At 35.5% G+C, this 144,179-nt stretch overlaps 11 protein-coding genes across 17 annotated transcripts; 3 read left to right on the top strand and 8 right to left on the bottom strand.

Moving 5' to 3' along the window:
- Window positions 1-4,123: 4,123 nt before the first annotated feature.
- Window positions 4,124-8,441, bottom strand: LOC140813082 (growth-regulating factor 4-like). 3 transcript variants are annotated; one of them, XM_073171509.1, is made up of 5 exons: window positions 8,003-8,441; window positions 7,445-7,776; window positions 6,223-6,595; window positions 5,123-5,595; window positions 4,124-4,419 (listed from the first exon to the last, which is right to left on the bottom strand). In XM_073171509.1, exons 2-5 carry the CDS (start codon window positions 7,674-7,676, stop codon window positions 4,412-4,414), a joined length of 1,086 nt encoding a protein of 361 aa, XP_073027610.1. In that variant the 5' UTR covers window positions 7,677-7,776; window positions 8,003-8,441; the 3' UTR covers window positions 4,124-4,411. The 3 variants fall into 3 exon arrangements, with proteins under 3 accessions (XP_073027610.1, XP_073027612.1, XP_073027609.1); XM_073171511.1 differs by having other exon boundaries at window positions 8,072-8,441; XM_073171508.1 differs by having other exon boundaries at window positions 8,128-8,440.
- Window positions 8,442-9,742: 1,301 nt separating this feature from the next.
- On the bottom strand, window positions 9,743-12,351 carry LOC140812834 (uncharacterized). Of its 2 annotated transcripts, none has more exons than XM_073171196.1 (3): window positions 12,157-12,351; window positions 10,924-11,619; window positions 9,743-10,352 (listed from the first exon to the last, which is right to left on the bottom strand). In XM_073171196.1, exons 2-3 carry the CDS (start codon window positions 11,268-11,270, stop codon window positions 9,887-9,889), a joined length of 813 nt encoding a protein of 270 aa, XP_073027297.1. In that variant the 5' UTR covers window positions 11,271-11,619; window positions 12,157-12,351; the 3' UTR covers window positions 9,743-9,886. The 2 variants fall into 2 exon arrangements, with proteins under 2 accessions (XP_073027297.1, XP_073027298.1); XM_073171197.1 differs by lacking the exon at window positions 12,157-12,351 and adding an exon at window positions 11,708-12,139.
- A 3,055-nt stretch (window positions 12,352-15,406) lies between these two features.
- LOC140813356 (protein TOPLESS-RELATED PROTEIN 2-like) lies at window positions 15,407-24,809 on the bottom strand. Its single transcript, XM_073171871.1, is given in 27 exon segments — window positions 15,407-15,817; window positions 16,371-16,543; window positions 16,813-16,998; window positions 17,125-17,220; window positions 17,596-17,724; window positions 17,818-18,000; window positions 18,080-18,190; window positions 18,431-18,577; window positions 18,698-18,805; window positions 18,888-19,055; window positions 19,158-19,392; window positions 20,648-20,775; window positions 20,907-21,002; window positions 21,075-21,170; window positions 21,251-21,287; window positions 21,289-21,322; window positions 21,422-21,491; window positions 21,600-21,709; window positions 21,915-22,053; window positions 22,182-22,291; window positions 22,370-22,496; window positions 22,578-22,755; window positions 22,853-23,011; window positions 23,093-23,206; window positions 23,298-23,477; window positions 23,880-24,308; window positions 24,449-24,809. Coding segments are annotated over 26 exon segments (3,405 nt in total). The 5' UTR covers window positions 23,960-24,308; window positions 24,449-24,809; the 3' UTR covers window positions 15,407-15,606.
- A 29,146-nt stretch (window positions 24,810-53,955) lies between these two features.
- Window positions 53,956-56,941, bottom strand: LOC140811975 (phosphoribulokinase, chloroplastic-like). Its single transcript, XM_073170115.1, has 5 exons — window positions 56,155-56,941; window positions 55,214-55,298; window positions 54,991-55,075; window positions 54,543-54,787; window positions 53,956-54,422 (listed from the first exon to the last, which is right to left on the bottom strand). The coding sequence occupies exons 1-5, from the start codon at window positions 56,694-56,696 to the stop codon at window positions 54,171-54,173; spliced, it is 1,209 nt and encodes a 402-aa protein (XP_073026216.1). The 5' UTR covers window positions 56,697-56,941; the 3' UTR covers window positions 53,956-54,170.
- Window positions 56,942-59,278: 2,337 nt separating this feature from the next.
- Window positions 59,279-66,180, bottom strand: LOC140811554 (protein SENSITIVE TO UV 2). Its single transcript, XM_073169502.1, has 12 exons — window positions 65,826-66,180; window positions 65,670-65,708; window positions 65,069-65,178; window positions 64,591-64,652; window positions 64,203-64,483; window positions 63,740-63,808; window positions 63,488-63,570; window positions 62,118-62,465; window positions 61,933-62,039; window positions 61,518-61,681; window positions 60,399-60,595; window positions 59,279-59,986 (listed from the first exon to the last, which is right to left on the bottom strand). Exons 1-12 carry the CDS (start codon window positions 66,099-66,101, stop codon window positions 59,719-59,721), a joined length of 2,004 nt encoding a protein of 667 aa, XP_073025603.1. The 5' UTR covers window positions 66,102-66,180; the 3' UTR covers window positions 59,279-59,718.
- A 4,711-nt stretch (window positions 66,181-70,891) lies between these two features.
- LOC140811283 (uncharacterized) lies at window positions 70,892-74,144 on the top strand. Its single transcript, XM_073169148.1, has 5 exons — window positions 70,892-70,920; window positions 71,066-71,120; window positions 73,290-73,406; window positions 73,537-73,722; window positions 73,920-74,144. Exons 1-5 carry the CDS (start codon window positions 70,892-70,894, stop codon window positions 74,103-74,105), a joined length of 573 nt encoding a protein of 190 aa, XP_073025249.1. The 3' UTR covers window positions 74,106-74,144.
- Window positions 74,145-78,867: 4,723 nt separating this feature from the next.
- LOC140811925 (pentatricopeptide repeat-containing protein At1g31920) lies at window positions 78,868-80,988 on the top strand. Its single transcript, XM_073170052.1, has one exon. The coding sequence runs from the start codon at window positions 79,082-79,084 to the stop codon at window positions 80,900-80,902; it is 1,821 nt and encodes a 606-aa protein (XP_073026153.1). The 5' UTR covers window positions 78,868-79,081; the 3' UTR covers window positions 80,903-80,988.
- A 31-nt stretch (window positions 80,989-81,019) lies between these two features.
- On the bottom strand, window positions 81,020-85,298 carry LOC140811926 (phosphomevalonate kinase, peroxisomal). Of its 2 annotated transcripts, XM_073170054.1 has the most exons (12): window positions 85,186-85,298; window positions 85,057-85,101; window positions 84,826-84,976; window positions 84,622-84,719; window positions 84,383-84,492; window positions 84,255-84,307; window positions 83,424-83,810; window positions 82,847-82,951; window positions 82,140-82,367; window positions 81,746-81,868; window positions 81,385-81,625; window positions 81,020-81,160 (listed from the first exon to the last, which is right to left on the bottom strand). In XM_073170054.1, exons 2-12 carry the CDS (start codon window positions 85,062-85,064, stop codon window positions 81,156-81,158), a joined length of 1,509 nt encoding a protein of 502 aa, XP_073026155.1. In that variant the 5' UTR covers window positions 85,065-85,101; window positions 85,186-85,298; the 3' UTR covers window positions 81,020-81,155. The 2 variants fall into 2 exon arrangements, with proteins under 2 accessions (XP_073026155.1, XP_073026154.1); XM_073170053.1 differs by lacking the exon at window positions 81,020-81,160 and having other exon boundaries at window positions 81,165-81,625.
- A 452-nt stretch (window positions 85,299-85,750) lies between these two features.
- Window positions 85,751-88,659, bottom strand: LOC140811924 (uncharacterized). Of its 3 annotated transcripts, XM_073170050.1 has the most exons (4): window positions 88,375-88,658; window positions 88,214-88,266; window positions 88,009-88,114; window positions 85,751-87,931 (listed from the first exon to the last, which is right to left on the bottom strand). In XM_073170050.1, exons 3-4 carry the CDS (start codon window positions 88,072-88,074, stop codon window positions 85,877-85,879), a joined length of 2,121 nt encoding a protein of 706 aa, XP_073026151.1. In that variant the 5' UTR covers window positions 88,075-88,114; window positions 88,214-88,266; window positions 88,375-88,658; the 3' UTR covers window positions 85,751-85,876. The 3 variants fall into 3 exon arrangements, with proteins under 3 accessions (XP_073026151.1, XP_073026152.1, XP_073026150.1); XM_073170051.1 differs by lacking the exon at window positions 88,214-88,266 and having other exon boundaries at window positions 85,751-87,925; window positions 88,375-88,659; XM_073170049.1 differs by lacking the exon at window positions 88,214-88,266.
- Window positions 88,660-89,026: 367 nt separating this feature from the next.
- Window positions 89,027-93,620, bottom strand: LOC140812107 (auxin response factor 9-like). The gene is made up of 14 exons (XM_073170303.1): window positions 93,267-93,620; window positions 93,020-93,141; window positions 92,767-92,862; window positions 92,472-92,528; window positions 92,234-92,386; window positions 92,061-92,145; window positions 91,454-91,544; window positions 91,121-91,285; window positions 90,918-91,031; window positions 90,764-90,836; window positions 90,529-90,682; window positions 89,994-90,430; window positions 89,621-89,811; window positions 89,027-89,433 (listed from the first exon to the last, which is right to left on the bottom strand). The coding sequence occupies exons 1-14, from the start codon at window positions 93,316-93,318 to the stop codon at window positions 89,337-89,339; spliced, it is 1,887 nt and encodes a 628-aa protein (XP_073026404.1). The 5' UTR covers window positions 93,319-93,620; the 3' UTR covers window positions 89,027-89,336.
- Window positions 93,621-117,163: 23,543 nt separating this feature from the next.
- Window positions 117,164-119,464, top strand: LOC140811762 (DCD domain-containing protein NRP-B-like). Its single transcript, XM_073169830.1, has 5 exons — window positions 117,164-118,196; window positions 118,524-118,624; window positions 118,745-118,828; window positions 118,913-119,023; window positions 119,115-119,464. Exons 1-5 carry the CDS (start codon window positions 117,374-117,376, stop codon window positions 119,154-119,156), a joined length of 1,161 nt encoding a protein of 386 aa, XP_073025931.1. The 5' UTR covers window positions 117,164-117,373; the 3' UTR covers window positions 119,157-119,464.
- Window positions 119,465-144,179: the final 24,715 nt, after the last annotated feature.

The raw sequence follows: 144,179 nt of genomic DNA, 5'->3' as shown, positions 1-144,179 counted from the left end.
TTGTCTAATTTAGAATACAAAATCAAATCATACACCGCATTCTCCATTTTACCTTTTTTTGGAAAGACATTCAGAGAAAGTTTGAAACTAATCAATTAAGGAGTAGATTTCTTGTGAGATGGTTTCACGGATTTTTATCTGTGAGATGAGTCAATCCTACCGATATTCACAATAAAAAGTAATACTCTTAGATTAAAAATCATAATTTTTTCATTCATGACCCAAATAAGATATTTGTCTCACAAAATACGACCCGTGAGACCGTCTCACACAAGTTTTTGTCCCCATTAAGATAACATATTCGCATTTAGCTTCTCGGTGCACAATGCACATGTTGTATATTTACATAGTATTTTCATTATTAGACTTTTATCTTTCATTTTGTTCAAATTTGTATATAATAAATGCATACAGTATATATTAAAAGTTTCAAAGGTAAATGAAAATTGAGTGGTCTCACGGGAGACCGTCTCATGGACCATAATATATGAGACGGGTGAACCCTACCCATATTCACAATAGAAAGTAATACTCTAAGCATAAAAAATAATGATTTTTCATGGGTGACCCAAATAAAAGATCTGTCTCACAAATACGACCCGTGAGACCGTCTCACATAAGTTTTTGCCATGATAATATTGATAAATACAAAAATTTCATCACAGACGACTATCATGCTAGACTTTATATAGTCATAGATATTAAGAAAAAAATTGCAAATTTGGCTTTTTTATGTCTGCTTATTTATGATTTTAATCATCAATATTATCAAGTTTCATTTTTATTTTGTTATCTTTCTATTTTTTTTTCGCTCTCAATTATTTTTTACGTTACGCTAAAACGTAAGCGTTTCCATAAAAAAGAATAAATTGAAAACAAAGGACTAAAATTGTAAAAGAAAACAAAAAATATATGACTAAAACTCAATTTTAATAAAATTTCGGATTAAAATATTGAGAAAACAAAAATAATTTCCAAACAAGAATTTAATGATATGTACTTACGTCATGTCCTACGTTTAACTCCACTAAATTATGTCTATTTTTTTTTAGTGCTAGTAAAGAGGAGTTAATGCATTTACAGACCAAAGTTTGAATTTACAGCACATATTTCCTGATTATGAGGAAATTAAATTATAAGACTTTGTGTAATTTTCCCCTCAAACCGTGTGCACATTCAAGGCATTCCACTTCATTTTTTTTTACTTGAATTTTATGTGTCTACTTATTTTTAATATCTTGTGACAAGTAAAATTAATTTTCAGCTTTTTTTATTACGTTCACTACCTTTTAATTAGTTTAGGGGAAATAATTAAATTTTTACGATAAGTTGTCATGTTTATATTTTTGTCATTTAATTTATCAAAGTTTGGTTTTAATTGCGTAACTTTACTTTTTGTTGTTGGTTTTTAGTCAGATTTCGACGGAGTGAAAACGTGATGTGGAAAATGTCGGTAACATGATATATGAAAATTGTTCATATATCTGATATCGTGTCAGCATTCCAACGAAATAAGAGTAAATAAAATCAATAAAAAGCCAACTTACAGGACTTAGACTGTGTTCGGATGAAATGACTTGATTTTGAAGAAGATATTTGATTTGAAATAACACTTTTTCTCGGATGTATTATAAATATGTCACAATTACTATTACATCTACGTACAATAATAAATAGGTGAATTTTAAATTCATCTAATATAAATTAATCCAAGTGCACCCTTGATTTGGATAGGAAACACTCGTGCAATGTTTGGTATGATTGGATGGAATAAGAGAAATGAAATGAATTTTGGAATTGATAAGAATGGAATGGTATATCTATCCGATTTCTATGATCAAAATGAGAAAAAATGGAATAAAATGAAATACAATTATTTTTAATAATTAAATCATATCTATGATTTAATATTTATTTTTATTTTTATTATTGTTGAACTAATTATTAATCATATTTAATTTATTATTGTTTTACTACTATTATTATTGTTATTATTAAATTGTAATTATTATTTTTATTTATTTATATATTCACAAATATTTATTAACAAAATATTTCAAAAAATAAAAATGAGAAATATATATATAAAGTTGAGAGAATAGGAATGAGTACACATAACCAATATGGTTGGAATGTCTACTTGTGTCACGTTCCTGACGGGTTGAAAGCCCAACCCAGGGTGGGTTGTGGGTATACATATACATACATGTTATCTAAAGTAATTATCACAAAAAATTCACGATTTACAGTAGAAAAAATATATGGGAAATTGGTCTTCAGTCTCCAGCGGTCGATTTTTTTTGTGTTCAGTCCCTGGTACTTTTTTAGTACCACATTTTCATAGGAAGTGTACCACATTTCCACATGAAGTGTACCATATTTTGTATGACATAGTACCACAATTTTGTGGGTAGGGAGTGAACCCAAAGAAATGTTTTGATTGGAGATTTTTCACCAACTTCCCAAAAATCTATATACATTATTTTTAAACAATTTCCTAGTCCACGTGCCACCTCGGCCCGCCTAGGCCTGCTATTGGCACGGGGTAGCCCACCTTTAAATGTGTTGAATTTTCTCAACCCAACCCACTTAATTTGATTGATAACTCGTCAATCCGATAGATCTACCCCGTATTAACGGCTCTACTAATTAATCATTTCGTTTATTTGCTAGGATAACAATAGAAATATGACGCTTGAGTAGTTGTATGGTTAAAAATATTATAGTTATACCGTTATCATAACCAGATATAACTTTTTGATAAAACGACAAACACTCTATCCTATATTAGACATGCATAAAATGGCATGGTAATCAATGAAACTTGAATACTTACGCTAGCAACGCACAAACAAACGTCCGCTCTTCAATTTCCCATGTCAAATTTCGCTTATTTACCTTGCAAACTAGTTGACCTAGTTTAGAAAGAATACTCGCGTCTTTCATTGTAAATTTTTATATAATCGAATATAAGCCTATTATTTTCGCATAAATATATAAAATAATATCAATTGGGTAAGTGAGATATGTCAACATCCAGTCGTGAATATTGAACTCAAAATGCTAGAAAATATTTTAAATGATCACATAAATGCGATAACCTTTTTAACAAGAAGGGCCAGAGGAATAGCGGCGGCGGCGGACATGCAATCAAAACACTGAAGCTGAAGCCATAAACCGCAGACAATTTGTAGAGAAGAGCAGCCCCAGCCATTGCTATTTGTGCATTAGTATCGGTTTAGGCTTATGTACAAATTCATAAACTTTTCCCATTTCTGAAAATAAAATCACCAATTTCAAGATTCATTCAGATCCAGGGAACAGGTTTATATAGAGGGAATTGGGGAAAGGTTTATGCAGAAGCAATTTGGGTTTGCCATGAAAACTATTCCTAGCGTCTTAAAGTGGTTGAAGAAAGCTCATCGTGGAGTAAAATCGAGATGGTACGTTCAAGGTTCATTCAGATCCAAATGCACTTTCAATGTAAAATCATTCTGAGGGATATATTGTCTTGTGCACTAAACTCATTGTGAGTAAAATAGAGATGGTACATATATATATTGGAATATTTTTTATTCATTCATCGAGAGAGGAAGATGAGTTTCCGGGAGTGAACGGTCTGAACATCGAAGAGAGTTCGAGAATGCGGATTCAAAGTCAAATAAGTACTAAGCATGCATGTTATCAGTAAGTCGTCAAGGGTTGAGAAGGAGTATCAAGTTATAAAAATCATTGGTGATTATAATACTGGTTTACTTGAGGAGATTTTGCAACCTTTAAAAAATGTGAATTTTTCAATAATTAGTTTACTGAAAAAAGGCGAACAAAATTGATCACATGTCAAATAAAAATTTATAAGATAGTCTCATAAAAATCTAAATATATACAAAAATTAATATAAAAAAGATGAATACACAAATCACGAATACGTTATCCGTTTTCAAAAAGAAAAAATAATAATGATAATAATACATCATCAACTATCTTTTAATATTTATATATATATATATATATATATATATATATATATAAATATATATATATATATATATTTGGTTTTTCTCGATTCGTTTTCCACAATACTCGATAGAAGTCGGGTTCAAATACGCCTGTACAATCTTCTAGCAAAAAAAAAAAGAAAGATTTATTCAAAGTTGCTGAATCCGATTACATATCCAGTAATAGTTTACGACAAAAACAAGGAATACAACGACAATGGACTATTAAATTGTCTAGTCAACTGACTTACATGGTTGATGGTAAGCATCAGTTCTTGGAACAGACTACAATCAACAAGGAGAAATAACCGACAGTCGTTGATTATTCTCATCAACGCCTGTTTAAGCATCTACGCGCCATAAACGACGAAAATGTGGAGAGAACTGTCCGGGCGTTTATTGTTCAACCGACTTCAAGCATCTGTGCACCAAAAAAAGAGGAAACACGCAGTTTATGGTGTTTACGTTCAGTAATATGATGCTATGACCAGATATCGAGATCATTTTTAGCATCAATGATATGCTAATCTCCGTGTTCTTCATCACACAGGGTATCACCATGCAGCCTAGCCTGGCTTCTGGGACAAAATAAAGATCACAAAGCATCGCACTTGCTAGAGCTGAACTAGCTGGGAATTTGAAGCACTACAGTTCTTGCAAATGCTTACATTCAGTAAGACTGATTCTAGGACAAATTTTGAGATTTTTTTGTAGCTAAAAAAGGCTTCACTGCATGTGCAAACAAATCGAGCCAGCTCGATTATTATTCAATTCGTAAATTGTGCTCAAACATAATCGAATATATATTCTAGCCCAAATTATTTTATGACATGACCTAAGCTTCACTACTTTTATTTATATATAATTATATTTAAAATTTCCCTAAGCTAGCAAGCTCAAGCCATAATGCTAGCTTTTAAACCGATCGGTCTCAAATTCAAACACAAAGTCAAGGCGAACTCGACCCAGTTTATTATTGTGCTGCCCTGTGATCTTGCTCTGACAATACCAGTCAGTGGGATGATATACCATAATCAAGAATATGAAGCATAGCTTATTTTGAGAACAGCTGGTCTAGCCAAAAATTTCATGAAATTCTATGCATGACAATTCTTGTGACTAACCTTTAGGAGAGTAATCACTCCTTGGAGAAACATCACGAGATGCTCGGGGAATTGAGATGGACAGATGAGTCGATGAAAAGACATTTTTGCTGGATCCATCATCGTTGAAATTGGACCAAGATTCCTTAGTCGTAGGCCACTCATTGAAGAAAGGATGTACTGGAAGCTGCTCACGCTGTACTGGACCTGCTGAACTAATATCACTGCCAAAAAACAAGTCTTTCGGCTGCTGTTTTGGCATGGTCAAATCGATGGGTTCAAAAGCACGAAGCATGTTTTGTTGGGAAGAAGAATCATCAATAAATGGGGAATCAGACTTCTGTTTTAAGTAGGGGCTCAAAGAAGCTTGAGAATGTGTGAAATGCCAATTGCTGCCGCCTGAGCTAGGGCCCAAGCCTAAATTTCCAACACTTCCAGAAGCTTCTGCTGAGAAACTATTATCATTGGAATCAGAATTCAGCCCATGAATATACCTGCATGTTCAACTTAAGTTAAAAATAGAGACGAGACGAGAGAAATAAAGAGTTGAATTAGAAAGGAAAAACGGTAAATTTTAACAAGGCTAGATCAAACCAAAAGAATTGTCCTTAAGACAAACAAAAATTTGGGAGGGGGGGGGGGGGGGGGGGGTGTGGGGAAATCCTCCATACTAACACAAGAGGGAAACAATTTGGTCAATAATTAAAATTCAATCCATTCAATTTGTGGGTTCAAGAATTTATTCAAGGATAAGACAAACCAGGTGATGGAAAATTTTAATTCATCACACCATACATAAAACCATGAACATAGATAGGCTTTCTCATAACTAATCTGAAAAACCCCAATGAGTGTTACCAAACAAAATCCTTTTGATAAAAAAGAACCCATTAAATTCAAGCAAAGATTTACTTTTTCTTTTTTTTTTTCTTTTTCGGTCTTTATCCTTATCTGATTATAAAAAATGATTAGTGGTTTCAACAAAGATTACAACTTTTAAAACTTCAATACACGTGGAACCCACCAAAAACTCTTTCGCAGGTATTTTATCCCATTTTTATGAAGACTGGAAAATGAGAGAAACAAGTACTCGGAAATAATAGCTCATTCAGTGAAAGTACCTGAACTCCTTGATCCCATAGGGCATGGTTTCCATCTGCAGCTTTGTCAAATTGCTACCAAGAGACGATCCACTTGAATTAACAGTAGGGTAAAAAGGTCTGTTTTGAAAGCTTTCACTGCTGCTTCCTTGGAAGCTTCCACTGTTACTACTGCTCCCAGTCGAGATTTGAGACAATGCAGTTGACAAGGATTGGGAAGTAGATTGACATTCCACAGGCTTTCTTGAACGGTTGCGGCCTCGGTGCATGTGCCGCTCACAATATTTTGAGTCGGGATGTGCGTCTTTGGAGCACCTCCACTTCTTTCCATCTGTCCTTCGGCATCTCCCAGGCTCGGGATCAAATTTCTTCCCATAATAGGAACAATAGCCCACTGCATGAAGAATACCAACGCTGAGTCCCAAAGTCAGAATATAAATGAAAAACAAGATTTTTCATTTTGAAGTTCAAGAATGGGCAGGAAGTATAGAATCACATTAGAAACATCTGCACTAAAGCTGATCCGCAATCTTAATGTTGTTACGAAAGATTGAAATTCCAACAAAAGAAAATAAATTAAAATGCAGAAGTAAAGACGAACTGTACATGAGTCACATGTCTAATACCATCACCCTTCAATTAGAATGTCAACATGGATTCTTTTGAAGTTAGATCTTTCCTTTAAATACTCAATCTTATCTGGTTGCAGACAAACATGATCGACTTAACCCCAGAAAACTATTTAATAAAATAGATATTCTTCAGAAAAAGTTAATACTAGAGCAAGTGGTATCATTCCCTCGCGGGTTGCTTCATCTAGTTAAGCTGATCAATTCTATATGCCACTTCTCAGAGAAGGCATCAGAAAGGCAATTACATGCAAGTCAAAACTTCAATAACATTAAACCCTTCAATCATATGGTACAGATTGCAAAGTACAGATTGCAAAGAGCACATACACTTTCACAAACAAAAACGCCAGTTCAAACTCATAGGCACGAGTGCACTAACAGATAAGAATCCTTCGACAGACCTGTAAATTATACGCTAACATTTACAAGTAATCATAGGTAGCTTCGCTTCTTATACAGATAAGATACCAATCAACCACAACTTGATAATTTTTTTGAGTGATTGTTATATATTCCTACCAAGAACGCAAGACAATACCCTTTTCACAGTGCGCGTTATGAACATAATTGCACAAACAAGTGAGCAATATATAAAAGATATAGATTCTTACAAGAAGGGTGGTGGAATAAACTGGCAGAAATCGACTCGAAACTTCGCCGAATAGGCATTACAAGGTCCGATGGGATTGGAAGGCCAGCCACCAGATACTTGTATATCATGGCTTGGTGCTCCAGCTCCTGCAACTGCATTGTAGTGAATGGTGGCCTATATCCTCCACCATAACCTACCTCTCCACCTCCCCCCACCCTAACTGCCGTAGATGTTGACGCTGTTCCACTCATCTTTTTACCTCCTCTCTATTCTAGCTCGTTTTCGACCTCTTTTAGCCGTGACCCAAAAATTACTTCAGTTATATAATCCACCTTTCAGTTCTCACGGAATCTGATTCAGAATGAAGACACAACAGTTAAACAACACAATCACAACAAAGAAATTCATACATGCAGAAGCAAGTGTCTATCTTTCCGTTTTATTTCTTACTTTCTTCTCTCTCTCTCTCTCTCAAAAAAAAAAAAAAAAAAAAAAAAATTCTGATGGTAAAAAGGTTTCAAATTTTTTTCGCTCTCGCTTCCCATAAAAGCAGATATCAGATAAGAGAACAACCAACCAAAAAGAAGCGCATGCAAATTAAATGTTCGTGAAAAAGCCACACTGGTATTTCAAAAATAGGTCCAACCGGGAAAAATCTCCACAACCCAGAAAAACTCCACAAAAAACACAGAGACGCAAAACCTGCAGTGGGTTATGCACAGTGGGACAGAAAGGGTTTTCAGTTAAGTGGGTAGACAGATCTAGGGTTTCGCCAAACATGGAAGGTGGAATTCAGATCAGAGAAGGGAGAAAAGGTCGTCGAAGGAAGAAAAAGTAAGTGTCTTTAACTACAAATGATACAGTCTGAGAATCTGAGACTTGCAATAAAAGAGCAGAGTACAATTATTGCGGTATTTTCTTAGGCGAGTGAAGAGGGGCAAATGGGTTTTGGGATAAAGCTTTGAGCTTTATTGTGTGATGCTGATATTACAGGGAGCATGAAGTGGCGGTGGGGAACAAACCCGTGGAGTGGATGGTGGGTAGGGTGCCAATTGCTGGCGCTACAAATTTGTCTCCATTTATATTTTATATATATAAAACTATACAAAAAAATTTATTTTGTGAAACGCATATTTTATTTGATTATTCATTAATTTTTTTCTTTTAAATATATATCCCCTTCGTGAAACCGTCTTATAAAAGATATACTTATAAAACTAATATTTGTTTTTTCAAAATTTTCTAATTTTTTTTTAAAATTCAATATTTTGTTTTAATATACACATGCAAATTACATTTTACTCTCTTGTATAATATAAACTTAGAAATGCACAAAACTCATGTAAACAATTGATGCTATTTTAATGAAATCATGTATTTTTTAAAATCAGATATTAATGCTCTATTTGTCAAGGATTTGATATATATATATATTTAAAATACATATTTTTTATATAAGTTAATGGTTAAATATATGATCTTAGTCAATTTAAAATTTTATTAAATTTGTTTTAAAATTTTTTTAAGAGAAGGGTGTATAATACTAATCCAAGAAAAGAATTTAAAAATCGAAAATGCGGTATATAGAAAAATTGGTGTGTGTATATATATATATATATATATATATATATATATATATATATATATATATATATTTATTTATATATATATATATGAGCAATGATACCATGCACACCTCTTTCCTGCACACATGTGAGCGCCTGTCTACGTGGCACGCCCACAACCACACAAAATTTTTTGTTTTGTTTTTTTAAAAAAAAACTGACCAATCATGCACCGCCACGTAGGCGGTGCTCATGATACCTTGCACACCAGGTGTACAGGGCGACAAATTCGTATATATATATATATATATATGTGTGTGTGTGTGTGTGTGTGTGTGTGTGTGTGATGAAGTGCTTAGTCAGTGTGGATTGTGGTCCAGTGATGAGTATGGTGTGTAAACCTTTTGGGATTCCAAATTGGACAAAAAATGCCAAACCTATTTTAATTGTCAGCGGATAACTTGTGATTTTGTTTGTCTCAGAAATAAATATGGGATATATTTGATTGTTCAATAAGTAATATTATTATTTTATTATATATTATAAATATTTCAAAAATATATTATATTTGAGTATGTAACATATGTATTGGGTTAATATTATGACGAAGAATATGAAACTGATTTGTCTTAATATAATTTTTAGACTAATATACATTTATTTTTAAAATATAATCAATAAAATAATCTTGAAATAAAAATAAAATACGTATATAAATTAATTTATATCATACGTCAATTATATTATTTATAATAATAGTTCATGTGATAGAATTCGAATCATCCCTTATTTAAATGATGCAAACCTCTAAAATTACCTATGATCACCACCACTCTTATTGATCAGTTGGAGAAAACCAACACCACAAAAATGAAATCTCGTGCTACATACTACCATCATTCTTCTGCAATCGTGAGATTAGAATGACGAAATCGTTGCTCGTTATAGATACACGCCCCTGAAACGAAAACAAGAACTCCAAAGACCAACACGAATAGCTGGAAGTTAGCAAGTAGCTCGCCGCGAACTTCCTGTTCTGTCGAATGACATATTATTTCGCTTTCTCGAAGGCGACAACCCTCTGGCATCATCGAGCCGTAAAGGGTGAATGCCGTTTGATAGAACCAAAGGCCTTGAAGAGCTATGGCAATTCCACTGCATAAATCCACTGGAAAACTGGTTGGCAGGAGGGCGCCAGCGATTGTGGATAGGATACACAGACCAATAAGGACGACAAGGATGAAATGGTAATACCCTTCGAGTCCCTTGTGCGTAGTCGAGTGGAAGTAGAAGAGAAGGTATTCTGCAGTGAACGCTGCTGAGGCAATGAAGCATAATGCACCTTCTGGAAGTGGAAGATAGCTACAAAGAAGTAACCAGCCTGCCTTTCATCATACAGTTTTTAAAGATAAAAATTGTTAAACCAATTTCAAATCATTGCCTGTTGGTAGGGGCAGATCAATGAATCCATGAAATTGCGATAAGATGGGGACAACTGAAAAGTTATTGAGAAAGTACAACCAGCAAGTTCAGAAAACTATGTTCACTTTAACCGTCTTGTTAGTTAGCTAGGATGAATAAGCAGCTGCAATTGCAACAACCATACGAGGTAACAAAATCCTAAGTGAAAGTTGCCGTGAGATGTTCTTATCTAGCCTCCATCACCGCCTCAAGTTCGTTTCAAGACCTCCTAAACATAAACTCAAGTTTGCTAAAAGACCCTCTAAAAATCCAGCAACTTGTCAGTTGTTACATTTTTAAGGAAATGGTTTGAGGCTATTTAAGGTTTGTGAGAATGGAGAAAACAAAAACCCACCCCATATCTTGAATCCTTTAACAAGATAGATCACTATATTTTGATTAAGCTTTGCTGAAACAATTTAACCTTAATTGGAAGAAACGGATAGGAAGACTGCACAGAAGTAATAATCACCTTGTTTTCTCTGAGAGCAGTGTAATGACACCGAAGATGAAGAACATTAGTAGCATTCCAGAGTGCTCGAAGTTGTTCATATGAGAAGGATTCAAGACTCCATTAACGACGATCTTGAGATGGGTTGAATACAAAAATTCAATGCATAGATCAATGAAGCCTCCAACTGCAATAATGTAAAGCTCCAAATACTTGAACCTCCCCTCAAAACCAGGAACAGGGTTCCAAACTCTGACCTGAAACAATTTGGGATTCGACACATACCTAACTACTGAGCACCAAATATGCCAGATTCCAACAACAAGAAACAATGTCCCAGGAAGAACATGCCCTGGAAAAGAACCCATCTTTTTGGTGAACTAAATCAAGAGCAAGATTTTCTGGTTACTCTAGTTCTTCTGAAATCAAGAATTCACTTTTCAGGCTATATGAACCAAGTCAAGAAACAACCCTTTCCTCTAAAAACACACAACCATAAAAAATAGAGCGCCAACAAATCCAAGAAAGTGTTTGTTCTCCCTTTTTCGCTTTCGCAGCCAACTCTTCTATGCTCAGTGAGTCACCCCACTACTCTCCCCCTCACCTCTTTCCCGGTCCGCAACTCACTAGCACGAACCAAAAAACATGAAAATCTAAATCCCGATAACCAAATCCGTTAGGCCTAAATTTTTCTCCATGAATTCATCTAGCTTACACCTGTCCACAGAAATATATATCAAATTTTTAATAGCTGAACAGTTTCTTGAAAAACCGATCATATAAGTGTTTTCTTGCTCAAATATACCTCCTAATTCAAGAAGAAAATGATTGTAAAGAAGAGAAAAGGAAGCCAATGAGGTTTGGTAAACCAAATTATTCCTCTCGGACTCGGCGCAATTTTCAAAATTAAGAATCTTCTCAAACTTTGAAAATGAGAAAGAAGCAAAACTGAAGTCAACAATGGATCGCTGGTAAGAAACTAACCAAATAACAAATAAAAAGGCAGTACAAAAAATTCAAACACCAAGCCCAGATCTATGGCGGCGGTTCATTCAAAGCTAAAATATGTAAAACGTGGAACAGCGGACTCGATACGTCTGTGAAACAGTAAAAATAGAAAAATGCGCGGCAATTGAATCCCATTTTCTCATGATATCATTACGTAATTTTAGCTCATAGTTTTCACATATTTGTGTAAATTTCAGTTAATTCAGTCTGAAAACGACTGAAAAAGGGAAAAGAAAGAAGCATTACCAGCATATATTTCAGCAAGAATCGTTCATATTGTGATCAAATCCATATGGGAAAAAAAATCATTTTAAAAAGATTGATTTTTTTCCTCATGAAACTGAATCTTTTCTAACAAATTTGTATTGATGGGGATCGAAGAAAGTCAATGGGGGTGAAAGTGCAGAACACGGTGGAGGATATAAAGACGGCAAATTATTTAGGTATCATCGTATCTCTTTTCACGGTTGCACGTAAATTACCATGCGATGTTCATCATAATTTAAATCTTTTATTATTTATTAAGTTTAAGCATATTAGAATAATTGTTTTTGGTGTCTTTGGTCTGTTTTTTGGTTTCCCTATTTTGCCCCTATTTGATATCAAAATTACATTTTTATTTTTTTTTAATTTCAAAAAACATTTTTGTTTTTATTTTTTTTATTACAATTATTCAAATAGCACTTTAGTACCTCGATAATTTGTCAAATTTCATTTTAGTCCATAAATAATTATAAAAAAAATTGTACACACGCACCGCGTGTGCAGAGTAGCTAGTATTAAAAAAAATCAAAGGTCGCTTATTATTTTATCTCTTATTATAGTAGGTTTCTTGTGAGACAATATCACGAATCTTTATCTGTTAAACGGATCAACTTTACCGATATTCACAATAAAAAGTAATACTCTTAGCATAAAAAATTAATATTTTTAATGGATGACTCAAATAAGATATTCTCTCACAAAATACGACTCATGAGATCGTCTCACACAAGTTTTTGTCATCTTTATTATTATCTATTTTATTTTATATTATAATAATTGAGAGAGTTAGAAAAACTGTTTGAGGAGAACATCAATTTTTTTTTTCCTTTTTTACCCTCCTCTTCAATATCAAAAAAAAAAAAAAAAAAAAAATCTAGCATTATATTATTACATTGTTGTGTATGAACACACTAATTATAATATTCATATCAAATTACAAATGCCCAATATTCATTCTATAAATTGATTTAACAATATTTCAAATATCTAATATTATATTATAGACAACATGTGTACGTCAGTCGCTAGTATTATCGACATCTCCACTGTTGTCAATACTAACGCTTATGCACATATATTTTAGATAAAAATATAAATTTATAAATGATATTTTGCTATATTACAGCACGAGAAAGATGTATATTATTTAACACTAAAATAAAAAAAATTATGAATAATTTAAAAAATAACTACTATCTCCATTAAAAATAGCATTTGAAAGTTAAAAAAATGATTATTTTTCATGATAGAGAATTTTACCGCTTAAAATTTTTATTTTATATATAACTTGCATCATGAAAATAGAGAATTTTACGGCTTAAAGTTTTTTTATATATATAAATAGCTGACATGATGATGCGTGTGTATAATATAATATTATATTTTAATATAAATAGTACATTTTTATTTTTCAAATACGTTTATTTATGACTTTTATATATAAAAATATTTTTCTCATATTTATTTAATTATGATATTTTATATCTAAAATAATATATAAATAAATTTATTTGTATTATCTATAATAGTTGAGAAAAATATGAACAAATTTGATGAGAAATGCTGAGAATTACTAATATATACATATAATCAAATTTACATATATCTCTATAATATAAGAGTCATTTTGGGAAAAAAAAAATTAGTGTCCCACTTATTAGGTCAACTATTATGTACAACTAACGTGATACATACGAGAGTTAAGTCGATGCTTCCAATGTAGGTACTATTCACATTTATTAATATTTTGCCACGTATCAATGATTTTTTATTTTTAAATTTGACATACCTCTCAATCGTGGTTTTGTTGGCTATTTCCCCTATCTCAACCATCGTTTTTTTAAATTTTTTTTGTTAATTATATTAATTTTTTAGTGTAAAACTTTTTAATTTCTTTTATTTTTCTTGTATTATAGGAGAAAACATATATAATTTAGAAAAAGAGTAACATTGGACTTCGAGAGAAAAAACGTAAAAATTTTGAAAATATCTCAACCATGGTTGAGATAGAGGAAATAGCCAACAAAACCATGGTTGAGAGGTTTGTCAAATATAAAAATAAAAAATCATTGAGACGTGGCAAAATATTAATGGACGTGGGCAGTACCCACATTGACAGCATCAACGTAACCGCGTACAAGCATAATGAAATTTTTTTTTATGTTGAATAGTATTTTTGTGAATTTCTAGATATTATATTCAAATATAAAAGTCAAATAATATTTTTGTAGTAATTTTAGGTTTAACTAAAACCCTTTGAATCCATGGATTTGACAAATAAGATCAAAGGGTTTTTGTGTAGTTATCCGTCAAAATTAAGTAATTATCGGTCATATTTGTCAAATCCATGGATTCATATGTTAGAAAAAAAATCGACTCAAAAACAACATTGGTCGACCCAAAATCAACATGAGTCGACCCAGAGATCAACCTTGGTCGACCCAAACTACTACTTGGTAGATCCAAGCTTACCATAGTTTATTTTGAGACGTGATAATTGGAAAAGGACCCCAAATATCACCACCGCGAATCAAAGCGTACAGTGTAGATAGCATATATGATTTTGGAGCAAAAGAAGTATGACTATGCTTAGCCATTTGACACGATTCACAAGTAAATTGATATTTTTTTTTATTTATCAAATAAGGAGATTTAACCCACGATTAAATAAGGATCAGAACGTATCCCGCCATCTTATATATCCTTTGAGGTTTTGAACCAGATATAGCCACTCTCCATAGAATTCATGAGCCATGCAAGAACAATTTAATTTTCAACAAGCCAAGAAAGAATACTTTGGGTCGTTGACAGGTAGTAAGGAGACTTCACCAAAAAGATATCTCAGTTTACCACGGAAACAAACAAAAATTTTGCCAGATTGTGTCCGTTGCGAAAATACAAAGTTGCCATTGAGTTTATGGGCCGTAGGGTAGATAGATCATCGCCAAAAAGGAATCGACGAGTCTAGGAGCTTTTGTCCACAGAGGCGTCACCGTAAGTAGAGAATTTGTGGAATCAGTAGACATAGTTCTGTAAGTGGAGAAAAGTTCTCGAGCAGAGGAGGATATGGTTGTGTCCGGACAGAGGCACGCGCGGCGAAGATAGCGTTCATAGGAGCAGCGTTTATGGTTGCGCATGGGAGAGGTGAACTTTCGAAATTACCACATTGTGTACTTTCTGAATTCTATTTATATAGCAGCGGCATTTAAAATTTGCTTTGTACACACACATGGAGAGCATGAACCAGATAAAAGACATGGAAACATGAATAAATCAATTTGCTGATCTACCCTCTACTGATTTTCTTTTTCATTAGAAAGAGACGACGAAAGGCAAGAAAACAAGAAAAAGAGATGAAACTTTACAGTAGAATGCCCAAAAAAACCAAGTTCTAAGACTGGTTGTATCACTCGAGACCCCTTTTCAACATTGTCACCTAGACGGGTTTTCAGATGGCTGGCTATTTAAAGCAGAACTAGAAGGAATAGAAGGTAAGACCCCGTTATCTTGAGGGGTCGATCCACCCCACTTAGTCTCTGCATCCGAAGGCTCGATGACATGAACTGCACCATCGCTCATGCCCAGTGCAAACTGATTTGGATCTGATGGATGAGCTGCTATAACCACTGGGAAGGTAATGTTGCTGCATAAGAAAAGTTTTTCCCCAAACAATTGAGAAGAGGACCATGAAATTACGTTGAGAAGTGAGTAATATTCAACAGAAGAGGAATAAATAAACTAAAGGTTGCAGCATGCATTACTGAAGATGATGGTAAATTTTCAATAGGTAACTTTCTTCAGCATCAAATTCGACCCAAGGGAGCTCAAGCTTTTTTAGGGAAATGGTTTCCAACATAATATCAGAGCAAGTATGTCACATGTCCAAACCCTTGGTGTGCAATCCCCTGTATATTTTATTAAGTAGATTTATGAAATTATTCATGGACCTTTGTAACTTAAAGCATCTTAATTCCCAGATTTACAGCATACATGTAAGTGCAATAAAATATGAAGTATTGTTAGGCCACATCCCATGATTTTGGAAAAAGTTGCTTCTAATACAATATGTAAACCCATGTCGGTCGTTGTCGTAAGGCAGTGGTGAATGGGGTGGAGTGGGGCAACTATGATGATAAAAAGAAACATTTCAATTAGTCTATCTCGAGAATTCACAAGTTTCTAGGATACTTGCATACCTGGAAACTGATGAAGATAAGTAAGCAGTTGGTGCTATCCGGCATCGAAGGCTTAAACTGTCCGCATCAAAGAGTCCAACAGCACCATCACAAAATCCAGAAATAATCATCATGCCGTCGCACGAATATATGGCACAGGAAATAGCAGCAGAAAGTGTGTCCCTCGGGTACCACTAACATTAATGTATCACTATATCAATATATAATCTTTTTGGAAGGCAGAAACTACATTAACATGAAGGACAAATCATGGTCGTAAACTGTGACTATACCACGTGATGGAGTGAGTCTAGTGACAGAAAATACTACTTTCCACCCAAATATCTGAAATCTCACATAGGAGAAGAAGTTTGAAGACGTACAACAATAGATAAACAAGTGAATTACCTTCGATCTACTTCTAAATTGAAACAAATTCAAAGCGATATGATGATACACTCACCGATCTTGAACATTCCAGTTGAGCATCATAAATTGCAATTTGGCTTTCATGGACAACCAGAAGATGAGATTGATTATTATGGAACTGAACTCTCGTATCTCCTACAAGAGGAGAGGGATGCCCAGGAGGCGCCTGTACAGGCCGTGATTTCTTCTTCTCCCACCCATCCATGCTCCAGACACACAACTGCATTGATATTACTTAGAAAAAATTACCATGAGAAAAAAATCATCAAGCATCATAACTCCAAATTGTTTCAACGTGAAAAAGTGTGCATAAAGGTTAAAAATATCTCTATAACAGTAAACTTGCCTGCGCATCAGCTCCAGATGATACCAATATGTTAAAACTCTGTGAAAATGCAAGCCCTGAAATTCGTTTTTGGTGACCCTTCAGCTTGGTTTTGACCTATTGCGTAAAGTGAACATAATGAGCGCTCAACATATCAACTAACAGAGTGACCCAATTCATAAAGGTCATAAAAATTTATGACATGGGGTACCAACAGCTTGCAAACCTTTCGTTTAGAAACAAGAGCAAATAAATTATGTATTTAAAACGAACTAAAGGTAATTTATGTCAATATCGATTCATCATTTATGCTGCTATTAAAGAGAGAATTAACTCAAACATTGTTCTCTTTCTTTTGACAACGCAAGACCATGAATGTTTTTTGCTCCCGTAGTCCACCAATGACAAAACAATGCAGCAACCATGAAAACATAGCTTCATCAAACTGACATACGGCCAAGGTTCTGATCATAGGGAAACAAAAAAGCTTACCTCGTCAACCCGGACATTGTATATCTGTATGGTAGAGTCTTCCATCCCAATAGCAATTATGTTGTTGTCCTGAGGATGAAATGCAAGATAAGTTGCTGCAGGAGGCGGTGGCATGAATGTCGTCATGACCTGAGCAGAATTAACACTCATTAAATGAACACGCAAAGATGTCTAAAATGAAAATTAAACTTCAATAGGTTTTGAGCTGAAATGTTGACAAACCTTAAAGGTCATCATGTTGAACAAGGAGACTTTCCCCCCTGAAGCTGACATTACATAAGAATCATTTTTTGACAAGGCAATACAGGAAACCGGGTCTTCTGTAGTTTTGACATCATTCGTATCATTAGACATGAGGGCCCCATTAGTAGGCTGCCACAGTTGTGGCACACTGGAGGCAGAAGACTGAACATGAAACATCAAAGGGTTACAAGAACTGTATAATACAAATTAAATCATGTTGAATAGAATACTCAAGTTCAACCTTTCCAGATGGATTCCGTTCATTGCGCGGCCACTTCCACAACTTATGAACAGCATTGGTAGCCAACGCAAGCACAGCTAGACCAGAATTAGTGTACAGCAACCGCACAACCTGCAGCACATGGAGCTGGTTAAATATGAAGGGGAAGGAAACAAAAAATACAAAAGGAGGCGTAACGTATAAAGATGAGTCGAAATAGTTTCAAGAATGAAGAATATAGCATGTATTAAGCAACTCTACTCTTACAACAATTACAGGCAAAGTAATAATTCAACATAGATAATGATGGAGATTTTTCCTCAATTTATACTTTCTTCCATCAAAGTTCGAAAAATCTTCCACATAACATACCTTGCTAGCTGTCAGTGGATCAGGAAGCTTCAAAGTCTTGAGCTGAGATGAATCAGCTGTGTCTGGGAACTTCCAGCTCTTAACTTTGTCACCGGTATCAAGAATCCGAGGTTTTACATCAGCCACCCTACTACTTTCTACAGTGGCCTGTGATTTTTGCAAATGGAATGAGCAAATCAGTGAACAGTACAAAGATGTAATGAAATTTCAATTTGGATTCCACACTCATCAATAGACAGTACACTGAAATAAAGAAAAGAGCATCACCATATTGCCAAGGGACATCGATTGTTGAGTTCTATCAGTACGTTCGAGGATGGGCGATACTGAAGCAGAAACATTAGGAATGGGACCTAATGAACCAGCAATTGCTGGCTGCAATAGAAGTTGCATGTGAGGACTTAAAACTAAAAGTATGAAACATTTGAAGGATGGTACATGAGAAAATAGAAAATACTTTCACATTCACTGCTTCTGAAAAACCACGAGCCCCGTCAAACACTCTGGTTTCAAGCATTCTCAACATGCGTTGCCCATCACCATTTGCCAAAACCTTAATTCCATTGTCACTTGTTGTAACTGCCAGCAATGAGCCTTCTTTGTTAAATCTTAACCTAGGGCTTGCCTGCAAGGAAAATGGCATCCATAGCAACTTCAGGACTATCCCCTTTCGCAGAACATTTCATATGCTGCATGAAGATCAAGGTTAATTTATAAAAATACTAACAGGCAGTCCACCATCACCATCTGTATAAGTAAGCGTGTTGGTATTGTCCATGTCCCAAAATTTTATCTGAAATTCATCACCAGCAGCTAAAAAACGGTTCCTTGTTGTGTCAAACTGCACTACACCCAAAGAACGCTTCCGAAAACCAGAGTATGTCCTCTTGATAGCTCCTTCACTCTCATTCCACTCGACAAGGTGAGATTCACCATCTTTGCTTGTTCCACAAGAGAAGAGTCTGAAAGGAATAATTATAAATATTTTATTAAATCTGAGTAATCATATGCCCAATAACGTCCCTATAAAAATATCACCACACATTAAAACCTAACTGAGACACACATATTGCTGCTCTCCAACATTGATTTCGGTTTATAATTTATAATTCAACTACCACAGGAGAATCAAATTCTGTCATCATAACTCATCTCTTCTAATTTATGTGTGCATGCCATCGTCAGATTCTCAGTTTCACAAGTTACATTTTTGGTACATTTCACAACAAATACTACTCCAGTGCAGTTTTCCAATGAGTCATCAAGAGCACATAAGACACTCATTACATACACTCGAGTGTAAGCTGGTCAGCTGAGTCATGTGATAGAAAGACCAGTTAACAGTGAGTGGAGATCATGACTCATTTTCTTTCAGCAAGCAGTTGTCCTGTAGACAAATGCAAGTATCTGATGTTGAAACGCTAGGGTAGAATATCATTACTTCTACAGCAGTAGATGGTTCAGGCACCTTCCTTCCCCAACTTCTTCCTGTCAATATGGTACTCATTTGATCAATCCCTTTGGACACAACTGGACCATGCAATAACTTAATCAACTCGATATCCACTTCTTCTGTTTCTTCGAAACAATATCAAGCTTAACAGTTGGTTTATCTCACGTTTACCATCAACAGAACGGGAGAGTTGATTATTTGTCTTGTATTCCCCCATCGTCTTACAGTACTTGCTAAAAGATCAGATGAGCATTTGCTTTCTAGGTTACAAGTAACAACTCTTCTCATCTTCAAATCCAAGTGAAGACCAACTTTGGGTGCTGGTGCATTTCTATTGAGTATGTCCTGCTTACAGGGAGGGGTTTCTTTGACTCGCATATATGGCTGACAAGTGATCTATTTTTTTAGCAGAGTCACCCCCACTGGTAGACAATCAACTTCAAAAAATTTCAGTGATTTCCAAAGAATTCCCAACTTGCACAAGCCTAACTATGAAGTTGGATAATATCATGAAATGACTCCATATGTAATGGTTTCATGTCTTCACATGCTTATTTCAATACCTTGGTGCATGACGCTGAAACCCAGCCAATTCTAGTTCTAGATTTCATATCATTAAATTTTCTGGCATGTTAAAAAGTGAAAAAACAATGGTGATAAAGGAAGTCAAATATATTCTTTTTGTAGCAATGCACAAAGTAGGATAACTAAATTTGTCAGTCACGACGGTACGCGAAAAATATCATAACAGGATTTTAATGCACCTGGTTCCATCAGCGCTGTATGCCATTGTTGTGCACCAAAGTCCAGGGGCATCGTAATCTACTCTTGATCCCAAGGAATCATAAAGCCATGCCTTTATTTTCCCATCAATAGCAGTAGAAAATATAAACTGCAGATTGAATAGATTCAGATTGCCCTCCTTTCATGAATTCAAATCACATATTCCAAATAAAGATCATTAAGCAAATAGTAGAAGACCTTAGCCTGAAATAAGAGAGATGACAAAAACTACTAATCTACCTGAATATTCTCTTTATAGTGAGGACAGACAGAATATACGGGAGCTTCATGGCCTTCAAACGTATACTGCCTGCGACCACCAACAGCATCCCACACCTGTAACACAACAGTTCGTAAACTTTCAAGTAACAAAGAGTAAGACTCTATCAAGTTTCATATGGTTGATACCTTTATCGTCTTGTCATCCCCACAAGTAACTATGCACAGCTGCTTATTGGGGTGTGCGAAGGCAATATCATTAACGCCACCAATATGAGCATCAATCTACAGTTTGAAAAATGTCATCACTACTTGAAACTGTGTTTGTAAGAGAGAGAGAGAGAGAGGTTTTAGGTAATCCTCACTTCCAAGTGTTGTCTCAACTCTCCAGCTGGATTATAAGTATATCTGAACAATGTGTTTGGAGAAAGCAACACCTTAAAAAGTAAAATATTTAAAAAATCAGTAACTTCTGGACCAAGTCAAGAAGTCGAAATTTTAAGCAGAGTCTCGAAACACCATGGCTTTTTTTTTACCTAGTATAGATCCATCTGGGCCCCATACACATCTATTTACTGATATGGTAGCATCTTTAACCAAAGTTGTCTGAATAACAGCACATTAAATTTTAAATTAGATCGACAATGAGAACCTGAAAGAGTCCCAATTTTCAAAACAAAAGAGCTAAGCATTAAATGTTTTGTGGATACTCACTTGGAATGGCATTGAACAAGCTGATATGTCCCAAACCTTAAAAGTTTTAAGTGCTAGCCTTTCTCGGGACCCAACTTCCCATATGCTAATATCACCAACATTTGTTCCAACTACAATGCAGATAGCAGTTGGCACAAATTCAAAAATACTCCGAGTTGCATATTACTAACTCTATGTTTATATGCTTGCAGAGAGACGTAACAGTAAATGACATTCACACAGTGCTAAATTGCAGCCATCAAAGTGAATATGAGAAGAAAATAGATTCCATCAAAGACGCAAAAGCTATATCGAAAAGAGCAATGAAGGATCAACCTAGAAGAACAGTCTGCTGTTGTGGATGGAAGTCCATGCTCATGACATTAGATCCTTGGTTAAGGTTCCGTACAACAGTTTTGGGAAGGTCATCCGGTGAACATATGTTTGAAGGATGAGAAGATCCAGAAAAGGAAACCTACAGTACAATAAACAGAGAATGAAATTACAGAAGTGTCTTAAGAGTATCCAAACTAGAAGGCTACGATGATGGGGAGACAGAAAATGCAATATAACATTATTAATGGATTAAACTATTTTCCACACCTCATCAGGTTGCCCAGACCGAAAGCGTTTGATCAAATGCTCAGAGTCAGCGGTCAGATAATCCATTCCAGGACCACCTGGAGGAGCCCTCGGATGTTTCAAAAATGCGGCTGAAAATAACGAGGGATAGAACACATTTCATCAAATCATTAAATGTGAGACAATTCCTTTTATTGCAGCTAACTAACCAGAATTAGGTGCTTGAACGAGACCAGGAGGCGCTCCTGCAACAGCAGCGTGAGGAATGGACAGGTTAGCACTTGACATCCAGCCCGCAATAGCACTTGGGGAAGGAGAAACAACCGGCTGGAAAGGCTGGCAAAAGAAAGAAAGAAAGAAAATATGAGATGCCAAGGAGTATGATATCATTTTGCAAAAAAACCATACTCGACTTACACCATGGCCTCCAAGAGGTGGAAAAACACCAGGTTTAGGAACTGGTCCAGTGAGAGGGTTGTTAGCAGGAGGGGGGCCACGTGTGCCATTACTTGAAGCACAAGTATGATCTGTAAAGAGTGTTTTAATATCCGGATTTGGACGTGGATTCTTGCAAAGCTGATGCTGCCAGTTTAAACTGAAAATCCAAGAAAACAAAATATTTGACATTCTTACCACAAGTAGAACCGCTTAGCAGAAAAATCAGATATTCATACTTGAATATCAGTACATACCTTTGGTTTATTAGTGTTCTTAATCTTGAAGCCTTAAAGGCAGGAAATGCAAGTTTGTCCCGAAACAATGGGTTAGCCTCTATAAGCTTTTTCAGTTCAACCAGCATGATATTTCTCGCAGATTTTGTATCCCCATATTTGGAGAGCTGCTCATTCTGCCTAAAATATTATAAATGGAGCAATAGAAAAGTATTACTAGAGACATGGAAAAAAGCAGTAGAGTTAACAAGCCAGAGTTACCTAAAATTGTCGAGTGTCAATAACTGGGTGATCTCTTTAAAAAGATCTTCGTTGAATGATGCAAAGACCTTAAGATCCCTCACAAGAATCTCAACAGCTTTTGCTCGGTCTAGTCTGCAAATTATTGAACGTATTTAATTTAAATACAAAAATTATGAACAAGATATATACAAAAGATATCAAAATGGTTTGGAATGAAATGTACCTATCAAGAGCTTCTAGATACTTCTGCTTTCTAATTTCAAAGAAAATTTTCATTGAATAACGATTATCCTCGACTTTTGTGAATCCACTTAAATATTTCTCAACTTCTTCCCATTCACCTGCTTGAACTTGGTCCTCAAAATACTTCATATTGAAGAAAAAACCAGATTCTTGCTCCAACCTAAGATGAGTAAATGCAAAATGCCAAAAATTAATTTTCTTCTTAACCAAAACGGAATATAATTTTCAAGAAACAGTCGATTTCACATGTTTTTCCAGTCAATAATTAGTGGTTCATGTCATGGAAATAAAAAGTATGCGTATATGAATATAAGGGGTTTCTTCTGTAGAAAAAGAATATGAATATGAAACTATAAAAAGTCAGAAGACGCTGATGCATCACATTAAACACTCATATGAGCAGGCCTGTTCTCTATCTTAATTCCAGTGGTATTGTACTGAAAAATGAAAAAAAAAAAAAAATTGACATCCGATAAAGGTTCCCAGTAAATTCTTTCCATTACTGACAGCTTCTTCCGTACATTAAATGTATTCTAAGGAATAAACCAACAAAATAACTTACTTGTGCACTGTCTCCTTGAACTTCTCTTCATCCAAGAACTGCAGTATTAAGAAAACCAGTTCTCGACTCAAGGACGACATGGTGACGCCTCCCGGTACCCCCAACCACTCCAGCGCAAATATCCACCAGTGACCCTGAAGATTAAATAGAAAGGAAACTTGTACACCACCTATTCTATCAATATTCAGACAAGGTACACCATTTTTCTCTGACAAACCCAACAAATTCCCCAAAAGCCACGATATCCAAATCTCAGACCGCGCTAGATGCGAGAATCAATGTAATTTAAAGGCGGGAAAATCGAATTCCAACAATCAAAAGAAACATAATGTGCTCGTATATTTCAGTAAAAACTCAAAAGAACATAACAAATCTTCTTCTGCCTTCACTGCCAAAATGCCAGAGGCAAGAACTGCTCTTTCCAAATACCTACAAGAAAAAAAAAACACAAAACACAACAATAATCTAAACTTCAGAAATCACCCCCACCACAGAGTCGGAAGCTCCGAACTTCAAACAAAATAAACCTTCCCACAATGAAAAAAAATCAAAAATTCAAACAAGCCCACCTCAGTTTCTCCTCAAAATCCGTCTTCCACTCAAGACCCAAGAAAATTTTAACCAAATCGTCCGGTCCCTAGATCTGAGCACACATTCCGGTGAATCAAAAGACAGAATCACTCCCAATGGCTCAGAATTCAACCATGCACAAAGCAAGCTAGGGTTTTTCTTTAAAGAAAGACGCCTCCTTTTCTCACTCTTTCCTTCGCTACACATACACAGTACTTGCCTCCTCTGTACGTTTCCCCCCTTTCTCTCTCCAATTCTATATATGTAATCGTGCGTAAATCTAAACGTAGGTTCTGGAATAGAAAACGCTTGTTATGTTGACCGTGTCGTATATATATAGACAGTGTGTGTGTTTAGGTATTTATTTGCGTTACCACCTGTCGGCTGTCGCTCAGCCACACATGAATATGATTCCATTTGCCCGAAGGTAAGATTTGGGTTTTCCTTGGACATGAGCTTATATTTCAAAATATCTCAAATTATTTTTGATTTTATGATTCAATCATTTGTGGGTGTCATCAAATTCTAATCTTTTAAATTAAAATTCCATATAATGGAAATAAACTAAAGCTTTCATTTACCTCCTCAAAATTTAGGAATTTTTAAAGTCCGATGAATATAAAGATATGACATATTCAAGAGTGTGTAACAACTTAGAAAAAAAAACTTACTGATACCCCATGGATGAGCTCATTACCTCTGGCTCATCCCTAGCCCAAATGGAAGACAGACCCAACACGGACCAATGTATTTTCTTATAAATACTATGTTCGGATATATAACTGATTCATTCACTATATTATTTTTCAGCAGCACCCTTAACTGATCTCCCTTATATCCTCAGTCTCTGACTTGAGCGTCGGAGGGACTACGCCGGGACACCCTCCCGGCTCCCTTCTAACGGTTTCCTTCCTGATTTCAAGCTCAGGGCAAATTCGAAACCTGCGTCTGAACTAGTGTCACTTGCTGGAACCGGATCCTAAATTTTCAGTGATTATCACTTACCCTTGTTTTTCTATGCATTTTGTACCAAATATTTTAATGTTTGGTATCAAATAATGGAGATGAGTAGATTTTAAAAATTTTAAATATAGTGATACATCTAAGATATAATTTGATGTAGCCAAAAAAATTAATTGCTCGAATTATATAGATCAGGTAAAAAGATTTGAATTACTTGTAAACATATCCAATTAGTCGTAGACCGGCTCGTAAACTGGCTTGGGCTTTAGTGAGAGTGCTCTTCTATTTATGAGTTTTTTAAGAGTGCTTAATAAGCTTGGACTTTTATAGGTGAAGTAGGCTAAATAATCAAATTGACCCTTATAATTTGTCATCTCTTTTATAGTCCATGTTACTTCTAGCTATGACTTGCAGTATTTTTTTATTGTCGATGTGAATTCTTATCGTGATTTTTGCTCATAATTAGTTCATGAGCAATAACGTAATGCTTAATGTGTGGTACTTGGGAGTGGATTAGGTTTCCAAGATTTTGTCTCAAAGGGTAGTCCTAAACTCACCTCTTGGATGGTGAGGTATCCCAAGATGTAATTTTATCGTTATGACCTCTTACAGAGTCAGGGATTTAGCTTTCGTGCAAGGTTGGTCGTGCATCTTATGCTTGGATATTTTTTTACCAACTAAACGTGTCTATAACATTTTAGCTAAACATTCTTTGAATGGAGATGCATTATGCCATATGAGAAAATAAATTTGTTGATAATAAATTTATTAAACTTCAAAATAATTGAGATTACAACCTAAGTGTTTCCAATATGCAAAACAAGGATAATGATGTTAATAAAGTATTCAAAGAGTTGACACCCTTAAGCGTAGAATTTGTTCATGTTGATGTGGCTTTGAGTCGTTCGCTCTTATTTCTTTTTTACTTGAGGATTTCTCTTTCACCCATTTTGTAACGCCCCGAAAATTCGAAGGCCCACGCGAACTACTAGCACACAATTATTAAATTTCTTGTGTATTTTAATTAGATGTTTTAATTGCATGGATTAATTATGTAGTGCATATTTGCATGTTTAAAATATATTTTTATACATGGTTGCATTAAAATGTATTTTTAAAGGTTATTCGAGTTGCGATCGAAGAAGGGAGACCGATGACTGAAAAATATAAAATGTTTTTATTAAATAATTGCTTTTATTATTTTGTAAAATAAGGGTGATGATTTTTCTTATTTTTTGAAAATAAGGGGTTTTTAGGTGATTTTATACGTCGAGACGTAATTTTTATCGGTGTTGGATATTCAACAAAAATACGAACGTCTTGGCAACCCGGTTAATAAAATCACAAATTTTATTAAACAAAATTAATTTTCATATAGTTAAACACTAATGGGCTAATTGGACCTAATTAATATGGTTAATGGCCTAAGCTAGCAATTAAGAGTTTAGTTAGAATTTTATTATTATTTAAAGTACAAAAACCTACCCCTTAACCTTTTATTGTACATGCCCCACACCCCAACAAATCTTAAAAACTCCTCCCTTGCAAAATACACGACACACACACAAAGGTTTTGAGGGAAAAGCATCAAGGATTCTCGAGGAAATTCAAGCCAAGGCGTACATCGTTGTTCTTCGCATCGTCGATTCGTTTTCGTGCGTTTCAAACGCAAAGGCACGCCACACCATATTATTTCCTTCAACTATCTATCACACGATATTATTTTATTTAATTAAAATTTTGCATGAAAAACAAGTGACTTTTTATTTATTTTCGTTTTTACACGAACATGGATTTTTAAAGCTTGAGTATTGTTTCAAAATCATGTTTGTATGATGGAAAAGGGACTGTCATGAGTTAGGGATTGAACAAGCATGTTTTTACATGAGTTAAAGTCCTAGAAACACAACCCACAAACTATACCACATGATAGAATAGAAACTGGAACCATCGGGTGACATGTGTGGCTTGAGGGTCCGGTTTTGGTAGTTAAGGGCTTGGCTTTGGTTCAGTTGGGACCAGGGCTTGGCTAGGGTCGTGAGGGGTCAGGGGAGGAGTCCTAGCCACGCTAGGATTCAAGACCAGGGGCTGGGGAGGAGTCCTAGCAAGCTAGGACTCCACCCGAGAACAAGCTATGGGAGATGCACAGGTTCAGCAGCGTGCAGGGAGAAGGGTGCTCAGCCAGGGGGCTTTGGGCTGGGCTAGGGCGAGTCATTAGGGTCGTAAAAAGGCGCACAACGGTCTGGGCAGGGGCTGGTGTGGCTTGGGGGCTGCTGGCTCGAGAGGAAACATGAGAGCACGAGTTAGCTTGTTGGTGCGCAGGTGGTGTGGCTTTGGGCAAGGCTTCGTGTGTGGCTCAGGTGTTCTGGCTGGGGGTGTCTCGGGTCTGGGACTGGTCTAGGGATCAGTAAGGGTCAAGGGTGGTCAAGTAGTTAGGGGCTTGATGAGTCCTAAGGCAACTAGGAAACCTTACATAGCTAGGACATCTCACGCCCACACTCACATGCATTTGGTCTACTGTCCAGCAGAGTTTGAGTGAGTTAGGGGCTAGGTTCAGGGGCCAGGGCTGGTCAAGAGGGTTCCTAGGTGGGTTGGCTCGGGTTTGGCTCGAGGTGGCTCGGGCGTGGCTCGAGTATTTTGGGAGATGGCTCGGTGTGTTCGATTATGTGTCAAAAACAAGATTTTAATAACTAAAATTGAATCCATGGGTCCACGGGTGTGGCTCATGATTTGGAAGGGTATGATAAATAATAAAAAGGTTGTGTTAAAAATTTGGGATCAAAATAATGAGTTTTGGATTTATCCGGGATTTAATCGCCGCACGAAACGCTAATTAAAGAGTTAATGGAAACGCCTAGATTTAAGTTTAATAAAATTATGGAAAATTGTATTTAATCTCAAACAATTATTAAAAGTCTAAGTTTTTAATTTGGGAATTTCGTATTAAGGTTTGGTTTAATCCGAGATTAAAACGCAGTAATATGTTATATTTAAAGAATAAATTAAAATTCATCGATTTCAAGCCAAATAAAAATATGAAAAAATTCATGTAAGCTTAAATAAATATTTCGGACATATTAGAGTCAACAAAATGAAGAAAAATTCAAAACATGGAATTTTACGTCTAGGGGTAAAACGATCATTTTACACATAGACATTAGTAAACATCAGGGCAGTGTCCTGAATGTTGCTTCACATGCTAATATGATTATTTTAAATGTTTATGAATTTTTATGATGTTAAAGTGTTGATTTTAAACATTTATGATTTAATATGTCAAAAGGTTTATTTTAAATGTTTATGATTTAATATGTCAAAATGTTATTTTTAACGTTTATGATGTTGAAATGTTTTGTAGTGACCCGTTCCAGAATCACCTACTAATGAAGAACTAAGCATGCAATTAACTTAATTAATAATAATCAGAGATAACAGCGGAAAACTGTCACCAAAAGATAGTTATACAACCCAATCGAAAATCCAGGACAACTAAACTAAAATGAAATATACGGTACAACCATATCGAATCAAAAAGATACCGAAGAACTAAACCAACCAGCTACTCAACGTCCTCCTCCTCCTCCTCCTGAGCTGTCCAACCTGAGGCCTGCCCCGTGGGAATGGGGTGTTCAAGATAAACAAAACCGAGGACGTGAGCGATAAGAACGCCCAGTACAAAAGCATGAGTATACAAGCCTATATGAAATGCACATGCTATGATATGATACCAGGGTAGTCAAGAAACAGGAGTAACAAAGGATCTCAAAATGCTCAGTCTAGAGGCGCCAAGTGGATAGTGCCGCGCGGTACTCCTCTGGGTCACTGCATCCACTACAAGAACAGACGTGGACCTAAAATGTCCCGGATCACCGAAGCCCTCCGGACCCGTCGGCCACTGTGTACTCTCGGTGTCCATGCGTCCACAAGACAAGACAGGGCTGAGCGGCCCCACAAGATATAGCTTATCTCGAAAGAGATACAGCTCAACAGTAAAGGCTATCTCAAAGGAGATACGGCTCAACATGAAATGCAACATGCATCATAAAACATGACATAATAGCATGCATCATATGACATATATCAATGCACCACATAATCATGCAACACATATAAGGATGTATACTCGACCAGGATATCTCGGATAGTACTTTCGTACCTCAAACCAGCAAATCCTAACAATCAGTCCTAGACTCACGCCTGCGTCCGCAGTCAGCCTACTGGTGCCGCTAGCTCCAAACTAGAGCACAGCTCCGCTACAACACTAGTAGCTCCCCGCTAGTGCCCGAACCTCGGAAAAAGACTAGAAACCTGTCAGAAACGACTGAAATGCTCTGGAACTCTCTGAAATGGCGAGTCACAAATGAAGCCTCGCGCCTCTATTTATAGCCAATGTTCGGACGCTCCGATCCACTTCGGAAGCTCCGATCTGGTACACTTCGGACGATCCGAACCCACTTCGGACGATCCGAACCCTGCATGTCTTCCACGAGTACAGCCACCTGTCCCGGACGATCCGAGTCTTGATCGGACGATCCGAACCCTTCCACGTGTCCAGACACCTGGCTCGGACGATCCGAACCCTGATCGGACGATCCGAACCCTTCCACGTGTCCAGAACCCTTCCACGTGTTCAGCCACCTGTCTCGGACGGTCCGAACCCACTTCGGATGATCCGAACCCTCTTCGGACGATCCGAACCTGGTTCGGTCTTTCCGATCCCACCGAAATATAATTAATCCAATAATTAACTCAAATTAGGAATCGGGTTACTACATTCTCCCCCCCTTAAAAAGATTTCGTCCTCGAAATCAGGTTTATAGGATGAACAAAAACTGAAATAACAACATCGTTATTACATCTCAATTGTTGTTGAATACAACTGATATTTCGATTATAACTGAAAACACAAACATATACAAAGCATAACTCAAAAGAGCTCTGGATGCTCCGAACGCATACGACTTTCTAACTCCCAAGTGGCTTCTTCAGTGCCTCTGCGCTGCCACTGAACTAAGACAAGAGGAATGATCTTATTCCGCAATACCTTGTCTTTGCGATCGAGAATCCGCACTGGTCGTTCCACGTAAGACAAATCCGAATTTAGTTGAACTTCAGAGGGATGCAAGATGTGAGACTCATCTGCTATGTATCGTCTCAACAAAGATACGTGGAACACATCGTGAATACTTGATAGGTACGGCGGCAATGCAAGTCTGTAAGCCAAATCTCCCACGCTTTCCAATATTTCAAATGGACCAATAAATCTCGGAGACAGCTTACCCTTGAGACCAAATCTCAAAATCCTGCGAAAAGGCGAAACTCGGAGAAACACTTTCTCACCTGGCTGAAAATAAAGAGGTCGACGTTTGGTGTTCGCATAACTAGCCTGTCGATCCTGAGCGATCTTAATCCGCTTCTTGATTACTGCAACCTTATCAATAGCCTGCTGGACTAACTCCGGTCCCTCAACATGTCGTTCCCCAACTTCATCCCAAAATAATGGAGTACGACAACGTCGCCCATACAACGCCTCAAATGGTGCCATACCAATACTACGATGATAGCTGTTGTTGTACGCGAACTCAATCAAAGGCAAATGATCCTGCCAAGCGGTTCCGAAATCCATCACACAAGCTCGCATCATATCCTCAAGTGTACGGATAGTCCTCTCCGTCTGACCGTCGGTCTCTGGATGATAAGCTGTACTTAAACTTAGGGACGTACCCAATACCGCCTGGAAACTACCCCAAAATCGTGAGGTAAAACGAGGATCTCTGTCACTGACAATACTAACTGGCACCCCATGCAAACGTACAATCTCTTGAATGTACAAGCGAGCCATACGATCGAAAGTGAAATCACGGTTATATGGCAGAAAATGAGCAGACTTGGTGAGTCGATCCACCACTACCCAAATAGCATCACTATTCCTCGAAGACAATGGTAAGTGAGTAATGAAGTCCATCGCGATATGCTCCCACTTCCATTCGGGAATAGGTAAGTTCAACAATAATCCTCCCGGTCGACGGTGCTCTGCCTTAACCTGCTGACAAACCAGACACTTGGAAACAAACTGATAAACGCTGCGTTTCATCCCTTTCCACCAAAATCGTGTCCTTAAATCTTTATACATCTTGTTGCTTCCTGGATGGACACTCAACTTGCTTCGATGAGCCTGAGCCAAGATCTCTTCCCTCAAAGTATCATCCTCTGGTACCACAACCCGATTAGACAAACACAGAAGACCATTAGACTGATAATGGAAATTGCTATCTCCACCAGCCAACCGAGCTAATCTCTGAGTCTTGAGATCAGACATCTGAGCATCTCGAATCCGAGCGAACAAAGCTGGCTCAGATAAAATGGTAGCAACACGAATGCTCTCCATACCTTTCCGATGTTTGAAATTAAATCCCAATGAACAACAATCCTGGATAGTACTAATCATAGCACTGGTCTGAAGTGCAGAGGCTCTCACCTTGCGACTAAGAGCATCGGCTGTGAGATTCGCAGAACCTGGATGGTATTTGATCTCGCAGTCATAATCTTTAAGTAGATCCATCCAACGACGTTGTCTCATGTTCAACTCAGCCTGAGTGAACAGATACTTCAGACTCTTATGATCAGTAAAAATTTCAAACTTAACCCCGTACAAGTAATGACGCCAGATCTTTAGCGCAAACACAATAGCAGCTAATTCTAGATCATGAATAGGATACTTTTCCTCGTGAGGTTTCAACTGTCTGGAAGCATAAGCGATCACATGACCATTCTGCGTCAACACACACCCTAAGCCTTGAAAAGAAGCATCGGTGTAAACACTGAAACCATCAGATCCTGACGGTAACGCCAAAACAGGTGCCGAAGTCAGAAGTCGACGAAGCTCTCTGAAACTATCTTCGCACTCAGATGACCACTCAAATGGAACATCCTTCCGAGTAAGTTGCGTCAATGGTCTAGCTACCTGAGAGAAATTTACGATGAAGCGACGATAATACCCTGCCAGACCTAGAAAACTACGGATCTCAGCCACCGTCGTAGGACGTGACCAATTCAGCACTGCTTCGATCTTGCTGGGATCCACAGAAATTCCTTCTTTGGAAATCACATGACCAAGAAATACTACACGATCAATCCAGAACTCGCACTTACTCAGCTTAGCATACAATTGCTTCTCGCGAAGAATCTGCAACACAATCCTCAAGTGCTGGATATGCTCTTCCACACTGTGAGAATAAATCAAGATATCATCGATGAAAACCACAACAAACTGATCCAGAAAATCCCGAAAGACTCGGTTCATTAGATCCATGAACACCGCTGGCGCATTCGTCAATCCGAATGGCATAACTAGAAACTCGTAATGCCCATATCGAGTACGAAATGCAGTCTTGGAAATATCATCATCTCTAACTCTCATCTGATGATAACCCGATCGCAAGTCAATCTTGGAGTAAACAGAAGTACCTTGAAGTTGATCGAACAAGTCGTCAATACGAGGTAACGGATACTTGTTTTTGATCGTCACACGATTCAGCTGGCGATAATCAATGCAAAATCGCATAGATCCATCTTTCTTCTTGACAAACAATACTGGAGCTCCCCAGGGTGAAACACTCGGGCGAATATAACCTTTATCAAGAAGATCCTGCAATTGCTGCTTCAATTCTCTCATCTCTGACGGAGCAAGACGATAGGGGGCACGAGAAATCGGTGCAGTCCCTGGTATTAACTCAATGCCAAATTCCACCTCTCTAACCGGAGGAAAACCAGGAATCTCATCTGGAAAAACATCAGAAAATTCACAAACCACTGGAATATCCTCTATACCCACACTACATGTGGATGAATCAATCGCATAGATGAGGTAGCCTTCCCCGCCAGCCTCTAAAGCACGACAGGCTTTCAGAGCAGATACCACTGGCATCGGAGGTCGCGCTCCCTCACCATAGAAAAACCAACTAGAGCTCTCAGTCGTACGAAACTGAACAAGCTTCTGGTAACAATCCACGGTAGCTCGGTAGGTAGTCAATAGGTCTATACCTAGAATACAATCAAAATCTTCCATCTCTAGGATCATAAGATTCGCAATCAATTCGTTACCCTCAAAATCTAAGGGACAACCCATCACTAGACGCTTTGCTAACACCGAATGACCCATCGGGGTAGAAACGGAAAGAATGACGTCTAGAGAAACATACGGTAACTTATGACGCTTAACAAATCGTGCAGAAATGAATGAATGAGATGCTCCGGTATCAATAAGAACAAAAGCAGGAATACCGCATAAACGAAAAGTACCTGCTATGACTCTCTCCGTTTCATCTGCAGCCTGATCCTGGTTCAGCGCAAAAACCTGACCTTGGCACGAGGTCGAAGATTTGAACTACCCACTGCCTGACCCTGCCTCCTCTGCTGAACAGTCGTCTGATATCCGGAACCAGATCCTGCTCCACCTCGCAACTGAGGACAATTTTTCTTGAGATGACCCATCTCTCCGCACTGAAAACAAGCTCCCGCGGCTGATCGGCACTGCTCCGATGGATGGTTCTTCCCGCAATGCACACAAGAAACCTTCTTCTTACCAAAGCGGAACACACCGCTAGACCGTGATCCAGATCCAGAAGAAGAAGAACCAGATTTCTTGAAAGACTGAGATCGAGGGCTCAAAGTACTCGGAGGTCTAGAAGAAAGAATAGCCCTACCACGCTGGAGACTGATCTCTGCCTGGCGACACCGGTTCACTAACCCATCATAAGAAGTAGGATTATCACAGACAGTGACTCGATCAAAAATCTCCTGGTTAAGACCCTGAAGAAAATGGTCATACTTGGCCTCAGAACTGCCACTGATATGAGGAGCAAAAGGTAACAACTCAAAGAACTTCTGCTGATATTCATCAACAGACATACTCCCCTGCTTAAGATTCAGGAGCTCAATCGTCTTTGCTTGGCGAAGGGCTGGAGGAAAATACAGCTGCATGAAAGCTGCACGGAAATCGGCCCAAGTCACCCTACCCTGGGACTGGACTATCGGCGCAGAAGTCGATCGCCACCACTTGCGCGCACGGCCCTCGAGAAGAAAACTAAGGGTCTCCATCTGCTGCTCCTCGGTGCACTGGAATGCACGGAAACAACTCTCCATGCGCTCTAACCAATCCTCAGCATCATCGGGAGTCTCACCGCCGACTAAAGGCTTAGGCCCCATCTGAATGAAACGGTGCAAATCAAAACGCCTAGGACCATCCCGACGATGACGATGTTCACGATGACGCCTACGATCGTCCTGGTCACCCCAACGACCTACACTTCCCTGACTACTCTCATCACCAAAGTGGTCAGCCATCGCTACAAGATAGAATGGGGAAAATGGTAAAATGGTCAACGAAAATCCCAAAACAGAATCTATATCCCAAAATCGTAAGCATGCTCTGATACCATAAATGTAGTGACCCGTTCCAGAATCACCTACTAATGAAGAACTAAGCATGCAATTAACTTAATTAATAATAATCAGAGATAACAGCGGAAAACTGTCACCAAAAGATAGTTATACAACCCAATCGAAAATCCAGGACAACTAAACTAAAATGAAATATACGGTACAACCATATCGAATCAAAAAGATACCGAAGAACTAAACCAACCAGCTACTCAACGTCCTCCTCCTCCTCCTCCTGAGCTGTCCAACCTGAGGCCTGCCCCGTGGGAATGGGGTGTCCAAGATAAACAAAACCGAGGACGTGAGCGATAAGAACGCCCAGTACAAAAGCATGAGTATACAAGCCTATATGAAATGCACATGCTATGATATGATACCAGGGTAGTCAAGAAACAGGAGTAACAAAGGATCTCAAAATGCTCAGTCTAGAGGCGCCAAGTGGATAGTGCCGCGCGGTACTCCTCTGGGTCACTGCATCCACTACAAGAACAGACGTGGACCTAAAATGTCCCGGATCACCGAAGCCCTCCGGACCCGTCGGCCACTGTGTACTCTCGGTGTCCATGCGTCCACAAGACAAGACAGGGCTGAGCGGCCCCACAAGATATAGCTTATCTCGAAAGAGATACAGCTCAACAGTAAAGGCTATCTCAAAGGAGATACGGCTCAACATGAAATGCAACATGCATCATAAAACATGACATAATAGCATGCATCATATGACATATATCAATGCACCACATAATCATGCAACACATATAAGGATGTATACTCGACCAGGATATCTCGGATAGTACTTTCGTACCTCAAACCAGCAGATCCTAACAATCAGTCCTAGACTCACGCCTGCGTCCGCAGTCAGCCTACTGGTGCCGCTAGCTCCAAACTAGAGCACAGCTCCGCTACAACACTAGTAGCTCCCCGCTAGTGCCCGAACCTCGGAAAAAGACTAGAAACCTGTCAGAAACGACTGAAATGCTCTGGAACTCTCTGAAATGGCGAGTCACAAATGAAGCCTCGCGCCTCTATTTATAGCCAATGTTCGGACGCTCCGATCCACTTCGGAAGCTCCGATCTGGTACACTTCGGACGATCCGAACCCTGCATGTCTTCCACGAGTACAGCCACCTGTCCCGGACGATCCGAGTCTTGATCGGACGATCCGAACCCTTCCACGTGTCCAGACACCTGGCTCGGACGATCCGAACCCTGATCGGACGATCCGAACCCTTCCACGTGTCCAGAACCCTTCCACGTGTCCAGCCACCTGTCTCGGACGGTCCGAACCCACTTCGGATGATCCGAACCCTCTTCGGACGATCCGAACCTGGTTCGGTCTTTCCGATCCCACCGAAATATAATTAATCCAATAATTAACTCAAATTAGGAATCGGGTTACTACATGTTTATTTAAAATATTTATGGATATTTATATGTTAAAAGGTTCTTTTAAAATGTTTATGGATTTCTACGAGGAAACGATAACATTAAAAGATATGTTGCATGCTTGTTTTTAAAAGAAAAATGATATTAAATGCATGATTTTTATAAAGTGATGAAAATGTAAAACGTTGAAGGAAATGAAGTAATTGTAATTATTGAGGATATGAGGATAAGAACGGGGATATCGTGATGGAAAAGGCCCCAGAGAGAGCCCATTTATGGAAGAAGGTCCAGAGGGAGCACGACGATCGTATTTCCATTCGATGAGGATAGGTCAAGGCTCAGTTGACGAGAGATCGTCGCTGATGTCCCCACCGCCCAGTACTGTGGTTATGTGTAGATGGATCCATCGACTTTTGAGGATGAGGAAAGTCACAATTAACGATCGGAATTCAATAAAAATGAAATGTTTATGATCATGATGAAAGGATACATGTTATGAATGAGGAAAAGGAAAATGTTGAGGTTTAAAATATGCATGTTCATATGAATATGTTGAGGGTGATCAGAAAATGTTTACGAAAATGTTTACGAAAAAGTTTACGAAATTTTTTATGAAAATCTTATGAAAATGTTTATGTTTAAAGTTTATGCATCATGAAAATGTTTACGAAAATGTTATTCTTTAAATTTTATGCATCTTCATGAAAACGATACTTTTGTACAAATATTTTCACTGTTGCATGTGATTTGTATATGTATTACTTGTTATCAAGATTATGGTGTGTTAAGTCTTTAGACTCACTAGGTGTGATTCATGCATGTGATATTAATTATGTATATGATAATGGAGGTCTTGATGGTTGATTTTGCTGGACTGAAGGTGCACATAACCCGAGGACCGACAATAGTTTTCCGCACTAGTTATGATTTATGATTTTAAGTGAGGTTAAAGATATTTTTACGACGATTTATTTATAAGTGGTTTTTGAGATATTATAATATGGGCTATACTTTTCAAATGTTAATTTTAGGTTAAGTAAAATGTTTGACGATTTAAAATATTTTCCTTTGATTTTTAAATGTTAGTTGATTGTTTATTTTTAAAATGGTACAAGATATTTTCAAAGTATTTATATATATGTAATAGGAAAAAAAAATCTAGCATTTTTAAGAACACGAATAGCAGACGTTTCACTTCTTCTCTATCCAAAGTATTGTGTCTCAATATATTCTTCTACGCGTACATATTTTCGGTCTTTTCTAATAATTTTTCCAATGTTCTTGAGGACTTCCCAACTATCGACTCCTTAAATTTGTGGCAAAGTTTTTGCCGCATTATCCCAACTAGCAAGTCATGGTTAACATGAAGAACCTCGTGGACAACTTGCGAAAGCCGTTGCACATACTCTCGCAGGCTTTCCCTCTCCTTTTGAATTATTGTAAACAAGTATGACAATGTCTTTTAATATTTCTTGTTGATCGAGAACTGATAGAGAAAATTTTGAGTTAACTGTTCCAAACTTCCAATGGTTCAGGGAGGTAGTTTGTTGAACCAGACAAGTGTGTGTCTTGAGAGAGTGGTTCGAAAAATCTTGAAGTAAGCGGCATCACTTATGTCATGAAAATTTAATTTCGCATAAGATATGTCGAGGCGATCTTGTGGATCATCTTTAGTTCATATTTTGGGAGGTTGGTATTTTCATTCATGTAGGCAGTGACTCAGCCAAGATGGTCGTAGTAAATAGGATGCTTTGAGCGGGTAGGATTGCCTAAGACTTATCTTCCCTATTCATTGCATGGGACCATGGCTAGGATTGTGTAAGGACTTCTACGTCCCGAGAAGGGGTGCCACGTTCATTAATCTGTGTCTTGTCTTCCTATGGGTTGTCTTCCTTTTGGAATTAGATGGTGGAGCCTTTGCTTCATCTCTTGCTTTCTTTCGTGCCTCGTCCTTCAAGCTATGAATGTGAAAACCGGATTTTTTTTCCTCAAACCTTGTAATTGATATTTGCAATGAAATTAGGATATTGGATTCTTGTGTTAAATGGAAATATATTGTAAATCCTTATGTATTGGAAATTTTTATATAATGGAAATCCTTAATATCAAGTTAATAATATCTACACTAAGGCAAGAATATTTTCGAGTTTGGTAGGAAATAAGTGCAGATTGGGAGATACCATACAGGGAATTAAGGCATGATATTGCAAAAATTCGAATTCCACTATAATTTTGCCTAAATATTGTGTGCTTGAATATTGAATGATATGCAACTTGAGCTAGAAGAATGGAAGAAAATTCTCCCCTCACTTGCACCATATTTTTGAACCAATTTAAGGGGTGGGAATCAAGGATTAAATCCCACAATTTAGGTAGCTAAATCATCATCCATGGAAGGGTATGGTTGGACTCAAAATTTGTGAGATTTGGCATGATTTTGGGCATGATTTGGGTACCAAATTTAGTTCTCTTCCCTTTACTATAAATACTACATCACTCCTAGCATTATTCGCACCCTAAATTCGAGATCACTAGCTGAAAGTTTTGAAATTTCCAACAGCTTGTCCTAGCTGAAACTTTGCTAAAAAATCATCCAAAGTTAGCCTAGATCGTGAGCCGAAGTGCTGCCCGAACAAGGAGCAAGAAGAAACCCAATCCACGAAACTGTGCACCACATTTTTAGCATTCAAAAACCAAAGTAAGCGGGCTTGTTTTAAATTTAAATTTTCGGATTATGCATATGTTTGTTTTCGAAAATTTGGTCGAGTACAAATTTTTTTTTACTCCTTTCTTGTGTTGGTTGTTATATGGTTTTGGGCAATGTGAGGATTCGACTGTATATAGGGTGGGAATCCCAAAATGATATGTTTATGGCCTTACACGATGGTATTGTAATCGTTATATAGCCTCGCCCCATTAGATGAGTAAAAATTATGGACTAATATCAGTAAATCATATAAAGTAGAGGAATCTCAATGTCTGGTCTATATTATGCATGTGATATGAGCCTGGTTATGTATGAATTGTGTTTCGAAATTTTATGTATGTTGTTATATTGCGCTCGATTCGACCTCCACTTGTTGAGTATTTCCCAAAATATCCACCCCTTACTCTCCTCTCCCAAATAAAATCGAAGAACATGTTGAGGAAGAAGAGTCGGAATAATTTTGAGGCTGGTGATTTGCAAGATCAAATTAGTAGATAGTTTAACGCCCGAAAAACCAACCTACGTAAACCATATGCATGCAAATTATTTAAATTGCTTGATTGTTTTATTTAATTAAGTTTAAATGCTTACTTGAAGCATATTAGATGATTAAAGGTGTGATTGCATGATTAAATGATTATATGACATGATTTCATGAAATTGTAGATTGTATCTGAATATTCGATAATAGGTTGGGGAAAAGAGACCGGGGACGACAAAGATGAATGAGTATTTTTCATTAAATATTTTCCAGGCTTCTTATTATGAAAATGATTAATTTTTTTTTAAAATGTCAGAATTCAAATTATTTTACTAGACAAACTCGATTTTATTCGAGAAATCGGTTTTGGGAAAACAAGGGACCTTTAAAATATTAAAGGCATTATTTTTGGAAACTAATTTTTATAAACTTTTATTTTATAATTTAATAATTGTTATTTGTCCCAATTTAACTAAATTAAGTAGGCTCAATAACTTATAATAATCAAAGCTCAAAACTCAAGCTTATTATCATGCAAATTAAAAACTATAAAATAGAAATCTAGGCTTCTAAACACCATATCTGCCGATTTTTACACACACTTCACACACAAAATTTCAAAAATTGGAGGAGAGGAAAAAAACAAGGATTCTTCATCGCCGTTCGTTCTTCTCCCCGCCCCTCGCCAACGATTGAATATTCGAGCGTTTTAAACACAAAGGCACATTACTAAACCTTTTTTATGCATCATTCAAACCATAATATACATGTTTTGTTTATTGTTGCATGAAAATATCGACGCTCGATTATTTTTATGATAGAACGATTACTTTCAAAGTTTGATGATTTTACGCTTGTTTATTTAACGTTATAAATTCTAAGGGATAGGCTGCCAACTTGGGTTGATTTATGGGTAGAATACGAACGATTTAAGGTGGAGTTGAGGGTTGAATCAAGCATGGCAAGGGAACAAAGCACCTAGGGTTTTTAGGAGGGACTTGATCGCATGCAACTTCATGGGGGCGGCTGGTGTACGTGGTGCTTTGGGGCTCGGCCAGGGCTGTTTGGGGCTTAGGTAGGGTCATGTTCTAGGGTCTGGTAGGGTCCTAGCGGGGCTAGGAACCATGGCTCGTGATAGGGAAGAGTCCATGATCGCATAGACTGTTTCCATGCGTGTTTAAGGCGCGGCCGAGGGCTGCTGCAACCGAGGGGCTAAGAGCTTGTCTAGGTGATCTAGGCGGTGTCTCAAGGAGGTCCAGTGAGGGTCAGGAAGGCTTGGGCTCGGTGGTGGCTCGGGTAAAGAGTCCCATGCGAGAAGGAGACTCATATGCATATAAAGAGACACATGCGGCTCTTGTTGCTGATGCGAGGGTTCACAGCGTGATCAGGGGGCTTGGTCAGGGCTAGGACGAGTCTTAGGCTGGTCCAGGCATTGTTAGGAGGGTGTAGAGTCGATGGCTAAGAAGTAACAAGAGTCCTAAATCGAGTGCGAGGCATAGAAGAATAATGGTATCCTTGTCAAGAACGGGTATTACACTCATGCGAGTCGTGGTCTGAGTGCGAGGCATAGAATAATTTGAAGTCATTTCCTGAAATCAAAACAAATATAAAGACTTAGAACAATAGAATAAAATGGATAGCAACATTAAAGGATATTTTACAGTATTTCGACACCCGGTACGATTTTTCGAGAAAATTTCCAAGAATAGAAAGTTCGCAATTTTTTTTTAATATGAATCTGGTCGTGCATGCCAAACAGTTGCATTTTCAAGATCGTACAAGCAGGATTCGAATCATCATGCATAGCAATGAAGTTGGAAGATGTTATTCATGTGCTAGATTATGAATAGGAGATCAAAAAAAGACTGAACTTGAGAGCTCCGCGCTGGGGCGGTCAAACTCTACCGCCCCAGCGCCCCTCGCGCTGACCAAAGTTGCAGATTCCATAACCCTTCGTGCTAGGGCGGTCAAACTATACCGCCCCAGCGTCCCTTGCGCTGTCCGAAGTCTAATAAGAGTCGTAAGTTACCAATATCCTTTTTATTTTTAATATATGCACGTTAGGAACATATGAACCCGACGGCTCTGATACCACTTAAATGGCATGCCCTGCAACCGAGACGTGCCATCGGCATTGTTTAACAATTTAAAATCATGTAACAATAAGCCATGTAGTACATCAAATAGCCGAAAGTCGGTCTATTACATAAATCAATAATCGTCTTTACAATGCGATTAAAACAAAATGTGAAAGCGTAAAACACGATAATATGACTAAAAGACAGAATGACAAGACTGATTTTGGATTGGATTGGCTTCATCATCATCCCCAAAACTATTCTTGCTCTTTATCTTCGATTTGTTCCTCGTTATTATCTGGGGTGAGAATGTAAAATACTCAGTAAATGGGGGTCGATCGTATATAACAAATATCAAGATTATAATTATATGAATACATTATTATGATTTCAATAATAATCATGTTGAGTCGAATACGAACAAAATACAAACATAACACTGAAAATCATCTCCTTTTCATGGTTCACTAATCAGTCTCATATATGTTATTCCTCTAAGGGGTGAGGTCAAATGAACGGTTATTATATCCAACCGCATCAGGGTCAAAACATATCAAACATCAGAATTTCTTTGTCATTTCTAATTCGAATCATTACAGTGCATTTCAAAGATTTCAAACATGCTTTCAAATATTATAACTAATATCAAACAACACATTGTTCAAGGATTTTCATAACAAATAGAATGAATATATCACGCCGATCGAATTTCAAAAACATACATAGTGTATTTTTAAGCAAATGTGGACATATTTTCGAAGAACAAGTATGTTTATATATATATCGAGTAGTAAACTTATGAAATGCAAGTGTAAGTAATAGTATAACAAAAACCCACTTGCTTTTCTCTTCTTTGGATTAAAACGTGAGGAACTTGTGTGAGGAATTTCGCTCGAACTTGTACAAGACTTGGTTGCTGCAAATCCGAGGCACGTTTCTAGAATTTCGAACAAGTGGAAGGGACTTCGGATAGTGGCAGTACTTTGAGCAGCAACTTTAGCTCAAAACTTGGGACGAAATGTGGGTAGGATGGAGGTAAACCGAGGCTTGAGAATAGCAGATAGGGAGCTCGAAAATATGGCTAACTTTCTGCTGAAACTTTCAGAATGTTTGTGGATGTTTTGTGTCTTTTTTTTGGTCATCTTCCAGGGTATTTATAGGCTCACAGAGGTGAGATCAAAAAGTTGTCATTCAAGGCCATTACAGCCCTCTTTTAAGGCATTCATTAGCCTTAAAATGGCGGTTACTTACTGTAGTGACCCGTTCCAGAATCACCTACTAATCAGAACTTAAGCATGCAAAATTTAACATTTAAACTGAAACAGGTAAACAGCGGAAAAACAGTAATACAACCCAATCGAATCTGTAAGTACAAAAATACTTAAACAACCAGATCGAACTTAAATACCAATAACTACAGGTCAACCTCTGCCAGCTCCCTGACCACTCCCTCCTGGACCGTCCAACCTGAGACCTGCCCCATCGAATAGGGTGTCCAAAACAGAGATAAACCGAGGACGTGAGCATAAAACGCTCAGCACCGAAAGCATGAGTATACAAGACTATGACATGCATGTATGCAAAATGTACTGGATACCAGGATCTGGGTATATCGAAATACTGCTCAGGTAAATGACGTCAAGGTATGTAGCACTCTGCGCCGTCGCACCAGGAGGTGGCTCCCATACCAAAATAAACCTGTGGATATATCGGTGACCTGACCACCGTCGGCCAACGGGGTCCAACCATCCACAACAAACGAGGGCTGAGCACCCTCTCAACAGGCTATCTCAAAAATAGTCAGGCTCAACATGATTATGCAAATGCCGCATAATAAACCATGCATCATATGACAGATAATAATGCAACATATAAACATGCAACACATAGTAAAGCATACTCAATCCTGCTATCTCGGATAGTACTTTCGTACCTCAAACCAGTAGATCCTAGCAATCAGTCCTAGAATCAAGTCTGCGTCCGTAGTCAGCCCACTAATGCCGCTAGCTCCCAACTAGAGCACAGCTCCGCTACAAGACTAGTAGCTCCCCGCTAGTGCCTAAACCTCGGGAAAAGACTAGAAACCCATCAGAAACGACTAAAACGCTCTGGAACACTCGGAATTGGCGAGTAAAATGTGAAACCTCGCGCCTCTATTTATAGACAACGATCGGAAGATCCGATCCACTTCGGAAGATCCGATCCGGCACACTTCGGACGATCCGAACTCTGATCGGACGATCCGAACCTTGCATGTCTTCCACGTGTCCAGACACCTGTCTTCGGACGATCCGAACCCTGATCGGACGATCCGAACTCTGCATGTCTTCCACGTGTCCAGCCACCTGTCTTCGGACGATTCGAACCCTCTTCGGACGATCCGAACCCGCTTCGGACGATCCGAACTCTGTTCGGTCCTTCCGATCCCACCGAAATATAATTAATCCAATAATTAACTCCAATTAGGCATCGGGATACTACATTCTCCCCCCCTAAAAAGGATTTCGTCCGCGAAATCGAGTCTGAAGAATGACAATTCTGAACAACAATACATTCAATCTTAAGAATGAATTACAACTGAAAGTACAACTGAAATTACAATCTTTACTGAAAATACTACAACTAGAACAACTCTGGATGCTCTGACCGCATGCGACTCTCTAGTTCCCAAGTAGCTTCTTCAGTACCTCGGCGCTGCCACTGCACTAATACAAGAGGAATAGTCTTATTCCGTAGTACCTTATCCTTCCGGTCTAGGATCGAAACCGGTCTTTCCACAAAAGACAAATCCGGATTCAGCTGAACTTCTGTCGGATGCAAAACATGAGACTCATCCGCTACGTATCGTCTCAACAAGGACACATGAAACACATTGTGAACACTAGACAGATACGGTGGCAAAGCTAATCTGTAGGCCAAATCTCCCACACATTCTAAGATCTCAAAAGGACCAATGAATCTCGGAGATAGCTTACCCTTGAGTCCAAATCTCAGAATCCTCCGAAAAGGTGATACCTTGAGAAACACTTTCTCGCCTGCATCAAAATGAAGAGGTCTGCGCTTGGTGTTCGCATAACTCGCTTGTCGATCCTGAGCAGTCTTAATCCGCTGTTTGATCACAAGAACTTTGTTCATGGCCTGCTGAATCAATTCTGGACCCTCGACCTGTCGTTCTCCGACTTCTTCCCAGAACAGAGGAGTACGACAACGTCGACCATACAATGCTTCAAACGGAGACATACCAATACTCCTATGAAAACTGTTGTTGTATGCAAACTCTATCAGCGGCAGATGATCCTGCCAAGCTGGCCCGAAATCCATCACACAAGATCTCAACATATCCTCAAGAGTCCGAATAGTCCTCTCTGACTGACCGTCAGTCTCTGGGTGATATGCAGTACTCAAACTCAGGGTAGTGCCCAAAGCTTGCTGAAAGCTGCCCCAAAATCTAGATGTAAATCGAGGATCTCTGTCACTAACGATACTCACGGGCACACCATGAAACCGTACAATCTCCTGAATGTACAACCGTGCCATCCGATCGAAAGTGAAATCTCTGTTATACGGAAGAAAATGGGCAGACTTAGTAAGTCGATCCACTACCACCCAGATAGCATCTCTATTCCCCACAGACATAGGCAAGTGAGTCACGAAGTCCATCGTGATATGCTCCCACTTCCACTCCGGAATAGGAAGATTCTGCAACAAACCTCCAGGTCGTCGATACTCAGCCTTCACCTGCTGACAGACAAGGCACTTGGAGACATACTGATAAACATTACGTTTCATACCTTTCCACCAAAATCGAGTCCTCAAATCCTTATACATCTTGTTGCTCCCTGGATGAACACTCAACTTGCTACGATGAGCCTGAGACAAAATCTCTTCCCTCAAAGTGTCATCTTCCGGTACAACAACACGACCAGATAAGCACAAAAGACCCTCGGACTGATAGTGGAATCCAGAAGTATTATCTCTATCAGCCAACCGAGCTAATTTCTGAACCTTAGAATCAGACATCTGAGCATCTCTAATCCGAGAATACAAAACTGGCTCGGACAAAATAGTAGCTATACGGATACTCTCTGTTCCCTTCCGATGCTTACAATTGAATCCCATCGAACAGAAATCCTGAATAATCCCAGATACAGCACAAGTCTGAAGAGCAGATAACCTCACCTTGCGACTAAGAGCATCGGCCGTGAGATTCGCAGATCCTGGATGATACTTGATCTCACAATCGTAATCCTTGAGTAGATCCATCCAACGACGCTGACGCATGTTCAACTCAGCCTGAGTGAACAGATACTTCAAACTCTTATGATCGGTGAAAATCTCAAATCGCTCACCATACAAATAATGGCGCCAGATTTTCAAAGCAAAAACGATCGCTGCTAATTCCAGATCATGAACAGGATAGTTTTCCTCATGAGGCTTTAACTGTCTCGACGCATAAGCAATCACATGCTCATTCTGCATCAGAACACACCCTAGTCCCTGTAAAGAAGCATCGGTGTAAACACTGAAACCACCAGATCCAGACGGTAAAGCCAAAATAGGCGCAGATGTCAAACGTCTGCGAAGTTCCAAGAAACTCTCTTCGCACTCTGATGTCCATTCAAATGAAACATCTTTCCGAGTGAGCTGAGTGAGTGGCCTAGCAATCTGAGAGAAGTTGACAATGAAACGGCGATAATACCCAGCCAATCCCAGAAAACTGCGGATCTCGGCTACTGTCGTCGGACGCGACCAGTTCAATACCGCTTCCACCTTACTTGGGTCAACTGAAACTCCCTCGCTAGAAATGACATGACCAAGGAATACAACCCTGTCAATCCAAAACTCACATTTACTCAACTTAGCATAAAGCTGATTCTCGCGAAGTGTCTGTAAAATAATCCTTAAGTGTTGTGCGTGTTCTTGCTGATCATGCGAATAGATTAAGATATCATCTATAAACACCACAACAAACTTATCCAAGAATTCCCGAAAAACCCGATTCATCAGATCCATAAAAACTGCTGGTGCATTCGTCACCCCAAAAGGCATAACCAGAAACTCATAATGCCCATACCGGGTCCTGAATGCAGTCTTCGATATATCTCCCTGATGAACCCGAAGCTGATGATAACCAGACCTTAAATCAATCTTGGAATACACAGAGGTACCTTGCAGTTGATCAAATAAATCATCAATCCGTGGCAACGGATACTTATTCTTTATCGTCGCACGATTCAACTGCCGATAATCTATGCAGAGCCGCATAGAACCATCCTTCTTTTTGACAAAAAGAACTGGTGCTCCCCACGGGGACACACTGGGTCGAATATACCCCTTGTCAAGAAGATCCTGCAACTGCTGTTTCAATTCTTGCATCTCCGATGGAGCTAAACGATAAGGAGCTCTAGAGATTGGTGCCGTGCCTGGCACTAAATCAATGCCGAAATCCACTTCCCGAACGGGAGGAAAACCAGGAATCTCCTCGGGAAAAACATCCGGAAAATCGCAAACCACTGGAATGTCACTGATACCGACACTATCTGCGGACGAATCAATAGCATAGATAAGGTAGCCTTCCCCGCCCGACTCTAAAGCACGACAGGCTTTCAGAGCAGAAACCACAGGCATCGGGGGTCGCGCTCCCTCTCCATAGAAAAACCAACTGTCGCCCTCAACTGGACGAAACTGCACAAACTTTTGATAACAGTCCACAGTAGCTCTAAACACAGTCAGCACATCTATTCCCAGAATGCAATCAAAATCCTCCATCACAAGAATCATCAAATTAGCAGTTAAAGCATTACCCTCAAACTCTAGAGGACAACCCAAAACTAGACGTTTAGCTAGCACCGAATGACCCATCGGCGTGGAAACAGATACCACAACGTCCAAAGAAGTGAAAGGTAACTTATGACGCTTAGCAAATCTCGCAGATATGAATGAATGAGATGCACCAGTGTCAATGAGAACGTAAGCAGGTAATCCACATAATAAAAACACACCTGCGATAACTCTCTCGTTCTCCTCAGCCGCCTGATCCTGGTTAAGAGCAAAGACCTGCCCTTGAGTACGCGGTCGGAGGTTAGAACCCTGAGTAGACTGTCCCTGCTGTGGCCTCTGATGAACTGAAGCGTGAGAACCAGATCCTGATCCTCCGCCCGTCTGTGGACAATCTCTCTTCATGTGGCCCATCTCACCGCACTTGTAACAAGCACCCGCAACCTTGCGACAACGCTCCGTCGGATGATCCTTCCCGCAATGCTGACACGGGCCCTTCTTCTTCCCAAAATGGTGAATTCCTCCAGATCCAGAGGAAGAAGAAGTAGATCCAGTCTTCTTAAATGCTTGGGCGCGGGGACCCAAAGAACTAGTAGGACGAGCAGACTGCATGGCTCGACCTCTCAGCAAACTGCCCTCAGCTTGACGACAACGATTCACAAGACCCTCATACGATGTCGGATCATCGCAGACAACAACCCGATCATAAATCTCCTGATTGAGGCCCTGAAGAAAATGGTTATACTTGGCCATAGCATTGTCACTGACATGCGGAACATACGGAAGCAACTCAAAGAACTTCTGCTGATACTCATCAACAGACAAACTTCCCTGCTTCAGATTGATCAACTCAATCGCCTTGGTCTGCAGAAGAGCTGGCGGAAAGTAAAGCAGCATGAAAGCGGCTCGGAAATCGGCCCAAAGAACTCGACCCTGTCGCTGAACTATCGGTGCAGAGGTAGACCTCCACCACTTGCGCGCACCACCCTCCAGCAAGAAATCAAGGGTATCAATCTGCTGCTCCGCCGAGCACTGAAAAGTCTTGAAGCAGCTCTCCATCCTCTCGAGCCAGTTCTCCGCAACATCCGGGGTCTCACCGCCTGAAAGAGGTTTCGGCCCCATCTGCAAGAACCGATGCATACTAAAACTCCGAGGCTCATCACGACGGTGTTGACGACGTTCTCGATGCTCTCGACGACGCTCCCGATCGTCGCGGTCTCCCCAGCGTCCAACGCTGCCATGACTACTAGCATCGTCGTCAAAACCAGACATCTCTTAGCTACAAAAGTTACCAGCGATTAAACCCAAAAGAACAGTTCTAAATCCCAAAATCTTAATGCATGCTCTGATACCATAAATGTAGTGACCCGTTCCAGAATCACCTACTAATCAGAACTTAAGCATGCAAAATTTAACATTTAAACTGAAACAGGTAAACAGCGGAAAAACAGTAATACAACCCAATCGAATCTGTAAGTACAAAAATACTTAAACAACCAGATCGAACTTAAATACCAATAACTACAGGTCAACCTCTGCCAGCTTCCTGACCACTCCCTCCTGGACCGTCCAACCTGAGACCTGCCCCATCGAATAGGGTGTCCAAAACAGAGATAAACCGAGGACGTGAGCATAAAACGCTCAGCACCGAAAGCATGAGTATACAAGACTATGACATGCATGTATGCAAAATGTACTGGATACCAGGATCTGGGTATATCGAAATACTGCTCAGGTAAATGACGTCAAGGTATGTAGCACTCTGCGCCGTCGCACCAGGAGGTGGCTCCCATACCAAAATAAACCTGTGGATATACCGGTGACCTGACCACCGTCGGCCAACGGGGTCCAACCATCCACAACAAACGAGGGCTGAGCACCCTCTCAACAGGCTATCTCAAAAATAGTCAGGCTCAACATGATTATGCAAATGCTGCATAATAAACCATGCATCATATGACAGATAATAATGCAACATATAAACATGCAACACATAGTAAAGCATACTCAATCCTGCTATCTCGGATAGTACTTTCGTACTTCAAACCAGTAGATCCTAGCAATCAGTCCTAGAATCAAGTCTGCGTCCGTAGTCAGCCCACTAATGCCACTAGCTCCCAACTAGAGCACAGCTCCGCTACAAGACTAGTAGCTCCCCGCTAGTGCCTAAACCTCGGGAAAAGACTAGAAACCCATCAGAAACGACTAAAACGCTCTGGAACACTCGGAATTGGCGAGTAAAATGTGAAACCTCGCGCCTCTATTTATAGACAACGATCGGAAGATCCGATCCACTTCGGAAGATCCGATCCGGCACACTTCGGACGATCCGAACTCTGATCGGACGATCCGAACCTTGCATGTCTTCCACGTGTCCAGACACCTGTCTTCGGACGATCCGAACCCTGATCGGACGATCCGAACTCTGCATGTCTTCCACGTGTCCAGCCACCTGTCTTCGGACGATTCGAACCCTCTTCGGACGATCCGAACCCGCTTCGGACGATCCGAACTCTGTTCGGTCCTTCCGATCCCACCGAAATATAATTAATCCAATAATTAACTCCAATTAGGCATCGGGATACTACACTTACGGAGTCAAAACAACTCTTGAATGTCCTTTTTAAATGAAATTAAATGATACCAAGTGGTCATTATCTTTTGTTGAATCTCCTTTCAAATTTTTGAGTCCTTACATGTTACGTCCATGAATATGGGATGTGCATGTCTATCTGTTGTTTCTATCTTATATCTCTTAGAGATCAGTCTCACCGTTTCCCTATCATCGACCTTGTCCCCAACAGAGACAGTATTACCCGTTAAGATATGTGTCTCTCTTTTACTGTCCATTTAGCCAACCAGGTCAAGCGGCGCAACGTCAGCAGCTTGACGCATGAGAACTTCTAAGGAGGTCACCCATCTCAGTACTACTCTCACTCATATATGCTTAACCCAACATTCCTCACTCAATAAGAATAGAAATATGCTTCTTGAGAGACTTGAACCCATGACCTCGCTCTGATAGCAATTGTAGGATCAACCGCTTATCACAAGGTCAAAAGCTATCGCTGTTAGCCAATGCACAACTTTATTTCCTTATACGTGTGGCAGCGCAAAGTGCACCTACTTGGGTGCTAATAGGTTGGGCTTTTAGGCCCATGAGTCCGGAGAAGTGTATGTCTATCTGCTAGTGCAGTCTCATATCCCTTAGATATTAGTATGACCTTTTCTTATCGTTGGCCCTGTCCCAATAGAAACAGTATTATCCGTTAAGATCTGGTGTCACTCTTTGCGGTCCACTTAGCCAACCAGATCAAGCGGCACAATGTCAGCAACTTGACTTATGAGAACTTCTCAGGAGATCACTCATCCTAGTACTACTCTCACTCATGCACGTTTAACCCAACAAAAATATAGCAAACTAACATCCAGATGTTCAGAACAATGCATATCGATTTATTTGGACATATACTTGTAATGAGCTTAAGATGAATGAAACATACTCTTGTTATAGTCGATGATTTTTTCAGATTTACTTGTGTAATATTCCTGAGTGGTAAAATTCATACATGTGGCCAACTGATTAAATTTCTTAGATATATTTAAAATAAAAACCAGTTCTAGTAATCAAGATCAAAAGTGATCGCGACATTGAATTTACTAACAAAATCTTGGATACATATTTTCAAAAATAAAATAAATATTTTATTTTTTTAAGAAAAAAAGTGAATTATTTACTACAATTGGGGATTTATTTTAATCTCAAAAGTTGGGGATTGTTTCTTCTAAAATGTAATCGAAAATATATTATTTTATGTTTTAATGTAAGGTATCTAGAAACCTTCAAAAAAAATTCTTCAGTGTAAAATAACCATGAAAGCAGATAAATTTTTATTTAAAATTTTGATTAAAAAATATATAAAACAATCAACTTTCAATTGTAAAATATTATTTTTAGGGAATGAGCCGGATGCAAGCAAAAAGCCGGCGAATTATTAATAGCCTAATATGCCCATATAATATATATTAATTAAAATACATAGATTAACCGATTTTTAAAATTCAAATTCAAAAACCGAAATAGAACTGATTTAACATACACTTGTTAAAATTAAAATCGAATTTTCAAACTCAACGAATCAAAATTATGAATTAATTCGATGGGATCGGTTATTTCTTTAACCGATTCTACGCTCACGCGGACATTAGGAATATCCAATAGCAACCAACACGCTGACATAATTTTAATGTTTTGTACTGCATTATCGAGTTTGAGCAAATTTGTGAGTTTCTCATTGTTCTGGATAAATTGTAAGAAAAGAACAATGTACTACCTTTCTTATTCAAGCTATTAAATAACATAGGCAGAACTGTACCAATATTTCTTTTTTGTAGCTTGTGCCAAAATCTCAACATTTGTACCATGTTCTATGAATAGAGTCTGGACAAAACGTGGGCTCGACGTGCCCTTGTATGGTCTTGGGAGGCTTACTTATCTTATAGTTTAGGGGCTTTAGCCGTCTTTGGTTCCATTGCTTGCTGTTTTGTCTGGTTCAATAATACTACTTATCCTAGCGAGTTTTACGGACCTATTGGTCCAGAAGCTTCTCAAGCTCAAGCATTTACTTTTCTAGTTAGAGACCAACGTCTTGGGGATAATTGAAAACATTTGTTTATCTATCTTCTCTAATAACAAAAGAACAACATTTCATGTCTTTTTGGTACTGTAAAAATAATATTATATTATTGAGAATTTTGGACCACAAATTAGGGACTAAGGAAAAGAGGGTAAGTTCGATCCTGGGTGTGGGGACAGTGCCCACACCTAGGATCAATGGCTGAGATTCAATCTCAGAACATTGATTTGCCCGATTAGTGGGTAACTCGCAAAATTGGCTGTTGTTAATTTTCTCTTCATGTTTCGTTTGCATGTGATATTATAACTTTATTTTCTATGTTGTACCACAGAAAAATTATATTTTTGATAATGTAATTTGGATTGATTTTGATTTTGATTTTGGTGTTGGAAAATTCACAATTTTAGTTTAGTAATTTTGATTTTTTTTTTCAATTTTAGTCTTTTTCAATGTTTCGCAGACGTGGCATGTCAGCGAGATCCAACGTCGCGTTAACAATTTACGATACTACATCATCGTCTTTTAGCGTCATACCAACATTTCGGTGAATAAGATTAATATTTTTAAGAATACAAATTACTTGATTAAAATCATAAATTGTTCAATATCATGACAAAAAATAACTTTAAAAAACTTATAAATTATATGACTACACTTTTTTCTTTTATAAACATATGGGTCATAGGTGCAATAAGGATAAGAATATTTTCCCCTCGGCAATTTTTTCAGAAGCAAGGTATAATTCTGTTTAGAGTAAGTATTTTGTGAGACAGTCTCACATATCTTTATTACTGAGATGTATCAACGTTGATCATATTTACAATAAAAATAATATTTTTTTACGAGTGACTCAAATAGAAAATATGTCTAACAAAATTGACTTATGAGGCCCTTTCACAAGAATTTTTGTGTTCTTCTCCTTAAGTGGCGCCATTCTTCTTGATTTTCTTCATCGTGATTATGATCTAGACATTTATTTACACTCTATCTATTATTAATCGCCCTTCAAATCTCTCTCTTATGTTGAAGCTTGACAAGTGGGTAGAAGTCGAGTTCGTGGCCAGATTCACAGAAGAAAAAGGTATTGAAATTTTTGTGAAAGAACATAGCATCCCAGTTTGGACTGTCAAGAAAGTTGATATCTGACAACGCCCAGTAGTTTCAAGGAATAAAGTTGACAACATGGTGTGAAAAAATGAAGATTGCATTGTCCTTTACTTCGGTTGCCTACCCACAAGATAATTAGTAGATCGAAGTTACCAACCGCACCATTATTCAAGACTTAAGAGCCAGACTGCAAGGAGTAGGGAAAGATTTGGTAGAAGAAATACCGAGTGCTCAATGGGCCTATCAAACTACTCCCTGGACTGCAACTGGGGAAGAAGCACTTTTCTGATCAACATAGACCACTGATTAGGGCTGACATAGGCTCGAATGAGCCCGAGCTCCTGGTTGAACCTGGGTAGTGTAAGAGGACCAATGATCCAGTTTGTATCCTTGCATGATGAGCATTGACCGAGCACCTCAGTACATATATCATTTTTGGGTCCACATGAATGAGATAACATGCTTCGGAAACATTGTCGTGTCATTCAGCACATGTCGGGATGATGTGATTAAACTAAAGGCAGTCTGAGGTGTCAGATATGATAGTGCCAGAGGACAGGGCATATGCAGTCATCTTGCCATTGATTCTATAGATTAAAAAAATATATACATTTTCTCCAATAAATACCCTTGTTTGCATGATTTTATATATAAAAAAATCTTCCACAAGCACTCGATATGCGCATATTGTATCTTTTTTTTGAAAAAAACATTTGATTCACTTGAGCGTCGAAGTGACCACGCCAAATAACTCTCTGACACCCAAATAATGTTTATTGTTCTTTAAGCATGGGCAGATTCTTTAGCCCACAAACTACTAGCCTGGTCTCCACGTCCATGGGAAAAACTCCCCCGGCCCGGTAAAATTGTCATCTTAATTTATCCAATTTACCCAACCATCACGAGTCACAATCTTACAACAAAGAAATAAAAAACAGAAGAAAGAAATAGGAACTTTGTCCAAAGTTTCTATAACCCCTCAAACATGGCTTATTTATAAGCTTCTGTTTCCCTAGTTTACAAGTCTCCACATACTTCCAGCTTAAATTAAATATAGAACGGGGAATTTCTCAACCTATCACTCCATCGAAAACAACAAGGTGGCAGCAAATTAAAAAGAATATAGAAAAATTCGGGATTTTCTCAGGCCTTTGAAGCTGCCACAGGTGCTGCAGCCCTGACTGCAACAATTTGCTCGTATAGGTCTCTGATCTTCAGGCCAACAATCGTTTGGAACAAACCTGTTCCATTGCTGCTGCCGGGGAAATCCGAATGCTTCAACATCTGTTGAGTGATCTCTCCATAGAATTTAGTCGAGATATTGCTCAGATGGCTCTCAACGTATATGAGTTCATCCAGTCTGTCGAACTGGCCATCCATTTCCAACACGGAGACCTGCACCACACCTCTTTAATTTACACCAAACAGTAAATGGGAATCTGTCTTGTGTTATACTGCATGTAGGTAGGGGAAGGTGATTGTATACACTAAAGATTCTTGGTTGTGAAGTGATACCTCGTTGCCGTAGAAGGAGTCGGGGCCATAGGCGAATTTGATTCCGGGGTAGGAGCATGTGAGCTTCCTCCCGCAAGGTATCCAGTTGATAGTGGATCCTTCATCAAATAGGTACACCGGGCTGAAGTACTTCACCCCTTCTTTCATTATCAGCCTCACTCTCAATACCTTTCCCTCGTTGTCATCCGGTATCAGTTGTGTGGGCAACACTTCTATAACCACATCTGCATATTGCTTCTGGGGATCTGCACAGATCGAAACCGTGATCGATATATATCTTCATTCGGGGGTGGAAGGATTTTATTACGAGCATTTTTTTTATTGTAGATAAGATGATATTATGGGATATCGAGGGCGGCGTCGGACTATAAAGCACCAGTTATTTATCACCTCAAGATCATCGTCTCATTCCATGGTCCCTTAAATGTATATAGGTCAGAAAGATTACCAATATAAGCGTCAAAATCCGGTTTCCGAGCTTCGATACTAGCTTTGATGCTTTCAAGACTGTGTCCTCTTTCTGCCATATCTCTCTTCATTTCCATCGATCAACAGAGGGAATAATACAGAAATTAAATTTAATCTACCTTTGATTTGATGGTATTCAAGAAGAAACCAAATAATGATGAGTTATACATGTTATAATTTTGAATAGAGTGGTGATTAGTTACCTGAATTTTCCAAGCAAATTTAACTTCATTGCTGATGTCCAAGTAAATGCTGAAGTCCAAGAGATCTCTAACTCGCGCATCATACCTTTAATCAGACATGATATCAGTCATTCGATCTTATACAAGTGGATTAATAAGGATTTTCACGATGACAGATGATTGATATTGTAATTTAAAATACAATAGTTTCTAATAAATTCTAAATTCCATGGTTTGACCGAATATATATGATAATGTTGACGAGTTATTTTAAATTGCAAAAATGGGTTTTAAAAAACGTTTTTTTGATTAGTAATATTATATGTATAAATAAAATAACAAAAACTTGTGTGAGATTGTGTCACAGGTCGTATTTTGTGAGACGAATATCTTATTTGGGTCATCAATGAAAAAATATTATTTTTTATACTAAGAGTATTACTTTTATTGTGAATATCGGTAGGATTGATCCGTCTCACAAATAATATTCGTGAGACCGTCTCACAAAAAACCTACTGAAAAAATAAGTGAAGTAGTACTCTGAATCTGATAAAAGGCAAAAAATAGGGATAAGCACTGCATGGCCTGTAATTTGACGCATGGGTCAGCTTAAATATCATGAGCTGAGAATATCGTGATTCCTCCACCATACAATTATGGATAACACGATTTCTTTCTTCCAAACCATTATATACATGCACATATATATTCAAAAGACTTAAAAGATTTTTAGAAAATCAAATATATATAATATTAGAATTTGAATTTTCTCAAAACTACTTTAAAATATGATCCATTCGTCTTTGGCTCATATTTTCGGGAAACAAAACGGAGACATCATACATTTCTTTGTAAGAACATCAAGGAAAATGACCATAATATAGTTTTTATACGATAAGATGGTAGTTTTGCATGTATTTGAACAGGAAATTAATGTTTAGAAACAACATAATTTAACTTACATGGGGTGCAATCCTTCGATAACAAGAATCTTGGGGGGCTTGATCAATTCAGGAGGATCCAACAAACCAGAAACATGATTGTAGATAGGCTTATCCACTGCAACTCCATCTTTAATGGCCTTTACCTGTTCGTACATAAGATCAAAGTCATTGGCTCTAGGGTCGAGAGCAGTCACTCCCTTCTCTTTTCTTCCTGTCCTATCGAGTGAATGGTAGTCATCCAAGCATATCACGGTGGTAGTGTCACTTATGAGTGTGTTTGAATCAGGATTTCCGCCTTTGGGGGGCTCGGCGGCGCCACCGAAGACGCTCGTTAGCCGACGCATGAAAGTGCTCTTCCCGCATCCAGAATCAGCAGCTAAGCCAATCACTACTGTTTTTTGAGCTAAGCATGAGATTTCAGTGCCGGACCTCTTGCTGTCGGCGGATTTTCTCTTGGTGCTTGTGTAGAAAATGACTTGTTTCTGGTTGAATCCTAAGTGGGTTTTTGGTGTGGAGATTGAGTTGAGGGATTGAGCTGTGTAGACTGTACAGACTGCCATTTTTGCTCTTTATCCCTTCTCCTCTTTCTTAACACAGAGGAGTTAAAGTGTCTGTGCTATTTAGATTCTCCAAATGGATTTGATGACATGAAAAATTGGTCTGTTTTCAAAAATTCTTTTGTTGTAAATTAAAAAAGAATGTGAGGACACAAAAGAATATGAAAGAAGAGGTTATGGTCGGGCAGGAGAGATGGGATAGAGGTGTTCTTGGATCGAGTGAAGTTGCTTATATGTTTCTCATATTACCCTTTGGTTAAGACAAAAATTTGGAGATTAGACCCCATGATTCTAAAACCATAGGTTTAGCTCCCATATTGGCTTAGTGGCACAATGTAAGTATCTATATTTTATTAAATGGGAGAAGTTCATATCTAATTACAGTAGTTTATATATATCATTATAGTCTGAGTTTTCAAAATACCATCAATGGGATTCGTATGCCATTTTTCACTTGTCTAAGGAGATTCTAGTAATTAAAAATGGAGCTACATAACATTGAATGCTAGAAAGAAAATAATATACATGGAAGAATGGGTGATGATAAGGTTGATAGATGAAGGAATTTGGAAAGCTTGGTGGTCATTTGATAGAGTTTGGATATATGTATGCCACGTGGCAGCAGGACGTTGGAGTTGTGAGGGTATGGACTTCATGAGTGGACGAGACATGGACCCTTTTTTTCTTTTGTGTTCTTTCTCAGTAGCCTGGCTCTGGTTAATACAGAGAATTGTATTGGAGCCACCCCTCAATTTGAGGACATTGGAGTTCATAAAATGGCCACCGAAGAATGGATCATAGATGGGCATCTTAGAGCATTTGATATATGTTTAAACATGATGAAACCGCATTTTAAATTTTATATATTTATTTTTTTGTGATTTTAGTCTCTGACCTATATTGTCAAAAAATTAGTCCTTTTAGTTCATTTTTTTTTTGACAATTTTAGTCATTTTTCATCAGGATTATTAATATAACACTGGATACGTCAGTTCCATATCGCCACCACATCAACATCACATCTCAGCCACGTCAGAAAAACAACTAAGTTGCAAAAAAAAAAAAAAATTACAAATGTGCGCAACTTAATTTATAGTAACTTTGGTAGTGTTTGATAGAATCGTTTTTGTAGAAGAGAATCGAAATCTCATCATATTTTGGATTTTAATTAAATTAAACAGAAACTAACATAGTTTAAAAAAAACACAGAATTGATTTTTTAAGCAAAAAGCCAAGAATCAACTTGTTTTAATGATCACAAAAACTCCCTTATTACAGTATCAGTGAGCTAATTTATTTAGGCCCAGTTTGGTAGGTTTGATTAAGGTTGGATTGTTAATTAATCTCATGTTTGGTTCCATTTATAAATCTGACATTGATTAATTGTAGGACAACTTCTACTGTTTAACTTGGAAAAGGAATCCATGCATTCTAGGTGGATTATTTTTATCCGGGTAGACTAGAAATGAAAATGACCATAATAGCCCTTACTCTGAATTAAAATAATAGCCCTTACTCTGAATTAAAATAATAGCCCTTACCGTGAATAAAAAAATTGCAAGTGGGTCTAAAGAAAATCGCTTAGCGACGGTTTGTAAAACTCCGTTGCAAATAGCGACGGTTTTTTTATAAACTGTCGCTAAATTTCAAATTAGCGACGGTTTCTCAAAAAAGATCGACGCCGGTTTCACAAAACAAGATCGACGACGGTTTCTCACGATCGACGACGGTTTCATGAACTAATAAACCGTCGCTAAATGTCAAATTAGCGACGGTTTTACAAGATCCGCGACGGTTTTAGAAGCCGTCGATAATTTTCCGGTAGGAAAGAGATCGTTTCCGACCGGCCGCCTACCGGCGCCGCCACTATCGCCGTCACGAAGGGGAAAGGCAATTTCGTCTCTTCATCAAAAAATTCAAAATTATCCTACAGTTAAAAATCGTACAAAACTTAATATTATTTTACACCATATATTACAATCCTACCACAATCATTTTTTTTATCATTTACGTACTAATCATTAGTTTATCCTATCCCCTAACCAAACGTAGCCATAGAAAAATAATGGGATGTTGTCCCAGTATTGAAAAGCTATCAAGATTTCATAATTTAAACACTCCAAAAAATATTTAATAATTCAAGGGATTCTTCAAAATTAGATCAAAATATTTCAAAAGCCTGTAATTTATTAACAAGCTAAATGTCATGTATAAAATTAATTGCATTTGAAATCCTTTCAAATGAGTCATAGAACAACCAACAAGTAAGATAAATGTCTTAACCTTTTTAAAAATGAGTGAGTCTCATGTGAGACCGTCTCACGGATCTTAATCTGTGAGACGGGTCAACCCTACTCATATTCACAATAAAAAGTAATACTCTTAGCATAAAAAGTAATACTTTTTCATGGATAATCCAAATAAGAGATCCGTCTCACAAATACGACCCGTGAGACCGTCTCACATAAGTTTTTGTCTTTAAAAATAGAGGATATAGTAACCTATTAATACTATTTTAGGGGTATCTACGCTTTTTAAGGCGGTCTGGTGCAATTAGCCATAACAATCTTAATATGGAAATCTAATTAAAGAAACCAAAAGCAAAACTTCTGATGAAACACACATTCCATATTTTTTGATCAATGTTGATCTGGTTTTCAGTTGGTGGTTTCACTAGTCAAATCAACCCGACCCAAACCACCCAATCCAATTTTTTTTGGGCCACACGCTAGTCCGATCCAATTGGACCAGAACCCACTAAAGCTCCACTCACACCCGATGTCAAAAATGGTCACCCCACACTTTCTTTACCGTTTTAATGTAGGATTTGGAGCAATGATGTTGCCAGAGCAGTTCTTCTATTAGCAGAGCAGATGTGTTTGAATTTTCGTATCTGCACTTCACATGGCTGGCTTCATCTCTTCCTAGCTCCCTCCTCCACCATTCCATTCTCTCGTTATGTCATGAAATGGCATCAAAATGATGTCGCACAAGTTAAAATACGAGGCCAGAGAAGAGATTTTCCTCATGATATATTTTCTCCTAAATAAAAATAAACTCTCCTTTTGAAGACATAAGCCAACTCCACAATTTCACATTCCCTGATTTGCTTCGTCAATTTATCATCTAGTTGCCAAAACAACTTGGCTTTGTTGGTCAATCTGTTTGCAACAACTACAGTCATGCTTGCTATATCTCTTGTTTCTGTAAGTGACTGCAGAACATGCACGGAATATTGCGGGTGGGAGACGAGTCTATTGAAAAATATAAGTGCCTCACGAATAAGTAAGATCCTGCAAGAAGAAAATAAATGGAAAAGATCATAATTAAGAAAATGGCAATGAGATGAAACGTCGAGAATCGAATCCGAACAAGCACTAAGCTCGATCGCTCCAGAAAATCAGTGTGAATAAATGGGTACAACGGTGTGTTCATGCATTTCGTGTTCCCCAACAAACAGGAAACAAGCCAATCAAATGACATAAGGAAAAATATAAATGTTGTTGGCCTGTGGCCAAATCTTAGCCTTTGGATCCCAATAGATGGGGTTAATTTCAATACAAACGTGGGAGACCCACATCATCTAGTGGTATTGGGGAAATGAAGATAATTACTCCTGATGATGGACACAGTCAACAAATGTTACGGTGGCTCTCTTTGGAACAAGTAAACACAAGTAAAAATTGGTCATCTACAGAAACATACCATTCTCTGAAAATGTTACATGGTTGAGCAGAGTCTAGTGCCCCTTGGTCCAAATCTGATACCAAGCTTTGCAAAATGATTGAAAGGAAATTGGAACTCTTCGGTGGCCTATAATTTATCAAAATTTCAAGGCCGGATTTTCCAGATGATCCCAAGAAAGCGAGAAAAACTATAGCATTTCTACGAAGCTTCATCTCCTGAAAGATTAGCAAAATTAAGATGATGCAATAAATCATAAGCGTCCCATTAGAAAAAAGGAACATTACTCCAAATGCAGGCTAGTCAAGAGAACATGAACACAAAAAGATGTCAAATAAAATACAGATGCCAGTTTTGAATATTGCAGCTCTAAGCGCACCACAGAACTTACATTCTCGTCCTCAAAATTTACAAATTTGGTATTTCTCCCAGTAGCAGTTCCGAAAAGAGTTTGATACAGGTCATCTGTTGCTTTAACATCAGTTGTATAGTAGGAGCTGGCTATTAATGATAGGTTATGCTAAAAAATTGGGGTTTTGGGTTGTACTAACACGTGGAAGAGATTGTTGCGTTAACATGATCCTCCTTCCAAACAACTACTTCTTAGAACTCACGAAAATCATAAAATTGGCTTTGATACGAATAAGAGGAGTGAGAAATTGCTTCTTTATCAAAAGTTATCACTAATGACAAAAGTGCAATTTAAATTTTTAAAATTATTAATCAACTTATGCATCACGGATCGATCATTTTGCACAGAAGAGCAATTGTTGCTCCCAAACACTTGAATCTCAATGAACTTTTAACAAATAACTCCCAATTTTCCAAAAGCAATATTCATTTCTTCTATCTAACCTAGAATATAACCCATCTAAAATCTCCAAAAAAACAAATTACCTTGAAAATAATGGACTTCTCATGCTGGTACAACAAAATTTCACAAATTCGTCCATTTTATCGGAACATTTAGTTATAGTTCACATCACAAACTTCCCAAAGTTTAAACACTACAAGAGGAGGGTATTAGGTAATCAAAAGGTGCTTATATAAGGCGAAGGAGCATAATGACACGACTGCAAATAATAAGGAAAAGGAAAAAGAAAAAGTAATACGCAGAACAAAATCCAAAACCGAACTCACCTGAGCAGAGACACCTCCACTGGAAGCTAAACAATCTACCAATCCATTTAAAATTTCTCTCAATCCTTGAGAATTCGCAATACCTTTCTCATCGACAGGCTCAATGCATGAATGTTCTCCATCTTCTTTACAGTCCGAACAAAATAATGCCATGAATTTGGGACCTTCAGAGAACACAGCAACAGAAACAATTACACCAAAATAATTTGAACTTCCAACCCAAGCATCTACAATTAGGGACATGGAGATTGAAGCAAATTATAGCTCAGGAACAAATTTTGTTTATGGTAGTAAAATAACTTCCATGGAATTCTCCAGAAAAAGACTAGTTAACCAAAGCTGATAAAACAGGGAGGTGTTAAAAAGTTGTTGATCTGATAATTTAGTTTTCAGTGATAAATACAGATAAACTCACAATTAAATAACAGATAAATAATATCAACAGCTTGACTTTGCACAAAAAAGCCAGCCTCCCTCCTCAGAAGTTGTGAAAGACTTTGAAACACAATTTCCCGAGTAAACCTATCTCAACAAAGCCAGTATTTAGAACATTAAATCAGCGAAAGAAATGAACCACAGCAGATATATAAAGCTACTTACTTGTCCCTCTCTGTGTATGCATTGCTTCTAAGCAGAATTAATTTCATAATTGAAAGTGCTTCACACCTTATTTGGTCTCCCTTATACATCATGGCAAGTTGGCTCATATGCTGAAAAAGAGAAGCCCAATAGACACCAGAAATAGATGCTTCAAAGCTACTCCTGAATAACCCAACAGACCCCAGGGGTGGTTTATCAGTTGAGAATTTCAGTCCACAAGGAATATTGGCCTGATTAAACATCTCAGAGAGATTAGCGAAGACTTGATCCTTTTTGCCCAAATACCCGCCTCCATTTAACTTAGAATTGCTAGTCTTAGAGACAGGATCCTCAATCACAACATTTTCCCTGGTACAGTACGGAAGGTCAAAACTAACACGGACAAAGAGGCAAATATTTGTTCTCAAATTCATTAGTTCTTTTTATAATTATCTTCTGTGGTGTAGAAAGGAGGAAACGTAAGGAAAAAAATGTCCAATGCAGTATAATATTAAAGATCGAAGACATCGGAAGAAAATGCACAAAAAGTAACTACACAATCATGCATGATTCCTACTCCAACAGCATAACATTGGAGAAACATTTTTAGTAATGAATAACTCAATTCATGCAGGAACTGCAAATAAGTACAGACATGCCACTTGACCTTTGGAGTCTAAGAATTAAAGACAAACAAGAGAGGGATAAGAAATGAACAATGTACTGAATTTTTATAAATCAGTTCCACCAAAATAAATAGCGAGGAGCGAGGGCTTCAGACGTATATGATGACGCGAACCATTTATCTCAAACGTTCAGAATAAGCATCTCCTAAAGTGATTACAGCAATTGTGTCAGCACAGTGACTCAATAACAAGAGGTTTCTGTATTCTGGATATCAAGGAGGACTAACTCTATCTCAATATTTATAATGCTAAAAAACAGGGCCATCATGAGAGCATAACATGAGCTTGACTAAGTTCTTTTTATATGAAAATTGTGGAAGAACAGGTTTCCTTCCGAGCTTCTTGAAGAAGATGCTGGCATTCACAATATTGAGAAACTGCAATAGTCATATTTCTCAGTAGAAGATGATTGAAGAACAAAAATAAAATATAAAAATTACTGAAAGGCCAATGCATCTGCATGCCTCAGCTGATTGAAGAACAAAAATAAAATAGAAAAATAAATACTGAAAGGCCACTGCATCTACAAGCCTCAGCTGATAGAACTAAAATAATGCCTCAGACCAAACATCGGCAGTTCTTACAAGATGTGTTTGATATATAGATTATGTTACTTTGCCTTCTGCTTGAACAATGAAGGCACCTAATTTGGCAAGCATAAATTCTCTCATCAAGAGTATAAGATTTTAAGCCAATTCATCCCACCTTTCTCCAATTCTTTGTTCCATGTTAGAGGAGTTGCACAAAACCATGTGCAGAATATGAAGAGTCCTGTGAATTATGTCAACCTACACCAGTAAAGAGGCAAGTCAAATGTAGAGGGGAAATAAAGATATTGTTCCACGCTCCTATTTTCACAAAAGCATGCATCAAACAACTCTGATTAGTATGTTAAAAAAAATAACTTTGATTAGTGGAAACAAGACAGGCGACCAATCAATGGAGTGAAGCACTCACTTTTTTGAGACTGCAAAGATCAACCAAACTTTCTAACAGATCCTCCAATCTCAAGGTTTCATCATTAAACTGCAATAGTAATAGGAAAAATTTATAGATAGTGTCCATGATCTAGAAAGGTCGATGACCGAAGACAATTAAACACGTGGTTGTCTTTATTAAATGCAGAAACCCAGCAACTCCAAACCAAAGGTGAAAATTTAAAATGCCAGATTATATGGTACGTAATAAAATCACTTTGACAATTGCTTTCTAAGATAGTGCTCAGCATCAAATGTACTAAATGTGCAAGACCAATGCAAAATATTAAACCGATGTATTAACAAAGTTCAACAAAAATGCCTCACACGAACGAAAAAAGGAGAGTAAGCAAAAGTTAAGAATCAGAATTTTAGCATATCTTTAGAAGGTAAATATTGTTCAAGAACATAATTATGAAATTAAAGGATAAGTAAGCATTAACCTTCATCAACACAGAGTAAAGCTGTGAAATTTTTGCAGCTTCGATGGACTGAATAGAATGCAGCTCATCTGACAAAGCATTGTTAGAGCCATTAAGGTATCCAAATAGCACATGAAAATCCGCCTCACAAGTCACAAGAAGCTTTGCAACCAGCATTTTTCCCAGTTTTTGTCCACTTGAGTTCCACAAATCAAGTAACTTCTCTGAGCCTTGGAGAGTATTTGTTTTCTCTATTCTTGGATCAGTGGTTTTATCTGCCAGTGCTCCTACAATATCACAAGCTGATATGCCAAACATTGAGAAGAGAGAAAAAAAGAAATAGAATCAAATAAGAGGAACAAATTAAGTGAATGCCCTCCCCTAGTATTCTAGAAAAATGCTGACCTACATGTTGTCCAAGAGTCCAGCAGCTTATTTGATGCATTTGCGTTTTGACATGCTCGAGATATCCTGCAGCCAATATATTCCTTGTGAAACTTACAAGAGCTAGGTAAGAATCAGAGATGGATACTCAAATAAAAAAGGATCATTAGCAGTTCACCAATACAAAATCAGCTTAATTAACTATCTTTCAACTCAATATCAATTTCCCTCTGGTATCAATTTTACTTAAGCTTCACATATGAAAATACCAGGACATTAGAGAAATATAATGCTAGCAGGTTTTAGAAAAGGACTCAAACAACTACACTTAGGAGGGATAAGGGAATCCACAAAAACAGAAGACAAAGCATTTGTTGATGCTCTGAGCGAGCAAAGATGCAACAGCCATATAAAAAAAACAAAACCACAACATTGATGACATGGGCATTATTAGGAAGGCCACTCTCTGATAAGTACGACAGTAAAGTCTAAATCTCACTTACAACTCCTCATTATTTGTGTGATGAGGCTCAGTATTCTTAACTTCAATTCTTGCATGTAGCTCCTCCACCATTTTGTCTTTTTCCTTTCTAAGATCCGAGCATTCTTGCTCCTGCAGTCAAAGAAGCTCCCGTGCTCACAATATCACAATCACATTGAAACCAAACAAAGAAAACAACCTACTCATTGTGTTCACCAAAAAAGGTATTAGCAAACTGTAAAATTTTTTGACCAAACATTTATCAGCCACGTTCTCCTTTACAACCAACCAAAAAAAGGAAATTGATTTCCTTTCTGATCAGGATTCCAATGAGGAAAATTCTAAAGAGAACATTTTTCTTCGTCTGGTTGAAAACAAAAACAAATCCTTGAGCATGTAAATTTAATATATGCTTTTCCCTATCAATTTCCTAGATAATCGAAGTCTAAAAGTCATCGGTCAAGCATAGCATGAATGGAAAAAATAAACTAAAAAATAACTACTGTCGGTAGTAACACGTTTGATTATCCTACATTTCCCTATATTAGTATCACAAAGTTTTAAATAGTCAGGTCTATTTGATAAATAAATATAATGAAAATGAGGGTGCTAAAGCAGCATACCTTGAGATTAAGCTGCTTTGAAACCCGACTGAGCTCCTTCTGCAATGATAGTGCACAACAGCAATAACAAGCAAAAAAAAAATGGTTTTTATTCAGTTCTTGCAAAAAAAAGACATTAATTAGCTTTAAGCCAACATGTGAATACATCATTTCAACCTTTAATCTATCGACTTCATGTTCCTTGGTAAATCGAGCCCCACGAGAAGCAAACGAGTCAAACAAATCAAGATTGCCACCCGCGTCAGAGACTTGGTGAGTTCTCTGAGACAACTCACGAGGAGGAGAATAGCTGACGTCCCACGAAGGAGGTGGCCGCGGCGGCGGGAGGTAGAGAGGGATTTGAGTGGCTGACAAGGCTTGCTCCTCGGCTTGGACAAGCTTGTCTAAGAAGTCGGCGTCCCATTCATCCGCCTCAAAACCCTCGTTCGCCATTTTCGCAAGGAGTTCACATCGGCTCAAAATTGCTCAGTGCGCCTCGCGCTCCTCTCTTCAGTTTATCATTTTAAGGATTCTCTTTTTTTTTTTTTTTTTTTTTTTTTTTTAAGAAACATTTTAAGGATTCTCTTTGGTTGCAACCAATGACTTAGTTTGGAAATTCGATTTTTACTAAAAATTTCAAATATTGATTAAAGTTTGGACATTACCATTTTTTTAAACCTCACGGTTCAAAATTGTCGGTTCGTCGTATGACATTTTTGTTTGGTTAATATATTTCACAAGGGAAAAATTTGTAAATTTGTTTGAGATGGTCTCATAGGTCGTATTTTATGATACAGACTTTTATTTGGGTAATCCATAAAAAAATATTACTTTTTATGTTAAGACTATTACTTTTATTACGAATATCAGTATGATTGACTATTCTCACATATAAAAGTTCGTGAAACCGTCTCACAAAAGACTTATTTATTGCATACTATATATAAGTGTAGTGGTATTCAAAATAAACTTTCATAGAGTTTTAAAAAGTCAAGTGGTATTCAACAATGACTTTTTAAAACTCTGTAAAAGTCTAGAGGTATTCAAATTTTAAAACTCTGTAAAAGTCTAGAGGTATTCAAATTTTTAATAGAGTCTTAATAACTTCATGAAATTCATTAATATACAAATATTAAAGCCTAAAGTACAACTATGAATTGTCAAAAATTGTATTAGGTTCAACCCAAAGATTTGGATGAATCTTTAAAACTTCTAACTTGTATTTCTCCCTCTGTCGCTTCACCTCTCTTCTTATCTTCTGTCTTCTCATCTATTTCTATCACTCTCTTAAATTTTCGAAATGTCTCCCTATATATATTTTCATCTTTCCTTTCAAATTTTTCATTTTTTGGCTGATTGTTCATTTAATAATTTTTTATTTTATTATAAAAGAAAATTTTTAATTGTAGAATTGATTTTGTGATTCTTAATTTATGATTTATACAAATTAATATAATATTCAATAATAATAAAAGATGATTTTTTTTTTTTTTTTTTTGTGGAGAGGGAGAGAGTGTTTTGAGAGAATTAATTTTTTTTTTTAATGTAGGGTAGAACGAAAAATGAGAAAGGTGAAGGGTCATAAGATTTATATATCTAGGATAAGTTGGGCTGAGGTTATAATTGGGTTCAAGGGCTTGGGCCTCACACCCCAAATTTGGACACTTTATGTATTTCTGAGCATCTGAGCATTTAGTCCATAATAAAATGTGTAAATAAATATTTGGCCACTGGTAAGCTGACTCCACTGGTATCCTTGACTCCTATTATTTTGATTAGGTGATCTATCAATAAAACCTTGTCTCATTAGCTCTGAATTCCCCATGTTCTTTAATAAGTATTTGTTCTTCGACACTTTCATGTGAGAATGAATCCTTGAGCCTTGGACAGGCAACTTCCCAAAGTGCAATTGCTTTTTATGTTTATAAAATGATTTAATAGTGAAAACTTAGTCATTGTTTTCTCCACAGAAGCCACTGTGAGACATGAATCTTCATAGATGACCATTGTTTTCTCCTTTTTGGGGTACTTGGGTATTTCATTGTTGATTCTCTCATGAAAAATATTTTCAAAATCACAACATTTAGTGGCATGATTAAATGAATTATGATTCTTACATCGATCTTCGCCTTTCAACTCCTCAAATAGTTGTGCCCCCCCAAGCCTCTATAATTAATTCACTCCTTGGAAGCCATACATGACCTCATCTTCAAACTCTCTAGGTTGGTATACATGTATAGTCACCACATGCACACGGTCCCTTCCTGTAAGGGAGCTCGGAGGTACTTTCCGAAGTCATAAATCATGACGATTCTTCCACTTACCAAGTACTCCATCCCTTCTTCGTGGTGGTGTGAACATTCCTCTTGATTTTGGGCAATGAATTTCACTTGCCTTAGATGCATCTACTAATTATTGTATTTCCCTCAACTTCTTCAACCTCTTTAAATCTTCTGCCAGAATTCCCCTTTCATTTGTCTGAATTCCCTCGTATTTGGCGACATATTTTGTGTCCCACTGGACGTGCCTATTTTTGTTTGCACATTTTTTGATATGATCAGATCGTGGCAGATGTTAAAACCAACAATTTACGTAAAAAGGTAACTAATATAATTTCTATGAAATCAAACGTAATGGATACTGAATTTGACTGCTAATTCTAGTCTATTAAACTAATATGCATCAAAATAAAAGAAACTAATAGAAACAACACTGTAAATTGAAGAAAACAAACTCCCAATATGATTTTTTTCATAAATATCTAGGAATCAGCAAATATGGAAATTACAATAAAACTTGTTGAAATCTAGAATGAAAAAGACTGGAAAATGCTTGAAAATGTAATAGAAAGAGTAAAAATACTTGAACTAAAGCTATGAAACTTTGTGGATTTGCTACTGGAGCATTGTTTAGTGATGATTTTGAGTTGTGTTCCATCTTTCTGCCAATTGATTTCTTTTTTTTTTCTACTGTGCAGACAGTTTCTCATTCCAAGCTGCTCAACTCCCCACTCCATTTATTTAGAACGTGTAGCTAATCTCTCCGGCTACTTGAATAATTTCCAATTCAAATTTCAATCAGCAACTTTCAAATAATTTATGAATTTATCATCGGGATTTCTATCTTCCTACCATTTTTATTTCAATCGAAAAAGAAAAAAAAATTCTCGACAACAAAAATTTATATAAGAAAAAATAATTGAGTAAAGATAAAACTTTAAACAAAGGGAAAGACAGATCAAAAGTCCAATACTTTCTTCTTGAAAAAGCAAATGAAGCGTCGAGAGGATAGGATGTTACTCACATATGCCTATATATATATATATATATATATATATATATATATATATATATATATACCCAATACAAATGAGAGTGGCCCGCATGGGCTTAGCTCAGTTGATCAGCAGCGGTTAGTTCGATTATGGGTGTGTGGGCAGTGCCCACACCCCATATGAGTGGTTGAGATTCCACCTCATGGGGAAAAAAAAATTAAAAAAAAATAAAATTGGGCCAAAAAAAATTCTGGCACTTGGATGTACCCCTGCAGGCAGTGCCTGCAGGGGTAGGATGAAATAATCCATCAGCAGCAGTGAATCTTGGAGCAATGACCAAGGATCGAGTCTCGCAAGCGATAGTATGGGAGTTAAATTCCCTCCAATGAGGGGGAGCTCCTTGTGCGCGGCATAGCATAAGGTCTAGCTGCTGCTGGTTGGCTGAGTCACCATGATTTACCTCCTCTCACAATCTTGTCGAGCCGAGGATGAGGGGCGTCTAAGGTGAGTGATTTCACCTTTTGGAGCAATACAAATGAGAGTGGTAGTAGTTGCAGTTCCTCGTCCTAAAAAATTTATGAATAATTGTTTCTCATATATTAATTATTTTAATTAATTAATAATAATTGTTTTTTCATCATAGATGCAATGGCATATATATTGCAAATGATTAGGCCCGAGTCATTATTAAAATGCCACCATTTAATCTGATTTAACAAAAGTTTGGCACCGCATCTTCCAATAAAAAATTAGATACATGAATAATTTAGAATAATAATAATAATAATAATGTACTAATAAAAATAAAGAAAACGCACGAGGAGGATATTCTCCGATTAATACAAGACTCGTGAGTATGATAACCAAAATAATTAAAAATATCCTCGAGAAAGCCATCTTCTTTTTTCTTCGAAAAATTTGATGATGAATAATTTTTAGAGAAGAAGAGAAAGTTGGAGTGATTGAATGTGTTTGTGAGATGATATTTATAGGGCAAAAACTAGCCGTTTGTTACCGTTTATGACCGTTGGTGTACAAAAAATAAATGTATGTATTTGTATAATTTTATGGTAATAATATGATGTATATAATATTAGACATGTTTAAATAATTATGTATATCATATCATAATATTATAATGAGTGTCATAATTTATTTTGTTTAAAAACCTTATAGGCTTTTATACTTGCAGTATCCCTTACCGGGAGTGTAGGATGTCGTCTTAACATCCTCCCAGGATTTATAACAAGTTTATGAAAAATTTATTTTTATTATTTCTAATAATAACATTATATTGTATATTAAATAAATACAGTAAAATAAATATTATTATTTTTTGTTTAAAAACCTTATAGGCTTTTATACTTGTCGTATCCCTTACCGGGAGTGTGGGATGTCGTCTTAACATCCTCCCAGGATTTATAACAAGTTTATGAATTTTTTTTTTTATTATTTCTAATAATAACATTATATTGTATATTAAATAAATACACAATAAATAAATAACAGTAAAATAAATATTATTACTTTTGTTACCTTTTTCTTCTGTTTGGAGCTTGGAAAAGTATGTAGGACTTTTAGAGCTTCGTGCTGATAACGTGTTGTGAAAAAGTAAAAATTTATGGTAAAAAGTAAAAATCTCAAACTCTCAAAATTTACCAAACTACACACTTTATAATATTTTTCTCTCTACTCAATCGTGATTTTCTTCACAAATGAGAGATCTATTTATAGAGTTTCATTACACATAATCCAAAAATAAAATACATCATTACCTACATCATCACACACAAATTTCTAACTTTACAACTCTTATTTTCAACATTCAAATATTCAACTATTACTTTTTCCATATTAAAATATATTATTTCAACATCATTCGATTTTTCAAATATAAAATATTGTGTCCCTCTTAAAATATATAGGACCTACTACATAATGGTTTTGGAAGTGGAGGAGAGAAGCATGCATGGCATATCCTGGAGCACACCATGACAGGTAAAATTAAATATTTTAAAGAGTAATGTAGAGCTACTTTACAAATTCGAGTGAACCTATACTGTTTCATTTTATGATATATTTATTGTTGAAAAAAATTGCATTTTTGATCATACGTTTTTATATTGTTTCATTCCAATCTTAGTCCACCATATTCATTTGCTGATGTGACAATGAAGTGCATAGGTATTGTCATAGCAGTATTTTTAAATGAAAAGTTAAAATTGTCAAAAATTAAAAAATAAATGACTGCGACTGAAATTTGATAACATAAAAGACTAAATTTTCAAAGAAGCGAACATAAAATACTAAAAAAAAAATTAATAAGTCCAAATTTTTAAAATGTTTTTATTGTAAAGTTTGGTTACATTTTAATAAGTCCAACTTTTTAAAGTATATGGTCAGTTTGGATGCATAAGTTTGTATTTAAAAAAAAAACATTTTAATAAGTCCAACTTTTTAAAGTGTTTTTATTATTAAAATAAGCAGAGCAGTTTGACGTTTGGATAAATGCTGAAAAATATTTTTTTATTTTAAATAAAAGTAGAAATATAAACTCAGAAGCCATAAATTAAATTATATTTTCTAAAAAAACACTTTTTAAAACAACTTTTGTAGCCAGATAATATATTTTCAAGAAAAATACTTTGTTTTTTAAAAATTCTTTTGGTTGATTGATTTCTCCAACTGTTAAAATATTGTTATTATCTTTAAATTTTGTTGATTAACAAAATCAAAACAGCATCTAACTGTTTCAGGAAACAGCCGCAATCTATCTTATATAACATAAACATTTCAACAGGTTGGATCTCAACCGTTTACACCAGTTTGAAGAATTTCGACAGTTAGAATTGTTCCAACCGACTACTTAAAGGCTTCCACCGCTTCATTTAATAGAGTTATTTATGGAACACTTAATGAAGAACATTCTTTGACCGGCTCAGAATATTCAATGGTTTTGCACCGCAACAAGTCAACCATATCTTGCTTCAATCCCGATAAAGATCTTCATTAATGTAATTATCCCAAATGGAAAGATCGTTCAAATATCCTACAAGTTCGGATGAATCTAACAGTTCCTACAAAAGGATATCTAACGACAACTTTTAAAATGAATGAGATTCAAAGCTCCACACGCAAAGAGAACATTAAATGTTTTAGCAGCTAATAGTGACACCACTTCAACGCTACAGATTTACGTTACATATCTTTTGCCGACTGTTGGACTGATGGCCTATATAAATGAAGAGTAGAAGAATGCGAAGAAGCCCGCTAACTTTTGGATACGACATACAAGCTTTTCAACAGCTACATTGTAATATCACTAAGTTTGCATATCCGAAGATTTTGAGCGGATTTAAAGTTTCATTCAAGCACGCACTCACCAGAAATCTATCTGATCATTCAAGGATCAATCTCGTGCTACTCAAACATATTGTTTCTTTATATCAGTAACCTTTGGTTATTTGATTTACTAAGTGGTCTGGTGAACCGAGAGTTCTTAAATATCCAGAATCCAGAAATGTCAAGTGATCAATAAGAGTTCCAAAACAGGCAGTGTGATAAGTCATGATTGGAGTGGGCTGTTGTAACAATTTGTAAAGCCAAAGTATTTTAGTGAATTTCTTCCTGAAGAGAAAGAAGGAGTAACGTATGAATTTTATCTCCGAACATTCATAAAATCATGTGTCTTTACTTTCTCCGAACACTTGTGTTTTGAACTGTTTCTTGTTAACTACTAGCCAACCGGTTGTACCCATCATTAGAACTTCTAAACCGTTTTTTGCATTTTTCAAGTGGTTTATATTTCTAACCATTCGAGAAAAGCCTCAATCGCCTAAAAATGATTGTAAACAAATTTTAAAAATGTCAATACTTGAATAGTTTATTCACCCTCCTCTAAACTCTTTCCACATCCTAACACCAACCAATAATTATTTTAATAATATAAAGAACTAAGCAATATGTAATAAATAATTAAGGTCAATCATATGAAAATACAGCACAAACTGAAGCGAATGATTCCGTTCACTGGTGAACAATAATACACAGAAATGCCCAATAATTTGAATCTTCATTAGCTGGAAGAGAAATTAATTATTGAAATTCAGAGCAACAAAATCTAACTCATCATCATTTAAAAAGCTTGTCATGCTTTGGGATTACATCTGTAATACTTGTCTCATTAATTTAATTTAATTCAGATAAGTTAAGGGAATCCCAACAGAAACCAAACTACAACCTAACTTTTCTAAACCACACATTAACTTCCACGAATTCATTCCATCTCTCTGAATTATTGACAAAGAAATTCAAATGTTTTGAGGCATATATATGTATGTATGTGTATGTATATATATACTATTTAGAAGCCAAAAGATCAAATAAATATTGAATTATTGCTACTATTTTGTGTGAAAATTGTGGGAATGTTCTCAAGATTTTATGCACGGAGAGGAGGACATCGTCGGACTCAGAGTGCGGTCGTGAGTAGCTGCATCTCTTGTTCTTTTTTTGTTTTTTTTTTCCATTTACATGATGAACAAGAAAACGAATTAATATACCTGATGAATTCTTATGTGCGTGTGTGTGTGTGTGTATATATATATGTTGCAGGATGAACGTGAAGTGTTGCCTCCAAGTTTAGAGGCAACAAATGCTGCAACTATAGCCACGGATGTATCCGTTGTCACACGCAGTACCGAAATCGCTTTCGAGTTCAAACCGGTGGCTCACCCGATGGAGCCTCTCGATCTTGATAGACCAATCCAGTGTCCGTTGCCAGAACCATCCATGCTTATTGTAATTTTACGTGATTTCTTTCGAATCTTCATCTAAACATCAAGTTAATTTTCAACTCTAGCTATATATATATATAATATATGATTGGCTATGCTATAAACACTTCCACTTTTAAATAATACATGTAGATTTTTTATTTTTGCTGTGAACTTCGTATAATTAAGCAAATGATATTAACGTCGATCATCGATCGCTAGGATGGAACTCATGGAAGAATATGGAAGGAGCAAGTAAGAAAGCCAAATCTGTCTTCAACCAAATCCAAGACACACAGCCAAAAACCTCGCCCGGTTTCGAGCAGATCTATTGTGCCGTCGAGTAGTGCTCCGGAAGGCAACATCCTTAAATTACTGGAAGAGTATAATGCATCTGCCGCTATGTAGATCATACAAAACCTTGATGAAAGTCTCCTAAATTTCTTCCAGCAAACAGCCTGAAACGTTGAAGCTCAAACGTGTTTCTGAAACGACATTCTCATCGGTTATGAACCTTGTCTTGCCGTAGGCAAGTTGCCAATTATGTGTTTTATGGTTATAATAAACAAATAGAAGTTGGGAGTACAAACTTGTATTTATTCTTGATAGTTTAAATAGAAAAATAAAGACAGAAGATTGACAAGTTAAAATTTTTGTATTTAATTAGCTAAAGGTAGTCCAAGTAGGGAAAAAAATATGGAGCCGATAAAATTAAGATTTTCGTCCAAAAAATCTAATTTCTATGAAGTTAATTGGCATTTATTATTTTGTATTCTTTATAAAAAAAATAGTTCGGATAGTATTGGATATCTGACTAGGTATCAGCACATGCCAGTTGAAATAGTTTGTTGTTCCTTGTATTAGACATGGTTATTACCCATGCTTTTGCCACGCTCTACGTTTTCTTTAGATTTTTGACAATTATAATTCTTTCATCGGGAGTGAGTGTTGATATGACACTACATAGGTCAGCGTCAAATCGAAAAAATCTGAAATTACTAGAAAAACAAAGATAACATGCTAAGAATATAATTTGACAATAAAGATGGTCAAATCACAAAGAGTCAAATATACGATATCAAAAATCAAAATTTCCCAAAGCCTTTGAGATATCTCATAATCAACTATCATTGTTCTAATTGTTTATTTTAAGATATGGTTCATTCTTTCTACAATACCATTTCATTGTGGTGAACGGTTCTTTCTTTCTGCGATATCATTTTGTTGTGGTTATCTAGTGATTGATAGCTCATTCTTGATCCATTGATCATCTAGATAGGATGGGAGAATTTTGTTTGTAAATTCAGTGTCTCTGTCACACCTTATCCTATCTATCACAAGAGATTTCTCATTTTGAACACGTTTTAAAAACTTGATCAACTGGACACTAGTATGATCTTTTGAAGTCAATAAAATTACCCAAGGAAACATAGAGTAATCATCAATAATTATCAGGGTGTATCTCATTCCCCTTAATATTTTCATCGGTATAGGACAAAAAAGGTTCACGTGCAACAGATCCAAGCTTTTGGTTGAAAAGTTATGCCCTTGGTTTTTATAAGTAGATGTCACTTATTTACCAAGTTGGCATGTGTTGCAGATCTTATCTTTGGTAAAAATCGATTTTAAGCAAACTAGAAACCAATTCTTGCTTATTCAAACTAGCAAAAGACTTGAAATTTAAGCGATTAAGTTGTTTATGTCAGAACCGGTTCTTATTATCATGCAAAGCAACAAAGTACGTGTCAAGTAGTTTATAATTTCAGGTCACTTAAGGTGTTCCGTTCTCTTAGTCAGGTTAATATAATATCTCTATTTTCAGATTTGGTAGTGCATGTGTGTTTGTGGAACTCAACAAAATATCTATTATCATATAATTGACTAATACTAATCAGGTTGTAGCATAGATTTTCATCTAAAAACATATATGATATTCTCTTCAAGTTGTCTACAAATGTGATCTTTGGTCATTTAGTTGATGACTTTAGAGAGTAGCTTGACATTACTAGTCATATGTTTGGAACATCCACTGTCTAGATTCCAGATAGACTTTTTGATGAGCTGCTTCTTTGAGGTCTGTAATCATTTAAATAAATATTTGATATCCAAATATAGTTGGGTCATGATCATATTAATCATTTTGGGATCCACGCTTGAACTAGACTAACATGCTTATTAGTGTGTGTATCCAAAAGAGCAAGCTTGTGCATAACCTTGTGAAGTTGTGTGATGTGTTCTCTATTTCTCACTGATATTGTTCATGTCATTCATCATTCTCATTCAATTTATATATTTTTTGAATCGGCTTACAATTGTGGTCACGGTTAGATTTTCCCTTCATAGAGTAATGTCAGCCTCGATTTTGATTTTTGCGAGACCAATTCGATATGGTGCGACCATCTTGACCTTTTCTGTATTTTAGCCATATTCGGCTCGACTTAGAACTCTCCGGTTCAATATAGCCAAGACCTCTATGCTTAGCATTGTTCTTATAAGATACATTCTTTCTAGGTTAAACTTTTGGCTGATCGTGTTCATATATCGTGCTAGAACAGATAAAATTTATCATATTAGATTTGCCCTTATCCAGACACAATTGAGTCCATGCATCAAAAGAATTGCATTCGTTGTTGCCAAAGCCTAAGCCAATTTTTGTCTCCAGTCAATTTTTGCATCTCATTCATTTCCTAAATAGAAGCAAAAGATTTGTTCCAAGAACTACCTAACTATTTATTTATTTATTTATTTAATAATGACCTAAAACACTCTAAGTAGATCATCATTTTATGTTGCTAGCAGATTCAACTTCACCCTTAAGTTGTCAGGTTCCTTTTGTTTCGAGCAGCTAAAGTCCCTTCCTTTACTTGTATATTAGGCTTTTTGCTGCCTTTACTTCACTGAATAATTGTGATAATCTTTTAAACTTATATACCATGTAATGCAGTAATGTGGATCTTAATATTTAAAATCATTAGAGTTGAAATCAAATACAATGTTATCGGCGGTCTCCAACTCAACATATGTGTCTCAACATTTCCATAAGACATTGAACCTTCTCTTCATCACTCTCACTAGATGAAGTTTCTAAGTTGGAAAGTTCTGAAATCCTAATCAGCCCATTTGCTCTGGCTCTCCTCAAAAGCGATAAATTTTTTGTCCTTCTTCTTAAATGGTCCTTTATCATCTTTGTATCGTCTCTTCTCGTATGGCTTCTTATCGTCCTTATTTTTCCCAAGTGCAGCAAGTTCAATTACAATACTGCTAGTTCAATTACAATACTGCTAAACTGTTCATCAAACTCATTTAAGAGCTCGCCGGGCCTCATCTTTGCGTTGTCAATTTTGTTCTACTTCATTTGATTATTTCTTTCACAAAGTTGAGTCAAGTTTTCCTAGATTTTTTTTTGCGGTAAAACAAGTCTTGATATTGCCAAACATGTTTTTGTCAATGATATTGTGGAGGATGTCTTTAGCCACGTTATCTAAAGTGGCTTTCTTTTTATCCTCAGCAGTTCATTCTAACATATATTTTTCTATAAGCTGTGGTGCAAATTCTGATATGGCTATAGATGTATTGGCTTTGAGTATCTTCATCAGGCCATCTGTGATGATATTCCACATGTCCTCATAATGTGCTACTAGATGTGCATGCATGCATTTTTTCCAATCATCATAATCTTCTTTTGAAAACATGGGAATTTTGTTAAATGATGTCATTTGAATATTTGAATTTCAAAGTTCAAGAAAAACTCGCTCTGATACTATTTGTTAGGATCAAAATAAAGTTTAGAAAAGGATGTGAATAAACTCTTTTAAAATTGTTTTCAATACATGGGCTGGCTTTAACAGTTATTAGTTTTTAAAACCCTTTCTTGAATGACTAGACTTAGCTGGACCACTAAAAAACGTACGAAAACAGTTCAGTTAGACTAGTGATATAATATATATTTAATTAAAGAAATCAATTAACACAAAGCCTGTATAAATAAAGACTGAATTAAGTGCACCATTTAAAAACACGATATTTTATACATGTTCGGAGATAACAACTCTTACGTCACCCCTTCTAACACATAGAAGTAAATTTAATAAAAGACTTTGATTGGTACAACTATTGCACGAAACCACTTCGATTAGGACTTATCACTCACTAAATTAAAACTCTTAATTGTAACTCAACAGAATAAATTATGGTTGTTTAAGAGCACTCGATTCACCAAAAGCAACAAACTTTTCAACGGTTAGCTTCGAACGACTAGAGTTGTTAAGGTAACATAAGTTGATCCTTGATGATCTGATATGAACAAATAAGTGTGCTAGGTGAGGAGCTTGATATCTTAGAAAGACCAAGTGTGCTCAAGATCTTTATATATTGAAGATTGTGAAATCTTGAAACTTGTATTCGCTTTGTTGTTATTGATTATTTGTTCGAAGGTTCTAAATCAGTATATTTATACCCAAAGTCTTCCAACGGTCGAAAAACTTTTTCAATGATCATTTGGAATATCTCCCGACATATTGATATTGTCAATCTCTCTTCATCGTATTCTGTTTTAAATGCTCATTTAATGCTTCTTAACTTTTTACTGCTTTAGCTCTTTTAACTCTTGAAATTTTGATTGACTTTTTACATTTTATGAAACATTCATGTCTATCTGGAATGGATAGAATAAAGTGCTTGACACTTTATCTTATAGTCATTGAACAACTTGAGTTTGTTGTATCCATCTTGATTCGTTAAAGTCTGACCGATTGGAGTGTGGTTAGAGTTTGTATGGTCTGAATCTGGACACTTCTTTGATAGAGCGGTCCGACTCGAAAGAGATTCGAGTGTTGCTTTTTGATGATGTTTGTAGCTTGAGCTTCTGATAGAACAACAACGGTTTGACTTGTCCAGCGACTAGAGTTCTGTAATTACATGAGAATGACAGATGAACCTAAAACAACGATATACAATCTTTTTCTTTTTCTTTTTTACAATATACAATATTTTTACTAGTATATATAGTATTGCACTTACGCTATCCTATCCATTAATATCTGGACTTCCCTGACGTGGACCAACTTCTGGCTGAAATTCTTTGCTAGGAAATCTCTGAACCAGTAAGGCTTTCCAAATTAATATAAAAATCCTAGAAACCAAATATAAATACGAACAACCAAATACAACCCCAAGAAAATTATATTCAATTCCAAGATAAATCTAACCTCAATAATTCTTTTTCGTCCACACACTAGAAATTCATACGACAGTTCAGTTTCTCTGAACTTTTCCCCCTAATTTCTTCAAGTTCACTGAAAAATATGTACTTAACCCTTCATTCTTCTAGATCCCGTTGAATCTTGAATCACACTATATCTTTTGATGGTGAAGTTGTTTACATTATGGTAGGGGCAACTGTCCTTAACCAGCCCCTCCAGTTCTCGATTCAACAGGAGAATAATACAAGCAGACCAGAAAATAATTCCACTCTGAAGGAACATAGATGCATCTCCCTCATCAAAAAAAGCAAGAAAATGGAGGAATTCAAGCAGATTCATGCCCAAATCCTCAAGTTTGGATTGATGTGGAGCTCGTTTTGTCAAAGCAATCTTGTTACAACTTGTGCTTTATCAGAATGGGGAAGTATGGAGTATGCATGCTCAATTTTTAAAATCATGGATGATCCAAGTTCATTTGACTACAATGCCATTGTTAGAGGATATGTGAAGGATATGAACTCAGAAGAAGCCTTGTGTACATTTCTTGGAATGCTTGAAAAAGGGGTAGAACCGGATAACTTCACATACCCAATTCTTTTAAAGGCGATTTCTCAATTATGGGCACTTGAGGAGGGAATTCAGATTCATGGGCAAATTTTGAAGAAAGGGCTTGTGGAAGATGTGCTTGTGCAAAATAGTTTGATCAATATGTATGGTAGATGTGGGAAAATAAGACATTCTTGTACTGCTTTTAAACAAATGGATAAGAAGACTATTGCTTCTTGGAGTGCACTTATTGGAAGTCATGCAAATTTAGGTATGTGGGATGAGTGCCTGAGGCTTTTCAGTGACATGAATAACGAAAATTCTTGGAGGGCTGAGGAAAGTATATTGGTGAGTGTGCTTTCTTCATGCACTCATTTAGGTGCCCTTGATTCGGGAAGATGCACGCATGGTTATTTACTCAGAAATTTGAGTGGATTCAATGTTGCTGTAGAAACATCATTAATAGACATGTACATAAAGTGTGGAAGTATAGACGAAGGGTTGTCTTTATTCGGAAAAATGAGGTTGAAAAACGAGATGTCTTATAGTGTAACCATTTCAGGTCTAGCTCTTCATGGGCGTGGTGCAGAAGCTTTAAAAGTTTTTGAGGAAATGCTTGAAGAAGGGTTGAAACCTGACGACGTTATCTATGTGGGTGTGTTGAATGCTTGTAGCCATGACAGATTAGTGGAAGAGGGCTTTAAATATTTTGAAAAGATGAGATTTGAACATGGGATAGTGCCAACGATTCAACATTATGGTTGTCTAGTCGATCTCATGGGCCGAGCTGGGATGGTGGATCAAGCTTTTGAGACTATAAAGAGAATGCCTATGAAGCCAAACGAAGTTATATGGAGAAGTCTTCTGAGTTCTTGCAAGACTCGCCAAAATGTAGAAATAGCAGAAGTTGCCGCTAAAAGTCTTATGCAGCTTCACTCACAGAATGCTAGTGATTTCTTGATGATGTCTAATGTGTACGCACAAGCCAAAAGATGGGAAGATGTGTCCTATACTCGGACGCAAATGGCTCGTCTAAGAGTACCCCAAGTGCCAGGTTCAAGCCTCGTTGAGGTCAAAAGGAAGGTATACAGGTTTGTATCATCTGATAAATCGCATCCAAACTGTCAGGAAGTCTATGAAATGCTTCACCAAATGGAGTGGCAACTACGATTTGAAGGTTATTTTCCCGATACATCACAGATTTTTCTTGACGTGGATGAAGAAGAGAAGAGACAGAGGCTGAATACTCACAGTCAGAAGCTGGCAATTGCATTTTCACTGATACATACTTCTCGGGGGACTCGTATAAGAATAGTAAGAAATGTTAGGATGTGCGGTGATTGTCACAGTTATACTAAGTTAATTTCAATGATCTATGAACGAGAAATCATTGTTAGGGATCGGAATCGATTCCACCATTTTAGAGATGGAGCTTGCTCTTGTAGAGATTACTGGTGAATATATGTTTCCCCTTCCGGATACTGTGTAATTATTCTCATCTCCTTCACATTTTTACCCATAGGTCTACAGAGACTTTTAAATAACCGGTGTAGCTAGGTAGATATGATTCACGTCTGTTTGTGCAATTTTACTAATTTGCAATTCTTATTCATTACCAACATTTGAAATTGGTGCAATTTTTGACAGCATACGTCTGAAATATCAAAGCAGTTACTGCAAGGATTTCTTGCTTCGGCACAATCAAACTGATTCACCCTGATAACAAATTATCAAGTAAAAATCAATACCTGTTAATATATGATATAGTTTACAAGTTTTTTTACATGAAACGTGAAAAGAGTTGGTTAAAAACAATCATGTAAGCTACAAATTTGAGACACTGACACTTTGTGCTTATTATTATGTCCATACTACGCCTCTTATTCCATAACTTTAATATGAGAAAATGATTTTTCATGAAATATGAAGAGAAGAAACACCTGTTGTAACTCCCGTTGCTCGGGGATCATTGTTCTCTAGGTAAACGCCGTTAGGATCCTCCCTCACTAGCAAGGCGAGAATATTAAGCGAACTCCATGTTTTGATCACATTTTGGCTTGAGTCCCCCAAGGTGACAGCAAAGACTGCATCAAATCCACCAGCTCCAGGAACACCAGCGAGTAGAACTCCTTCGATGTTCATTGTTGTGTCAAGTAATCGTGTTTGTGATTCTGGTTCTATCTGAAATGATTTTTTCGATGCAAAATAAACACTAAAATAGGTGTAAAAGTAAAGTGATGTGCGAAAACATACACACAGAAAAATAAAGAAACATGTTTTACTTAATTCCAGAGAACATACAGGAATTCCAGCAGCTGAGCCCATATTGCGCATGTTACTACGGATCCCAAGCATGGCATCCCTAGCTCCTAATAATGCTCTAACAACTTCCACGTGGTTTGGTTCAATCGCCTCCTTAGCCCACTGCAGAAAAACTTCGAAAAACCAGTCTAAATAATTGCAAGAACCAATTTTAGTCATTTTTGTTTAAATGTCTAAAATTGAGAAATTTTGATGAAAAAATTAAACATTGTGTGAAACGATTAAATTTTTTTTGTAGAAAATATTTGTAGGACTAAATTTAGTATACCATATATGAAGGACCAAGAACGTCAAACCTCATCGACGGGACTGCAAATGACATTTTGCCATCTCAATAATAAAGTATAGGTTGAATGATTGCAAAAGATTATACCTTTGCTGAAGTAATCAAGCTGCAGTGGTTGATGACTGTTCTATAAGCATCGTAGTTCTTTTGTGCCAATTGGCTTAGCGTGTTGAGATGCATTTCAAGTGCAGAATTCTCTTCTGACAATTTCGTCCACGTTGCTTGAGAGTTTTTAGGGTCAGATTTTTGCCACTTCTTCACTGCACCAACCATTGACGGTGTTGATGAACCACCAGCTCCTGGTTCTCCAAGTAACTGCAGGGGTACCATTATTATCTCAAGCATCTTCATGAAGGAAAGCATGAAGTACATAAAACCATGATTAAATATAAATTGGTTCAGTTATGCTCTTCCATAATTTATGCAGATTACAAGATATATTTTTTTGAGGGGGGACTTCTGCATCATTTGGAGAGAAAAAGGAAAAAATGGGATGGTAAACTTGGCATTAAAAAAAGCCAGAATCATGGATATTATAAGCTTCTCACACTTCTTCATAGTGAACTTTGAGATCTTATCAGCTTTCCCCTAGTGGCAGGCAAGGAAAACCAGAGCTGATTACGGAAAATAGTTTACCTTATTTCGTTCCATTATACAAAGGTGGTTTCAAATAATACAACCGAAAGGATGAAAAAAGTAGTATTAGACTCAGAATAATTGAAACCTTTTGACACAAGTAGATGTTCTATGTATCCACAATATAGCACGCACATGAGATGCCTTTTGGTACTTACAAGAGTCATTAATGGAGGCAAGGAAAATATAATCCTCTCATGGTCCCAATTGGATTTTAGCACATTATCTATGGCCTCTTGTATAGACAATCCTTTACCAGCACCCTGCAACAGAGATGAAAGGATGATATAATCAAGCAAATCCTGCACTTCCGAGAATCTTGTAATCCCCCTCCATAAGGATTAATCCAGAAGTATATAGGTATATGTTTTACGATTCTACATAACCGTTCAGCAACTATTAGCTGGTCAAAAGCTTGACTTGATTCTCAAAAACCGTTTCAATCTGATTCAATTCAATAGTGCCTTATGCAAATCCCGTACCAGCGGTCACAGTGCAGAATAAAATAACCTTTTTCCAGAGTTGGCATCGTTCAGGGGATGCCATCAGTTCCTCACTTTTTTCTTTTGCGAAAAAAATTGATGACCTTCATGGGTCTCCTGTCTTGGTAGTTGGTTCATATTACATAGGTAAAGGATAGCCTATAAATATCTCAATTTGACGGAAGTTACATCTAAAAAGAATACTGAATGATTTTTAAAAAAGTAGAGAGTTTGTGTAACAAAAAATAGATACCTGAGCCGAAGAAATCACTTCTGGTGAAAACCTGACGTAGCGCTGACTACCATAAACAGCAGAACTCACATCAAACCCGCTACCAACTTTACCTTGTGCAATACAGTGAGCAGTTTGAGCAATAGCATGCACAATATCAAGTTCAACGGAATCTTTATCTCCGTGAATATGTTCTTTAACCATCGAAGGAAGGCTGACTACCCCGAGGTAATGAAGCAAAGCAGCAACAACTGCAGTTGTCATGGCAGCCGATGATCCCAAACCAGTTTTGGCAACTTCAGGTTTGCAATTTGTTGCAGACAGTTCTTCGGCATTCAAGGTGATTGAAGAAAAAGGCGGGAGGGAAGCCAATGTTTCTGGAGTCAATGGAAGTCCATGTGATTCAATCTGCGAAGCAGAGAAACCAGTTGACAGGTTTTTTCAACAATCTATAACTATGAGCTTATATGCTAGTGATTTGATAATTGGAAAAAATATGATTTATCCAAAGTTCGTAGAGATCACTTCGCGACAAACTTGCTTTTCCAACATCACTACTAATTGCTGAAAGAAAATTTTATCAGAAAAATTAAAAATTAGAATTGCTTAGCTTCTTTTTTTTTTTTGATTTTTTGAAAATAGCTTAATATCAATACCCGACACCAGTTCAATTTCACTTCAGAATTTGAAAATGGTCAAAAGTTAATGCTTTGATCAACAAAAAGCTTGTCTTTGCTATCTTCTGGAAATCTGGATGCAATGACAATAAACATCTCATTTATTAGCCGGTGAGTTCTAAACTAGAAATCCACTACAAAAAATTAACAGGAAAGCAACACTTAGTTGCATTACCTGATTCCTATAAGAGTAAAACTCATTGCAACCAAGTATAGTTATGTCAAGACCTGCGTAACCGATTTAGTTTAGACCATATACCTTCAGAATCTTAATTTGTTTATAAGAGAATAGTTCGATATTACCTAATAAAAGAAGTTTGTGTAATTTATCCATCTTATTTTGGTCAAATCTCACGTGTGCTGCTGCTATTGCATATTGCAGTGCATACTCCACAAATGGATTCCTTGAATCACTGAAATTAGCCAAAAGAATCAGGTATGCACGTTAACCAATGGTCCAATAGGTATTTGAGTGCAAAACGCACCCACAATATCACATACTACCTTTGCCAATCTCTACATAAAGATGGTATGATATTCACCTTGAATTAACACACTGAAGCACCAAATTCTTAAGCGACAATTTGTACATAGTTTCCCTTGCCATCTGAGGAGAAGCCAGTTTCACATCTGTCCATGACTGCAAAAGAAATGTTGAATCTTTAAGAAAATAAATGGAAAAACAAGCACATTCTCCTCCCCAGATATCTTAACTAGACTTGCAAAGGTCATTCATTTAGGCATACCCATGCCCAAGCGTTAGGTTTAATATCGTCGTAAAGTGGCTTTACAATTGCATAAAATCGAGCATTTGTACTCAGTACAATTCCGGCGTTTGGCCTCTCCAAAATAAGGTAGCCCCCAGTCATCAAAACCTTTCCCGGAGCAGAAGCAACTCTGTTGATGATCAATCAAGTCACAGTGAGTCTGAATTAAAACAAACAGCAAAAAGGTAGAAGAAGAGGCAGGCAACTCACACGGCCATTTGTGCTAACACGGTGATCCGCAAATATCTTTTCCAGCTGAGTAAAACAACAATCAAAATCGGCTACGATGAATGGTTCGCCGGAACCCAGATCAATAAATTACGATATAAAGGGCCTTACCCGGAGAAGAATCAGAAGCCCGTCGTCTTTCTTCTCCTCTTCACTTCACCTCACTTCAATAGTTTTGACATACATGGGCTTTATTTATTTATATTGAAAGAACGTAGGTGAAAATAAAAAAATTTCTTCAAAATTAAAAATTGGGATTCCACGATTTCTGCTGGAAATATTTAGAATTACGAGATACAATTTGCTAAAGAAAAAATCTTAAATTCTTTTTTAAGAAATTTATATATACATCCGAAGTTATGTTACTGGGTATTGAACCTTTGTTATATTTTTAGCCTAATGGTGTATTTTTCCAACTATTAATTATTTCTCTTGGGATCATGCATGCTTCGAAGATGATGCGTATCGACATCTGATTTGGGGCATTTGATGCATCCTGTAATACTCTTAAATTTGAGGATGATTATTTATTTCCGTGTCCTTTTATCCAATATTTGTTTGGAGTTCTGCAATAAGTTGTAGTGCATTTTTTTATTCGTATCTTTCAGTTTATTATCACTATATTATTCATAATCTGTTATCTCATCCCACGAACCAAACGACAAAGAAATGATACGGGTGTCACAGCTACAAGTACGGAAGGGTTCTCGTCCTGCCTCGCCCTGTGTGAATTAAACCAACTTGGAGGCAATGGTTTATAAGAAACAGATGAAGCAATAATAAAACAAATTGAGCTGCGTAACTATAATCCTATGGACACCTGAGGACTAAGTGAAGCAGGATCCAATTCCCAGCAATTCTTGGGAAGGTTCGTTGCTTCGTCACCAGTGAGTTTCTTTGCAGGAATCTGATGCGAAAAAAGCTTAATATCATCTTTTCCAAGCCATTGGACAGCATGAGCCCCGACTTCTCGTCTCTTAAAAACTGTCCTGAACCCATCGACTTTGTCCAGAAAAGCTATGCTCAAACCATGAATATCGCTGTAACTGCTCAAGGAGACGATGATATCATAGCATCGCTTATCTTTGACCCATGAGTTACTTCTTTCAGTATTTGAATCATTTGTTTGATAGAGTGCCCAAATCGAACCTTTCTTGGGATAAATCCAATAAAGGTCTCTTGCTGCTCTTTCGTTATCAACGACATGAGAGAACAAATTTCGATATTTAACCATAACTTTCCGAGAAACCTTAAATCTCCCACATGATAAATATCTCATTTTCTGCCTAATCATTAGTTCCTCATCATCTCCCTTACATTCAAATTCTAACCAACTCAATGATACCTCGAACGGATTCACCGAGACTTCATCAATTAGTGCATAGTGCCTTGGCATTCCATCGTCATCATCATATGCAGCCCATACTTGTCCTTTCTTGAAACTCCTCACCCTTCGACCATTGTCAAAATCATGAAATTCTGAATCTTCCACAGGCATTATCACCAGATCACCTTTTTTCGATGCTCTAAGCACCTCAATATCCATCTCTGACTGATATTCAGAAGCTCTTTTCTTCATAACTTCCAAATTCCTATCCTTTGAAGCACTATGGCTATCCTTATTTATCTTCACGCTCGACATTTTCTTTTCCTTGGTCTCCTCCTTTTCTTTTGGCTTAAACTTCTCCTTATTGTCTTTAGAGTTATTCATTTTCTCTCTGTCTCCCTCCTCCTTGTGCTGCAACTTCTCATTATTGTCTTTCTTTTCTTTCACTCCCAATTTATCCGTATTTGCCTTCTTTTGTTTTACCAGCATATGCATTTGCGCCAACGTCATCGTTTCTTCTTCTTGAACCTTGGTTCTCTTGGGCCATCCACTTGCACAGTCACTGCTACTCCTTCCATATCCACTGGCAGACTTTCCCACCCTATTCAACCCTTCTCCATCACCACTTCCACCCGAATTTCCAACATCTTCCACTCTCTTCGACCTCAAACCCTTCACCACCCCACCATCTTGATCCTCATATGTGGCTACTTTCTCCCCCGACTCCTCCAAAGGCTTCCCCACACTACTTATTTTCCGCTTCAGCCTCAAATCAAACTTCTCCAAAACCCCTACTTTTTCCCCCTTCAAAACTCTCTCCTGAATCCTAGCACTTGTCCTTGTAGGCCCTGCTCCAACCCCCTCGTTAACCTCCATATCTTCAACATTTTCCCCAATTCCAGCATTGTCTTTCACCTCCACAGCCTTAAAGCATTTCTTACACCTAGGACACATCAAACTATGACCCAAATATTTCCTCTCAAATTTATGCAGTAGCCTGCACGTTGAGCACGCCGTCCAAAACGTCTCTGCTCCTACTCCTGCCACCCCCTCTGTTTGTGACTGCATCACAATCCTAAGCCTCATGTCAAACTCCTTTCTCCTAATCTTATCTGATAAAACCCTCACTGCCTCACCCACAAACTTAAATGCGTCCTCAGATGCAGGTAGTGGGTTTTTGTCTGGATGAAGGGTCAAAGCCATCTTCTTGTACTGTTTCTTGATAGCATTGATGTGCGAGAAGCGCTCTAACTGAAGAATCCTGTAGTAATCTGGAGTAACACTGGATGTGCTTTCTGTGGAGGCTGGAAAAATGGGTGTGGAAGCGGCACAGATGATTTTGAAGGCAGTGATCAAGTCTGAAAGTCCTTCAAGAGATGGTTCGAGCTTCTGGGCGCGTTTGGCGTATTTTAATGCAGATTGTATGTTGTTTGTGGCATATTTTTGCTCCGCTAAGGATTTAAGACGGAGAGCTTCTTCTCGACCAATTGAATCAGCCACAACTATGCCAGAATCAGCAGAAGCCTGCTCCTGTAAATCCCACAGAATCAAAAATTTACTAACAGCATAGCCAACAAAATCAAAGCAAAAGTTATTTCACTATATACCTGCGAAGAAGTAGTTTTTGGCTCCTTTCCTTGTTTATACGATTTATCCACCTCACTACTCTCCATGGTTTAAACTAAATAGTTCCTTTAGCACATTTAAATCATCCTGTAATTTAAGATGCAAACACAACTTGAACCTGCTTCAAGAAATAAACAACAACCCTTTGCTGATACAGAGATCACTGAAAAAAAAGCATAGAACCACCTCCTTTCCTGATCTATGATCAATCCAATTAACAATTGAAGTATAAAGATCTTCTGCAACAGTTAAAGCTTAATAACTTCCAAGTAATTTCACATTAAAAAACGCACTTACAGAGCTTATGAATGATAAAAAACAAAGCTTGAATAGTTCAAAACGAATACCGCAATCAAAGGAGATTCTGAGACAATGCATCAAAATCAGCTACGCCACAGCTCAAAATCCAATATTTCTTTAACAATGAAACAGAACCATGTTCACGCTGAAGGAGGATCCAAACTTAAAAGGCCAGTGCTTCCTGATACTTTTTAAATTTGCAAATTGGGGAAGACAAACAAAATTAGGGTTTTAATTTTTGTTGTTAGTACCCCCAAATGCTTAAATGCTGCAGCCAGCAGATGGGTTAGATCCGACTTTGATTCGGCCCAAAATATCCAGACCTAAACTAAAAGAGAGAACTAAAGCAAATCCGAACCTGGAATCTTTTTTTTTCCTTATTTTTGCAATATATATTTATCACAATCACATTTTTTTCAAGTAATAAAAAGGTGTCAAATTTTAGATTCAATTTTTGACTTATAATAGAAATAATGTAAAGATTATTAAAAAAAAGATGAAAGAAAGAACTTTAGGCAAAAATCAAAGTCAAGCATATGTCTTGATTTCGATTCGATTTGGTTCGGTTTAATCTCGTTTCCAAATGAATATTCAACTCAAATGTTTTTTTCATCCTAATATTTTCAGATTGAGTTCCTACTTATACATTATTTGTTAGTTTATAGTAATTGATGAAATTGTTATCTTACAATCTTCTGGTAAAATAAAATATTTGATTGGAAATGATTTTGTAAAATACACAACAATTAAACCTTTGATCACATCCAATTTTTCTGCACACCCTACGTTTTACAGATTCGAATAGTTCACCAGTCTTGCTGCATGAACACGAGTCTTCATTGGCGAAAACTTTGCGTCTTTCGCGAGCTAAGCTTTCGATCATTCACGGGATCCTCCCCTGCTCTACTAGTTTGTTTCTTGTTTGATAACTTTCCCGCAAACGTAAAAGGAAGGGAAAGTAGACTTAATTTTGATCTACAACACTTTCCAAATTAAAGCTGGTTCCTTCTTATTCTGAAGAAGAGAATGGAAGCTTGTTTCCTTTCATTTTCTTCACATCTTGGCTAGACCAGATGAAAATCCTCCGGACAATGTTGCAAAATTCTCTGCACGAAAGCAAGTTGGGATATATAAAGATTTGGTGAAACAAAAAGCCATGAAGCGTGTTCTCCAATCAAACATCTTTTTTGAATCAAAAAAGCACCTTTAAAGAATTGAAATTGAATGACATTCAGTAGGTGTCATATAAATGAACAAGGTTTTTGTTTTAGATGAAAATTGGATGACACTTACGGCCACGGATAATCGCCCAAAAGCATGATGTCCCCTTCGTTGTCTCCAAACACAATTTCCCATTTTTCTCGGGTACGAAGCTCCCCAGTACTGATGGAAAACACCTCTTCAAGTTCCGTTATAAGCTCATTGTATCCGTTTAACGAGGTCAAGTCGACAGCACGGCCAACTGCTACACCTTGCATGTGTACCTTCTCAAACGAAAAACTTATATAAAGATGCTGGTTCGTATTAGCAACAGTTATGAGGTGGATCCAATAAGGGCTGAACGACGTGATCGCCATTTCAACCCTGCTCCCAAATACTAGATCCACCCCATATTGATACAACAATGTTAGGAAAGGATACATAGACTCAATTGCAGTTCATACACCTTAGTGCGGCTTCTAAAGGATTGGCTATGTCTGCTTTGAACCTCCTTTGATGGGTTTTGCAATTTTTCTTTTGTTGTATCTCTTGAATCCCTTGAAAGCACCGATTTCTGCTCTGAATTGCCTGAGGATAGTACATTCGGAATGTACACTTCATCGGTATCATTTGGTATGGGAACTGATTTTACAGGAGAATAGTCACAAAGGGTAACTACTGAGGGACTATTCAAATCAATTCCAAACAATCGGCATGTTGCAACAGTATCAGATTTCATTTCCTCCTGATGGCAAGAAGTTATGGGGTTATTACTTTTTCTCCCTGAGCTTGGGGCTGAGTGGTTCGAAATAACAGACCAAGCTGATGCACTTTTACTCTCTTCTGTTTCTTCAGGATTCATGGTTGGAGCACAGACACATTGCATCGATTGCCAGCAACCCTCTTTAGAGAAAATAACAAGCAACTAAATTATGATGCACAAAACACATGAGAAAAACTAAAAAATAACGTAAGTACGGATATCTGAAGGATAATCCAACCAGAAACTATGCTTTCAAAGTGTGGTCGAAGCCTTTTGTGCTTTGCTGTAAATGGATGAAAAGGGGTTGTGGGGACTGTCACGACAAACGGTTCGATCTCCCATGGTGAAACCCTTTCAGGTCTTGGAACAGACGCTGGTTCATCCCATTGAACCTGAAGATATCAAGAAAAAAATGGAAGAATTAGTCTATCCCTTATGACAAATCACAAGCATATGATTGCAGAGATCTTTACCTTCAAAGAACGCCATTTTGAATCTTCCCAGTGAGATGAAAAATCTTCAACTCCAACTATCGTACCTGAAAATCTGCTTGCTCGTGAAACCAAAAAACTGTAAGTTAACATACACAACCAGACACAAGAAATCAGCTTATGAATGTTGTACGACCTTCTCTCAGGAGAATCTTCCCCCTCAAATCGCATCTTGAATCGCATGCCAATTCCATAATCATGGTTTACAGCTTCTAGATATTTGTTCAGGCCTATGATGAACTGACTTGTTCTAAAAATATATTTTGCATCAAAAAATTAATAAGATAACAAAAGAATGGCAAAAAATCATTCTAGGTGGTGGACTAACATATATCACACCTTGGCTTGTAATAAACAACAAATCGGGTCTGAGTCACCATGGCATGAGATGCAGTTGCAAGCACTCCCAGATGCATGCTCTGACTCGAAATCACCGACGATGGCATGGAGCTCTGCTGACGAGCATGGCGTCGGACTCCAACTCGCAACCCCCCATTTTCTCCCCTAAAACAATTGGCAAATTAGAAATTGAATATGATTTGTCACAAAATGATGGGGCACTGCCTATACTTATACTTGGCCCCTTCCATAAGCTAGAGCTTTTCCGATAAGTAGTAACCAACACACTTAAATTGTGGTATAAGAGTAAGACGGTAAGCAACATTTAAGTACCTCAGAAACACAAAAGTATCCTCGGCCACTAATCTCTTCGAGGTAACAAACGTACTCCATCCTGTTGTCAGCAAATGCCTTCGAGGTTGACCTGTTTGGTATAGATTCGATATACATCAAGTAGAAATCCAAGATTTCAAGTATCTGATGTTTCATACTAGACTGGTTTAAATTGCCATTTCTTTATGTGTTAATGTATGAAAATGCCCACCAACGAATATCAAAATCCTGGTTCCACCTTGGTGATCAATCACTGTGCTCCCAAAGAGAGGCATTCAGCATTCAATGATACTCATCGTATATGAGCATTGGTGTCCAAACGAATCGAATCTAGCTGAATGCCTTCAATATCAAGATCGTCTCAACTGAATGTTCGATTTCAAGCTTGAATCATTGGTTTGGAACTTAATTAACATGTCTGAATAAGTAAAGCCTCAAATTACAACTCCAGCTCATTTAAATTTTAAACATCCTGCTGAAGTTAGGCATGAAGAGATAATCCAACTCAGTTTGGATTAGATAATTTCGAATACGATTGAGTTATTCATTTCAATTTATTTACACTCTTAAATGAGCATCAATTAGAAATTAGACATAAAGATTTCACCTCTAAATATATGCTTAAAATGCCATTCAATTCCATGTAGGTCCTTGGCTATCAGTTCTTGTGTTGGCGTCTGCTGAGTCATATCCTGTCCAAAGAACGTTATTATTCCAAACCAGATTAGAAAGTCTTCGGAAGAACACAACAAGAATCTGGAGGAAGGAAAGAATCATTACCAAAGGAGGAAGGCATTCGTTAGCATGTTTCCGAAGAACAGAGAATCCGCCATGGGTACTCGTATCTGAGGCCGTCAAAACCTTGCAAAACGAGCGAACCGTAGGTGGAGAAGGCTCTTCGGGACAAATATCGGGACTTCTCGGCTCGGTTTGCTATAAATAGTTCAAATCAAGAACTTAAAATTTCAAAGTAAAATGAATCTTGAAATTAAACTTTTGATACTATATAAGTTCTTACATCAGGTTCTGGCATCAAAGTAATTTGTGCATAAACTTCATCAGTCTCTTGTTCGGCCTACAAGTTGAACAATTCATGAATAACCCACGACTCCAAATCCAATTTAAAGTTATTTTCTTCTAACTGCTAATGGAACATTACCAATAATTAATTGGAAAAAAAAAAATCAACTTTTCCACAAATATTTGATAAATGGATCCACAATAACTGATTTCCCATAATCTTTATAAAAAAAAGACATTAAAACTAAGGATCTTCGAAGGAAACATAGTAAAAGTTAAGAAGAAGACCATACCATAAGATGAACATTAAAAATACGACAAAGGATCTTTGAAGGAAGATTGAACATTGGTATTCTTTCATTCAATTCTTGATTTGTTGAAACCTCCAACTAACAGATTCAAGTTAACAATATAAACATTAACAAAACAAGCAGAAATCAAAACCACAAAAAAAATTCGAAAATTAAGAAAACGAATAGAAATTCAAAAACTTCAACGGTAACTCCATTAGTTCCACCCACCCAAAGATATCCAAATACAACTTACTTGCTCCATGTGGCCCTGGGGAAAATAATAAACCCTTTCTCCATCCTTTGGAATATCCACCAAAGGACCTGCACAAGCCTTCCATAGCTCTCTGTAAAATGATGCATCATTGCCTCCAACCCCTGAAAATTACCCAAAACTTTATATATATATATATATATATATATATATATATTTTTCGTATATATTATAATACATTACGTGAAAAAACAACAAAATAAATAAAGGGCAACAAAAAAAATTTGACCTTCAACCAGGAAACTGCTTTGCTGCTGAGAAAATGACCCTCTATTCGCCATGACCACAACAATTCCCTCTTTTTTTGCACAAATATCCAATCTTTATATCGAAATCAAAAGAAATTCTGCCCACAACGTGCATATATTGCGTGATATTAATAAATATATATCACAAAATCAGCCGTAATATTTGACTAAAGATATTTGTATAAACTTTACAAATATTTTCACAGCCAAGAAATGATATTCATCAGTGGAAAGTAAAGAAATAGAATCCAAGAAACAGCTTAATATACGCCTTCATTTCTTGCTTTCTTCCTTTTCTTCTCTCTGTGTTTTTTTTTCACTCCATTAATAAATGTATTGGACTACTGGTTCTGTTGTCTCCTTTTTCACTACACACACAGTGCGTGTGTACAACCTAACTAACCATGGTTGAAGATTCAACCAGAGTTAGGCTGTTCGTAGAGGACGAACTTTTTTGGTGGAGGAAAATTTGCGGGGTCACAATATTCAGCTTTGGGTTCGGCATCTGTTGTTACAGTAAACTAATGGTGACACGGTCGTGTATAATTGATGTCGGCGTTATAATTTCATTATTATATTTTTGTACGTGTGTAATGATAATGGTGAGATGATATTAAAATATTAATTTTTTATTTTATTTATTAATTTTTTATTTAAAAAGACACAAATAAATTGCATGTGATTGAAAAAAAATTAAAATTACACATAATTGAAAAAAATAAATTGCACATTGTTAAAATTTAAAACATAATTAAAAAATACAGTTATTCATAATTAATAATTACAGATAATTAAAAAGCGAAATAATTCAACTATGCATTGATTCAAATTTGTTTGATCGAAATTTTTTAAAACATGTGGTGCAGTTCTCTAATTAACTGAATTTAATTAGATTTAACAATATTAAATCAATATGAAATTTCAGTTTTTTAATCTAAAAATCGCATATAGAAATCGAATATATTCCTAAACAATTTTACTATATGTTAATTAATGTAATGTGTTAGAATATTTCTATTACTATAAAGTTTGAGTGACTGAAAAAATAACAGCAACTATTTGTTTCAGATATAGACGTTCTTTATTTTTCAGATTTTCAGGCCGCTGAATCATTTCAAGTCGTTCAGACTAGAGCAAAAGAAGATCAAACTGTTTTGGCAAGAAAGTCAAGCTATAGATTGTATAAACTCTAGCTTCAAAGTTTCATATGTCAAATCGACCGGCAGTATACGTGTTCAAACAATTGAAAATACAATTGCATTTTCACTGGTCATAAATGAGTTATTTCAAAAATGACCACGTGCGGTAATTTGAGATAATAAATATGAAAATAAAGAATAAACTGGACATCGAGATTTACGTGGAAAACCCCTAACAATTATGGGGTAAAAACCATGGGTAAAATGAAAAAAATTACACTATAATATTTTACGGTGTACAACCACTCATTGTGTTTCTAAACAGAATACACATTCTCTTAATACAAGAGAACAAACATCATCACAAATATTATAGAACTAAGAACTCAAATGCTATAAGATGAGAGAAAACTCGAGTAATGGATGATTTCAGGATGAGGGAAGAGAGCGTTATTTATAGAGCTCATTGTCCGTGTGAAGACGCGTTAAAAACGCGTATTCTTATTTTCAATAAAACTCGACGCGTTGTCCTGCCACCAATCATTCAATTCAATTCAATTTTCCGACATTCATTTAATTCATTTTGTCGATACTCCTGAATGACATAAAGTTGCATATTTCAGATATGTCGTGTTAACTTTATGAAAAGTAAGAGCTTAAAGCTGCAAAAGCATAAGGGACATTTAATGATACGAATGACGGCTGAAAATGACATGTTCATTCTGTTGGGTAATAGTAAAGATGATATTTGAAAAACATATTCGACTGCTGGAGTTTTTCGACTATAAATATGCAGATTTCAAAGAGAAGAAACAAAAACAGAATTGCAAAAAACAACTCATTCAACGAATTTATCTCAAGCTACGTATTTTCTAAGAACTTCGAGCACTATCAAGCTTTCAAACTCAGGCTGCTTGCATTGCCCACTTTTATCAGTTTATATCATATCATTAAGGATAATTTTGTGCTATATAAACAACTCAAGACGTCAAGATTGGCCTCTTTCCGATGAACCGATGATTCTTAAATATACAGATTTGTAAAATGATGATTAAGATTTTCAGCTTTAGGCAGTGATAAGTCCCAGCTAAAGTGGGTTGTTACAAAACTTTGTAAAACAAAATTTTTTTGCTGAAAACCTTCCTAAGTGTAAGAAAGGGCGACGTAAAAGTGTCATATCCGAACATCCATAAAAATTATTGTATTATTTCACTACGTACTTTATATTTACACATTATTGTTCAAGTTGTTTTTTGTTAAACTTTCAAATCGTTTTATGTAGTTTATTGTTGGTCAAGCCGAACTACTTCTACAATTATCTATTTTTCAATGTTCGAACAAAATTATTTGTTCAAGAATATTTCTTAACAGTCAAAAAATTGTTAAGAACGATTCAACGTTTAGAAAATTTTAGAAGAGTTAATCCACCTCCTTCTAAACTCTAATTTAATACCAACGAGTGGTATCACTGCAGCTTTTCTTGGACTCTGATAATTAGAGTTTAAAATGACATCTTTTAACAAGATTCTAACTGTTGGGTGCAATAATTGTCCTTGCTTGGTAGAGCGATCGAACCATGGTGCTTGTGTTGCTGTGCGGTTTAAAAGATTTGAGTTGCACCATTACTACTAGCTATAGCTTTTGGTAAAACGGTAAGCACTCGGTCCTACAATTGGTATCAGAGCCAAGGTCATGGGTTCGATTCCCATTGATTGCAAGGAGTGCAATTATTGGGAGGGAGATTGTTGGGTGCAATAATCGTCCTTGCTTGGTAGAGCGATCGAACCATGGTGCTTGTGTTGCTGTGCGGTTTAAAAGATTTGAGTTGCACCATTACTACTAGCTATAGCTTTTGGTAAAGCGGTAAGCACTCGGTCCTACACTAACGTTCTCCAAAGAAGATTATAATGAATGAAAAATTTGAATGCAGACATATTTAACAGTAAAAGATGATGACATGTTGTATGTCATCGACGACAATCCAATGAAGATACTAAAATCCAATACAATAGTTTTAGTATCTGATGGTACTCCACAGATGGTTAAGAAACACCGCTCTGAATGGACAGTCGAGGATAAAAAAGAAAAGGTCAATCTCGACAATGTGGTCAAAGATATTATGTACAAGACCTTGGACATGAACATGTTCAGCAAGATAAAGACTTGTACAACCGTCAAAGAAATTTGGGAGAAGCTGACTCAGATTTGTGAAGACAACATTAAAACCAATGAGAACAAGCTAATTATTGCAATCTAGAAGTTCGATAATGCCAAGAAACTAAAAGCCAATACAATAGTTTTAGTATCTTATGGTACTCCACAGATGGTTAAGAAACACCGCTCTGAATGGACAGTCGAGGATAAAAAAAAAAGGTCAATCTCGACAATGTGATCAAAGATATTATGTACAAGACCTTGGACATGAACATGTTCAGCAAGATAAAGACTTGTACAACCGCCAAAGAAATTTGGGAGAAGCTGACTCAGATTTGTGAAGACAACATTAAAACCAATGAGAACAAGCTAATTATTGCAATCTAGAAGTTCGATAATGCCAAGATGAAGCCCGGCGAGACTCTTAATGAGGTTGATGAATGATTTAGTAGTATTATTATTGAACTAACCAATATTGGTAAATAATACTCAAACCGAAAATTTCCCTTAAAGGTTATGAGAGCGCTGTCGAGATAATGGGACGTAAAGATGGTGTCTATTAGGGAGTCCAATGATCTTAACAAACTCGAGTTGCACAACTTGTTCGCTGATCTTAAATCCTATTAAAGAATAACTAAAACAAATCTCGACGATTTAGGAACCTACTCTCGAGAATATTGAAATATTCCTCTAACTTTTCGAATCCTAGCCTCCTTCTCAAAGAAAGTTTATGCCTCCTATGATGTTTTAATTGTCAATTCTTCATCAATCTCCGATGTGTATCTCATGTTAATGGCCAAGATTCCCTTAAAACTTACAAACCTAGAATCCAATATGTATTGACAAAGTCCCCTAGAAGTTGAGGACTCATGTTAATGTGTCAAGATTTTGAAAAATTAATCCTTCCAAAAAAATCCTCGCTTCCCTCGTGATTGACAAGAAATTCAACTAAAAATTTTCTTTTGTCTTTCTCTGTAGTAATTCGTTTCCTTTGAATTCTTATAAAATCATCTAGAAAAGAAGAAAAAACTATCAACCAATTATTTTTTTAATTATCTAAATTCGTTACTAGTTCGCTCCTTCCATATTTTTTCTATGTGACATTAAATTGTTTTACTTTATTACCAAAATGAAGTTCTTTTCACACTTTGTTTAAACCCAGAAACAATATAAAACTAAATAATAAGCACAAAATAAGAAATAAAATATCAGATAAGCACATATACAACAAAATATCTAAAAACTCTACATCGGAAGCATTAAATCTTATTCGAACTATATATTATTATTATTATTATTATTATTATTATATCTCTCCCCACACCCCCCCCCCCCCCCCCCCCGCCCCACCCACCTCTCCCAAAAAAAAACATAATATCTTAATACATTTTTAAATATTTTGTTGCTTAATAGCAATTTTTTTCTCAATATATTATTAGCAAAAACTTGTGTGAGACGGTTCCATGAGTCGTATTTTTTTAGACGGATATCTTATTTGGGTCATTCATGAAATGTATTAGTTTTTATGCTAAGAGTATTACTTTTTATTGTGAATATCGATAGGGTTGATCTCGTCTCACAGATAAAGATTCATGAAACCGTCTCATAAGAGACATAATCTATATTATTTAGTTTTATCCGACATGTATCGTCATGGGATTATTTACAAGCCATGATAGTTTTACTTATTTTTTGTTATCTTTTTTGTTTCTTCTTCTTATTATATAAATTATATGTTTAAAAAACTAAAAATAAATATAAATACTTATTTTGAAGAAATGGTGAAATTTTATTAAAATTGTTAAAATTAAGATATTAAATACTCATTGAAAATAGATAATATTTCTTTAAAAAAATTCAGTGATTGTATTAAAATGAAATTTATATAGAAGTTTTTATAGTATTTTTATGATATTGTCTAATAATTTTGGATGACAAGTGACATGACCATTTAAACTCAAATAACATTGAAATAATTTTATAATTTACGATAATAGTATTTTTTTTCTTCAAAATATAATAATTATAAAATTCAATAAAATATTACAAATAATCTTTTTAATAATTCTTGTAATAAACTTAACTTAATTTTTTTAAAAAAACATCCCTTATAATAAATATTTAAAATATTTATAATTATAGTAATTAATTTACATTAAAAAGGATTTTTTTTATTTTTGAAAATGGAGTTAAAATTTTTGAAACAAAGAAGATAGAAGAAGAAAAAGAAGGGTTTTTTTTAAAAATAATATATTTTTAAAACTTATTTATAAAAATATTGCAGATTTTAAAACTTTACCAAAATATAGCAATCCGGAGTTTTCTGTGCCGGATTCAGAATCCGGGACAGACTGGCACGGATTCTAAGAATCCGTGCCCAGTCCCTTTTTCTTTTAAAAAAAAAAAAAGAGAGATTAGCGACGGTTTAACCAAAAACGGTCGCACTTAGCGACGGTTTTACTGAACAAACCGTCGCAATTAGCGACGGTTTAACCATAAACCGTCGCTAAAACAAGGATTTTTTCAATTTCATGCCTATACGAATTCATCCCATCCTTTCAGCTCAACTTTTCGGTTTCGGCATTCTTCTTGAGCAGTTATTTTTTTTTCGATCCATGTCTTTTTTTTTATATAAAAATTCAGTGATAAGTTTTTATTTGATATTTTGGGATGTAAATAATTAAACATGTATACTGATGTTAATTGGTAAATTTTATAAAGATGATAAGTTTTTTTAAAATATAAAAAATAATTTATAACACGTAAATAAACTACTTACTGTAAATAATTATATTGTCTTTACTTACAAGAGTGAGAGTCTCATGTGAGACCGTCTCACAGGTCATAATCCGTGAGACGGGTCAACCCTACCCATATTCACAATAAAAAGTAATACTCTTAGCATAAAAAGTAATATTTTTTCATCCGTCTCACAAATACGACCCGTGAGACCGTCTCACACAAGTTTTTGGCAGTAACAAATAATTATACTAATAACATTAGTATTATGAATAACTACAAATATTTTGATTACACTAATACTACAAATACTCTTGTTATTATAATTAAAATAATTATAATTATTATTGTTACTATTGTTATTATTTCGAACTACTGTAAACTAAGACTATTATCAATCTCAATATAAATTATAATTATAATAATCTTAATTTACAGCAGTTTGAAATAAAACAATAGTAACAATAATAATTATAATTATTTTAATTACAATAACTAGAATATTTGTAGTATTAGTATAATCAAAATATTTGTAGTTATTCATAATACTATTGTTATTAGTATAATTATGTGTTACTAATGTAAGTAAAGATAATATAATTATTTAAAGTTAGTAGTTTATTTACGTATTATAAATTATTATTTATATTTAAAAATAATTATCATATTTATACCATTTATCAGATTATCATCAGCGTACACGATTTATTATTTACAGTCGAAAATTACAAATAAAAACTTATCACTGAATTTTTATAAAAAAAAAGACACGGATCGAAAAAAAATAACTGCTCAAAAAGAATGTCGAAACCGAAAAGTTGATCTGAAGATGAGATGAATTCGTATAGGCATGAAATTGAAAAAATCCTTGTTTTAGCGACGGTTTTGGTTAAACCGTCGCTAATTGCGACGGTTTGTTCAGTAAAACCGTCGCTAAGTGCGACCGTTTTTGGTTAAACCGTCGCTAATCTCTCTTTTTTTTTAAAAAAAAAACGGACTGGGCACGGATTCAGAATCCGTGCCAGTCTGTCCCGGATTCTGAATCCGGGACAGAAAACTCCGGATTGTTATATTTTGGTAAAGTTTTAAAATCTGCAATATTTTTATAAATAAGTTTTAAAAATATATTATTTTTAAAAAAAACCCGAAAAAGAAGATAATTATCATGATGTGAAATGCGGTTTGTTGGTCAACCGGGAAAATGGTTAAATTGTAACCGACAGAAATTTCTAAAAGTTACATGGGAAGATATTTTTAACACCTTGTAATTACTTTGATGACCTTAATTATTTTATTTGTCTTCAAGAATTCAAGGACAAATAGTGGATATTCACTTAAATATATATACATATTATATATATACACACATTATATTTTTTAGGAGAAGTAGTTGAAAAATCCTCAAGTAAAACATTTCTTTGGGTTCACTCCCTACCCAAAAAATTGTGGTACTATGTCATACAAAATATGGTACACTTCATGTGAAAAATGTGGTACTAAAAAATTACTAAGGGACTGAACACAAAAAAAATCGACGGCTGGGGACTGAAAACCAATTTCTCGTATTTTCTATACTATATCTTCTATTCTATATTATTAAGTGTGAGGACGTGATAATAATTACATATAGAGGACACAATTTTTTTTTTCTAATTTTACCCTTATATGATACTAATATTACACTTTTTTTTGCTTTTTTTTTAAAAATTCAACACACTTTTATTTTTATTTTTTTTTATTCCAATCATTGAAATATCAGTTTAATCCCTCTCTAATTTATCAATTTCATTTTAGTTCATCAATAATCATAAAAAAAATTGTATATTCCGCATGTGTGCAAAATAACTAGTATATATATATATAAAAAGTTTTAATAAGAGATACTGAAATACCACTGTGCGGGCCCCGCAGTGGTAATGTGTTACCCAGGGGTTGGGGTTTTGTGATTCGGGAGTTCAGTGGTCCATGGGGAGTACAAGATATCAGATGACGCCACGTGGCGTAAGGGCCCCGCATCTTGTCAACTTGCTCTGCTGTCTGTCTGCAAAGGGAGTGGACGGACAACTACATGTTGTACGAGGACACATACATGTGACACGGCCTGTCCTAAACTTTATTCTCCCAAAGGTTGCTGTGATTTTTATTTTTTTAAATTTTAAAAAATTTAATAAAATAAAAAATTAAATTATTGCATATTAAAATTTTCCCTTTTATTTATCCAGATTCCAGAGACTAGTCTTTGAATGACATCGTTTAATCTTCAATTTTTTTTATAAAATGGTTTTTTATTTTTTAATTTAAAAAATTGGTTATGTGATGTAACAAATATGACATATTATTAACAAGAGATAGTAAATGAGTTATAAGGCATCAACAATATTATATATTTTTAAATTTTGATGGATGAGATTAAATTATTTGATATGTTATTGATTTTGGATAGCATAAATAATAATGATAATAATTATAATTAATTGTTCACTGCTGAAAATAAAGAGTTGAAATTATTGAAAGTTGAAAATAAAAGTTGTAAATATTGAAAATTATTATGTGATGATGTATGTAATTATATATTTATTTTTGGATTATTTTCAAAAAAATCTATAAATAGGTCACACATAAGTGAAGAAGAACATAATTGAGTAGACTTTTATAAGGTGCACAGTTTAATATATTTCGTGAGTTTGAGATTTTTACTTTTTATCGTAAATTTTTACTTTCAACATTCACAAAATTCTTGAAATCTAACATCGTTAGTCGAAATAGTAAATAAGCTGCACTAAATTAAAAAAATCTACTCTCACCATGGATGTGAATACATCATGGTAAGAATTAATAATATATTTTGATCATCATCCATGTAAATTTTAAGAACATAATTTATAGAACTAACATGTACGTATACATTTACAAATATTTTCATTCAAAATGCAACGCCCCAAATTTGATACTTTGTCACAACTGTATTCACATTTTATTTTTTAAAGAAACTTTTCAAGAAGTCACAAATCCTAAAATTCTCAAGTGAAGCATGCTTGCTTGAGAGGTTTTAGTTATAGATCCTCGAAAAGAAGATGGATTTTGTTGGCATGAGTAATGCTCATCAAATATTTTAAGCAATCCCTAATTGTATATTTTCATATCTGTACGTACGTTCTTGAAATTCATCTCATTCTGATGTGAGATCGGTTCATTCTTACTTCTCTTCGCCTAAAACCTAGCCAAAAACTGCTATTTGTTTTTGCTAGCTCATGACACCGATGATCACTCTCTGCTCTCTTCGTCTTATGACGTCACACTAAAAGATCACAAATTTTTTCATCTTTTAGTAATCAACATTTTTCTAAATTGAAATTTGATATTTTCCAAATTTCAGTAAATTTACGATTATGAAATATTAATGTCTTATTTTTGTCCAATCTCCCATTTTAAATTCATATGAATTTTTTTACAATTCCCAACTTTTGAAATTTTCTAGATATTAGAAAGTAGTGCAAGGAAAATTTAATTCAAGTTTCAAACATAACCATTTATTGTTGGCTTAAATTTGAATCGTGGTGGAGTAATACCCATAATTTTCCATAGTTCGGTACATTATATACTTTGGCATAGCAGCACTCTTGAATCTTGAGGAGATGATTGTCTTCCCCTCATCCAGGATGTGGTCATTGTGTGTGCACGCCCGATTCATGCCGACTTTCCCGAAAACGAGGATACAGTATCGAAAAATACTGCATTTATCGAAATTTTCTTTACATTATAATAATAATACAAAAATTTTCGATGCGATAACAATATGAAATTTGAAAACTTCGGTATATACTAAAATATCGAAACAATATATAAATTTTAAAATATATAATATTCTTAAATAATAAAGTTATAAATTTGTAAAAAAAATAAGGTTTTCTGGGTTAAAACAGTATATATCGATATCACACCGAAATATCTGTATATCGCAAAATTTCAGTAAAATCGATATGGTAGTTATAAAAATGTTTCGTCACAATATCATTATATATTTTTTTATACCGAAAGTTTCGATATGATATACATATATTATTGTTAGTATGATATGGTACAATATACCGACCCTATTTTTGGCTGTGGCGACTTGGACCTTATTTCGATTTAGTAGGGCAGGCCAAGAGGCAAGTTACTTTAATCCAATGTAGCATGGTCCATTTTGCAACATGTAAGAATAAAGAGTATACACATTTTATTGATCATTTAAATATGTTGACTTTGACGATAGGTTAATCGCACCCAATATTCCGAACAAAGCTTAAATAATATTAAAACGTAAATTCAAGATCATAGACTAGTACAGCCCCACTTGCGCAATTTCAACAATTCCCGGGATCTCACTCCATATTTCTTTGAAGATTGTTAATAATATTAGGTAAAAAAAATATCAATTTTTTATTGTAATTATTGACATGACTTACCCGTCTAACAAATAAATATCAATGAGATCGTATCACAAAAAACCAGCTATTTGTGTCTGGAATGAAAAAGAGAAACTTGTCGAAATCGGAGGAGACTACTGAGCGATGAGCGTGGAAAATACATACAAAAATTTGTAGTATTATTTTTTTTCTTCTCGAGAAGCGATGATTGTAGCCGAATAAAGGGACGACGAGTCGGTTGCATGATTCTTGATGTATGATGTGATCACGATGAAATAGATGAGCTGGGTAAGGGGATTCCACTGGATCAAATCAACAATTTAGTATTTATGAATTTGAGTGAAGATAATGGCTTTGATAACACCTGCAAACAAGAAAGTAACTCGTGAATGGGCGTCGGAGGAGTGTCCGACGTAGCCATTCCGATGCTTAAGTAAGCAGGTTGGAGATGAATACAAGCAAATATATGAGAAAATATATGTATGCTTGAGAGTTCAAGAATTTTTCAGAATCATTAAATGACATTAATACCTGTTATTTATGGTAGAAAATAGGTTAAGTACCTCATTTCTAGTGTCACATACTAAGTATGGCGAGTCGGCTGTCCATACTATATCTTCTGATGACTTTTAGAACACTCCAAATACAAGTGGTTCTGACATATTAGACAGGCTGTATCAATCATACTCGAGTGTGGTGCAATTCTCGAGGTGGCCCGAGTGGTAAGGTACCCGGGTGCTTGTATGAGGGCTCGGGCTGTTGATTATCCGAGAGAAAAACAAGTGCCCGAGTAATGAGGAAAGTACCCGGCATATTGGCTCTGATATGAGCTGTCCAATTAATATCTAGGGTCAAGATTTGTTTTATTTTTTGGGAGTGGGTGCAAGATTTGTGGACAAGAGAGATTTGTCTGAATTAGTTGTATAAACAGCGACATCTTCTCCACATGTTGGGAAAAAGTGAATCCAAAAAAATTTTTCACGATGATTTCCAATGCTTTTTCTTGCTTCCCATTCATAGGCAAAAATCAAGACTTTGTACCACACTCGAATCTTATATGTCACTATTTATTATTATTGTTGATAAGAACAACTTAAACCATCAATATTTTTTTGTTTAAATAATTGGAATTTTAAAAGGAAAGTATTGTATTATTCCAAAATACCCACTTTTTAATATTATTATTTATTCTATAACGGATCGGATACATATTTCTCAGGTTTTTGGTATAAACATATATATACGTTTAAAAATTACATCCTACATAATTTATATTTTGACAAAGGAATATATATCATGTAGATTAATGAATATAATAATATTTTCAAAACTCGGACAGGATTGGCCGTTTCTACCTGTTCGATCGAGAATTAGTTATGGGTTCGATCCGAAAAGTGATAAAAAAAAAAAACCCATTTGACTGGTCAAACCAATCAGAAACGGTTGGATCGGCCAGAACCGATCAAAACCAATCAAGAAACGTTCCGACCGGTTCAGACCTTTCTTCTTTTTAAACAAATCAATTTTTATTTTTATTTTTATTTTAGAAAATTATTTTTTAATTTAAATTTTATTTTTTGATTATATATATAACTATTTTGATTTTGAACTTTATTAAAAATATAATTTTAGTAAATATATTTTTTTGTTATTTATATATATACAACCTTTAAGATATTTAGAATTAAAATATATTATTTACTATATAATAATATTATTATTTTATATAATATAACGATTTTTCAGTCCGATCGTCGATTCAATCTGTCAGATCAGTTGATCCATTTTTAAAGTAAATCGGTTCGATCAAGTCTCTAACATGATACAATATCAGAATTCCCTCATCTAAAAAAAAAAAACCCACCTAAATTATGTATACGGTGGCACAATGAGTTTGTCTCATGTGAGACCGTCTCACGGATCATAATCTGTGAGACGGGTCAACCCTACACATATTCACAATAAAAAGTAACACTCTTAGCATAAAAAGTAATACTTTTTCATGGGTGACCCAAATAAAAGATCCGTCTCACAAATATGACCCGTGAGACCGTCTTACACAAATTTTTGCCTTGCAACAATATACATGTGATATAATCGTTAAACAATTAAATATAAAATTTTAAGTTTGTTGCATCAATTTATATATGTACTCTTTTCATTGCAGAACTAACGTTATTATTTAGTGAATGACAATAATATTTACTATTTCTATTACAAAATTTAGAATAAGAGTATTTTTATTAATAATTTTTTTTTTAAATAATAAATGTATTGAATTTTTAATATTCGCTTCGCTGGTTCAGCCTTCAAGTATGATGTATATCGCCATCTGTATTCTGTAGCCACAGTCCAACAACCAATTAATTCAAGTTATGGAAAATTAGTTGAATTTATTTACAGCATTAAATTGATTAAATATTTTGAAAATAAAATAAAATAAATGTATTTTGCAAAGAAAAAAAAAACAAACTGAAACAAAATATAACAATCAAAACACAAAATATTTTTTTCCCAAAAATCGATTCAATTTATTTGTTTGGTTCTGAAAATATTAATAAAATTAAATGAAATAGCATACATTTTTAAAATTGATAATTTATATAGTTACGTAACAAATCGATCACAATTTTCGATGTAAGAAAGTAAAGTGTGAAAATAATATTGTCAAGTAATACAATAATAAGATATAGTAGTCTTATTTACACAATATTGTTTAGTGATAAAATTATATATATAAGATAACAATTTTTCTTATTAAAAATAGTTATAAATTATATTCTGAACTACTGATATAATATTTGTGATAAAAAAAATTATGGCTTTATCAAAAGTTATATCTACTTATTTTAAAACGTACAAAAACTCAAATAGAGATATAAATGAACCAAGACGAATATGAAAAAAATTAAGGCTCAAATTCTTATCAAAAGATATGTATTCAACATCGAGTTCAATTCAAAAATCGAAAATTTTAACCCTACTCACAATTACATTCGTTCTTTTTTAATATAGAAATTTTAATGTTTTTGGTGTGCTGTCGTTGAACTACTAAACTTAAATTTCTACTTTTAAAAACAACGAATGTAATTGTAAGTAGGGTTGAATCCACATAGAACGAGATATTTATTTCTTTTAAAAATAAAAACAAATAAAAATTGGATTTGTGATATAGACTAAATAGAACACTAAGATTAAAATTGACAAGCTAGTAGAATAATAAATCTATAATGAGAATATAATCAACCAAGGTAAATGAAATTCAATATCAACAAATTCTGATTCAATGAGATTCTAATATTCGATTATATCACTGTTCATTAGTTCACATTTGATTTATTCATCCATTTCCAAGCAATTAATCTTAAGGTTATAGAGATATCCGTTAAAATTATTGTGTTTTCCTAATTTAATTGACTAAATCCAACATCTAGTCAAAACTTAATAATAACTAACTTGGCATGATAGTGTAATTAAAAATATTATTTTCACTATGTGAAAATACTTAATCGTAAAATCTAATTATCGAGATAGCTGTAATTGATAGATTGAGTTTCGTTGATTTATTTAGATTAAATATGCTATGATAACATAATACACATAACCTACCGATACTCATGTTCCAATCATTCATGACAATTACGGATCAACGAATTGATGGACAACAATAAAAAATTATATATCGAATTAAATTTTCAGATTAATCGATAAATAACTTTCATAAAATTAAATATAAATCAACAAATACTTGAAGCGAACAAGAATAATAAATTAAATACAAAACATAATAGTGATAAAATCGAAATAACTGAATCAGAAATAAAACCCTAGCCAAGCATGTCTCGGTTTACGAACTCCATAGAAATAGATCAATAGAATACATAAAAGAAACATACTAGAAGTAAAACCCTAGCCAAGCATGTCTCGGTTTACGAACTCCATAGAAATAGATCAATAGAATACATAAAAGAAACATACTAGAATCGGGAAGAAATCTAGAGAAAAATGGAGAGAAAATCACGCGCCTCCTTCTTCCCTGGTCCTTCATGTGAATATGGTTGGATTTTCCTTTTTTTTTTTTGTGCTTCCTTGCTTTTCACGTGTGTTGATTAATTAGGTACGAGGGAAAAGCCCATTAATCAATAGAAAATCTAACGTTGAAAATATTTCAAAAAAAGAATATAAAATTTTTATGGAATACAACTCTATGTTGTATTCTTTCTCCCAAAAAAACTTATCTCTCCAAGAATTATTTTTAAGTCAAATATCATAACTAAAGCTCTAAATTTTGGCATAATCTTCACAAATTTCAAGATTCACTAGCAGAAGAACAGTCACAAGTCTTGACTATGCTTTATTACAGGACTTCTTATATTTTTGTCTCTCTTTCACAACTTTATTTTAACAAATTCAAATGTGATTAAAATCATCTCTTTAGCTCAAATTTGCTCCAAAACCATAAAATTTCTTTTACAACAAAATAACACAAAAAGTGTATCCAGTTAGCATGTCGGAAGTGAAAAAATACTGGAAATTACGATATAAAAAATACAAATATATTAAAAGTTTATCAGTTTCCGGCTTGAATTTGGTTCGAACCAAAGCTCAAATTCAGTTCGGCTTGAAATATTCAAATTTATTTGCGAAGTACTCGAAAATAAATAATTGAAATATATTTATTTAAGATATTATATATCAATAAATTATTAAGCTCGTAAGTACTTACGCAATATTGAACAAAATAATTAATGCTCAGAGTTTGGCTTGGAAATTTTTTCGAACATTTTCAAGTTTGGCTCAAATTCGACAAAAGCTCGAATACAAATCAAATATTTTTTGAACTGACTCGTTTGTTTACGCTTCTAAATTAAAATTTCATGTTCTCATAATATAGGAATCAATGATGTGGTCTTAGCTCAGATACAAATTGAATTGTGTTTGAAGCTTTATCAAAAATTATATTTAATGATAAAAGTGAAAACTCGAGATTTCTTCCTTGAATCAAAAGGATTGAAAGTTTAATTTTTACAAAATATCATATATGACAGAAACAGCGTATGAGGAGCTCAACCGTTTCAAAAAGTATTTGTTCTCTCAAAATCTACTACTCCATTAAATTATAATTTTTACCTCGTAGTATCATCCTCCTATTTCCGCCAATTATATAATGAGGTATTCCCAATTTAAAACATCTTGGTTTCGGATTTCATATATAAAATAATTTTGTTTTTTCAGATAATAGCAAATGGCCACTTTTATATATAAACATACATTAATACATATATACGTACATGTATAGTTTTGATATGTTGCTCACTTAGTGTGCACACTTCTTGACCCACAAACAGGGACGGATCTAGAAATTAAAGTTGAGGTGAGCTTGAACTTAATATAATAAGTTAATTTATATATATATATATATATATATATCCCAAATATGAGATATTAATATGAAAATAGTTAGCAAAATGAATTTTGGTTTTTTTTTTTTTATAACAAAAACTTATTGTTCCTAGCGTATTCGAAATAGGAGAGTTAATTTTCAAAAAAGAAGTTTAATCAATATCATTTTTCAAAATTTCTATATTATTTAAATTAATATGTAACCCGTGTAATATAAGACAAGTTTCACTTAGATTCAAAATTTACATTTTAAAACTATTTTTAATATATTTTAAATGTACTTTCAAAATTAAATTCTATTAAATAAAAAAATTGATAAAATAAATTTATCGCTTTTGTGAGTTATTTGCACCAAACCTCATTTGAAATGTCGAAAATTTACATTTATTCACTATGAAAGTTAAATAGGTATTCTAGATATTAACTTTTATGAGTTATTTGCACCGTGATATCTTTTTAAAAAATTAGACTGTGTTTAAATCTCTATATATATTTAACAAAAAAAAAAAAAAATTGACTCAAATCTTTATAACTCCTTGTAAAAAAAATTAGGCTGGGCTACAGCCTAGGACGGGCCAAGCATAGGTCCGTCCCTGCCCACCAATGAAATGTCAATAATATATTGGATGTGCAATTTAGATATGTTTTTTCACATTGAATAGACAAATACGGTAAATGTGCGACATATCAAAATGTTGTACATACATACATACACATATGCAGAAAATCTAACCGGCCAACCCGGTGGGCAGCATGTCGGAATAACGTTTTTGTCTCCTCTGTTATATTTCAAGAGACCATCTTCTCTAAGTTACACTAAGTTATTTTGTCCCGCTCCCTCTGCCTCCGCACATCTCTCTTAGCGCCGCAGTCGCAAGCCGCTCTCTCGGATGACCATGTACTCAAAGGTACGGTAAGGTGTTTGTCTCTTCGCTGCTTCGTTGAAATTTATTCGTTTTGGCCTTTTGTATCCATAGTCATGAACCATGATAATATTGTAACCTTCTGGATCGGGCAATCCTTTTAGTTTGGTTAAGGTGCACTTTTACAGGTATTTTGTATCCAATATTCATTATACTCTTGTAAGATTTTGAATTTTAAGAGACCAACAAATCTTTAAAGGGCTATGGGCTATTCATACCGGCACTTAAATAAAAATTGGGCTTCATAAAATTATCAAAATAATGGATTATAATATGGATATATTTTTAAAATTGAACAATCAATAGAGTTTGGTCCATTAAGAAGATGATGGCATTACATAATGTTTGGGGCTTAAAATATTATAATTAAATCATTATTACTGATTATAACATTTGATAAAAAGTAAGCGTTCGATATCATAGATTGCTAGGAATATTTAATAACTGGGAATAGGAATGTCGGTATCTAATAATTGTTTATGTTAGAAGATCAGTCGATATGTACTGATTGAGTTTTTGTATGATTTAAAAGAATTAAATTACATTTATCGCACATAATAACTTCATTGTTTTTGTATAATTTAAAATAATTGAATTACATTTATAAGTGACAAATATTAAAATATTTTATAATAGAAGAGCACCAAAAATTTCTTTCAAGAAATCCATTTAAAAAAAGTCGATTTGATTTAGATTTTTTTTATCAAGTCTTTATATTTTAACAAATATGACAATTGTTGTTTTGGTTTTAAGTAACTTAAAAACTATTTTTTCTTATTTTGATTTTTAGTTTTATTTAAACTTTTTTGAATAAGATAGTCATTACTAATGATTATAACATTATAACCCATATCAGGAAATATAGGGGAATTAAAAGTTCTGTTTTTCACAAAGATCAACCTTATATTCAGGTTGAGAAATTGATTCATTGGTTATTGAATACCAGATATACTTATTTTTTCAAAGTTAGTTGTAAATATAGAAAAAGTGAAATTTCTAATTTTTCGTGTAATTTAAGGCGTATATATCTTTGATATGAGAATTTTATTTCAATATCACCATCTATGTACTGAACAATACTTTCTAATTTTCTAATTTCTTCTTTAAGAAAATGAGTAATATTCTCTATTTTCCAGATTTCTGGAAGAGTAACCTGATTCCAATTAATTGTTTTAAGAATCATAATATTAATTTTATTAAAGTCAGTTATGAAGAGAATATTGTTTCCTATCTTAGAACTAATTTGATTAGAATCAATTCTAAAATTAGAAATATTTGAATTCATAACTTTATAACGAATTCTTTATAATATAATAACATTTTCTATTCCATCTATCATATCAAAACCCTCCGTCTTTATATTTAAAGTGAGTGCTTTTATGATGTTTGGATCGGAAAGAGAAATATGAAAATTAGAGAAACAGCTAAAATGTACATGTCCTTCACATAAAGAGGACTTTATATTCATAATAAGGAATATTCAAATTTATTATGTCTTTGATATCTAACTATGATTAATGTAGGATCGAGTGTTTACCGCTTTACCAAAAGCTATAGCTAGTGGTAATGGTGCAACTCAAATCTTTTAAATCGCATAGCAGCACAAGCACCATGGTTCGATCGCTCTACCAAGCAAGGACAATTATTGCATCCAACAATCTACCTCCCAATAATTGCACTCCTTGCAATCAATGGGAATCGAACCCATGACCTTGGCTCTGATACCAATTGTAGGACCGAGTGCATACCGCTTTACCAAAAGCTATAGCTAGTGGTAATGGTGCAACTCAAATCTTTTAAACCGCACAGCAGCACAAGCACCATGGTTCGATCGCTCTACCAAGCAAGGACAATTATTGCACCCAACAATTAATGCTGAATTATTTAATCCTAATCTTATAAGAGACTTTAAGCCTACTTGAATCGTTCCTAAGTGCATAAATTTATAAGATTGCTTGTGAATATTAAGAAGTTTTTTTGTGATAACAAACTAAATGAATCATGTCATTTTTTTAGATAAATTGTTTCTTCTATGGTTTTTATGATATAATCAGATATAAATTAAAATTATCAGATCTATATATCTTCATATTAGAAGATGCTGGTAATTTTAAGTCTTGAATATTTTTCTCAAAATTTTCATAGATGATTAATTCTTTATTTTTAGTATTACACTAGAAGATTTCTTCTTATTAAATGATCTTATTATCTTCTTCATTAAAGATTTGAATAGTTAATGTTAATGATTTATTCCAACCATACCCCTTAGACTTTACATGTTTTACAGATACCTGACTTAAGGATTTCTCCAGTGTAGAGCTACATTCTTTCTTTAGAACAAGAAAATATGATCTCTTTAATTTAGAAATTTTTTTTCAGTAAATGGCTCTGATATCACTTAAGCAGCGAGTATTGAACTTTGTTTTTCAAAGGCTTTTAAAGAATTCTTTAATCTTTTTAGATTTGAAATAATAAACTAACTTTTAAATATTAGATTTATTTTTGGATCTTTAAGTTGATTTTCATCAAAAAGAGATATTATCATTTGTAGATTTTGACAGGATCAGTTAGAGGGATCATCGTTAAGCTACAATAGCTCGGTTCTTGAAATATTAAACACCGATGAATTAAATCAAGTTTGGTTTTCAAATCAAGCGGAAGATACTTGAAATAATCTTTCGTAGAATTTTATCAAACTAAAACACATAAAATTCTTCAACAATGCATCTTTAAAACAATGGAAATAATAAATAAATGCAATAAACAAATAGACATGAATTTGTTTATGGATGTTCGGAGACTTCAAATGCTCATACGTCACCCCTTCTTCCCCTTGGGAAAAATTTACTAGAAAACTTTGATTTATACAACTCTTTGTACAAATTCACTCAACTTAGGACTTACACTACTGCCTAACTGAACTCCTAGCTCTCAAAATTGTAGGTAACACCTCACAATCAGCATATTATTTAATGTCTCATATGCAAAGACTACAAACACAATGTTTTACGTCTTTGTGTAAAGACTCACTCAACTAATATTTGAAGTTCAACTCTCTTGTATATGTGTAATGCCCGGAAATTTAATCCTAGTAATCGGTAATTGTTGATTTATAATTGATATGGTTACGAAAGGATTAATCGGGATACGAAATAAGATTTCATATGAATTGTGCAAGTTTTTAACAGAACTATTGGCGCCCGAGCGGTAGAAAATGACTTTGGGCAGAGGATGTGGCGCCCGGGCGGTAGTTTTTGACCGCTCGAGCGCCAAGGCTTAATCGGGAGGCAGAGTCTTCCGCGCCCGGGCGGTAAGTTTTAACCGCCCGAGCGCCGAGCAAGCGCCCGAGCGATAAAGATCAACCGCCCAAGCGTGAGACGTGTTTGGCCAAGAGTGAGCCATTTGCCATTTTGCATGTTATATATATATATATATATATATATATATATATATATATATATATATATATATATATATATATATATATATATATATATATATATATATATATATATATATATATTATAAACATGCAAGTCTTCCTCAGAAAAAGGGAAAAACGAAATAGAGGGAAAAGCTTTGATCCTTGACTCCAGAATTGATTTACGATTAATCCGTCCGTCTGATTTTAAATCCGACTTCGATACCGAGTTCCTAGCAACGTAAGCTACAACTGGACACAGACTGTAAATTCAGGACTTCGACTGAGCCAGATACCAACGAAAGAAAGGTATAAGTCAATGTGGTATTGGGAGATCGACTTGAGTCGGATTAGACTTGAGTTTCCCTAAATCACATACTTTACTTTATTGCATTGATATTTGAATTGATTTGATTAGTGTACTTGTTTTCTTGATTATAGATAGCAGGTATCAGATGAGTAATCTTGTGACAGAAGTTCCTGATAGTGGTGGAATCGCCACGGGAACATTGCACGATGTCTCAAGATAACGATATTAGCGATAGAGCTACAGTCCATGACGGATAGGTCAGGACTCCGGATGTTGGTTATATCGAGTAATTAGGATTGGAATTCTTCTATTACGGAATTCGATATAGGAACACCATATTTGGTTATATCGAGTAATAGGATCATTCCTTCTATTACGGAATTCGATATAGGAATACCACATTTGGAAACCGGGATCCCTAGACTAGGATTGAGTCTAGTCTGAATTGTAGAATTGTAATTATGTTTCAGATTTGGATACATATTACTGTTACCTGATTACATGCTTTATATTTGTTTATATGATTGCATGTTTCGTTGATTTATACTGGGATTTATTCTCACCGGAGTTATCCGGCTGTTGTCTTGTCTGTATGTGTACATGACAACAGGTGGGACAGGATCAGGGTCCAAGAGATGAGGAGAGATCGTGATTAGAGTGGAGGCTCCGGACTTGGATTGTATATAGGGGTAAAACACTTGATAGTAGTTGTTGAACCTTAGTTTGTACTGATTTGTAGACGGTACATGACTTGTACTTTATTATATACTGATATGTATATTAGCTTGATTTCACTACGTTCCGTATTTTAAAAAGAAAAAAATTTTAGACCCTGTTTTATAATTGATTAATTAGTCCCAATGATGATTAAGAACTTGATTAGCGTCCGGGTCCCCACAATATGTGTGAGTGATTGTGTGTGAGGAATTTATCCTTCACAGTGTACATCTCAAATAAATCCTCACACAAGGGCTTGTGTTCTCAACTAGCTGATTTCTTCATGCTAACTGCCTATACTTTGAATCATCTTCAAAAGCTCTTGTTTGATCTTGAATATGTTGTATTTATAAGCTCCAAAAATGATATATACGTTAGACACAAGAATATGACTGTTTGAAAGTTTCTGTACTGTTTATGAAATTGCAACGGTCAAATTCACCTTACTGGACATTTTCCCGACTGGTCAACTCAACTGGTCGTTCAGTTCGACTGGTCAGCAGCTGGTTTGGTTCAGTTTCAGTTGGTCAGTAGCTGGTTCAGTTCAGTTCAGTTATTCAGCAGCTGGTTCAGTTCAGTTCAGTTCAGTTGGTCAGCAGCTGGTTCAGTTCAGTTCAGTCGGTGTGCTCAAATCAGCCTATCTGATTTGAGTTTGTACAAAACCAATAGCTTCATCGTCATTTATCAGCATCTTAAGCTTCGATTCAGACTTTGACTTTTGAAGATGATTTGTGGATCATCGTCTTATCTTTCCAACACATACTGAATCGCTTTATTCTAATAATCGAGCTGAGAGATATGACCAAAATACCGCAACTGCTCATACCCAACTGATTGCTGTTTTTCGTGGAATCAGTTCGGTAATTCAGCTATCAGTTAGACCTTGATAACATCCGAATTTGCCCAACTGACGTGAAATACGACTTGTTCCAAATTGAGTTTTCTGATCAGTCTAGTTGGCAAATTGTCATTTGAATCACTATTTTGTGCAGAATTCAGTTTCAGCTTGCTTCTTATTTTAGTTACTTCACACTTGAATAAATATGTTAGAAGTACAACAACAAGTTTTGTTAACATCAAAATCAAAATAACGAACATGAAATGTTAAAATAGATTTATTTTATTTTTAATTTTTTAATAATTAACTTCATTAAGCACGATATAATCAAATGAAGGATGCCATATAATCTAATTCATAACAAAACTTACATGATTTAGCAGTATTCGTAAGAGTTGGTGAGACAAGAAAACACGGAGAGTATTGAACTTAGATTTAGAATAACTGAAAAGAGAATTTTTATTTCACTAAGAAAATGTTGTGTACTGATTAGAAGCGTTTTCAATTTCTTTTGATAATGCCAGTAAAATTATATTATTAGTATGCTTATTAAAATATATAAATCATTACTAGGTGATAAATTTTTTCATATTAGATGTACATGTCATATTTAAATTTATGTGTTCAAGATGGACTAAAAAAATTTACAATCATATATAAAACCAATTAAAACTACAATTCATTATCGATTGACACATCCCCAAATTATGAAACAATAAGAAATTTTTTGCAAAATCAATGGCACGAGGCTTAAACGATTTGCGCCATACTTTCCAACTCTTTGGAATTCAACATATAAATTATTATTATCCTCTTTTGAATACAATGATTTATTATGTATATTTTTTCTTCAACATCTTAAAGATCGTGATATTTATTTATTTTTGAATCAATGGAACATATGCTCTAGTATTTGTGACATTTTAAAAGTGTTTAATGATGCTAGTGACGAATTATCTGATGTTTATTATCTTACTTCTCATTTAGTTTTAACACATTATTTCAATATTGCATGTATTTTTAGTTAACATATTAAATCTAGCGATTATATTTTAGTTCAATGTATTTATATAACGAAAGCAAAATGAGAAATTTTTTTTTTAGAAACTTTTGAAATATTTTTATGTGTTTTGTTTTAGATTTTAAACTTAAAGACAAAAATTTGTGTAAGACGCTCTCACATGTCGTATTTTGTGAGACATATATCTTATTTGAGTCATCCATAAAAAAATATTACTTTTATTGTGAATATCGGTTGAGTTTATCCATCAGTCCGTCTCACAAGAGACCTACTCAAACTTAAATTACATGGTTACAAGAAACTGTTCCATCTATCTCATTGTTTAATATTTGAACATATTTGTAATGAATATAACACTAAATATGCTCGACAAATTGTTTCTCGTAAAACACAATACACTACGACTAATAATTTTATTTTTAAACTTACTAGAACTCTACTTTTATTAAAAAAACATACGAAACGTTCACAAAAATCTTCAAGTTTCAATCAAAAACTTAATAATTATTCTATAATTATTTTTGGTTTTAACGATACAGATGAGAAAATTTTAGATATAATACGACCGTCGTGGCAAATCGTTTTATATAAATTTTTATGTATGTATGTATGTATATTTACGGAGGGACAAAATTTGAGGCAGGGAATATTCGTCTAGGTTGCCGCGTGTTACGCCATTAACAGCCTTAATCCTTAAGAAAACCAGTGTGTGAAAACAAAGGAAACCTTCTAGATTTCCATTTTTAATTTAATTTAATAAAAAACCCACTACCACTTCACTTTCACTTCCTCACTCTACGAAACCGCGTTTATGTTGTCACCATTTTACCTCTACTCTTGACAATTCTACACGTCGTCTCTATTTCCTCGAAATTTCCAGTTTTTCTTCTCCATATATACCTACCCTCCTATTTCTTGGTTTTCCCAACAATCCCAGTTCGTAAAGTTTGCTTCTTTCTGTGTTTAATTAATTAGTTAATTGATTTTGATTCCGAGTTTTGTGGTTTTTTGGGAATGGAGAGTAATCAGTCTTCCTTCTGGCAGTTCAGTGATAATCTTCGTCTTCAGACTGATAATCTGTCGCTGAATGATTCGATTTGGAGTGGTAATTATGGAGCTAAGCGCCCCGCAGTGGAGCGCCGGAACTTTGATTTCCGCAACGGCGGTGACGTGGGGTCGGTAAGCTCTCCTTTGGAGCTGGTCAACGATATTGAATCGGATCTTGAAAGGTTGAATCTTGGGTTCATTAACGAGGGGTGGAAGGCTCCGGCTCCGGTTAAGGACAACGTTCCAGGCTTTGGAGCTCCGAGAAACAACTTTGGCTTCACGAACGATGACTGGAAATCCACGACCAACGCCGATCTTCCCCGGTTCGGGTTCAACGACTCCATTTCCGGGTACGGGTTCAGCAACGATGTGTGGAAAGGGCCTCTCAACGACGACGTTTCCGGGTTCGGATCCAAACCCGGTCTGCACGGCGGGTTGAACGGCGGGTTCAGCAAAGGGATTTACCTGACCACCCCCTCTCTGAATATCAAGAGTTATTACGGCAAAGGGAAAGGTCACTTTATGAACAACGTTGTGGTAAACGGGAAGGTGAATAAGGGCGGTGGGAAGAACGAAGAGGAGATGGCTTACGGCGGCGCCGGAAAAATTGGGAAGAAGAACAAAGGTAATAAGGAGAACAATGGAAACGGGGAAAACAAGAATGGCGTGGACAAGAGATTCAAGACTCTGCCGCCGGCGGAGGCTTTGTCGAGAAATGAAACCATCGGAGGGTACATCTTTGTGTGCAACAACGATACCATGGCTGAGAATCTGAAAAGGCAACTCTTTGGTATGTTAAAAACGAAAACGATTTATTATTATTGCTTTAAGTTATATTTGCAGGATTTTGAGATTTTCCGTTTGCTTGGATTGTAGAACTAACCAACCATATGGTCAAATATTTAAGTTGCTTATCGTGGGAATGATTCTGGGGTGAAATTTGAATGTGTTTCATGCAGAGTGACGACTAGGATTTTTATTCGAGATTCAGACAAAAAGATGTTTGGAATTTGATTTAGTTTCTTGAATATTGTGGCCAATCAGTCGTGGGATATTCGTTTGCAAGTTGCAATATTGTTCTTGCTTCTCTAATTGTGCCAGACGATCTTGTTTTCAGGTTTGCCTCCCCGTTACCGTGACTCGGTCCGTGCGATAACACCAGGATTACCTCTCTTCCTGTACAATTACTCGACCCATCAACTCCATGGAATCTTTGAGGTTCGTGTTGGAGAGATTGCATTTTAATTTCTTCTCTTATGGATTATTGATATCGAGACTGGATCCATCTATATGGGTTTTCTTGTTTATTATCGCTGGACTTATGGATTAATCGTGCAGGCCGCGACGTTTGGTGGATCTAACATCGACCCAACAGCTTGGGAGGACAAGAAGAACCCAGGCGAATCACGTTTTCCCGCTCAGGTTCGTTCCTTCGACATGCCATGTTAAAGAAACATAGCAAAGCATGTTTGTCTCGAGAAAATTCAACATCATATTTCCTTTCAGGTCCGAGTCATCACGAGGAAGATTTGCGAGCCTTTGGAGGAGGATTCGTTCAGGCCCATCCTCCACCATTACGATGGTCCTAAGTTCCGTCTTGAACTGACCGTACCCGAGGTGAATATACTTCTCCCTTTCAAAACTAGTGAAAGATTTTTCCACAAGTTTATATAAATTGGCCTAATATTCACATGTTTCGAACGTGCAGGCGCTGTCCCTCTTGGACATTTTTGCAGAAAGCAATGCTTGAGATTTTAAGGTGACTGGAAACACGAAAATAAACGAAGATCGGCGGCTGAGTTTGCTCATAGAATGCGAGTCGAGCTAGTAGGATACCGCGGTTTCTGTAAATATAAACACAATGTTGCAATCTGAGGAGTTTGGGGATTGGAATGACACACAACTCCCCTATTGTAATAATATCAAGAATATCAAGGAAACTGAATTAAGTTATATTTGTGTAATGAATGTAATATTTTATATTCCTTTTTGTAATACATGAGGAAACGTTATACTTTGTGTATGGTGGTAATCAATGAATAACTTTTGCCCATGTTATATGGACAGGATCGAGCTTTTTTAATCAGTTCATTCAATTGAATGTACTTGAGTTCAATACTCAATTGTAACTTGAACTCAATTGTAACACTCTCGACTTAGGAAGAAAAAGATTGTATGAGTGAGGTTGAAGTTTTTATTACAACAAAGTGGTTCAAATCCTAAGAATTTTCAAATTGTTTGGTAGGAAAGAAAACGATTTTGATAAAGAATATGTCTCACGAATCTTTATCTATGAGTAAATCTTATCGATATTCACAATAACAAAATAATATCTTATTTTAAAAAGTAATGTTTTCTTATGGATGACCCAAATAAGATATTCGTCCCATAAAATACGGCATATGAAACTATATAACACAAATTTTTACTATTGAAAAATAGTTATATCGATGTTAGTAGAACAACTGAAGTAAAAGCCTAACAATTAGTCACGTGACAAACTGTCTTGTTTGACGGTAATATCCTGTGTGAGATGAATTCAACGGGAAAAATTAAATGAGAGTGGAGGAGGTGGTTGGTCCTCCATATCGATAAGGACGTGTTTGGTGGGGACGGATTGGTGCTTACCATCTATCAAGAAAAATAAAATAATATAATATAGTCATTTTCGACATTTGAAATTGGGAATTCTTCGGACACCTACGCATATTACCAACTTATTGATGTGTTTTTTTTAGTGGTTTTTTATTATTAAATTAAATATTTGTCTGTGGAAGAACGTGGAATAGGAGTAGGTCAACAAAATTAAAAGAGAGGGATTAATTATCACAACGTAAAGATGATTCATAGACTTGGTCAGAGAAAATTAGTACAAAGAATCAGGACTGATTTCAAATTACACAAGTTTACTATTCTTTTTGGAATCGATTTATCTTTATATTAATAGTTAGAATATATTTCTTACGAGATGATTTGACGAATCTTTATCTGTAAGACGGGTAACTCTACTGATATGCACAATAAAAAGTAAGGCTCTTAGCATAAAAAGTATAATTTCTCATGAATGACCCAAATAAAAAATCCGTCTTATAAAATACGACACGTGAGATCGTCTCACATATGTTTTTGTCTTATATTAATTGTTATGAATCGAAATGTGACGTTTATATGTTATATAATTTAAAAAATCACGGTTGAACTGTTACTCCAGTTGATCCAAAGAAATTATTAACAAGGATCATGGCTGATTTCAAATTATAAAAGTCTACAATTTTTACGTTTCAATTTATACATATATATTAATTTTTGTGGTACTGTAATTGTTTCATCGTAGTAGAACAATCAAAACGTGTTGCTTGATATGTTATATGATTTAAAATATTAGAGATGAATTTTGTTGGTCCAAAAAAATTGTTGACAAGAATCCGGGCTGATTTCAAATTATTAAAGTTTAAAATTCTTTTCGCATCAATTTATCATTATATTAGTTGTTGTTATACAATAATTGTCTCACTTTCTTATAACAATCGAACATGATGTTTAATATGTTATGTAATTTAAAAGATTAGAGTTGAACTTTTAACACCAGCTATAACTTCTGGTAAATGAATGAGTGTTTGATCCTACAATTGGTATCAGAGCCAATATCACATGTTTGATTATCATGTATTGCAAATAGTACAATTATTGAGAGAAATATTGTTGTGGCACAATAATTGTTTCTATTCGGGAGAACAATATAAATCTGGTGCTTGAACTACTATACGATTTAAAATATTAAAAGTACGATACACATTACCACCAACTATATCTTTAATAAAACTAAAAACATTCAATAATACATTAATATATAAATTTTCACATTACAAATTATGTTTTATATACCCAATATAGTATTGTCAGTTAATTTTTTAATTGGAGCTCATTTAAATAATTTTGTAACCTAGTCAAATAATGTTATCAAGTTTCATACAAGAAAGCCAATTATATTCTAACCAACCCCCATTAATATTCACACCAAATCCAATGACCAATTATACCAAGTCTTTGTTTTTTACAACTAAAGAAGTAGTCATCAACCCAATATGGAGAAATTTTCCTCGCCTTTTTGTTTGGTTATATATTATATATTTTGTGAATTTAAATAATATATAATTTTTTCAAAACACTAGGCTTTTATTTTCAATTATTATTTATTTACAAGACGAAAATAATTTCCATAAATTATATATCAATTTTAATTGCAATGTGATTTTTTGGTTGTTTTTTAAATTTTCAAAATGGTTTTGGCATATTGCACCCTTTAATTTAATTTAATCATGTTGGCACATTCCACCCTTGAATTAATTATTTTTGACAGATTACAACTCTCAAATCAAATTAAATCAATCAAATTGTACTTTATTATATTTTAATTAGAATCTTTTATCAAATATTACAATTAAAAGGGTAATTTCATCAATTAAAAAAAATGTTTACAAGAATTATGTAGATATGGGACGAACATTTAATAAAAATTCAATTGTTAATTAAACGATCCCTAATTAAACAAATTTTAATATATTAATTTCAAATTTCACACAAATTTTTAAAACTTGTCTGGATTTATATTATATATGAATTTAGTTGTCGACCATGTGTCCTAGGAAAGATGCAATTCAGTGATGTGTCTCCTTATCGCAGTGCTTCCCGAAACAGGTGTACTTGGGAAATAATAATATAATTTGTTTTAAATTAATTTGGTGTTGGCAATGGACCAATGAACCAAATCAAGATCTTTATTATAACTGACACGTCGCTTATTTAAATATAATAATAAAATATTCAAATTATTTGTGATTATGAAAAATAATACCATATTTTAGGTTCGTTGGGCAGTAGTTTGTTACATTTTATATTATTATTTCAATAAAATGAATGTGGGCTCTCAGGTTGGTTGATTGGTTTAGAATCAACAACTTCTTCCATAACTTCCGCGTGTATTTGTTACGAGTGATGAGATAAATAAATGATTGATTATGTTATAGATAATAAGAATGATATATTATTAATCAAACATTATGTGATATTATTGAGATTGTTTGGTTCAATATTTTGAATATGTGATTAGCTTTTAAATATTAACAAATTTACTATTATAGTCTTGCTAAGTTTACTTATTTTTTGTACACATCTGGAAGCAATACATAATAGTAGATAATAATAATAATAAAGATATTAATAATCTTTGAATTAATAAGTGTAAATATCATAAAATTAAATATAATAAAAATAAAAATATTATTGATAAGCATAACCAACAATAAAAGTTAGTTTTTATTATTTTATTAAAATATATAGAAATAATTTATTTTTTTCAAAATAAAAATATATCTTTATATTTTTTAAAGTTTAAATTAAATTAAATAATAATAATATATATTAAATATCAAGATCGACATCTAACGTACAACACTCTAAAATAAACTTTTTATTCAATAAATAACTTTAACACTTTAAGAAATAAGAGGAGAAGAATGTAATTTATTGAGTTTTGATAGTGTATCCTACTTGATTTGTTAGATTAATAATCAAATAGTTATCCACAAAATTGGATCTTAAATCGGATCAAAATGATTATTAAAACATCTTAAAATTTATAACCAAACATTGGATAAGAGTTTGACTATTAGTCTATTTTTGTTTAATCCACTCAACAAAACACACCATTATAGTCTGAATAGGCTCGGTGATGGGGGACAATGGAGGCTCTTGAACATGTTTGGTAGAGTGTTGTTCTGCTATAGATTGCACACTTCATCATCTACACTGGCTAGTGAGATGTCTCTGATCGGAGGAGAGTAAATGGCCTGATGTTGCAGAGGAACTGAATTGGTTCAGTGGAAGGGATGGGATTAGAAGTCTCAATTGCCGATTGTAGTGGAACTTAGTGGAGGGTTGTTGAATAGACACATTTCCTGAAGATTGATTTGGTTGGTCGGAGGAGTCTCGCTGACCAGAAGATGACTCTAGCTGAATTGGATTCTCTGGAACTCGGTCATCAGATTCAGTTGGCATGATCAATAGTTGATCATTCTCTCGGTTCATTTGAATATTTTCAGATCAATTGAGCAGATTTAATCGTCTATATTTTAGACTGCTCAACCAAAGAATACGCTTATCAGATCACATCATATATCAAGGATCGATCAATCTGTGCTACCTCAACCATCATATATACTCATTTTGAATTTGTCCTGCATCAGTTTGGAAAACTTCTCAAAGTTGCCTATTTGGCCTATGGTATGTCAACTTTTTGAAAAGCATGGACTAAAAGTCAGAGAAGGTAGAAGAACATTAGAAAGCATTTGATGATACATACGACGATTGGAAAAGACTTGTCCATATTGTCAAAAAACAATATAAATGATCGTTGAAAAACAAATCTCACCAGAAGCTTTTCATCTATATATATGCAGACTTTTCAAAGTGAAGACTACCAAAATTATGAACAATCAAAGTGTTCACAACTGCTGAATTGAAAATTCTACATGTGAACAATTTTAGATCAATTGAGCAGACTTAACCATCTACATTTTAGACTGCTCAACCTAAGAATACGCTTATCAGATCACATCATATCTCAAGGATCAATGTGTGCTAGCTCAACCAAGTCAATCCCATACCCAAAGCTGACAATTGGGTATTTGTTATTTGTTGCGTTTTTTGGTGAACTAAGGGGTTCTTAAACATCCATGTCTTATAAAGTGATCACTAAGAATTTTAGCTTAGGCAGTGTGATGATAAGTCTGTTGTGGATCAACTCAGATGAACTTCTTGTCTTAGTTTCTGAACTCAAAGATTTGAAAATAAAAGTGTATGAGCAATTGTAAGTGGCTGCTGTAATCGCAAAATTGACAACCACTTGGAACGTCTATAGAAAGAAATATATTGTTGCACACTTCTGAAGATTTCATTATAGACCAAATCAGAAAGCATGTTTGAATTGAAGAGGAAACTCACATTCATGAAAATAAATTTGTTTTAGAGTTTGGTTCTAAAGTTAATAATGTTGAGTCTAGCACTTAAGAAAGTTGGATATTTTGGAAAGAAAAGAAAAGTTTGTTGAATCTTCAAGCGACAAAAAGAAAAACAAGATGTGTCACTTTTGTGGAAAGAAAGGCCATTTCAAGAAGAGTGGAAGTTCTACAAGAAACTTAAGGTGAAGAGAAATGCTCAACAAAATAATGTAAATCTTGTTGAACGTCCATCAAGTCCTGATATTGTTGTTATGGTGGCTGATCTCAGCATAAATAACAGAATACAACATGACAACAACTGAAAAATCTGCTAATTGGTGCTATGATTCTAGTGCAACTATTTATGTTTGCAATGAAAAAGTTTGTTCGAAAACTATGAACTTGCTGAAAAGGAAAACAAGGTCCTGATTGGGATTCATGATACTGCCATGGTACTTGAAAGAGGAACATGCACGTAAATTTCATTGTCAAGCATGAGTCCATGACCGCATTTCAAACCTTTATGTATGTACATAAAAATATAGAAGAGAGAGATGGAAAAATAGATAGAAGCTGGAAGCACAAGAAGTCGAGCCTGCTGGCTTTAAAAAAAAAACTATAATTATCTACTGATTTTTCATCTCAGCAACTGCGGCTTGACCTTGATTTTTTAATGAAAAACTCAAAATGAAGATGATTTTTTAAAATATAAATTTGGGTAGGATATTTATGGACCCAATTTTCTCCAACAATTGCCCCGTGGTTTAATCCACAGATACAATTTTGATGAGATGGATAAATTACACTTTTGGTTTTTCTTCTTCGGGAACTGGAAAGTGGAAACAAAACCTCAAGATTTCTACATTTATGATTGCTGTTATGTTTCAAATTAATGGAATCTCACATAGAATGCACCCTTTCATTCCAAACCCGTGACCCCTTTAAATATTTCCCATGCATAAATACAAAACATGCCTAGGCATGAACTAGCTCACATGAAGAATTTAACACACACACAACATGGGAAACTGCATCCTCAAAGTAGTCGCAGACGTAGCACATGAGCTCGAATCGATCAAGATTACACCAGATTCCAACCAGTTTCGCCTAGATGGAAGCCGGAAATCTGTTAAAGTGTTGCCTCCTAAGAAGGGTGTCTGGAGAGTGAAGTTGGTGATCGATCCCAAGGACTTGGAAGAGATAATGTCAAAGCAAGTGAATATCGAAGCATTGATAGAGCAAATGCGCCTTGCTGCGATTTCAACTCCTCGAAGAGAAAAGGGATCCCGGTGGGCTTTAAGTTAAGCCGCCTCCAGCGAGGCACCAGCGCGTGGCCACTTCTTTTTTTTTTTGTTTTTTTTTCCCCAAGGAAATTAACTCTCGTTCTATTTTACCTATTTCCATTTTCTTTTCATTAATAAATATTTATAAGATGTGAAATTCTTCAAAAAAGAATTTGTATTTCAGTCTTTACTTTATACGGGGCATACTGATCATCAAGAACATCACATATCATAAGAGAGTTATTGCACTGTTCTTAGTCCAAGGTTTTATATTGTCGGTATCTTGTAAGGGATATACCCGGTAATATATATGTATTTATGTGTGCGTGTGTATTGACTGATAGATGCAGACCATCGTCTGAAGCCAATGATCTTATGTTAAATTATCAAGAAATTTAAATCGATAACATGAAGCGTGCTAAATTCATATTAACTGGCCTGATAAGCGGGGGCGGAGTCATGATCTTGGTTTGTTTTTTCGTTCGTTTGTGTCAATCTTTCAATTTTTTTTTATAATCTTATGCTTTTTCCAATCGATAATTAATTCATGCTTATTTTTCGAACGTATATTTTATATCATATTTTGTTTTGATTTCGGATTTTGTACACGCTGTTGTTCATCATTTTTCCGACGTTTTTCCATCAATTATCAATGCTACTGGCTGTGCGTAACTTGTGTTCCTTTATTTTTTTAGCCCAATGTGGGCACCGCCAATGTTGATAAGAGTCATACCAGATTAAATTGTATTAGGCTCAAACATAAACCTATTATAAATGCAAACCAGTTCAGAAGAGATATATGGCTTCTAATCCGAAGGAAAGGCCCAAAGTGAGTTTTTTTAGGCACACACAATACAACCTTTTAGCATTTCAGCACAATCATATTACCTATTAGAGATACGCAATGGAAAGTTTGTTTGTATAATTCAATTGTGGGTTTCGAAATGACTAATCCGTTATAGAACCAGATGAAATATGGGTACCAAAAGTTATCTTTGATATGTGATTTCAAATAAGTCAGACTAAACTGTTGAATAAATACACCTGGTACTTACACAGTAAATGTTCAAGATACATGACAGGAAATGTCAAGTTGCTAGCTGAAATCATTGACTATCAAAGTCGAAAAATCACATTCGGAGATGACTCAAAAAGCAAAATTGTGGGTATGAAGAAGATTATCCATGATAATATTATCATTAAGGACATAATTTTGATGGAGAATCTACATTATAATCTCATTAGCATAAGTCAATTATGTAATAATGCATATACTGTAGAATTTCACACACACATACACATTTAAAACCATAAATGATAAAACTATATTGATAGGGCAATAATGGACTGGTAATACTTAAATAGTGAACTGGTGTGTTGAGCAACTATATGATCCGACATGCTTTATTGTCGTAAATTCCAACAAAAATTGGTTGTGGCTCAAAAGGTTAAATAATTTGAATTTCAAGACTATTTCCAGCTCGAGTAAGCGCAGTTTGGTCACTGAACTACTCAAGATAGATTTCTCAAAGGAAAAGATTTGTTTAGTATGTCATATGAGAAGCAAGTCAGATCAAATTTCAAGAATAAATGATGAACTGTCTCAATTCGATGTTTGGAACTATTTCATATGGACTTGTTTAGTCCTATACCTATGACGAGTTAAGGAGAATGAAGTACACATTGGTTATAATTGATGAATTTCAAGATATAAGTTGGTCATCTTTTTTAAGTCCAAATATCAGGCCAGTGTTCAACTTATAAGGATTTTGAAGGGTCTATATATTTAGAAAACCCTAATGATCAATCAGATAAGAAGTGATCGAGAAACTAAGTTCAACAACAAAGTGCTTGAAACTTATTTAGAAAATAGTGGAAATAAGTATAAGTTCTCTACTACAAGATCACCTTAGCAGAATGGAGTTGCCGATGGAAGGAACATAGCACTTAAAGAAGTACCCTTAACTATGTTAGCTGAATCAAGTGTCTTTCAACATTTCTGGGAAGAACCTGTAAACATTGCATGCTATACCCAAAACAAATAAATTCTCAACAATAATCATGGAAGACACTTTATGAGATTTGAAATGACAATAAACCTAAAATTTCGTACTTTCGGATGTCTGGATGTAGTTTTTTTATTTATAATAATAGTAAAAACCATTTAACTGCATCTGATATTAAATCAAATTATGGTATATCCGAATTGCAGCTTGATTTAGTAGAACAAATCCTAGAAGCACGGGATTTTTATCACACTGGGATGGTGTTTATAGAACTGATAGTGATATTATTATAGAAAGGATATATAACTACTCTTTGGTATAAGGATTACTGTATCTGTAGAACCGAGCATTTGCCGCTTTACCAAAAACTATAGTTAATGGTAATGGTGCAACTTAAATATTTTAAACCGCATAGCAGCTCAAACACCACGGTTCGATCGCTCTACCAAACAAGGACAATTATTGCACACAACAATCTCCCTCCCAATAATTGCACTCCTTGCAATCAATAGGAATCAAATCCGTGACCTTGGATCTGATATCAATTGTAGGACCGAGCGTTTGTCGCTTTACCAAAAGCTATAGTTAGTGATAATGGTGCAACTCAAATCTTTTAAACCCACAACAACTCAAGCATCACGGTTCGATCGCTATACCAAGCAAGAACAATTGTTGCACCCAACGGTATCTTTATTTTGATCATATTATATTAATGAGTGATTGGTTCTTGTCACAAGATGGATCCAAACCAGGACCTCTGTGAAATGAATACAATCCCTCTTTAGGATATTCATTTGTTAGCAAAGATTATCGTATATTTAGTAACAAAAGCTTAGATATTGAAGAGTCACTGCATGTTGTCTTTGATGAATATTATGTCATTACACACAATGCACAACTAAATGAACTAAGTAACAAATTAGAATCTACTAATATCAAGTCTGAAAGTGATGATGAGATTCACATAAGAAGAACATATGTTCTACCATTTGAGTAAGATATTCCTATCGTTCAAGCTCAAGAAGTTATCAATCAAGCTTATGAAGTTATCAATCTGGAATTAGAAGACCAAGTTAATGATCGAGATATTACAATACAAGAGATCAAGCTGATTCAGATCAAAATAATCAATCCAGTTCAAAATCAAGTTCCAGTTGCTGATACAAATCCCTTGGACCATTTTTCCAGTGGAATAAGAATTATCTACCTGATTTGGTCATTGGTAACATTTTTCCTCCCTTAAGAACAAGAAAACAGATGATTGATTCATACACGCTGTCATTGAGTATGATGAGTGAGCTGACGTTTTTCCTTGGATTACAAGTCAAACCACGTGATAATAGAATCTTTATCAATCAAGCTATATATGCAAAATAACTTCTCAAAAAGTTTGGCATGGAGAACTATTATGTAGCCTCTACACCAATGAGTTCTCCCATCAAACTATAAAAAGATGAAAGTGGACCTTCGATTGAGGTAAATTTATTTCCAAGGCTGATTGGATCACTATTGTACTTAACTTCTAGCAGAACAAACATTATATTTTTTGTCTATATATGTGCAAGATTTCAAGCAAATACTAATCAATTACATAACATTGCTGCAAAAATAATACTGAAATATCTCATGGGGGTACTGAAAATGTTGGACTCTTATATCCAAAAGATTTTAGTTTCAATTTAATTAGATATTCAGATGCTAACTATGCGGGCTATAAGATTGACCAAAAGAGCACAAATTGAACTTGTTAGTTCGCAAGGAGACAGAGTAGACTTATGGTTCAACAAGAAGCAGACTTCTATAGCAACATCAACAGCTGAATCAGAATACATAGCCGCATGGATTTGCTATGCTCAATTGCTTTGGTTTCAGAAACAATTAAGAGATTATGATGTTCAAGCTGATGAATTTTTAATCTTATGTGACAATACAAGCGCTATACTTATCACTTGTAATTCAACATTACACTCGAGGACAAATCACATTGACATCAATCACCATTTTAATGGAGATCATGTCTTGAAGAAGGACGTCAAACTAGAGCACGTGTTAACATATTAGCAAGTGGTTAATATTTTCACAAAGTCTTTACCCGAGAGTAAGTTTTCTAACTTTGGAAATATTCTTGGTTTTGTTGATTTAATTTAAATTGTTGCAATTATTAGGGAGGGTTCAGATCAAGCTGATAAAGAAAATAGTAAGATTCCTAAATTCAAGCTAATAGTCAACTTAGTTATATGATCATTCTTGATCTTATTACATAGCTTGAACTGATGATATCTAGAATTTTTTATATATATTAATAACAGTCAATATTTTCTTCTCAACAAGTGTATTTCTAAATTAATTTAGATTTAATTTTATGTGTATATTTTATTTACCGTATTTCATGTACAGTTTGTGTCTTGCAATTTTTAATTTTTTTAAAAATTGTCCATAAATATGCTGACATGTGGACTGACATTTTTGTACTTTTACGACCGTTCAATTTTTTCACCAATTCTTTTTACCATTGTAAATTTCTTACTCTTTTTCATTGTTGAATTATCGATAACGTCTTCATTCACCGGCAACATTCTTTAGGTCAATTTTTATGTTCTTTATATGTTGTCAGATGAAGAAGTGGTCTCAATTTTCTGCACATTGGAAGCCTCTGGTTTGAGAGGGTTTCTAAGATGTGTAAGTCACATATTTGAAGAAGGTCTTACCCAGTTCTTCGCCTTTGCCTCTATTGAACATCAGTCATTGTTGTGCACCATCGGAGGCCTAAATATCTTATTCGATCAAAAATTCTTTACTGAAACCTTCGGACTACCCTGTGAATGTGTCACTAAGTTCAACAAGTTTCCAATTGCGAACATCAAAGAAATGAAGGTGAATTTCTCAATGACTAGAGCATCTGTTAGGTTTTTTGGGAAAAAGAAATACATGAAGATCGAATTCAGACTACTGAATGACATTGTAGCAAAGTCTTTGACGAACAAAGAAAGTTCCTTTGATGCTTATACTGCTGAACACTTGAGCTGATGGTAGCAATCTCCTCTAGGATCAAGATCTACTTGTCCTCCTTACTATACAACATCCTGGTAGCCATGATTTCTACGTCAGACAAGCAACATCAAGGGTTTGTTGTTCCTATCTGTCGCCTTCTGGAGCGTTGCAGAGTTCAGATGGGATACTTGTCTACTCTACATATTCAAAAGGTACTGAATGAAAAATCTATTGCTACTTACAGAGCAAAAAATGTCATCATTAAGGATTATATGCTACAAGTTAAGAAGAAAGCATCATAAAAGAGGAAAAAAGAAGAAGAAGTCTCCTACCAAAAAATCGGTGAACAGGAAGCTAACTTTGGGCTCATCTGAGTTAGACAACACAGACATTGACTCAGAAAATATGGCCATGACTCAAGTTTTATCTTTCTTAATTCCAAAAAAGAAGAAAATGAAGAAGTTGCGACTAGTGAAGCGCTTCAATGAACCACTCAGACCATCACTGATTCCTGCTATTCTAGTTTACTGCTGTCAAGATTCAAGATTTTTGAAAAAGACATCTCCTCAACTCAATCCGGTCTGCCTCGGTTTGATCCAAAATCGAAAGGAAAATGCATTGTCCTAGAGCCAAATTGAGACGATCTCAACAGTGCAGACGTCAATCTGATAATGCAATAAGTTGACAACAAAGTTCAGAAAAAATTGAAAAAGTTTGAAAAAATGGGAGGATCACACAACGGTTATCCATTTTTCTCAAATCAAGATTACGAAGAAGCTGAAGAATTTGACTAATCTTGAGAATCATATCCTCGAATGGACTGAGATAGATTTGATCATAGAAGAATTGGGAAGAAGATAATTTAACGCAATGATGATGAGAGAAAGCACATTAAGAACCATGTTGATTAAGAAGTGGGATAATTTTGATCCACACAATCCCACAACCCGAGATGATGCTTCTATTGGAGATAGATTCCCTTGGGTTGTAAATGAACATGAAAGTTATGAGGTAAGATATGCAATTTGACTTTTCTTTAACCAGACCAGAAGCAAACCAAATCACATCGATTGTATTTGGAAGAGAAACTTAATCATCGTGATCATATGGAAGGGTCTTTGCTTCCTCAATCCAGATCAAAACAACATAATGAACATCAAACTGGTTAATAGATCATGGAAGCTCAAGTGCCTATGAAATTGTCTGCAAGTCTTCCGGAATTTTCTCTACCTGCAACTTGTGAAATATTGCAAACTTTGGACAATGCAATTGCTGAAAAATATGTTCAGAAAATTGTAATTCAGCCTACATGATCAGTCAAAACTATTTATATTTCCTTGCGTTAAGAGAAAACACGAGAAGTTGTCCTTGATCCATCTTCACCCATTCCACCTCTACACAATGAACAAAAACAATAGATCACCTCCTATGCCATCAATTGATGATTGAATTTACAATTTTTTTCAAACCCCAAAAGAGATTCAAGCTGTAGCAACAAGCTTGTTGTATAAATCAATACAACATAACACTTTGCGAATATTCATGCTGACAGCAATCATAAGGCTGATCTATCTACAGTGAAGCACATAATAGAATATGATGGAATTAGAACTGCCACCAAACTCTCCAAATCATTCACCACCAGCCATTCACAACTCAGAACAGGGTGACACATCTATTGACAATCAAAACCCCTGCAATCTGATGATAGTAAATCAATCCTTGACAAATATACATAATTATGTAGCCAGACTTCGTGCTGATCAAATGACTTCTACTCTAGATCTTGAGTTGCTTGATACAAAAGTCCATTTGGACGAATTCCTAATCTTAAGGCAACCAACATGCGCTCTACTGTTGTTCTAATCTGCCGCATATATAAAACAGAGAATGTTCTTGCCAATCACACTGCAAATCTTGGGAATCAGCTGTATGAGGTCGTGGCATTACTTCAACCAAATCAGGATGATTCCAAAAAGAGAGAAAAGTCAAAGGAGCCAGTGAAACCTAAACAAAATCATAATGATTCAGAAAATTCTAAATCTGTGCTCCGTCGCACCCCTCCTCTCAGTACAAGAAACCACCTAGCAGTGGTGGGTATAACGGTTCAAGCAGTAGTTACAGACCAAACCACTCATCTCACCAATTATTCATGAGATATATTTTATTTTGTTTCATTTCAGTTCTTTTCAGTTTATCTATAAATTTTTATATTATTGTAATTTTCTCTTAATATTTGCAAATACTGCTAAGTTTTAACATCACCAAAAAATTAAAAATTATTAAGATAAAATTTAGACATAAGTTTTGATGTTTATAAAACTAAACTAATTCAACAAAATTTCATTAGTGCAAGCCACTAAACTGAAATGACAGAAATGTACAACTAAAATGACGGAATGAGATTTGCTAAACTGAGCTGATCTGAATCAAGAAGCAATTTGACAATGCTACAACAGTGATGTACTAATCTAATGGTACTCAACAGTTCAATATTTATTAAGCATAATCAGACAAATCCAGAAAAACCGTGTTGATTATTTGACTAGTCTGAAAACATTCTTTGAATGTAACTGTCAATTATCTCCAAGTATTTATTCAGTCAAAAAGGACGTATTTTCTCTCTGTAACAGAATAAAGTAATTGTCGGTTGCTTCTTTTAGCTAGTGTCCAAGGAAATTTGAATTTCCCAGTACTATATTTGTGAAGATGATAATGACATGTGACATTCTCTGCAAGATTGTAGGGAATCAAGTAAATTTGAGTATCAATCATATTAAAAAATGGTGTATCAACATCTATATAAAGAAGGGTGCATTAGGGAAAATGAAAAACTTTTTACTTCTCAAAATCTAAACCGATATCAAGTATTCCTCGAATCATCAACATCTCTTAACAGATTTATTTCGAGCTGATTTGCAAACGCCTCAAATTTCTATCAGATCACTTAATGATCATTCAGTACACTCATTTGTTCTCACTTATCTTTGAATTACACCAGCTTTATTGTCTTGTGCGAAATATTGTAACTGTCAGAAAGCTGTTTCTGAACATATCAAGAAGATAGTTTCTAAGAGCTTCACCACAATAGTGTTGGTAAACCGAGCTAAAAAAGGTTTGTACAAAGATGTATGTTAAACAAATTTTCTAGTGAAATCCTTCTGGAAAAAGAAGAAGAGAAGACATAGAAGCTTTGTCGTCTAACTTCCATAAACATAGCTCTTGCTCCTATATACTTTTAGTCATAAGATTTATATGTTCTGATTTTATCTGAGTATATTTTTCACTTTGTATATTTAGTTGTTCCGCACTCTATCAGTTCAGTTGCTTTTACGTATTAAGTTTGATTGTAAAATCAACTTTAGCTCCTCACATGACTTTATAAACTTATCAAAATCCAGCATAATATTTATAGTGTTTATTCATACATCTCTAACACATTCATGATTCTAACATAATGATATTTACACTCCGGTTATTGTTAATTACACTCGATTTTGAGTTATTATAATATAAATGGACAAAACTACCCTTCGACAAGTCTTTCGATATTTGAAGACAACGTATCACCTTTAAAATCTATTACTCATTATGATATATTTTATGCACATAGTTTTTTATATTCATTTATAGTTTATTTTATCTTTTCTATTGAGGTTTTTTATATTCATTTATAGTGTATTTTATCTTTTCTATTGAGATGATATATTTTAAAATAAGATTTTTATAAAAACCAAGCAATATATTTTAAATTTATGAGAAAATCTATATAGCTATATATATTTCTATCGAATATATATATATATATATATATATATATATATATATATATATATATATATATCGATATTTTTGAACCAAGTTATATTTTGGTAGAATTTTGGAATTATTTTTCTAGTGGTATATTACGTATAAAATTAAAATCTTTTAGTTATGAAAATAAAAATATGTAAGCATAAATATAACACATATCTTTATACTTAAAATCTAATAAAAAATTATTTTTGATTCTCATGCCATGTTTTTTTTTTAAAAATATATCTAAAGAGTGAAATGAATTTTAGTAAAAATGACATAATTTTATTATCTCAAGCACTTTAAATTATTAAAAAAAAATATTGTTGATTTTTTTAATTAAAAAAGATTAATCAAATGTTTTATCAGTGAATTATTCATATTTTCTTCATATATGATATTTAGTGTATTTAATTTTTAATAATTTTTACAAATGAGACTTGATTGAGCAAAGTGTAACATAATTTAGAATATCAAATATAATAGATGATTTCGTCCCGTATTCGATTCCCAGCACCTCCACTTCCCATCTTCTGTTTGCTGGCGATTATGTGTGAAATGACACTTGAGCATATTAATAAAACTATCTAATTGTTAATATGTCTAAATGTGAAAAATGAGAGATGATATTTACATTTCATAAATTGTTAAATAAATTTTATTTTGACTTTTATATTAAAAATGGACAAAAATCTCTTTAATTTTACTTGTTAATTATGATAAAATATGAACTTTTAGAGCAATATTTTCATCAAATAATTGTTGATACATTCATCAGCCATTTTAATTTTTATAAAACTAAAAGTCAAGTAGGAACAATTATGTATTATTCATTTGATAAATATAAAATAAAAAAATTCAAATAATTGAAATAGATTTGTGAAAGTTTGAAACCATTTTTTTAAAAATAAAAATAAATCACTAAACTTTAATATTATACATAATAATATTTACTAGTTACGTAATTTTATAATCTATATCTTGTATTAAATGTCATTTTTTACTTAAATTCATTTAACTTTTTTGATAGATGTTTTTTCTAAAACATGGCATGATCAAAAATAAATTTTTTATTTGATTTTAAGAATAAATATTATTTTGTAAATTTATTTTTACATATTTTTATTTTCCATAACTAAAGATTTTAATTATATACTTAATATACCATTAGAAAAATAACTCCAAAATTCTATCAAAAAATAACTATGAACACAATATCGTGGATTCAAAAATATCGATAGGAACATGTAAAAAAATTCAATTGATTTTCTCACTAGTTTAAATTATATTACTTGATTTTTATAAAATCTTATTTAAAAAACGTGTTTTTAATACGATTTGGAGCATCGAGTGTGCATTTACTTTTAATTTTTTTTTTTTTTTTTTTGCAAACGAAGCTTGATTATTCTATTTACTTCATGCACGATTTGGCCTAACTAAACAATTCACATCCTTGGGTTTAAATTTTTTTTTCATCTTCAGTGTATTTTAATGGTAAAATAATTTTTCCCTTTTAATTCAAATCATTTAATACTTATAATTAAAATATATGTATCAAACATTTTTAGTACATTTTTAACAAGCTACCTTGTTGCTAAAAAGCTTAGTTTGCGCTCGATCGATGTGAGAACCTGAAATTCCAGCAGTAGCAGCAGCTGGCCAAATTCAGCAGAAGCCAACGATTCCAGCAGCAACTCATATTTCAGAAGATGACATTTTCCAGCAGACAAAATCCAGCAGACCGAATCCAGCAGACAAAATCCAGCAGCAGAAGAGCGAATTCCAGCAGACAGTTACTGATTCATCTTAGACTTGTAACTGAAGCATTTATCACGGAATAAAGGTGGTTAATGGCAGATTATGGCCATTAAAAGGGGAAGCTAACAGTCAGAATATTTGCCTATAAATGACACTCTCAAACCTCTGAATTGGGTTACACAAATCTTGAGAGTATCACTTGAAACTTCGAGCTAAGAGAGTGCTTATTTTCGGGCAGTAGAAAGCAGTAGCGAGAGCAAGCCTATTTCCAGAATTCAACCGAAACTCTCCAGCAAATTACGTTAAGTGGGCTTATGTATAAATATCTTGAAAACCGTTTGAGGATTTCTGATTTAAAGCAAAGTATGTTCTTGAATCCTGTTATCTGATTTCGAAGCACTGAAACTTAGTGAACTAATGGTAGGAATATATATTCTGAACATTACTGATTACTGATTACTGGCCTCACCCCTTAGAGGAGAGAACATATAGGGGACTGATATCAGTTTAGCCATTCACGAATGTGCTCAATGCTTATTTGATAAACTTCTGATTTCCGACTACTGAATACCGATTACTGATTTCTGAACACTGAACATTGATTTCTGTTATGAAAATAAGAATTTCTGTATATTTTCGTATTACTGTTCTGTATGAAAATGATTTCGAAAACTGGGAGTTATTCCCGCCCCTGCTTACTGAGTGACAACCATATCACTCACCCACCAAAACATCTCAGATAAGAACGATGAAGAAATGCTAGAAGAAGAGGAGCAGATTCAGTTCTGGGGCTGGTGAAGAAGATTGTTAATTCTCAGTTTTATTTATGTTGTTTTCCGCTGCGTCTGTAATACATTGTGCTGTCTGGTTTGTTTTACATTTCCGCTGTAAAACATTAATTATTCGAGTTTGTATCAGACATTGAAATATTCAGTATTTATGAATAAAAGACTGGTTTCTGAATTTCGTACTTCTGAGGCTTGTTGTTTTCGAATGTAAATTTGAGAGCAACGCCGATGTCAACCAACCCCCATCCCGGGCCGTGACATTGAAGTGGTATCAGAGCAAAACCGAGTTTCATAATCTGGGGAGGAGGAACTAGAAATAATAAGTTCTTATAGATTTCTGAGAATAAGTTCTGAAGGTTACTGAAATAGACTACTGAAAATAAGCTACTGTAATAGATTACTGAAACGAGTTTAAAAAAAAAAAAAATTTCAGTAGGCCAAAACCAGTAGACGAAAAACAGTAGGATAAGACCAGTAGCCTGAAAACAGAACCAGTAGAAGGAAACCAGTAGGTCTGAACGCAGAAGACTGGGTCAGTAGACTCGGAATGCAGCAGACAATGCTGGAAAAGCAGCAGACTGATTGCAGTAGCATCAGAATTGCAGTAGACAGTGTATTCCAGCAAGCAAATACAGTAGACCTCGCAAAATGACATAGAAGTTGAGGTGTTTTTCGCGCAAACTTCAAACGGCCATAACTTTTGATCCAGGAGGAATTTTTACCATTAAAAGTAGGCGTTGGAAAGCTCTCGACGAGGAGAACCTAACCTAGATCCATTCATTGTTCTAGCACCACCGACGAAGCCCAAGATCCATCGTTTAGATAGGGATATCATCATTCCCGTAAAATTTTCCAAAATTTTTAAACTTTGAGGAATTTTCATTTTCAATTGACTTAGTATTTTTGCACCAAACTTGGTACCATTCATGTTCTTGATGTGAAGGATTTTTAGTAAAATTTTCACACCATTCTGAGACCGAAAATTTTTGAGCTATTTCTTCTGATTAATTGTATAGGCAGTACTGATTCTATTCATTCCAGTATTTGTCTATAACTCGACCTATATTCTTGAGATCATTTCTGAACCTTGAATCTCATGTTTTTGGATGTAGGATATGGCTGACCAGAGTAGCTACATTAAGAGCCTAGAAAGGAAGCTAGAGAAACTCAAGCAACGTAACTATTGTCTAGAGCTGGGCAAGGATGAATTAGAGCGTCGAGCAGAACACTTGACAAATGATGTTCAACGATATGCTCACTATCTGCATGAAACAGAAGAGAGGAATAGGAAGACTCAAGAAGAGTTTGAAATATCCCAAGAGACGGTGGCAGAATTCATCGAGCTACGTGACACACTAGTTGACAAGATCCAAACTCTTAAGGATCAAAATCATCAACTCGTGCACCAGCACAATCAGTATAGTGAGCAGACTGATGCTCAAATTCATGAGTTGCAGAGTACTGTTGAAGTTCTTAGCGACCAGAATGCAGTTCTGCATGGTCATATTGAACATCTACAAGCAGTAATAGCCAACCAAGATGAACCTGAAGAAGAACCAGAAGAGGAAGAAGAAGTTGGAGAGGATCTTATGGATTTGGGATTAGGAGAAGTAGTAGATTAGTTTATCAGTAGTTGTTTTCTTTGTAATAACACTTGTTCCATTTACCTCCTTGTTAACAATTTCGATATTTCGTGTAATTGCAATTCCTTGGGAAATCAATAAAATTTCTTTCGATCAATTGGTTTCATATTTAATCCTCGAGCAATTACTTAAACATTGTGTTTCTTTTGTTTAGTTCATATTCTGCCAAAACCTTAGAACTTTCTTAATTGTAGGAAATGGACGGACGACCAGTTAGAAACAATCGCAATCCTCGCTATGGCAACCGCAACAATCGCAATGACGACCGTAACAATGAGGAGGCACAGCAACAACCCCCACAACCACCACCAGCAGTTGGACTCAGTCAGGTGGACTTGATGGCCATAGCCACGATTGTGGAAACCACGCTACAAGGGTTGGTGAACCCTAATGCTAATCAACCACCGCCACCACCTCCAGCTCAGAATGGGACTAAGAAGCACTATGAGGCTCTCCGAAGAGCAAGAGTCCCTAACTTCGATGGAAGCACCGATCCAGAGGTCGGACAAAATTTGATGAAAGAGGTGGAAAATCATCTTCGACTACTCGAGGTTCCCCAAAGGATCAGAGTAGAGGTGATTACACCTTTTCTTGTCGATCAAGCTGCCAAATGGTGGGAAGGAGTCTCACCAGCCATGTTAGAGGCGGGACCTATCACTTGGCAAAGGTTCCGAGAGGCATTTCTGAGGCAGTACTTTCCGACAGTAGTTCAAGTGCAGAAGCTGTCAGAATTCGAAAGCTTGGTGCAAGAACCAAACATGACAGTGGTGGAGTACTCATCCAAGTTCCACTCATTGGGAACTTACTCCCCAACCATCATGGGAGACGAAGCTTTGAAGATGCATCGCTTCAAGAAGGGATTGAACAGCCGTATTCAATCTGCCCTTGCCGTTATGGAGCCCAACAGCTTTGAGGAATTGATGGGAGCCGCCATTAGGGCTGAAAACGACATTAAGAGGCGTGAAGGAGAAAACAAACTCAAATGTCCTCAGCAAGGCCAGTACCAATCAGGCCAACAATTCAAGAGGCCTAGGTTTTCAAGTAACCAATTCACCAGTGATCCAGCTAAAGGAACCACTACATCTCCATCAAGCAAAGAGGGAGTCAAGTGTCAAAATTGTGGATTCACTCACACTGGTGAATGCCGTAAGAATTCCGGAGCTTGTTTTCGTTGTGGAAAGATGGGCCACCGCATTGCTCAATGCCCTTTTCCAGATCCAAGGAATGGACCAGCAGGAGGAACAACTCCCAACAAGCCTAAGGACAACAAGCCAAATGCTCGAGTTTATGCTATAACTCAAGAAGAGGCTGACAACTCCAACGATGTCGTAGCCTATACCATTCTAATCAATAATATACCTGCTTATGTGTTATTTGATTGTGGTGCTACGCATTCATTCATGTCTCAGAGATTTGCCAAGAGGTTAGGAGCTAAGCCTGATAACTTAGAAGAACCATATAGAGTAGCCACTCCTGCAAATCGAATTTTAGAAACTCGCACTCTATATCGGGATATTAGTGTTCTCATAGAAGATCAGAAATTCAAGGCAAACCTGATTCAACTAAACATGGTGGAATTCGACGTAATTCTTGGAATGGATTGGTTAGCCAAGAATCATGCTTTAGTGGACCGTCACAGAAAGACGGTAACCATCCAAGCTCCACACCAAGAGAAAATTTTATTTCATGGCAAGACCAAAGAACGAAAGACTCTTCTTTCTGCTTCTCAAACTTGGAAAGCCATGAAAAGTGGAGAAGAAGTTTACCTAGTCATGTTAAGCGAGGTAAAACAAGAAACTGCACCTACACTAGAAGAGATTCTGGTAGTGCAAGAATTCCCGGATGTCTTTCCTGAAGAACTCCCGGGAGAACTTCCTGATCGCGAAGTGGAATTTGAGATTAACCTAGTGCCCAATGCTACACCCATCTCAAAAGCACCATACCGAATGGCTCCAGCAGAGTTGAAAGAACTCAAAGAGCAACTTCAAGAGTTGTTGGACAAGAAGCAAATCCGACCAAGCGCATCTCCGTGGGGAGCTCCTGTCCTATTTGTAAAGAAGAAGGACGGAAGTATGAGGATGTGTATCGATTACAGAGAGTTGAACAAGATCACAATCAAAAACAAGTATCCGCTTCCAAGGATAGATGACTTGTTTGACCAACTCAAAGGAGCTTCAGTCTTTTCCAAGCTCGACTTAAGGTCAGGCTACCACCAATTGAAGGTCAAATCAGACGATATCCCAAAGACAGCCTTCAGAACAAGGTACGGACACTATGAGTTCATAGTGATGCCATTCGGATTAACAAACGCTCCGGCAGTATTCAAGGATTACGACTTGACAATAAGCTATCATCCAGGCAAAACCAACAAAGTAGTAGATGCTTTAAGTCGAAAGAATGTGAGTAAGGTGATCCTGACATCACTTTCAGCACGACCATGTCTTCGAGAGACAATCAAGATGAGTCAAGATAGAGATCCCGCTTTGGTGAAACTAAAAGAGCAAGTTAAAGAAGGGAAATCACCAGATTTCGAGACGGATAACAAAGGAACCTTGTGGATGAAAGGACGATTGTGCGTACCAGACATTGATGACCTTCGACAAGAAGTAATGTCTGAAGCACATAAGTCAAAATTTTCAATACATCCTGGCAGTACCAAGATGTACAGGGATTTGAAGAGAAATTTTTGGTGGAGTGGAATGAAGAAAGACGTGGCAATGTATGTTTCCAAGTGTCACGTGTGCCAACAAGTCAAGGCAGAGCACCAAAGACCTGGCGGACTTCTTCAACCATTAGAAATCCCGGAATGGAAATGGCAACATATTTCCATGGATTTTGTAGTAGGTTTACCCAAGTCGAGACAAAGTCATGACGACATCTGGGTAATCGTAGATAGACTCACGAAATCGGCGCATTTCTTACCTGTCCGCATGAATTATAATTTGGACAAGCTAGCCACCTTGTACATGAATGAGATCGTGCGATTACATGGAGTACCGGCTAGCATACTATCAGACAGAGACCCTAGGTTTACATCTCGATTTTGGAAGTGCTTTCAACAAGTTATGGGGACAAAGGTTACTCTTAGTACGGCCTATCACCCTCAGACCGATGGCCAGACAGAGAGAACAATTCAAACCCTTGAGGATATGCTGAGAGCTTGTGCTCTGGACTTCAGTCGTAATTGGAGCGAACATCTGCCCTTGATCGAATTGCATACAATAATAGTTACCACAGTAGTATTGGAATGGCACCATACGAAGCTTTGTATGGACGAAAATGTCGATCACCACTATATTGGGATGAAGTCGGGGAAAAAGCCATCGTGGGACCCGAACTGATCCAAGAAACAGTGGATAAAGTTGCTTTGATCAAAGAAAGATTAAAAGCTGCACAAGATCGACAGAAAAGTTGGGCTGACTTGAAGAGACGACCCATGGAATTTGAAGTTGGAGAAAAGGCATATGTAAAAGTGTCACCCATGAAGGGTGTAATCCGATTCAATAAGGCTGGGAAACTGAATCCCAGATATGTCGGGCCATTTGAAATTCTTGAGAAAGTGGGAACACTTGCTTATAGATTAGCACTTCCACCCGAAATGTCAAGAATTCACAATGTATTCCACGTTTCGCAGCTAAGGAGATATATTTCTGATCCAAGTCACATTCTGGAAGCTGGACCACGTCTGGTTGAGAGCAATCTAAATGAAGAACTGAAGTATGAAGAAATTCCGATTCGAATTGTGGATTTCAAAGACCAAGTACTGAGACGGCGAACTATTCCATATGTCAAAGTACAATGGTCCAACCACACCGAAAGAGAAGCCACTTGGGAGTTGGAAGAAAAGATGCGAACAAAATATCCTTATCTCTTTGAAAATCATGTTTAGCCAAGTTTCGAGGACGAAACTTCTTATAAGGATGGATGTATGTGAGAACCTGAAATTCCAGCAGTAGCAGCAGCTGGCCAAATTCAGCAGAAGCCAACGATTCCAGCAGCAACTCATATTTCAGAAGATGACATTTTCCAGCAGACAAAATCCAGCAGACCGAATCCAACAGACAAAATCCAGCAGCAGAAGAGCGAATTCCAGCAGACAGTTACTGATTCATCTTAGACTTGTAACTGAAGCATTTATCACGGAATAAAGGTGGTTAATGGCAGATTATGGCCATTAAAAGGGGAAGCTAACAGTCAGAATATTTGCCTATAAATGACACTCTCAAACCTCTGAATTGGGTTACACAAATCTTGAGAGTATCACTTGAAACTTCGAGCTAAGAGAGTGCTTATTTTCGGGCAGTAGAAAGCAGTAGCGAGAGCAAGCCTATTTCCAGAATTCAACCGAAACTCTCCAGCAAATTACGGTAAGTGGGCTTATGTATAAATATCTTGAAAATCGTTTGAGGATTTCTGATTTAAAGCAAAGTATGTTCTTGAATCCTGTTATCTGATTTCGAAGCACTGAAACTTAGTGAACTAATGGTAGGAATATATATTCTGAACATTACTGATTACTGATTACTGGCCTCACCCCTTAGAGGAGAGAACATATAGGGGACTGATATCAGTTTAGCCATTCACGAATGTGCTCAGTGCTTATTTGATAAACTTCTGATTTCCGACTACTGAATACCGATTACTGATTTCTGAACACTGAACATTGATTTCTGTTATGAAAATAAGAATTTCTGTATATTTTCGTATTACTGTTCTGTATGAAAATGATTTCGAAAACTGGGAGTTATTCCCGCCCCTGCTTACTGAGTGACAACCATATCACTCACCCACCAAAACATCTCAGATAAGAACGATGAAGAAATGCTAGAAGAAGAGGAGCAGATTCAGTTCTGGGGCTGGTGAAGAAGATTGTTAATTCTCAGTTTTATTTATGTTGTTTTCCGCTGCGTCTGTAATACATTGTGCTGTCTGGTTTGTTTTACATTTCCGCTGTAAAACATTAATTATTCGAGTTTGTATCAGACATTGAAATATTCAGTATTTATGAATAAAAGACTGATTTCTGAATTTCGTACTTCTGAGGCTTGTTGTTTTCGAATGTAAATTTGAGAGCAACGCCGATGTCAACCAACCCCCGTCCCGGGGCGTGACAATCGATGTATTAATTTGATCCCGAGAAAAGGTTCTACTTGTGAAATAAATTGATAAATAAATTTTAAATAACATCCAACTTTAGTGTGTTTGAAAGAAACAACAATTAACATTAAAAATTATTTAATATAATATAGATTTGATTTGAAATTCATTTAATTTTGTTCATTCAACTATGTCTAAGATTTTGAAATGTTTGATCAGTGGATTAGAGATGATTTAATTCAAATTGTTGAACCAAAAATAAAATGAAGCGCCCAAAATTTAAGCCCTTACATTAAAACCCATATTGAGTGGTTGGAGAAATTGAGCCAAACGTACACTGCACATCGAGAAAGTTAAGACACGATGGATCGTGGGATGGACTAAGAAGTTGGAAGAATGCGAACAAAAGCAAAC

Source organism: Primulina eburnea, chromosome 14 (genome assembly GCF_022965805.1).
Source record: "Primulina eburnea isolate SZY01 chromosome 14, ASM2296580v1, whole genome shotgun sequence".
Classification (NCBI taxonomy): domain Eukaryota; kingdom Viridiplantae; phylum Streptophyta; class Magnoliopsida; order Lamiales; family Gesneriaceae; genus Primulina; species Primulina eburnea.
The sequence above is the reverse complement of the archived record's forward strand: the minus strand, read 5'-3'. Positions and strand labels throughout refer to the sequence as shown.

Bases quoted from the DNA above. Each gene is read 5' to 3' on its own strand.
- LOC140813082 (XM_073171509.1), bottom strand. From the start codon at position 7,676: ATGAGTGGAACAGCGTCAACATCTACGGCAGTTAGGGTGGGGGGAGGT. The intron at 6,596-7,444 runs GTAAGAATCTAT...TTCTTCATGCAG, and splicing joins TTTATTCCACCACCCTTCTT to TGGGCTATTGTTCCTATTAT. The intron at 5,596-6,222 runs GTACTTTCACTG...TTGAACATGCAG, and splicing joins TATGGGATCAAGGAGTTCAG to GTATATTCATGGGCTGAATT.
- LOC140812834 (XM_073171196.1), bottom strand. From the start codon at position 11,270: ATGGGTTCTTTTCCAGGGCATGTTCTTCCTGGGACATTGTTTCTTGTT. The intron at 10,353-10,923 runs GTGATTATTACT...ACTTCTTTGTAG, and splicing joins CTGCTCTCAGAGAAAACAAG to CTATCTTCCACTTCCAGAAG.
- LOC140811975 (XM_073170115.1), bottom strand. From the start codon at position 56,696: ATGGCAGTCTGTACAGTCTACACAGCTCAATCCCTCAACTCAATCTCC. The intron at 55,299-56,154 runs GTAAGTTAAATT...GTCTGATTAAAG, and splicing joins ATCGAAGGATTGCACCCCAT to GTATGATGCGCGAGTTAGAG. The intron at 55,076-55,213 runs GTAACTAATCAC...ATGGAAATGAAG, and splicing joins AATTTGCTTGGAAAATTCAG to AGAGATATGGCAGAAAGAGG.
- LOC140811554 (XM_073169502.1), bottom strand. From the start codon at position 66,101: ATGGCGAACGAGGGTTTTGAGGCGGATGAATGGGACGCCGACTTCTTA. The intron at 64,653-65,068 runs GTAAGTGAGATT...TATTGGCTGCAG, and splicing joins CACACAAATAATGAGGAGTT to GATATCTCGAGCATGTCAAA. The intron at 62,466-63,487 runs GTGGGATGAATT...GTACTGTACCAG, and splicing joins GAACAAAGAATTGGAGAAAG to GGAAAATGTTGTGATTGAGG.
- LOC140811283 (XM_073169148.1), top strand. From the start codon at position 70,892: ATGGCATATCCTGGAGCACACCATGACAG. The intron at 71,121-73,289 runs GTATTTTTAAAT...TATACTATTTAG, and splicing joins GCATAGGTATTGTCATAGCA to AAGCCAAAAGATCAAATAAA. The intron at 73,723-73,919 runs GTAATTTTACGT...ATCGATCGCTAG, and splicing joins CAGAACCATCCATGCTTATT to GATGGAACTCATGGAAGAAT.
- LOC140811925 (XM_073170052.1), top strand. From the start codon at position 79,082: ATGGTAGGGGCAACTGTCCTTAACCAGCCCCTCCAGTTCTCGATTCAA.
- LOC140811926 (XM_073170053.1), bottom strand. The intron at 84,720-84,825 runs GTATGCCTAAAT...TTTCTTTTGCAG, and splicing joins AACCTAACGCTTGGGCATGG to TCATGGACAGATGTGAAACT. The intron at 84,493-84,621 runs GTGAATATCATA...GGCTAATTTCAG, and splicing joins CTTCAGTGTGTTAATTCAAG to TGATTCAAGGAATCCATTTG.
- LOC140811924 (XM_073170050.1), bottom strand. From the start codon at position 88,074: ATGGAGAGTAGTGAGGTGGATAAATCGTATAAACAAGGAAAGGAGCCA. The intron at 87,932-88,008 runs GTATATAGTGAA...TGGGATTTACAG, and splicing joins CAAAAACTACTTCTTCGCAG to GAGCAGGCTTCTGCTGATTC.
- LOC140812107 (XM_073170303.1), bottom strand. From the start codon at position 93,318: ATGGCGAATAGAGGGTCATTTTCTCAGCAGCAAAGCAGTTTCCTGGTT. The intron at 92,387-92,471 runs GTAAGAACTTAT...AACTATTTATAG, and splicing joins CTTTGATGCCAGAACCTGAT to CAAACCGAGCCGAGAAGTCC. The intron at 90,683-90,763 runs GTAAAGATCTCT...TGATATCTTCAG, and splicing joins CAAAATGGCGTTCTTTGAAG to GTTCAATGGGATGAACCAGC.
- LOC140811762 (XM_073169830.1), top strand. From the start codon at position 117,374: ATGGAGAGTAATCAGTCTTCCTTCTGGCAGTTCAGTGATAATCTTCGT. The intron at 118,197-118,523 runs GTATGTTAAAAA...TCTTGTTTTCAG, and splicing joins TCTGAAAAGGCAACTCTTTG to GTTTGCCTCCCCGTTACCGT. The intron at 119,024-119,114 runs GTGAATATACTT...TCGAACGTGCAG, and splicing joins TTGAACTGACCGTACCCGAG to GCGCTGTCCCTCTTGGACAT.